This window comes from Diadema setosum, chromosome 1 (assembly GCF_964275005.1).
Source record: "Diadema setosum chromosome 1, eeDiaSeto1, whole genome shotgun sequence".
Taxonomy (NCBI): Eukaryota; Metazoa; Echinodermata; class Echinoidea; order Diadematoida; family Diadematidae; genus Diadema; species Diadema setosum.
Window position 1 is genome coordinate 18,643,214 of NC_092685.1, and position 144,179 is coordinate 18,787,392.

The 144,179-nt window shown below is 38.2% G+C and overlaps 2 protein-coding genes across 2 annotated transcripts; one reads left to right on the forward strand and one right to left on the reverse strand.

The window, feature by feature from the left end:
• The first annotated feature begins 19,000 nt into the window (after positions 1-19,000).
• LOC140227863 (pleckstrin homology domain-containing family D member 1-like) lies at positions 19,001-95,947 on the forward strand. Its single transcript, XM_072308255.1, has 12 exons — positions 19,001-19,412; positions 25,327-25,420; positions 42,465-42,554; positions 49,213-49,289; positions 52,760-52,904; positions 56,027-56,121; positions 66,255-66,348; positions 76,925-77,106; positions 80,449-80,539; positions 82,346-82,562; positions 85,512-85,661; positions 93,089-95,947. The coding sequence occupies exons 1-12, from the start codon at positions 19,294-19,296 to the stop codon at positions 93,481-93,483; spliced, it is 1,749 nt and encodes a 582-aa protein (XP_072164356.1). The 5' UTR covers positions 19,001-19,293; the 3' UTR covers positions 93,484-95,947.
• Positions 95,948-99,398: 3,451 nt separating this feature from the next.
• On the reverse strand, positions 99,399-112,280 carry LOC140227874 (protein ARV1-like). The gene is made up of 6 exons (XM_072308263.1): positions 111,961-112,280; positions 106,341-106,460; positions 105,032-105,185; positions 103,435-103,516; positions 102,017-102,165; positions 99,399-101,202 (listed from the first exon to the last, which is right to left on the reverse strand). The coding sequence occupies exons 1-6, from the start codon at positions 112,138-112,140 to the stop codon at positions 101,087-101,089; spliced, it is 801 nt and encodes a 266-aa protein (XP_072164364.1). The 5' UTR covers positions 112,141-112,280; the 3' UTR covers positions 99,399-101,086.
• Between the last annotated feature and the right edge of the window lie 31,899 nt (positions 112,281-144,179).

A 144,179-nucleotide genomic window follows, 5' to 3' on the forward strand; every position in this document is an offset into this window, starting at 1 on the left:
GAACATAAAGTCGCACACACTGATTTTGCGTGAGGACTGAAAATAAGTGAAATGGGTCAACCTAGCCGAACTTGACTTTTCCATATTTTCTGAAAGAGCCGGTCTTCTTTTACATTATGCTAAAATTTGGTATCATAAAACGGGCAGGAAAGTGTGTTTTTTAGCAGTTTATCTCGAACATTTTTGGTAGAATACTGTGATTAGGTGTGTCTTTAGAATCCCTTTTTCATTTCTGAAAAACCTTGTCAACACTCTTCACTTTCAACTCTAATAACTTTTGAAAGGATAGTGCTACTGCTTTGAAAGTTGGCATTAAGTATGGACAGATTGTGTTAATGAGGCATGCTTAATTTCAGTTTAAGCTGATAATCCCTTCATTGTTGTTACTCTGGTGGTTTACTTCCTGTTTTTTGTCCCATTCATCGCACAGCCAGCACGGTTCGACCGTTCATACACAGGGAAAAATCGCACTTCGCAGCAAGGAAAGAACGATCAGTGGCCAAACTGCGCATGCGCGAATCTTGCATGACCGAAGACTGACCCCGCCGCAGTCCCAATAGAGTTTCGCACGCGCTACGAACGATGGGATTAAAAATACCGATTTCCGAATCTCGATCGCGCTCACACACACGACGCTTGGCAAAATAATCGCGATTATTCTGAAAAATCGCACTAATAGTGCGAGTTGGATCGCGATAGGGATCGCGGTAATTAGTGAAATTTTTCTGTCCACACTGGAAAAAATTTCGAAATTTTGATCGCGATAAGAAAATCGATTTTTAAATCGCACTTTTTCCCTTGTGTGTGAACGGGCCTATAGTCTTAACTAAAAATTAATGTCTAGCGACTTTTTGTTTGTTTTGAGGTGCAGGGTCACATATGTGAATATATTATTATATATGATTATATAAATGTGATCAGGCATTCTGTTACGGTGTCAGATCTGCAGTCATTCATATATAGCTAATTTTATGCATGTATAAATGGCATACATTCATGTGTACAGTATGCTACACTACCGCTATGAAGTAACTTAATGCTCTACCGGGAAAACCGTTCCTTACTGGTAAAATATTGTCTTACCGATCTGCTTTCATTCAAGCATTACCGTTTGAAAACCGTTGCAAAGCTGACATGACTACCGGGAAAATACTCATGTACAGAGAGGGCTTACCGTTGGCACAACTTTTACCGTACCGTACCGTTGTTACCGTACCTTTACCGATAGCGTGCGAGTACTGCAGAGCGCACGCGCCCGCAAATCTGTACTTCTACCAAAGATAGTAGATAACAAGATACGAAGGCGTGCGATAAAAATGGACACATTATGGCTACCCTACATGACGATACAAAAGAGAGCTAAGTACAAACTCAGTACACCTAGGAACATCATTCATTTCCAAAGGTAGTGGTATCTTTATTATCTTAAAAAGATTTAAACATTATAGTCGTAGCTTTTTTTCGATTAAGGGGATTATTTTGAAGAACGAGATTTTAGAGTAATAAGGATTATTTCATGGAGGTAAAAATTTGGCAACAACATGATCTCACAATCAAAACGCTTGATAAACAACAACAACATCTTCAAAGACAGCGCGTCTCAGGCAAAAGACACACATCACCTGAGACGCGCTGTCCCTGAAGCCACTGCTTCTGTTTATCAAGCGACAAGGCAATGGGTTTGTAGCACTCCAGCTGGTGTTCCTTCTGAAAAGGCACTTTGAATGCATACTTTTATCTAAGCATGAAAAGACAAGAGTAGGTTTCTGCACACAGCACTGCAGTTTTGCAACTTAGCATGAAAAAAAAAAATTTTTTTTAATACCTCTACCCTCATGGTATAACAATTAATCAAATGTAAATCATTAAAAGGTAGACATGCAGGCCTAAAACTAAATGTAATGTCTTGCTTTAACATAGACTGCTGTGATAATAAAAGAAATTTCAGAAGTTTATTCTGATGCATAAAGTGCCAGTTTTGTTCAAGGAGATGGGTATTGAGTGTGCCGACATATAATTGGTGTGGAACCACGCATTCTAGGTTAGCATCTCAGCTCCTTCATCTTTAATTACGGGTATGATTAATTACACTCAACAAATAATTGGATTATTTGGCGTAACTCTCGTCAGGATTCTCACTCAGTAGAAGTTGCACTTTTATGAAATTAGCCCTGGTTCAGCAGAGCTAGGACACAGGCAAGACAAATTTATGTGTGCCCTTTCACATCACAGCTGAAGATTCATCTATCTTGGTATCAGAGTGGCGCTGTGCTTCTAGCACAAATCTTGCGAGTCGGCAGACGTTCAGATCAAAGGCTACTTATTTATGTCGCTCCATGCCCATAAACCTCACTCAATTTTCAGAGGCGCACAGTGGTGGCGCAATATATCCAAATATCACAATTTTGCAGCAAGTATGCCTCCTAACAGTATTCAGCAAATAGAATATCTATAATATTTTACCACGAAGGCAAAACTACATCTATCATGTCAACTATGTGGTGTCATCGGACAAACACTCATGCTTTAATAGGAAGTAGAGTGACATAACAAATGTTGAGAGAGAATTACAGAGATACTATGAGATTTTACAGACACTCCCTTATACTTTGGTTAGACTATTATGTTATCTATGTCTGATTTAAAGAAAGGCATGTTAAAAAGAGACACATTCCTTCACTTTCCAATTAACCTACTTTGTTCCTTACTTGTGTAATCTTATAGACAATATCAAAAACTCAATGAAAAACTTATCCTCTATCATTTTTTGTTTGCAAAGCCACATAGAATTGATGGTATTATGAGCCATTGTAACCAAACTTCAAAAAAAGGTAAAAAAAAAACAAAAAACTATTATGATTAAGCTTTCGACTGCATGACAAATATATCTTTTACATCCTTTAAAGGACAAGTTCACCTTCATTAGCATGAGGATTGAGAGAATATAGCAATATTAGTAGAACACATCATTGAAAGCTTGAGGAAAATCAGACAATCCGTTCAAAAGTTATGAATTTTTGAAGTTTTTGTGCCATTTCATTGTGATTCTACATGCTGATTTTGTGTTTTTATCACTGGATAAAAAGGCCCTGAACTTTTTGAAGGTTTGAAAATTCACCTTAAACTTCTGTCAAAGATAACACAAGTGAATGAACTCGTTAAAGACTATTTTTGGTAGAGGCTATCAAGGCTGTGCTGTTTGTATTGTTGCAAATTGTTTTGGCAGGCAGTCCGCATGGCTTCACTGATATGAAATTCACACCCTTCTGATTCTTCTGAAAGACAAATTTTGCCTGTTTTCCAGGAGAATTCCTGGTGACGCTGGCTGCTAGATGCTGAATTCATTGGCAGCATTGTTATGAATAGCCATCGATAGTCTGTGAAGAGAACTCATGAAATTTTTGAGCATGATGAAATCTGCGTAGTATGATTTATATCTTGCTATAGTTTGTTTTTGTTTTTTTTTGCAATCTCTTTTAAATGCTCCTACGCACATAAGTATTTATGTATGTATGTATGTATGTATGGATCTGTATATTTCATATTCATTTATTGTGTGCATAAATAGAGCAAAATCAATTTGTCAAACTAATCTCCATTGACTTTAAAATGTGTGTACAAAATATTGCAACATTATCATTAAAATGTTAGCAAATGTATTCACAGAAGTATATGCTGAACGTTTAGATAGATGGCAGACTTTCCAAAGGTTTCCTCTCCATTGATATCTGTTCACATCGCACACTGAACAGGAGAGCAGTTTGACAATTATGCAGGAAATGTTTCAGTTACTTAGTTGACTAAGTTGGATCCAAGAATTGATCAAAGGTCTTCAAAGAATGGTCAAATGCAAGAATCCTCTAATAAAGACAGGAATACATAGTGTATGAGAAATCAGGTCATCTCAGGAAGTGATCAATTATGTACCATAAACCATCTTAGTAGAATATACATTGTATCTTAACCTTTTCTCCACCATGAGCTTTGGACAGTGTGTATAATGCTAAGCAGTTTTCAGTGCAAATCCGTACGCAAAGCACAAACAGGGTTAAAGCACTAACCAGACCCAGGTTGTTCCAACTTAGTAAACCACACTCATCCCAATGTCAAACAGCAGTGATATTCTTGACAGGTATTATCTTATCAAACGACCCGTCAACAAGATTCTTGGGTCAACGCGGCGAGAAAAGTACTGGACTTTGTTACCATGTCCTGATAAAGGTGGGTGCAATCAGTGAACAATGACTAAGTTTTATAATAGAAGTATTGTCCCACGTACGTCATCCTGCTTTGGGTTGTGTGTTGTTGTTTTTAACACTACAACACAAAGATTTAAAAGCTTTATGATTCCCAGGTTGGTTTGAAGAAATTCAGCATGGTGAGAATATCACTCACATTCTGCGATCTGGGAGAGCTGGTATAAATTAGAAAACTAGTTAGCAGTGTTTTAAAGCCATGATAAAAGTGACTACGTGGGTAATAAGCACCCTTCAACTAATGGTTATTTTGTGATAACAACTGCATTGTAGAGCACATGGATTCATTAGGCTTCATTAGGCTTCATTCATAAGGCAGCATTGCCACGAACATACCTCTGCAATTTTTTGTGTACAGTTATCTGCAAGTGGCCAAGAAATGAAAGAAAAAAAAAAGACATTCAGGAGTCATGTTACTCCTGAAAAAAGAATGTCATTAATAATCAGAGAAGCATACTTTAATTTACGATAAAATTTTAACATTTAGAGTGTTCATGCTCTTAACCTTCAATACCAGAACCATTATGTTCTATGTGTAAGGTTTCAAATTATCTTTAACTTTCTGTAATTTATCTTCCTTGTTTGGCACTACTAGGATTTCATTGCACTGTGTTTCTTATGCAACAGGCACAAGAATAAAATGCCATGCCCTCATCTCTTCCATGTGGAAAAAAAAATGCAGTGCTCAGTAATACATGCACATAAACTTTATCTACATATCCATTTATCTCATAACTAAAACAACAAATCTCTTTTTTTTATGACAGAATCATATAAACTAAGGCATGATACACAAAATCATTCTAGATTTCAATGATTAAACATCAAGGAAACCCAAAATCTTCTTAATTTGTGGGGTATCTTTTTTTAATGAAGTGCATTAGATACTTCTCACCTCATGCTAGTCGCCTTGACAATGGATCAAATTTGATGTTGACCAAATGTGTTTAAAAGTCTGATATACCACAAAGACAAGCATCAAACAAGCATTCAAACAAAATAAACAAAGACAAATAGCCTACCATAAAAAGGATCCACTGTGGGTCTACACAGGATGTCACATGTTTTTTGTCTCTGGAAGTCACAAGTTCTGACTAGTCTTACAAGGTTTTGATGATCTTAAAAGAAATATCATTTTATGTGCAAATGATAATGGCATTCTTTTAATAGTTCTTGAGATCAGTTGGAACAAATAAACAACAAACTAAATATGCTGATGAGTTTTTCTGACATCTCGCACCTAGTGCAATCTGCTAAACTTGAGATATTCTCTCCCCAGCCACTTGGAAAAATCATAAGGAAATGGATTCAACATCCTGCTATCTATTTCGCCATGTGCAATATTCTATATCTATGCACAGATTTGAACCTGCTTCATTATGGATTATGCATCCCTGTGCACACCTGTAGCCACCTTCAGCTGAAAATACATGTAGAAGGTCATCACTCTCTTTCAACATTACATGATCTTTTAAAATTCTTTTATATCTTTACTTTTTTTTTCTTTTTTTTTTTCTTTTTTGAAGAGCATCTATAGTGTTAACCCGAGGCGCTGTAAAACCAGTATTGGGGTTGCCCATGCGGTTATCAGTGTTTGATGAGATCATCTGATTGCGTTGCTTCAAAATCAGCAAGATATTACAGGCTGATTGTCACTCTACATTTAATTCATCATTTCACTTTTTTCTCACTCTTTGACTATCTATCATGTTCATCAGTGCAAATTATTAGAAACCACAACACTATCAAGGTTAATGAACATGATGATTTAGGCAAGAATACTGACTAAAAGCATTCTGAGACATGATTATTAACATGGTAAAGCTGGTGGAAAGTATTGTTTTCAAAGGGTTTACTGCTCCATTCATAGAATCTTCTAGATAATAATTTTTATCATTATAAATACAAGTATTTAAATCTACAGTGTGAGGGGGTATTGTAAGGTTTTTGTCACAACAATGTTATGTGAGCAAATGCACAACATGGCCATGAAAGACAGGACATTTCAAAAATTCTAGTATGAAACCATCCGGAAACGGCACCGTTATGCATAATCTTGAAAAACAAAATAGCATGCACCTACCTGTATTCTAATCTGAATCTGCAGATCCGATACAGAACATACCAGTGACTGGCACATTGCATCGGGTGAGCAGGGAAATATCGAGGTGCGGAGATTTGAGCCCCTGAACTCGGGGCCTCAATAACTCTACGGTGATGACAGCAGCGCTGTCGCACGTATAGTCTGCTGCGCATTGATGGTTAGCTACATAATAATTCAATTTTGCTTTTTTACCTTGGAACTTGATTGCCTGACAATCACTCTGTAGCACTCCACGACCTCTTACAGACAAGCTCGTTGTATATACCTGAATTGAGCTGGAAATCGCAGAAGTTTCCTCCTACTTTTTGCCAAATCGCAGACGGTATGCCCATGCAAGCGAGCGTGCGGAGAACGAGAACCAGCGTAGATAATGCAGCGATGATGACTGCGCATGCGCAGCTCAGCTGCTCATGATCAGCTGTGTAGCTGTATGCAAGGTATGTGTACAAGTTCGTTGTGCAAACTTGACGGTGAAAAAACAAAAACAAAAACAAAAACAAAACAAAACGCAACGGTATCAGCAATTCACGTTCTGATAACTGGTTAGGTCCTGTGTATCACACATATTTTGTAAGATAGTCACGATGTAATTTCTCTGTTTCAACTGTACATTCTAGAAACATATCTTTTAATCCTATTCTCTTAAAGGGATGATAGCGTTGGTTGAGGTGAGGATTCAGCCTTTTAACTTTTTGCAAGATACTTTTGCAAGCAAGAAACCACTTTATGAAATGTTACAGTTTATGTGTACGATTCTTAGAGGAATTCGAAGTTCATTTGATGAAAATAGGTTTTGAAATGGCTGAGGTATCAAAAAAAAACAAAGTAAAACAAAGCGATCCTAAAAAAAGGTGGGTCCCACCTTTTATTTGGGTTGCTTTGTTTTGGATATCTCAGCTATTTCAAAATCAATTTTCTTCAAATACATTTTTGAATTCCTTTTAGAATTATATGCTGTTTCATATTTCATTAGAAGTTTTTCACTATCTCAAAAAATCATCATAAAAAAAAAACAAAAAAAAAAACACGTTAGGAGACCTGTAGCCCCATCTCAACCAAAACTGTACCATCCCTTTAATAGGAGAGTCAAGAGATGGAGTTCCAACTGGCTGTGATAATGTTCAAACAACTGTCACTTGAAATGAATGCACAAGAGAATTCCACAAGTGCATTTGTGCCTTTGATGATAGGGCTCGATGCAAGCTAGAGATTCATTTTTAAGGGTAAAAAAAAAAAAAAAGAAATGAAGGGCACATCTTGCTCTTTTATTACTAAATGAAATGAAATTCCACCTAAATATAGTACAGTAAAAAAGTTAACGCAGGCCAGAAATATGTATGTATGTTGGGAAAATATTTTTGAAACTTCACCCTCCTTCATGGAAAATCAATTTTATCATTATTCAGATCAATGCTGACAAATGGAACAGTAAATGATGTAATCTTCAAGTATAGCTTTTTATACATTGATATGTCAGATTAGTGTTCAGACATTGTCCAGCCGAGTAATTTTTATTTTTATTTCTGTAATCTTTGCACCATTTCTTTTCGCGCATCCCTGTGTCTTTATCATTATTCCGCTCATCATTTATCAATACGGACGGCGAAGAGTATGATTAATTTCATTTCATTTCATTTCATTTCATTTCATTTCATTTATTTAATTTTAATAAACAATGTAAATGCACAAAATTACTATCATAAAGACATATTTTCCTGAGCGAGTGGCTGGTATTATGCAGGGAGACAATATGAATCAATATTGTCTTCGGAGAGCAGATCCAGATTGACATGTCTTACACACTTGAAATAGTTTTGAGTGCATGGCGGCATCAAACATGGGATCAAAGGGAATGAGACTGTTATGACTTCGTCTCTTGAACCTCGATCCTCTGCTTTACATAAACAGGTCTTGAAAAATTAACCCGTCCCAACATACAATATTCTGAATATCCGTTTGGAGAGGATTCATGATGCTCCAGTATACAATGGGTGTTTTTTGTTTGTTTGTTTGTTTTTTAACTGAGATTAATATACTTATTTTAACTTCGGAGTAGGTCCTTAGTAGGTGTGTGTCTGTGTGTGTTTGTGTGTTTTAATAAAGATTATTTCTTTTTCATTCGTAATATTGACAATGTGGAATTAATGTAATTGTCATAATGAAATTTGTATTATTTTGCAATTAACTAATTTGTATATCATTGCTTATATTGAAAACAGAAAGAAGAATAAAAGATTTACAAAAACAAAAAAGTGTGTGTTAGGGTGTGTGTTTGTGTGTGTGTGTGTGTGTGTGTGTGTGTGTGTGTGCGTGTGTGTGTGTGTAGTACGGTAATAGTAATAATTGCTGATATTGTGAGTAACCTGCAAGTGAATTAAAATGATATCGAGTGTAGTTCCACAATCTTTTATTGCTCGACACTTAATCTTACCTGAGCAGCAGCTACCTCACCAGGAACAGAATTTGGGGCATTGGGCCACGAAAATTACTGTAGCGCATTTTAAGTTATTGAGTCTAGGTGTATAGGCCCTATACCCTTTAATATGGACTGCCTAAAGAGCTACAATGTAATGATCATGAGAGCATAACACTTAATAACGGCTGCGCATTTTGTCGAAAAAAGTAAAAATAGAAATAAAAACTTATACGAAAAAAATACACTCAGCCATTTGAGTGAAATCTGTTCAACTGAGGTATTATGCAGAGTCAAATCAAACAAGCGGAATTATCAAAGTTTGATAAAATTCGAAAATGGAACAAGATAGCGAACCGGTCTTTAATTTTATATAGTCACGGAACGATGATACATTTACAAGGTACACAGAAACCGGCTACAGTTTGTTATTCCGAAGGTTCGTTAATCCGAAGATGAAATAGGGCTCGTACAGGTACCTAATTCCGAAAGTTTGTTTGTACGCAATTTCTTCTCATTTTCGGATTAAATAACAAAACAAAACAAAACCTTAATTAAATATCTGATTAACGAACCATATCTAATTTTCCTGCCAAAGAAATTTCTGAATACTAAACCACCAGAAAAACGCCACAAAATTTTCTCGTTAACGAACACTATGGAAGTTGTGTATTTCGGAATAATAACTGATTATAACATTTCATTTTCGGATTGATAAACCTTCGAAATATAACGGGCATAATAATGCCCACAGCAACCACGATATGAGCAAAATGATACAGAAGAAAATAATGATGAGATCATACATGGATTTATCCATTGGTAGACGAATAGTATATCGACAGTAGTTAGCACCGGCACACAAAAATATTTATGTAATCATATCTTTGGTAGATTATAACAGTTACCATTACTTCCTCCCTATATCATCATTGCCAGGTCATAGCAAGAATGTACAGTGAATTTTATTTTCCCCCATCATCTACCCCACCCCAAGGAACTCTATACTGTGTATTGTGAAGAACTGTGTGTGGGTCAGTTTGGAGACTCGTCAGGTGATTACGTCATTCAGCATCCTCATTTTATTTGTATTTTTATGCAATTTTCATGGAAACATGCGAAACGTATTTGCTTATCATATATCATACACACACACACACACACACACACACATATATATATATATATATATATATATATATATATATATATATATATATATATATAATATATATATATTGTGTGTGTGTGTGTTCGTTTTTATGTATTATCTTCTTTTAAATCCGACTTGAACGTGGGATGAAGCTGCATTATTTAAACCACTTAGCTAATTCATTTTTCATGTAAAGATAGTGACGGTTATTGTTATAAGCTGCACCTTGATAAATGCCGTTGATGTTGCGATTGTACCATTCAAGAGTAATGGAAGTGAACGTATCTTCGATATGATTGTTGCAAGTATCATACAAAATTATATACGATTTCGCACCAAATCTACAATATTCTTTCGCATATCATAATAAGATACATAGACACAACCACATGTCAGTCAAGGCATACGAATGCTATTACCACGTGGTGTCACGTCATATACAACTCAAAATGATTTGCCTGTACGCATGGTGTATTGATACCGTTGTGCTCTGTCAATGTTTAATAATTCTTTTGTGATGGAGCGATGTAATCAATTTGCACATTTCGGACATAATCTGGGGTGATGATATCTATAAGTGGCCTTCCCTTAATCAATCCTCTTTTGATGAAACTGGCGGAGGTGGATATATTCTTGTCTCCGATCTTATTAATATGATACATAAAGAGGGGTGGGGGAGAGAGAGTGGTATTGATGCTGGTATGTGTATCGTCAGGCTTTTATCATCTTGGGAGTGTCAGGCCACCGTGATAATGATGACATAAAGGGTGACGCAAGATGCCAGATTTGTAGAAGGTTTTAATATTTTGTCTTCCTCATAGCATAAAATGAATATAGTTGGACGTGATTTCAACATAACGCGATTGTGAAACATGTTTGGCGATTACAAAACAATATAAATATGTATATTATATATTATATGGTTGTCATGTACGAACATAACAAAAGTGGTAGAATACAAATCATAATATGTTTATTATTATGATGTACTATGATAATAGGATGTGAAGGAGACTTAAATGTATTGGCAACATATATGTATATATATATATATATACACTTATTTATATATATATTTATTTATTTATTTGGTTATTTATTTATTTATTTATTTATTTTTATATATGTATATTCATAGCATGAAATGCAAAATACATAAATGTCAGTGTTATTGGAAAACGACGAGTATGCGTTGATCATGATCAGTATTTCAGAGTTTTGAATGAAATATTTCCTGGCCGTGTATAGAGCGCATTTTCATTTGCTGTGGAAGGCAAATGGTTTGTTCCCTATTCCTTGCAGTAACGTATCGAACTTCCGCCCGTCATTATTTTGTCGGTAGTACGTTATAATGACGACTTTCAGAGAAAACTGTTGAAACATTCATTTCCTCTTTCTCTCAGCTCGGGGGCAGAGCAGTTAGTCGCACAAATCACTGCGAGCGCGGTATATATTAGACTTCACCTTGCTGCAACTAATTTACCAGTTTCTTCCAGATCTGGCCACATCATGGAGGCATTGCTTGCATCACAGCTTATCCATTTTCTTTGTCTGACATTTTAAAACACAATTGGTGAAATGCCAGTGCATGCTGTGAATTACAGGGACGTTGCTCCAAACGGCGCCAAAGTGAAGCAAATTGCATCGCCCTTCACAATGATCTCCCTTTTCGCGAATGTTCTTGCATCGTGATGTTGCAATTTACGCCCTCTCTCTTTCTCTTTCTCTTTCTATACCCCTCCCCTCCCTCCCTTTCAAAATTGCAATCGACAATTTCCCTGGCATAATGATCGTGTACATTGAATCTGTTTTCCTCAAATTACGATGCCAAAATTAAATTCGCGTGCGTTTTTTTTTATTGCTCAAAGACTACAAGCGATCATAATTGTTGGCATACTTGTCAATTCCTTCTGTTGGTGCTTTTGCCATGAATAGGGCCTAAAATATATCGCAGCAAATTGAACAACAAGAAGCAAAAAGAACAATTATCCGTCATGCTGTTACTCTGTCACTCTGTATACTGTAAGCCGTCATTATAACGTCATTGCTGGAACGGAAACAAATACATTTCAAAGAAGTTATTGAGTTATGATTACCTATCATATCAATTTCTCCTTTCAATATCGGAGAACTGATTCTATTAATCACATTTCATTTGATGGAGGGCATTGTAGTCTTTGAAGCAGGACAAATCCATGAGGGGTATTTAGGAGGCTGAAAATCCTACCCCCCTGCGGCGATCGTGCAAGGAAAATATGGTTTAGCGAGAATTAAGCGCGCCTGTCAATACAAATTGTCATTTCAATAAACACATTGATAAAGGCAAAATCAGTTCATGACTACGAGCATTGCTACACCTGCAGTGTGTCATCCTCTGAAGTGCAATGTTACACTCGTACACAGTAACTCGTAGACAACGACCCCCCCCCCAAAAAAAAAAACAACAACAACAACAACAACAAACAAACAAACACACACACATACACAAACACCCAGTATTATCAATTTCATTATAGGGATCGCGTTAATGCACGTTCCCTCCCATTTGTAGTCATTTCAAAGCACCACCCCCCCCCCCCCAATCTCAGGACTGCCAGAATTTCTGACCCTCCCCCCCCCCTTACGTGCTTTTCGCAAGCGATACCCTTGGAAGAACATTGATAAATGGAACAGTCTCCCCCCCCCCCCCAAAAAAAAAAAAGAAACCGGGGGGGGGGTGGTATGTGTGTGAGTGTGTGTTCAAAAGTAGATCTTCGAATCCATAATGAATCAAACAAAACTGCAATTCTCATGACATTAATATTTGTGGGTTTTTTTTTCATTTATATGATATTCAAATATTTTGTAACCCCTTTTAAATTATTTTTTGTTTTTTGAGACTCCAAACAGATTGAGAAAAAAAAAACTTTTTGACATATATGAAAAGTAAGATACCGGTATACTTTTTCTTTTCTTTGCTTTTTTTTTTTTTTTTTTCGGCCAGGATTTTGTCACAAGAAAAGTACCCTTTCACTATAGGGAACACGAAGGAGGTCCCCAGACTTGGGAACCGGCATTCAGGGACTCTGCGTGCATAGTTCATCACTGAGAGCGCCGGACACTAAAATTACGCTCACGGTGACAAGTCGAAGTCCGATGAGTGTATTACAAAATGATAGCACGATATGTGTATGGAACTGACAACGACGTTGAAGCCATTTATAATGCTGTATAATCAATTTTATTCATTATGATTATCAGTGCTAATTTGACACATCAAAGAAGCGCTCCAGCGTCATTCCCGTTGTTGTTAGCTGCACATCACGCCAGTTCTGAATGATACTCCGTCCAGAGTTTTTCAGCGTATATCATCCAGATCCAGACTGTATCGGTTTCAGACGAAATATCCTTGGAATAAGATAGAACGCGATGGATGCAACTCAAGGCATGGGGGGTACACACAGTGGACTCCCGTTTAACGAAGTCCTCGGTACCTGCAATTTTCTTCCTTTATATCGACATTACGTTATAAGTGAACAAATAAACAATAAAAAACATAGAGTGGATAATTTTGCGGCCTGAATTCTTACTTTGTTGTAACAGGAATTTCATTATAACCGTGTTCGTTATAACGGGAGAGCACTGTAGTTACGCAGCTCTGTGAAGCACCTTGAGAGAAATGTACAGGACGCCCTCTCACCGAAGATAACTCGGCAGCTTTGTTGTAGATAATCTCATCGTACATGAAGTAATCATGGGTATCACAGAGTCGCTCCGAAAAGAATTCCAAATATTATGAACAAATCTCCTTATGTTGAAAAGTAATTATTACATTGTGAAAAGGTATAATGAAAGCTTTGACATATTTCAAGTCATTATGCAAAAGATGGATAATGTGTTGCCTGTAACATTTTCATAAAAGCTGTATCTTAATATTTTTGTAGCTTTCCTTTTTTGATACATTTCTATTTTCTGTTTTCGTCGTTATCATCATTCTCTGATATCATAATATACATTTGTTGTTTTTAATTTAAAAAGAATCATTTTCAAAGCATTCTAGAGCTTCTTACCATAATTTACTACTGTTGGCGTCATCATGTTTCACTTGTTTTTGTTTTCTTTCATATTTTCAGTTCATTTTTGTTTGTTTGTTTGTTTGTTTGTTTGTTTGTTTTTTTGCAAAGGCAACGGGAGAAGGTTGAAAATGTGTCTCATCTTAATGATATCACGCCTTCTTCTTTTCGTCGTCCGTATTGCTCTTCCCTTAAAAATCAAAAATGAAGATTGTGGCCATCCATCACCGAAGTTGCTATCACCCGACAGAGATAAAATTACAGACATGCCAAACAAGATGAACACAGACACGGACAGTAAACTCGAGTATCCAAGGAGGCACTGGTGTGGTTATTGATACAGTGTATAGCGAAATCCTGTCACAAGGACGAACTTTATAGACGTGACTTCCGTTTAAGATTAATCTCATAATCATAACAGAATTTGCGGGACAACTTACACTGAACAGGTTGAGAATGCTTCATCATCGTGTCCTGGAGGTTTTATTTTCACTTTCCCAGGTTAATTACATACTTTTCATTTATTATACTTTGTTTTGTATTATGCACTTATCTGCTGTAAAAAAAAAAAATCATATTTACATGTTTTGTTGGAGATTGAAAATAAATGAACGAAGGAATGAATGAATGCACGATATGGAACATAATATCACTCTACTTTTGGTTGTTGAGTTTTTCCCCCTATTTTACAAGAGGGGTGCACGTTTGTGGCTACAATACAATAATGTTGTGAGTGAAAAAGGCATATTCCAATAAGATACTGACAGTCTTAAAGAATGTCATTAAAACGATTTTTTTTAAGAAAAAAAAATGATGCCCTGTCACCTTGAATGCTGCATGCAACCTTATGATCTGGAGTTAGGTTCTTTGACGCTATAAGACCACGAATCCTCGTTCATCTCTGTAATTGTTGTTCATTACATTTTATTTTTCAAGCAGGGACATAGAACATCGTGTGCGTTGGACACAAAGTGCAACATGAGGGAGAAGGGGGGGGGGGTGGTGGGAGAGAAAGAAGCTGACTTTCTGAGGACTCTGAGGGCGCTAGTCTAGTTTGTGACTTCTGTGGTTTGTGATCGATGGCTTCTTCGTCACACTCGACCGACATCTCCATTCTCCACTCTCTTTGGACGATGACGATGACCATGATATGCAAAGACCGAACCGACGTCCGTGGAGAGTGGAGTTGAAAAGAGGATGACGGGCAGACTCCGCGAAAGACAGACCATGCGTATTTTCAGCATAACTTCCAACTTTTATCCCCACTCATGTGTATATAAGAAGAGCGCCGTTGCAGAGGAGGGGAGATGGCAAAATTGAGAATGGTGCAGAGAGTAGAGAAAGTATACAGAAGAGAACAGTGGAGGAGAAGAATTGGGTTATAGAATGACGATAATATACCGGTGGAGAGAGAAAAGGAGTGTGAAAAGGACATACTAAATTGAGGAAAGGGTGCAGAATGGAGGAGAGAAAAGAGGAGTGTAAAATAGGAAGGACTTAAAAGTACAGCAATACAAAATACATACACTTGTATACATGGATATATATATGTATATATATATATATATATATATATATATATATATATATATATATATATACACATATATATATATATATATGTATATATATATATATATATATATATATATATATATATATATGTATATATATATATATATATATATATATATATATATATATATATATATATACACACACACACGTTGGCGTTGGCGTTCCATGCCAAAGACCCGGGTTCGAGTCCCGGCGGAGACAAATTTTTCAACTCTTGCGCTTTTCCGAAAAGGAGGAACAGTATATAAGAGGAATAATGATGTCAAAGCTACGCACCGATTTCTCCTTCCTTTCCCATATCTCATATATATATATATATATATATATATATATATATATATATATATGTATATTATATATATATATATATATATATATATATATATATATATATATATATATATATGTATATATGTATATTGAATAAGATGTCCATGAGTTGGTATAATAATATAACATCAAAAAATAAAACTGAAACCGAGTTCATACTGTAATCACCAACTGTTGGTGATTACTGCATGAACTTGGTTTTTATCTTTTTATTTTTGATGTTACATACAAACACACACACACACACAGAAAAGAGAACAGCAATTAAAACAATAAGGAATAATGGTTCTCGCTTCCAATTTCATTTCAAATCAATTTTTATTTCGAATTTCACATTTTTGTTTTTGGTACAATTTCAAGGAAAACAAACGAAAAATGTATTTCAATAAACATACATGTATGAAATTATATATTCAAAATAAATGTATTTTTTCGTAGAGAGAGGCCCGCGCAAAAGACAAGGTTGAAGAGATGTGGGGCACTCAATAAATCTCCATAAGCTCTATAATAATGAATGGAGAAAAGCTGACATGCAGAATAAAAAGACCAGAGAGGGAAGAGGAGAGAGAGAGGGAGAGAGAGAGAGAAGAGGGCCAACTAAACATGAAAGACTTGTAAAGCAGCATTACAGCCTGTGTCAATTTTTCATAATTCATGTACATAAATATGATTAGTGTTTGGTCAAAATCATGTAGTAGCGAGGGGGACGTGACCCCAGGTCTCCCCCTGGAGTTTTTCAGGGAGTGGGGGAATCGTCCCCCACTCCCGATATTCAAAGCTTAAATACACTCAGCAAAAAAAAAAAAAAAGAAGGTAAATACTTTTTCAAGCGCATATTTTTCATAGAAGATTTTTATAAAAATCTTTGTGTCATATACCATATTTAAGGTTATTCAATTGGCTATCGACCCTGGTAGGTTAATACAAAGTGAAATTTTACGCATGAGCGAGCACATTCGTTTTTGTCTTCCATGGCACAAAAGTAAAAATAGCAGAATTTGACATTTTAGTCATTCATTTGCAAATGCCCTTCAAGATAGCAATGATAAGAAAAGACCAATTTGACACAACGAGAGACATGAATGAATAGCAAAAATGTGTTTTGTTTCCTTGTAATGCCTTTAAATCCCCAGACAAGAACAAAGTGGGAAACTAATAGGGGGAAAATAAGAATGTTCTGTCCACTCAGATTCAAATGACGTATAGGGAGTAAGCTGCAAAGGTGGTAAAATGGACAGATTTTTTTTTATTCTTTTATTCTAATTTAGGAATTTAAGAATTCATGAGACAAATTCAAGAACCAGTTATCATTTTCAATGTGATTGATTCGAAATAACATTTCAAATTTCTACCATTATAGTCTTCTATAATGTTATTTGAATTTGGATTTGACAGAAGATTCTTCATTTTCTCCAATATTTTTTTTTTTTTTTTGGTGTCCTTCTATAATCTTTGGGGGCTACACAGACATTATAGAGACCAATGGGTAATTTTTCCAAATCAATTTTTGTTTCTTATTGTGTTGGATTTGTTTTTTGTTCTCATTGTTATATATGGAAGAGCACAATATACGCATGTATGAGAACTTGTCCATTTTTGCAATTTTTATTTATGTGCCTTGGAAGAGAAGAACGAATATGTTCACTCATGCGTAACATTTCTCTTTTTATTGGCCTACCAGGGTGATAGCCAATTAAATTGCCTTTAATATGGTACATAAACCACCAATATTATCCTAATATTCAATGAGAAATAAGAACTTGAAAAAGTTTTTACTTTCTTTTTTTGCTGAGTGTATTCATTGGCATTTTTCCTAGAATTTGTACCTGCGAAACTATTCAAAAGAATTAGTAATTTTATAGCAAATTTTCTGCTAAATATTCCACCCAAAGTGTGCAGCAAATCGTTGAATTTCAGTCCTAAAAAAATTTAGATGCAAAAGCTCCCTCATGATAGAGGGGGACACCCCATCCCATATGAGCACCCTCCCTGTATAGTACACAATGAAGACACTTGTGGATAGAGAGAGGATGACAGATATTACAATAATTTAGCCATTCAAAATATTTTCAGTTCTTTTTCAATGAAAGATTTGCAAATGCTAAAAAAAAAAAAAAACCAACAAAACTATGCCCCAGATTTTTAACATCAGTTCTAGAAATGCAAACGCTCCCGCCCCTTATTGGTCCACCTCGATAAACTAAGTTGTGACGTACACGCGGATAAAGAGCAGATAGATGCCACGATTTAGCTATACACCTTGCTTTGTCCCTGAATATTCCTTTTTTTTCTTGCATTTTGGACCTCTTGCAAATCAGTCCACCAAAAGTGTGCACCAGATCAATGAATGAAAATACATTGTGTTCTAAAAAGTTCAAAAAACGTAAAGCTCACTCTTGCGCGTGAACGGGAATTTTGACTGAAACCAGTGATAGAGGTAGAAGAGATTACGGTATACCGGTAGAGGCCGTCCAGTTTATCAATAGGAGGGGTATGGCTTTAATAACGCCATCTACAGTTTTCTAACAGTCCAAATGCGTCGTCGCGTAATCGGGATGGTGGATCGCAAACCGCAGTTGCGTTTACACTGGAACACTGATCAAATTCAGGAAGTAGCGGTGGTGCTAACATTTCGACGGTAGATCTACATACGAGTACCATCTCGCAGAGTCCTTGAGAAAGCATACAGACCGCTCAGCAGGCTTGTGGTATCTCGTTGGTCGGTGTTTACCCTTTGCAGCCATTTCCGCGTCTGGGTATACTGCACGCTTGTCGTTCGTTCAGTCGATCACAGTCAGTCGAAGAACACCATACCTAATTTGGTGCACGAGTGGCATTTTCGGAAGAGGTTTCTCTGCTGGTGTGAAAGTGTCACAAGGGGGTAGACTTTCTAAATGGTCAGCCAGCTTTGTTTATACCGGAGAAGTATTTCCAATCTGGTTCATGATGCTACCAACAGGTTGAATAACGACTGAACTTCTCCAGGGCGTTAGCTGGCTATCGACAACAACAGGTCGCATGATATCACTTAGTTAGGGAGGTAGAAGAGAGAATCAGTCTTGGATTTACTTATTTACATGCACTTGATCTTTGTCTGAGTTGGATGCTAGTACTTCTACGGTGAAATTACAACACACAAATTCAGCAAACGGTATAGGTCATCGTCGCGAGGGTGCAGTGCAGTGCGGTACCGTGCCGGGCGATTGCGTGCGTGCCAGTTTGCCGGTTGTTTTGCCGTTGCAGCTGCAGCCAGCAGGGCCGGCTGGCTGGAAAGTGGTTGCCTGCACTTTTGCCCTACCACACAAACAGGATCACGGTGATTATGTGTAATTATACATGACATCCAGCAGGAAAAGCAGTGGACTGACTTTCAAGACTTGAACAACAACATCTTCAAGACAGAAATCATGTCTTCAGAGATCTACGGTGGAGGAGGAGGAGATACACTACCATCAAAAGTGCAAAGATGGGGAGTGCTTTGGAAGAAGCCTTTTAGTCAAAATGGATCCACAAAGTGGGCAAAAAGGTATACACAGCCTGACTGTCATTGCGTGTTCAAAGAGATCTGTTGACAGATCAGCACGAAGTGCTGATGTATGGTTATTGACAATCTGTTAACTAGTTAGATTTAATGTAGGCTTATTGTCTGATCTTTAGTTGAAAGTTATTTATCTACTGCATGCTGGATAACCAATGCCCCCCCCCCCCCCCTGGATATTTTCGCACAAGTACTTTTTGTGCTCAGCTGGGTAAGCAGAGTTTCGCGTGTTTTCAGTTCCGCGGAATCAAGTAGACCTATGTCTAATAGGTCTATAAGAATGCGCGTGCTTTTATTTTTGCGCTAGTTTCTGGTTGCGCGAAATGTGCGAAAATTTCAACTTTTACAGTATGACGTTAACTAACTAGATTCATACGTTACACAGCCCTGTCACTGTGCACAAGTGTCTCCATGCTGGTGCGCGAGGACGCCGTGCTTTGCACGGTGTCTGGTTGAGCTAGACATTAACTAGACCCTATCACTAGTAATCTGAATATGCAGCAAGTCGCACGGTATTTGGTTGGGATATGAGGGTAGTAGGACCTATGTGAATGATATGACCTACATTGTACATTGTAGTGTAGGATTTGTTAGTCGGTACTAGTATCTAGGTACAGACAGTCGAGTAAATCTTGTCACAAATTTAATACAGATGTCGTTCTGTACATTGTATTTACTTCAATGTTGCAGTGAAAACATCTCAAAGTTGGGCTGGTAACGCTAACAGTCTTGGGGTAGACCTCAGCATTAGAATTCACCTACTAATTATAAGCTGAGGACATTTGTAATTGCAGTTCTACACCACATGCGAGTTGATGTTGTTTAAATATAGAGTCACCCTATAGTAAAAACAGAGGGAATGAAATGATAGGCCTATACCATAGAGATTTTTTTTTTTTTTTTTTTTTTTTTTTAGATCAAATGAAAACTGGAAGTTCAGGAATTTCTATTTCTAACTTGGAAAGACTTTCTTATGTCCCCCATCCACTCCTCTTATTTTGCCATACCACTCTATACCACCCTACCCTTGCCAGCTTACACATGGATGCACGGCGTCCCCACCTCTTGCCCAATAAATGCATGCATTCATGCATCTGTGTGTAAGCTAACAAGAGGAAAGTATAATGTAGAGTGGTACGGTATGGCAAAATCAGTGGGGGACATAAAGAATTGTTCCTCACAGTTTAAAGTAAGATGTATTTTTATAAACTTAAATAGCATTCTGTGTAACTATCTGAATTGATTTTTATTGTTTAAAGTCAACCTTTACGTAGTACATTCTGCGGAATTGCACTGTACTTAAATAGCCAAATGCTAACCTAACCACCTAAAATTTAAGAAGATACTTAGAATATAAGAAGATATATGAGTGAGAGAAACAGCTCAGTATTTCACAAAGTGGGTGATTTCAAGTTGGATGTATGTTTTGATTTATATTGTAACTTGTAAGTGCAGGTCTCAACACCAGCACCAACAATAATCCCAAACTTGAAATCAGTAGATGTAAGCAGATTGACGCCAAAACTTTACTTTTTGTTGTAAAATGCAATTCCTGTGAGACTTCGCAGTGGTGTGGAGATAGCATTATAGTGTTCGGCAACAATTGATATTGCTTGCATAGATCTGACCATGGATGTTGGAGCTCGAGTTTGGAGGTTAATACACTCAGCACCAGTGCCAGTGAGTACTAGTACAGCTGTACTACCAGCAGTAGCACAGAACTTGAAGTTACCCAATGTGAAATATTGCAACGGCTTTGATTCTGCTGCCCATGTTTTTCCCAAGGAGAGAGTTACTTACAGCTGTAAATAGAACTGCAGTGACATCAGTACTTGTAGATTTCATCAGTTTATTCCCTCAACTCCATAACCTCGTAAATGGCATAAATTTACATTGCACAGAAATGAGTGCTTTTCATAATGAGAGTTGGAGATTGGTCAAACTGTAAGCTCTGGGAAAAAAAGAAAGAAAATGAGAGTCGCACCCTTTTAAACTCACAAGTACAATGTGTAGCATTATTCATACAGGCAAATAGGAACTCAGCCTTTCACTTTTCGTACTAGTTGGGAGAGTGACCTAGAATCAATTTAAAGTCATTCTCACCACATTCTTTGGTAGCAGGTCTAATGCAGTAAAGGGGAGGGGGGGGGGGGTGGGGTATGTACAGTAGGTCACTGTATATTAAATGTCCAGGCACCTGTCCTCACTGATTACAAGGTCCCTACCTGAATTCTTTGTAGATATGTGGTTTTGTATTCACTTTCAGTTCCAGAATACATCATCCCTAGATGTTTTTTTTTTTTCCTGCTGCGTTAAGGCCGCAGATATGTATGTTTGTAATAAACCCTGTGTAGATATGCAGTGTCTTTTACATTCTCATCTATTCTGTATCATATGTACATACTTGTAGCTTCTCCAAAACATCATCCTGAAAATAAAGAGAATGTGTGTTGTCCTGGAGTATTAGCTTGTAATTTCTTTTCAGTTCAAACAAAACTGTAGAGATGAAGAAAGAACTACAGTATAGTATGTAGTAATACCACTGACAAAGACAGTTATCATAATTTGGACTCTTCCCATCCTGCAGAATTCCTACTGCATCATGACTAATCTGAGATTAAAGGTCAAGTGATACAAACACCGCTGAAGGCTTTGTAATTGCATGAGAAAAATCACCAACTTCAGAAATGCATGGTCTTAACTACAACTGTCTTTGTGTCTGTACTTTTGATGGTCTCTCTGAAAATATGCCCAGTCATGGAATATACTCATTCTCCATGTAGAAGCCACAGTGAGTTGTTGGCTGTTCCCCAAGTTCGTGTGTGCTCTTGTGGAAAGCCAAATGTGGAAGAACATGGACAGTGCCAGATGAATGACTAATACGAGAGTCATCCCATCCCGGATTTGTCTCCCAATTTCTATTTAAATCTTGTCAAAGCCTCACTGGGGTGTAAAATCTGGCAGGAAATGGACCTGCACTTATCTTTGCTAAACTTAAAGATGGGGAGAGGGTAAGAGAATGCGGTGGGTGGTACAATGATATGCGAGGGAACTTTCCCTTAGCCCATCCCCCCACTTTATCTGACCAGAGCACCTGACTTGGGTAGCTTTAATCACTCTAGACGGCCAGGGGGACAGTTATCACTTATTTGTGATTCAGGAAATTTGACATTTCCTCCTGTCTCTGTGACCTAAATTAGAGGTACACATCCCCTGTAAAATTTTCTTCTTCTTCTTAAAGAGTGTGTGAAATTAAATACCGGTACCTGGCTGAAAATAGGGCCTTATCAGTGCAGAGCTAGGAGATATGAGCAAAATGGTTCACAGAGAAAAAGATTAGACCATTACATGATGTTATGTCTCAGTTGTAACCAAATGTAAAATATTCTGAAAGGTGTTCCATTCATTAGTATTGAGGCTAATTTTGAAAGCAAAGTAGGCATTATGTTGAGCTTAATTGAATAAATTTAATAGTGATTTGGAATATTGTGTCTATGATAGTTATACTTACAGACTAAACAGGCAACACTTATTTGTAAAAAGGTCATTTTTGTAATGTCAAAGTTAACATGCTCTTCTGTGTAGTAAACCTTCATCTCTTATGCCCTTTTCGCTGTAGGCCTTGTGATTTTTAGGTGTGTATATAATAGACGACAGAATAGAAGTAACTGCAGAAAACTTTTCTTTGCTTATATATTGAAATACAGCCCTGTGATGTACAGTTCGTGTTATCATAATCATTCAAAAACATGAAAATGAGGAACAACCAGGTTTAAAACTTGTCAATATCATAACAGGGTGTCCCAGTTCCTCAAGGTTTATGTAGCCTGAAGTGTATGCTACATTTGTAGATACTGTGTAAAGGCAATGTCCTGTGTTTAAGGGAGTAGGGTGCATTTATGCTAAAAAACTTTTCGGGGCTGGAATCGGCATTTTGAAATGTGATTAGAGTAAAACAAGGTTGCGTCTGGACTCAGCCCAAAAGTAACAGCATATTTCAAAACACTAATTCTATACACACAAATTTGTGTTTTTATGATTAGCATTTTGCTCTAATCATGTTTACAGGGGAAGCATTAGTGCAAAACACACACATGTATAAAGTTGTTTATAATGGAGTAATCTCAGTGCCGAACTGGATCATTTGAAGTAGCCATGTATCCTGAACAGTTTGCTGCAATAGGGGCTTAAAGTACGTTTTAACAATGCATATTTGCGGTTTTGGTTCTTTATGGAGCTCAAAAAAATTGAGCATAAACAGTGCCCTCAAGAACAGCGTTTTGAATCAGCATTTCAAAATGCTGACTGTGCCTTCACAAAATGAGCATAAATGCACCCTTAGTGGTAGCTTCATTTGTCAGTCAATGTTTCAAACATCTCACAGTCTTCTCCACCACCTGTTCTGTAGAAGAGCTCATTGCTCAGTCTTTTGGGCTGTAATCACTACTCCGCGGCTGACGTACAGTAGATGAATGATTTCTGTCATTGGAGTCACAGAGATCCTCATAAACCTGATGTAATGATGATTAGGTTTGTCTGGATCTACTGGGAATGCCAGGTTACAATTTGCTGAACATTCACAAAGACAAATGCACATTACTGTACATATTATCCATGCGTGTCATTACATTGTAGGGACATTATTATAATCATCTGCAAACAATGGGGCAGCCTTCGGTGCAAATTGCTATTCCATTGTAAAGAGCAAAGACAAATGCCTATGACTAGATACTTTCACTCCCCCCCCTCCCCCCCCCCCCCCAGCTGAGTCATATTACTGGATGCGTTCTCACATGTATTCTCTACTCTACAATGATGTGCGGAGGAGTCCTCTTCAGTGCATGATGTTTGTGAGAGTTTCTTTCCTTCCCCATTAACTCTGTAATGCATCTGGATTGATATGATATCAGCAGTATTTTTTTTTTTTTTTTTTTTTAGCCACTAGGCATGAATAATTCTGTCCAGTTCTGATAAATATGTTGTGCTCCTTGATACAATATGGGTGGATAGCACAAAGACTTGTTGAATTTCATCTCAAGTTTATAGAGAGTTGAACCCATCAAAGCTGATTAATGCAAGCAGTAAAGATAGCATCTAGTTTCATTTTAATACCTGTTCTGTGTAGACGGGAGCAGGGAACTGAAATATTATGGATAACAGAGGAACTGTGCAGTCAACCATTTTTAACGCATATTAGTATGTAGACATCAGAAGGGTTTACTTTCCCAAGGAAATGACCCATTCTCTTGGCAGGTTTCAAGCTGGTGATTACAATGTAGTTGAACCAAGCAGCTCATGATGCATATTGTCACCTAATACAGACAGGAAGAGTTGATGTATCATAAATTGATGTCACATTTCTGTACAAGATACTCTATGCAGGGCTTGACACTAACTTTTTCCTCTGGTGGCCCGTTTGGGCCACTAAAATCTTTAAATCTGAAATTTTGGTGGCCTGAAAAAGAAATGTGTTGGTCCAAAATGAACAGAGACATGATAATCCATTTTGAATCTCAAGTGCCTGATCAGGCCACCAAAACAAAGCCTTTTGGAAATTTGGTGGCCCAACATCAATTTGTAGTGGCCCTGGGCCACTTGGCCTCAAAATCTGCTAATGTCGAGCCCTGATATATGCATTGTACAATCATAAAGTAACCATGCTTAAAAGCATTTCACTGCTTCTTTAGTGGTCAATCACTTGATATTTACATGAACTTTAGACCACTTCAAATAATACCATGACATTCAGGAACAGAAATCTGTGAGCCATTCATGTAGTACACTTGCCACTTTGATTAGGTCTGGCATCCCAATGGATTTGAGGAGCATGCTCACCTCTTTTGTATTTTCTGTTTTGTACTTAATGATCTCTCTGCAATGTATTTTTGTGTCTCATCTCCAGATTTTTCATTGTAAAGGAAGGCTTCCTCTTGTACTACTCCGAGAGTGAAAAGAGAGACTTTGAGAGAAAACGGACGTTCAACATGCATCCGAAGGTAAATGAACTTTTAAATTTCTTGTTGATGACCAGTGGTCAGTACAATTAAAGAGTTTGTTCGCAAAAACCGATAGGTCCATTTTTGAAGATTTTGAAGTACGGTCTCTGTCATAAAGAACAAAATTATGCCTTTTAAATGATATATTGGTCACTACATATAAAGGTACATTTTTGAAGTTATGGTCAAAAGAAGCGAAAATTTTCTTATTATTCTCTTGATTTTTCTTTACCTTTAATCGCAAATATCTCCGTTTGGCAAATATGGACTTATCGGTTTTTGCGAACAAACTCTTCAATTGTTGTCAAAATTGATTGTCATATTCATGAGTAAATTTAAGGTTTTTCATGTTAGCTAGGCAGGTGATGCATGTTCTATTTTATTTTTTCTTAATGGAGGAGCATGCTACAAATGTATATTGTGATAATAGCGAGCTTTATACCGCAACATACACACCAAGACAATGCTAGCCTTTTGTCAAGGCCCTCTCGCTGTATGGTAAAGAGAGCCCAGCTGAGTGGGGTTGCACGAGGGCCTTTTGAGATCTGCTTCACATCCTTTTGTTAGCCCTTTGAATTACCGACTTTTGCTCCCCGATTTCAGGAGCAAAAGTCGACCAATCAGCGTGTCTGTCTGCTTGAACCCAATTTGAATACAGTGAATGCACGTCACAGACCTCCACAGGTGGTCAGTGATGCATGCGAACAGGCATGACAACACCAAGGTGGAGGATGTGGGGAGCGCGCCATTCCATTGGTCGACCGTAACCCGTTAATATGAATATTCAGTAGGGTTCACATGTCATGAATAATAATGTTTAAAGCAGATCTCAAAAGGCCCTCGTGCTGTCACGCTCAGCTGGGCTCGCTTCGCTCGCCCAGCGAGAGGACCTTGACAAAAGGCTAAGACAACGCAGCCTCCTGGGTTGGACAAAGAAAAAGCTTTCTCATGCGTGCGCAGAACACCATTTTTGCCCTTAATTCATGTTGTCTTAATGTTCGCGTTACAGATCTAAAGCTCACTAATTACTCAAAGTTGACATCTTATCTTTGATGTACGCATAGGCCTATGTGGCATTTATACAAATTTATGAGTGATTGATCCTGCAGAGAAAATACTGAATACAAATATGCTATATGACGATGAATTTGAAATTTCATCCTTGATGTATGTGTATATTGTATGGCACATTTCAAATTCAAGTGTTTACTCTAAAAGAGAAGATATTGAATACTATACATACCACAGGCCTCGAAATAGGATTTTGGAGGGGCAAGGCCATTTAAACTAGACTCGGAATTTGTCAAGACTGACAAATTAGGTGATCCGATTTTTTTTTAAATCAATGATTCGAGTTTTCACCTGAGATTAGGGACATTGGTCGTGTGATGTTTGGATTCTCATTTTGAAAAGGGAGTCAGACCTGCCATCTTGGGTACCGAATTCCGTATACACTATCAAAGATGCAGAATGAAGTATATTTGACCTTTGACCCCACTTTGCACCCCCAAGATGGCATTTGAGCAAAAAGTGGTTATTTTGTGAAATGATTCTTGTAACATGGTCTTTGCGTGCGCAAAATATGGGAAAGATAAGACATGTATTCACCAAGATACAGGATGAAACATTTATGACATTTGATCCTAATTTACATACCCAAGATGGTGTCTGATCAAGTAGTTGTTATTTTATGAAATAATGTACGTAACATTAACTAAACATGTGCAAAATATTGGGTTGATAGGGGCTATTTTTCTTGAGTTATTGCAAAGAAAATTGGAAAAAGAAAGAAATATGAAAATACATCGAAGATAACCCTTAATTTCAACCACGTTTTTGGACGTGATCCCGACACCATATAAAAAACAAAGGGAATACGTACGATAGCGCAAAGTCTCAGCTACAACATATTAAAATCTGGGAGAAATTCACCAAAGGGTAAGTGAGCTAGTGCTCGATAAAGACAATCATGTCAATTTTCACATCTAGAAAAATTCCCTCCCATAGAGATAACACGTCATAACGAAGATAAAGAAAGAAGTACATTATGACCTTTGACCCCGATCTGCACAGATAAGATAGCATCTGAGCAAAAAGTGGTTATTTTGTGAAATGATCCTTGTAACACGGTCTTTACGTGTGCAAAATATGGGGAAGATAGAACATGTATTCACCAAGATACAGGATGAAAAATTTATGACCTTTGACCCTAATTTACATACCCAAGATGGCGTCTGATGAAGTAGTTGTTATTTTATGAAATAATGTACGTGACATGAACTAAACTTGTGCAAAATATGGTGGTGATAGAGTATGTTTTTCTTGAGTTATTGCAAAGAAAGTTTGGAAAAGAAAGAAATATGAAAATACATCGAAGATAGGCTTTGATTTCAACCAAGTTTTTGGACGTGATCCCGGGACCGTATGAAAAATTGAAGGACACACTTACGATAGCCCAAAGTCTCAGTTACATCATATTAAAATCTTAGAGAAATTCACCGAAGCATAAGTGAGCTAGTGCTCGATAAAAATAGTCATGTCAATTTTCATTTCCATAAAAATTGCACTCCCATAGAGATTACACGTAAACTGGTAAAATTTGACAATGTTACTTTTAATCCCTTTTTACGAGGTGATGCCGTCATCCAATCAAAATGTTGTTATTATATGACTGAAAGAACATTTAATAAGCTACAACATATTGAAATTTGGACGAAAATCAACAAAAGAATAAGTGTGATACGCTTGAGTGAACTTAAAATTTGATGACGTCATTTTGAAAATTTACTTTTTTTACTTTATTAAGAAATTTGATATCTTTTAATCGTTTTTCCAGGATCGCCAACCCATGAAATGACATGTACAACTCATCAGCTTTCAGAATATGTAAAGAAAATGGGTGGTCACCGTCCATCCTGATGAGTAAAATCGGATTCAAAATTGGCTGTTTTTTGGCATTGTTGGACTGTATATCGCCATTGACGCGCGCGCGGAATTTCAACTTTGACGGGCCCGTGTGACGTCATATTGAGTCGGATTGACTTGAAACTTAGTAGAAATATTCCTTGACATTTCAGGCATCCGATAAGTATGAAAAAACGGGAAATTTCTATTGCGTATGAGCTGTGCGTGCGTATATGCGCGCGCGCGTACGCGTCCGTCCATTTTTTTCAATTTTTCAAAAAATGCTCCAAATGGTCTGAAACGTGTGCAAAAAAAAAATTGAGCTCGATTTGAGCATACAAATATTTCAACGCGCGCGTACGCGCACGTTTTAAAAGAAAATATGAATTTTGAGAATATGAGTAGAATCCGCATAACTTGAAATATATGTGACGTAAATTTCATTGAAAAATTCCATTCCATTAATGAGATATGAATGAGAATGTGTTTTCATATAATGACGTCATAGTGACGTCACGGTCGACTGATCACTATGATTTTATAAAATTTGTCGTCTTTGGGACATGATACATATATGGTATGAGTTTGAAGTTGATACTCTGAGTACTTTCTGAGTACGTAGATACACAACTTTTGTCCAGAAATAAAGAAAGAAGAAGAAGAAGAAGAACAAAGAATCCGTACAGATACAGAAGGTGATCCGAGAGGATACTCGGATCACCTAAAAAGGGCACTTTTTCCAAGAGGCCAGGGCACTTAGGTCAGTCAGAGGGGCACCAAGGCCACGTTAGAAAGGGCATGTTGGGTGTTTATATGTGATGTGAATGCCTCATAGAGCTGTATCCTATCGACCGTGCTGCTACACTCCAGCAGCGCACGCCCGCATAAGATCTCTCCGCAGCAGACGACTTTAGGCAGTAGGCCATACACGATACGATGTAGGTTCTGTAATACAGTACGTTCTCAACGCGTACGCCGCGCTCGCTTTGGAGCACTTCCGGCGCCATTTTGCTTTGAGCATGCGGGCATGAATGCAGAGCGCGCGAGAGAGATGGCAATGCTCGCAGCTAGCCGTCCGACAGGCCTGGCATTTTTTAGCATGGCTTGCGACCACTTGCTCCGGCCCGCCGCTGCCTAGCTAGTAACTCTATGGCCGCTGCGCTGCGGAGGCAGTCGGGACGGTAAAAGCCGGTCGGGCGTACAGTACATGTACATAAACTTCTACACGTCGTCTCGTATCTCGGAAAGATACTGTGGAGTTTGAATCAGATATATTGGGACGCGAGTGAACTGAAGGTATGATATTTGAGATCAGGAAAGTTGTTCAAGCTTATTAAAGTGTAGACTTTGAGAAAGGGCATATTATACGTCATAAATAATAACTTTCATTCTAAAAAAGGGCACCACGGCCACAAGAAAAAGGGCACATTTTTTTTTTGGTCGTAACTTTGATCAAAGAAAAAAAGGCATTGCGGCCAACGAGAGGGGCACCGACGGCAATGGCCGTCGGTGGCCGTCGGTTAATTCGAGGCCTGATACCATGTATGACATGTGTATGCTGTGGGAAAGTAGCATATAAGCATACACACTTACTTTACTTTTCAATTGGATAGAATGTAGTGAGATGTGAAAGTACATTGTACATACCTCACATACACAAGTAAATTTTATTCCCATCCAAAGTTCACGTGACTTGTGTTGGAATAAAAGAAGGAAAAATACCCTCTTTTCATAACGAGGGAGAGGAAGGCAAGGAGGTTAAGAGACTGTGTCATGTGACTTGGCATGGTGGTTTGCCAAAATTTTCATTTTGCTGAGCAAATAGACCCGTGAGGGTTCATTGTTTGAGAACTTTTCAAAGTGGGCGACCTCGACTGCATGAGTGAGTGGTAACGAAATGATAATTCAAAGACTGCGTGATGATGTTATGTATGTATCGTAGCCACTTCAAAGCAAGTGTTTCACTTGTGTTTTTGGTTCACAAATATCTTCTTACAATATCTATAGCAAGTGTACAATACATTTGATACAAAGGGTTTTAAATAGCGAATATGGATTGTCAGAAAATTTTGATTACTTTCTGTTTGTAAAGATTAAATATCTTGTACTCTTGTATCATTTAGGTTTACATGAACAAGCAAAAATGAGAGAAATTGCCCAAATTTGATGGATTAGTATGGAATATATCATATCCAAGTGGTAATATCAAGCCATTCTATCTATGAATAACTGTTAGAATATTGTTTATTTGAAGCCTATGCTGCATGGAATTATTTTATATACCTTATTGGTGTAAAAACAATTTACTTACAGTTTTTCAAATTTACCCTCTTGATATCTAAATTACATTGGACTGACTGAGCAGAGACTGGAAAAAAACTTTCTTGAAATGTTGTTTGCCAGATTACTTTCGTCTCAAGTAAAACTGCTGAGAAAGGATCTTCAGGATTTTTTTTCTTTTTTTTTTTTTTTAGTGAAACTTGGCCTACTTTGCAATGTAAATTATTACGTTTGGCAGGAGATACTTGACCTATTTCAGGAGGAAGATGAACTGGAGTTAAAAAGCCCATTGTGATATCCAATTGTTCAGTTTGGGATCCCAGCTAATCTCAGTTCCTTTGCTATTGGTGTGATGTTATCCCTATGAGGAGTATTTTGTGTTTCAGTCTGATCAGTTAAAAAAAACAAAAAAACAAAAACAAAAACAAAGAGAGGGCTTTGAGTAGCAAGTCCACAACCAGCCTGTGGTCAGTTTTGAATGTTGTTATAAGTTTGGGTGAATGAAAACACACCTGCTGACTTTCAACCGTTCTGTGATACTGCCAAATCTTCAGGTATACATGCTCTTTGGTATATCTTATTTGAGACACCAGTGTCACCAAGCATTTGATTCATACTGATACAAATAATTTGCAGGAAGTGATGAAAATGTAATTAATCTTGGCAGTCATTTGATTTGTAAATAGCGTGTGGATATTGTGTGTGTTGGCCTAATTCTGTAAAAGCAATTACGGGGTATCTGGTTTCATGTTGAGTTAGACCTTTCTTTCTTCTTTGTACTACTGGTACATAGTGGTAGAAGAAACATATCAGAGTACCTGTTGCATCAAACTTTTGTTGAAATCAAACATAGTGACAAAATTAAACATAATTTGAATCAAACTTAACTGAGCATCAAACCTAAGTTTAAAGGTTTGATTTTGTGCTGTGTAAATGAAATAAATATGCATGAATGAACCTATATCTGATATTCACTTCTCCTGGAAAAGAGATTTATCACACTTCGCTATAGGCAGCACGATCGTCTAATACTTTGTAAACCTCTGGTAGGTAGCGAACATGATACAGCAATTGAAAGTTCATGAACTTTAACCTGTATGATCATATACATATCATATAAAATTCTGCTAGACATTTTTCGACCTTGTTGACAAACAAAATATGGCAAGTACATCATATAAGGCAGTCTTATTTCACTTCATTGTACATTCGCTCGCTGAGCACCTGAATTTCAGGCACCTGTAGCTCTGCTGTGTGTACTCTTCCCTGAGAGTTTCCTGTTGCACTTATCCCAATATTTTTGAGGCACTTGTACAAATGTATGTTTGATTTAAAGTGCATGTTTGATGTTGATCCACACATAAACTTATGTGCAGTTCGTGGTACTTATGTTTGATCTTTATGTTTGATTTCAAACATAACTTTCTGTAACACAGGAAAATCAAACATTATGTTTGATCTTTTAACTGATGTTTGATTTTATAGTTTTGTGTGACAAGGCACAGATCACCTTTATTAGTCTGATATGCTATTCATCATATAATACATGCAGACTTAGACACAAACTGCTGCCACTACCCGTATGTGATGTCGCTATCAATCCCTGTGAACTTACTGGGAGTCAATTTGAGATTGACCATTGCGACAGTATTTGAAAGACATTTGCCCATTTCGAGCCAGAAAAACATACCGCACGTGACACAGCTTGCCTTTACTTGGCAAAACAACTCTACATGTATGGTATACCATGCTAGATACTGCAGGGTACTTGCAGGATATTTGATTTGGTTTGCGGCGTGAAGTTATGTTAACTGGAAATATCGCTTGATTTGCCATGCATTTGAGAGTCAAGAGAAATAGGAAGACAAATTAATGCAATTTAAGTGGTTGTAATTGCAATGTAGAGCCACAGTTATAGGCACGAAAGCAATACTTCCATTATCAATTGTTTTTGACCAAGTGGAAATTTGTTGGCAATACATGTATGTCACATTTTATATGTTATGTTAATTGGGGGTTAAGACTTATAGTGTGTGTAGGTATCTCAAGAATGTCAGCCATCTCATGATATTGGTGTAAATGAAATCACAGCCAAGTATGTAAGCCTGTATCGCATGTGTATATTTTCGTATATTTTGTTACATTTTACACCAAACTAATCACTAACTTTACAATGCATTCAAACCCATCTTATTTTCTTCATGTAATTATTTTATTTAATTCTATGTATCATCACTTTGCTTCATTTGCAGCATGTGTGAAATAATCCCCCAACGCATCAGAATATTAAATAAGATGATGTATTGTTTCAGTTCAGTAAATGTTCAGGTGATCTCGAGTAAAGATACTTCTTTTTGCAATAAACATGGAAAATATATGTTTATGGAATGATATTTGTAGTATTATAAAATACAATAGTATCGCTGGAAATGTCAACATCACCACATTGTTTGTGACTAAAAGAAGGGTACAATTTTACCCTGAACGATTGACAAGCAAGTAGCACATGGAGAACCCACCAGCAACTGAAATGCCACATTATGGCTTATCAGTTACTGTTTTGTACAGTCTGTATTGTACATTGTCAATTATAATGAGGTATTTTATGTGATGAAAAAATAAGCCATTTTAACAGACTACATGGAAACAGTGACAGCATTTGATATCGATATGTCTCTCCCCCCCCCCCCCTTTTTGTGACAGGTGCTTTATACTGCATTTGGGCAATTCCACGGTAACTCGCGTTACAAATAATGGATACATTTATGGGATAATGTGCCAATATCTTTGTAATTGGAAGGATCCACAAGTTACTTTTTTCATCATTGGTTAAGTAGACATACACCAACTAAATGAATCCAAAAAGAAAAATAAAGGACAAACATGTTGGGATTCTTGAATCATTTAATTTTGGTAACTCGCGTTACACAAAAAGGACATGGTCAATTCTATAAAGGCCTCTTTTTGGAAAGTCTCCTCATACTAGACAATCCTGATAAAAGTTTTCCTACCTTGAATTGATAGTGGGTTAGGACTCATGAATTAACACTATCAAAGTTGAGTAACAATGACCTGGTAAAATGTAGGGAGCCTTTTTATCGGTAACTCGCGTTACGGTAACTCGCGTTACATTATGTCCACTAACACAGGGTGACACAAATTGATGACATACAACTGTTCTGATGGCACTGAATCTTGTGTTGAATATTTTGAGAGATGCTTAGTACATAGTAAAATGAATAAATGTTAAACAAATATTTTACTAATCAACCCAATTGATAGAGAAGAATGTTTTTAAGACTAAAAAGAGCTTCACTCCTCAAAGAGACCCTGAATATGTTTCAATATATACCCAGATGATTTAGGTGTATACCTGTAAGTACATAATTTTCAGAGTGTAAAAATGAAAGATGTTGAAATTCTTTTAAAAACAAAACATAAAAGTATCAAACCCTATTGACAAGTTTACAAAAAAGCCTACAATCTTTCAAAAATTAAAATCCTGTCTTTTTGAAAACTCTAATTTCTTTGCAACTAACTGACAAATAGACCAGTTCGTAATTCCACTTTGCGCATGAGCAGAAAATGTTCATTTGTCCCAACAGGCATTTTGGTTTGTAAATTCACTGATATAAGCATCTGTGATGTGATGATTATTCATGTGATCCTTATCTAAATGATGCTTGCCAGCACATCCACCTGACAGCAAGAATGGTATTTTGCAATATAAAAGGAATAAGCTGTTACCGCATTCAATACAAAACAATGAAATGGATGCTTGCTAAATTATAAACTGATGGGAGTATTCTGATCCCCTGATCGAAATGAAAGTTCATTCTTTTTTTGAACATGAATTCCATAAATTGTTATGTCAGGCAAGTTTTATGCATTATGCCACTTTGAAAAAGAGTGAAGTGCCGAACCAACTGAGAGAAAAGAAAGGTCATTTGTACCAATGTGTACATGAACTACAGTGTAATTACGAACTGGCTTATTACCCTACATCAACTTAAATAAGCACTCAATTGATCAGTGTTTTTGTAGTAGCCATGATTAAAAAAGTCATGGCGTGCATACTCGAGCAGTATTCGAACTAAGACCTCCTGATCTCCGGACGGGCATCATCTCGCAACTAGACCACCGAACTTCCGCCCAACTAGAAGTGTTGGTTCTAATCCTTATATCATGCAGCGGGTACTGCATAATTATTCAAATTCATGAAATTCTTTCGTTGAGATGTTATTATTGCAACTAATTGACAAATTGCCCTACATCAACATAATAAAAACTGAATTGATCAGTGTTTTATTAGTAGCCATGATAAAAAATCATGGGCACACATGGGTACTTGAGCAGGCCGGATTTGAACCCACAACCTCCTGATCTCCGGACAGGCGTCATTTTCACTAGACCACCGAATAAGTATTAGAACCAACACTTGCTGCTTTATACATGTAGGTCTACTGTAATAAAAATTCTGTAATACTAATGCAGGAATTTCAGAAGATAAATTGTAGGTTAACCTCGTTCACTGCTGGATGTACATGTACAGACTATGTACACATGCAGTAAGCCTGGCTAGACTCCTCAATGTGGCATGTGATCAGTGGCCTTGATGCTAGTATTATACAATCACAGTTTATTAGGCTACTCTCCTTTGTTTCAGTCCAGCATAGTATGTATAACACTAGATTTGATTGTTTTCACCATGATATAGCTCAATTAAGTGTTAAAATTTGCTTACGTTGGTGGAAACTTGTGTTTATAGTCGGTAACTCGCGTTACATACCGGTAACTCGCGTTACATGGTAACTCGCGTTACACTTTTCATTGACATTTTTTAATGTGATGACAGTGTTTATTCAAGTCAACATCCTGTGTACAGTATCAGGGTGTGATGAATTTAGAAAATTATGATTCCCAACAAATTACCTCCACTGCTTCCTTCAGAATGAAAAATATTTTTTGTTTCGGTAACTCGCGTTACATGGCTCAAGGGCTGAACTTTCAGGTGGTGATAAAAATTTTTTGAAGGTGGCATAGAAATTTTCTCATGGGAGACTGAAGTAGAACCAATTTGCTTCTTTAAAATGATTTAACTGAAGTGCTAGCAGGATTTTTCTTTTAAAAAAATGTATATCAAGTTAAGCATGCATTTTAGCAATTTGGATGACTGAAAAATTGTCTTGAACATTTGTAGCTGTTTCTCAGGAAATATTTGACCGATTGATATAATTCTTTGAGTTTCTTCAACTTCAATATATTGGTAATACATAATGAGTAATTCTTTTGCAATATAATAAACTTGAAATTTTAGTGCCATGTCCACATTCCCATGGAATTGCCCATTTACAGAGTTTTACAGTACTTGTAATGTAATGTTTCCACTAGTTTGTTATATATCCTCGACTCTGGCTCAAGGGAATTTTGCATCGTAGTCCCCGCTATTAAATGAGACTGAACATTTTACAACAGCTATCGAAACTGTGCCGAGTGAGGGTATCGTAGAGCTCACTGTTTAATTATATAGATAGCACTGAGGGTGTGAAAACAGCCAAGAGGCTGTGCAGGGAGGTATGAATACCATGCTGCTGAGAAATACAAGGGGCAAATTAACTGGTACTGCAAACTACATAGTGGTGGTACTACTACTGCACCCGTAAAGCATAGTGATCTCTTAGCTGTTTATCCTGTACATTCCACCGCCCAGTTGGCATCACCCTGTGACATCAATGTATTACCTGTGTTGAGAGTTGGCAACCAAATCCCTGGGTGTCTCGAGGAAGTTGTTTACTGGCACATTTACATGGAACTGAAATATACACCGATTCAAAGGCTGGTGCCTAAGATTCATTAATCTGAGTGTTTTGTTAGCTGTAAAGACATTTAATCTGTTTGATCCATACCAAGTGAAACCATGGAGGACATGTACGTATTGAATTGTGACGTAATGTACATATGCAAGTTAATGATGCTTTGATGAAAAAAAAAAAGAAAAAAAAAGGAGAAATTGATAAATGATGAATGCTATATAGGTCTACAATGTGATTGATTCTGAAATAGGAAACCATAGTTCCTCATATATATGCTAATACAAGTATACCTTGTGATTTTCACAAGAATTCTGACAAGAATTCTTTATCAATAAAATTTGCTCATTAAAAAAAAAGAAATGTATATTTCTCTATTTCTGCCAAATATTTATAAACAGAAATATGTCTATCGAAATTTTTAGCACTCCCTCCCTACATACCTTGTAATTACATAAAATTACAATGAACCTGATATGGATTTATGAAATTCAAATGTAATCAGGTTCACTCATTTTCCACTTTTGTTTTTAATATAATAGTACTGTACATTGTAATTTGGATACTTTGTGATTAAACAATAGTATGATCGTTCATTGAATAACACAGATTCAAATTCATAAAAGATATTTTCATTGCAACTGATGGACAAATTACATCGATGTAGGGCAATTTGTCAATCAGTTGCAAAGAATAACACAGAGCTGTTTCAAATATGGCATTTGTTACTTGCTGTCAAGACAGAATGACTTCTGTTCCTAGACCGTGATGTGGGATGTAGGCCCCGATTGTCAGTGCTAATAATGGTAGATGATGCAATGCGCAGGCTAGGCATTGGGCATTGCCCTCCATAATGAGGTGACATTTTGGTCTACATGTACAGCATATCATGTCATTCCCTATCAGGGCCACCGATTACTTTGTATAGGCCTACATACCAATGACAGATCTATGCATGTGTGTGTTTGTATGTGCACATATAAGAGTAATACTTTCCTTGAAATTTAAATAGACAAATATCTTCACGCTTTGAAAATTTCATATTTTTGTTATGGTTGCTTTGGTGGCAGCTGCCATGGTAACAACTACAAATCCTGGGCCTGATTGGCTCTCACTGTGGTAGTTTAAAAAAAGGTGGTATGCATTTTCTTTGAAAATAGTATTGTACATGTAGTTTCATGGGATAGGCTGACAAATATGCAGAGTTCCATTCAGTATGTTTGTGGCATTCCACCGGACTACTCAGATGAATAGGTTTAGGCATCGCGAGATTTGATTTGATTCTGTATTCAAGGTGAGATCTAACTTGTTTTAGTTTAACATGTAGTGATTAACACTAAGATTACTTGTTGCCAAGAGAGACTGCAACTGTAATGTGTCAAAATTAAAGATTCACATCAAACGAGATTAAAATGAAACTTCCAAAGATATGTACTGTGATTGATTAATACCCCTTTCATAAACTCATCCTCCTATTATCCGCATAAGAATAATGCGGACAATTCAATAAAAAATGCGTTCACAAACTCTGAAAATAATCCGCATTATTTTTACGAGCGCCCGTCCTGAAAAAGACGGATAATCGTAATGGTGACTGCACACGTCCCTCCTGCGGGAAAGACAGGTGACGTTTGACCGCACCCCGGCAATTATCCGCATTATTTGGGTTTGCGTTCATAAACTCCAAATCTGGTCCCGATGCTGCTATTATGCGGATAATAGAAGGGTTGAAATAAAGCGCATTATTCTTTCCCCGCTCCGATTTTACGACCAAATGTTGCGGATATTATCCGCATTATTGAGTTTATGAAAGGGGTATGAGTGTGGACTATATGGTTCATACAAAATTGTATCTCACAACCAGCTTGGTGAACTTGCATATTGCTGAAAGATATGTGTGTACAAAGTTTCATTGAACAGGTGGCTTAACGAATATGACAAGTAGATAAGCTGATGTCAAAGTCTCTTTGAAGCTGCGTTTTGTTCAAGTTACAAGTGCTGTACATGTGTTTACACCTTCTGTGTACAGAAGGCGTAGTAATCCGTGAACAAATTTACACTTGGCTAGTGTGGACTAAATGCAAAGATCAAATACTAGCATTTCAGTTTGAGAAAATGTTTATGTGGCTGTTGGTTCATAAGTATTCATTGTAAAGGGATGTGGTAATAATGCAATAGATAGACATAAAAAAAGCATTTTGAACAAACAAACTGCAATTTCGGTAGCTACAAACCTTTTGACATTTGGCTTAATGTAGTAGCCTATGTAATTCATCTATGAAAGTGTGTTAGAAAGTTTCCTAACTGGAATACCTGGAAATGCTTCATTGTGCACACTGTGATAGTACTGGATCTGCTGTCGATTTGCTTAGAACAACCACAAAAAACCCCAAAACAACATCAACAACACAACAGAAAACAAATTAACAAACAAACAACACACACACACACACATAATAAAAAAAAAAATCTAGGTTGAGAGATTGAGGCAGAAGAGATTGAGGCAGATACTTGGCTCAAATTGACTTGTAACCTCCGACCTTTCATATCATATTCCTTGACCTCCAGTCTTCTAGTATTTTCTTTCATTCATTTCATATCCATGAAATCTACCCCCAGTGAAAAGAAAGAGAAATGAGATTATGATGGAATGGCAAGTCATCATTAAAAGAGAAAAGGCGAAGAATTGACAGCTATTTCTAAGTTGGTCCCCCTCTCCCTTGTAACCAATACTCCTATCAATCAGTCAGTAAGTAAACGCAAATGATCATGCCTGCTTTACTTTGCATTATTCTCGCGCAAGTGTAACTTAACTTTTCATGCCATTACCATACTGAGTGCAGAGAGAGGGATACTCAAAATTGTAGTCCAGTGGAAGAAGTCAATGCATCCGTGTTATAGTGCATATAGTGGATTTCAAAAGAGTCCAAGGGGCATGTCATCAAGCATTTTGTCTGATATAAATATAAATATATGTATATATATTTTTTTTGACAAACTGTTGCCAGCTATTGAAATCCTTGTATCTGATTGGCTGAGAGCAAATCTGTCAGAAAAAAAATTATGACCAAATGCTTGATGAAGTGCCCCCCCTACCATTACTAAATCAGTAGATTCACACAAAATATGTCCTTTGCACTTCATGTATCAACAGTGCACCATATTCTCTGAGTGATTGGGTTTGATTCTATTAAGTCAATGGTGCAATTTATTTTGTATTCAAGTGCTAATATTAATAAAGTTGACATCAACTTTGGAAAAGCAAGGTACAACTAAGAAATGAAAGTGAACAGGACACCTTTTTTTACAGGGATGATAGAATTGAATCAATCTTAAGGAAAGATTCAGTGTTAAATGCTGATTGTAAGTTATTACCCATTGTTATTGGCTCCTTAGTATAGTAACTGACAAAAGCAAACATATACAGTATGAATGCTGATACTTGAAGGTGTTTTCAGAATTTCTCAAATTTTTGAGCCAAAGGATAGGTATCGCAAAGTTTAAATTTTTTTCCCACCAAGAATGGGATTGAACAATAAAATCTTGCTGTCTTTTCAGGTGTAGCCAATAGCATTACTTCCATCGAAGGTGACCACGTATTGTACGCAGGCAGTGTTCAAAGGATATGGAAGAGTGCTCTTTCTTGGGCCTATAGTGCAGTTTGGACTTTGCTGTTCCTAGAATCGAAGGGAAATTTTTGCTGAAAGTACCATTGACCCACCCTTTTGTATTGAGAGAGAAGTTTGGGGAAGGAAATGGAAGCTACAAAACACAATACATTTAGATGGGTATTGTTTGCCGCCACTCTCTCGGTGAAGAATGAATGGATTTGAATGGATTTCAGACACCACAAAGTGTTAACGTCACAAAGTACCGACTGCATAGTTGTGACATTAGTGGATTTTGTGCAGTTATATGGGATGGACTTGTCCCAGACTCAGTAGATTGAATGTGTGCATTCGTCTGTATGTGTGCCCGTGATTGTTGTTGTGTTTTGTGTGTGGTTGTCTGTTTGTTTATAAGCCTCCAGTGTTGACTCAACAAGAGTTATTATACACAACATTGTGTTCAATTTATTTATGCATGCCTGTGTGCCCCACACAAAATATGTACTGACTTTTGTATTTTGACCTGACACACCTCTGCAGAGAAATTCTCTGTCAATCTCTTCAGTTGTCAGTTCTGCCATGGAGTGAAGTGAAATCTGTACTGCAGGACTTCAAACTGTGTGTACACATTTAGATCATGCATTTATACTTTGCTGGTACCACTGGTAGATTTGCAGGTCCATTTTCAAAGGATGATAAATCCTTCAGCGTGTTCCCATTTTCCATGTCCAGGGAATTTCTGTGATGAGACAGTTGGATGCAGATATGTTTCCCTGTAGACAATATTCTGTCTCACTAGCAGCTCTGAATATACAAAGTTTAGCTGCTTTATTTATAGATTAAAGAGTTATATATGCTCTTTTTGTCACAGAAAAGGAGTTTAGTCCTATGTGAAGTTACATTCGTAACTACTTCAATTCAAACCAGCTGCCCGTGAAACAGAAGGAATGCTATTTGTACCAAAGGAGAGGATTGAATTTGCAGTGGCAGGGGCATACGTGTACGTGCATGCACATATGTATGTGGTGTCACTGAGAGAAATAGTATCAGCTATGTATGTGTATGACATTTGACTCAAATAACCTACCGTATGTCTGTACCATGTTCTTCTGTGATCTCACAATATATTGCTGCATGTACACTAAAGTATTGCAGCATTTCAGTACGTAATGATGCACAGGACAGAGTGAATTGGTGAGAATTGGATGCGCGAGTTTAACTTTGAAACTGTTTAAACCCACGAATGCAGCAAGTTGGTTTTAGACTGTTTCCAAAGTTAAACGTGCATCATTCGTTTATAAATTCATGAAATTCAACCTTTTTCCACATCCAATGCGTCCGGTGCATCTACACTTGTACAATACTATAATGCAAGGCTTGAGCCATGCATTCGGTCACTTTACTCTTTCAGGACGGAGTCATTATATTTGCATGGTTCATTAGTTAAACCTGTATACTGTCTGCTGCATGGAAACTGATGGGAAGTCATAACCGAACTCCTCCCTACGATCAATGACCTAGCTGACGAGCAGCAGAGTGCTTTAAAGGGGAACATCAACTCGTAGGATTGACTGCGCAGTAAGATGACTCCGCTCTGTTTTGGCATGGTGTTTCAGTCTCGATAGAGTTGGCATGGTTGGGCCTACAATGCAAAAATTGTGGTTCGTGTTGATCACATACTATGTTATGATTAAAATCAGTGTGTTATGTTTGAAATCAGTGTGTATGAGACAACAACATCTGCAATAATTAGTGCAAGGATAATAAATCAGAGTAGCCAAGATCCATTTCACTCTGTTACTACTGACAGAAAAACCCAAGTACTGTATATTTTGATAGCTTATCGAAAATTAAAAATGAATATTAGTGTGTGTTTCACTTATTGCTCAATATATGAAGGACATAATGTTGGAAAAAAGAATTGTTTGTATTGGCCTTGACATAGTTTTCTTATCTTAACTCAAGTGGTGTATTCTAGCTTCAGTGCGATGTTAAAAAAAATGCATATAATTTTCAGTTGCTTTCTTTGTGCATCCCAAAATTAAAGCTCAGGATTGTAGTTCTCATGTGATACTTGTGAGATAAGTATGATACTAGAAGCTGGTAAACATTAACTTTCATTTGCTGATGTTGCAAGTGAGAATTTTGCATGTTGCCATGGCAAACAGGCATCATTAGCTTTTCATATTATGATAATATTGCTTCAATTTTTTTTTCTGGTGGTAAAGATGGTCTAAGACAGAGATTCATTCAGTTCTCCCAAGCAGCTGTGTTTTGCCGATGGCGAAGGAAGAAACAGATTGCGAAGATTAAAAGACGTCCTGCTTCTGCGCCATGTTCTCCCCCTTGACGGTGAGTGATGGAGTGCTCCATGTAGGTCATGGCTTAATCCCATTTTTAATCCCCCATCTGTCTGTGTTTTGCTTCTTAATGCTTCTACAGGGCGTCATACCCCTGGGCGGTGCCGTGATTGAGGCGGTCAACGACCCCACCAGGATGTGTGCCTTTCGAATCGTCCACGAAGACCTCAATGTAAGTAGCACGTGGAGTGGTCTCTCCATTCCTCAAGAATTTCATTCAATTTGCACTTCTATGTGGTTTTTGAAATGTGTAAAGACTGCACATGCATTTTAGAGCTCATAGCCATACATTATTGTCCATAGAGACAGGTTTTCATTTTTTTTTCAGAAAAAGATTTGTAAAATGGTATTGGTAATGTTTTACAAAGACTTAACTAAATCCCAGTGTTCTTGCTTTGCATTCACACTGCTTATATGTTCATGCTATTTGTCTTTTATGGACATTGGTGAAAAGTGAGATATAGTTGCCCCCACAGAAGAAGTTTTTTCAATCATGGCAATGAAACGGAATGAATAGATGAATAACTAAGCACCCTACCCCATATTTTCTACCGTGCAATAGTTATGCCATGCATTTCAGCTGAGAGGCAGTCACAGCTATCATTTATTTTCTTATTTGTTCTGAGATCACCCAACAAAGTCTTGATCTCTTCATGAGGGACAAAAATTTACAAGGAGGCAATACAATTGATAATTCTAAGTACCACTACCCTGAATCACATCACGGAACAGAAACAATGGATCTCTATAACTCCAGTGTAAACAGTCTTCCATGGTATAACAGTACTCTCAGGTGGCTCTCCATTTTGATATGGGTATTAGTCTTTCTGGAGCCTGCTTACACTTACAGTGACAAGTGTCATACATAAAATCCATCACAAACTTTTATGACACTCAGTGACTGAAGACAATGAGAATGTGTTGTGTCTGGTACATGAGTACTGTACGCACTCAGAGGAGGTACAGAGTGCAGGCAGTGATGCAGTGATGCAGTGATGCTGTAGAATAGCTCGTAAAAAAAAAAAAAAAAATAGCTTGGCATGACCGAAAGGTATTGTCACATGACTTTGAGCGTGACAATGGTAGTCATGGTGATGGATGGTTGTCATAGTGGTGATGATGGTGGGGATTGTTTTGATGTGTGTGTGTGTGTGTGTGTGTGTGTGTGTGTGTGTTTATGTGACGTCCCAGAACTCTGAGAGAGATTACAAATTATGTTTACAATTTGTAGATGATGCCTGATGAGGGAGTTTCAGAATGTTTCAAATCTTGTTCATGCACGTCCTAGGAACGGGACATATTCCTGAGCAACCAAAAAGCATCCCCAACAGTATCCACTACCCTTTCAACAACTGATTAATGACAAATAATTTCAAACATGGCTTATCACAAAATGTCACAAAGGCACTACTGAACAGGTAAAATGACAAATGACTCAGAATACCTTGATGGGAACCATCAACTATTAACCTGTTGAGGACGAGCCCCGAGTATACTCGGGCAGGTGTCTATAGGAAATGCGTGTTGTAGCAAAATCAAACAGTCCTCAACGGATTAAATATTCAATGCAACACAAAACCACTCACATATTAACACTGGCGGACAATTCTGCATCTGATGTTAGTGGTATTTCTAGATATTTGGCCATATAAGCTTTGTCTCTTGAAGCCAAGGTAACATTGATTTGGAAATGAACTCTGTAATTGCAAGGTATAGAATTTAAGGGACTGTACAGTACTGGTTGAGGTGAGGATTCAGCTTGTAACGTTTTGCAAGATATATGTATTTAGAAACCACTCCATGAAATGTTAAAGAGCATACAATAATTCTAAGGGGAATCAAAAGTTTATTTGATGAAAATCAGTTTGAAATGACTGAGTTATGTAAAAACAAGGCAAAACAAAGAGATTCTAGTAAAAGTCGTGGCCTGTCAATTATATTAGGATCGCTTTTTAGCTCACCCGAGCCGAAGGCTCAAGTAAGCTATTGCGATCGTTCTTCGTCCATCGTCCGTCGTGCGTAAACTTTTTCCATTTTCATCTTCTTCTTGAGAACCCCATGACAGATTTTCACCAAACTTGGCAGGTAGCATCCCTAGGGGGATAGGATCTCAATTTATTCAAGTGGGCACCATACCCCACCCCCAGAGGGGCCCAAACTCCCAAAAATTAAGGAATCTTAAAAAATCTTCTTCTCTAGAACCAGAAGTGATAGAGCTAAGTTAATACTATGAATTAGTACATTGATGACTGTAGTTTCAAGTTTGTTCATGGCGGAATCAGGGGTGCCCCCCCCCCCCCCTTGGGACACAGGGGAGGGGGGTTTGGAGGGGGTCCTAATGGGGCCCAAATTGTACATTTTCATCTTTTTCTTGAAAATGCCATGATGAATTTTCACCAAACTTGGCAGGTAGCATCCCTCAGGGGAAAGAATGTCATTCCCATCAAATGGGCACCATGCCCCACCTGGGGGGCCCCAGGGGGCCTAAATTGGGACCTAAGTTGTGAATTTTCATCTTTTTCTTGAGAACCCCATGATGAATTTTCATTAAACTTGGCAGGTAGCATCCCTAGGGGGATAGAATCTCAATCTCATCAAATGGGCACCATATCCCACCTGGGGGCCCCCAGTGGTCCCCCCCCCCCCCCCAGTAAGGAATCTTTAAAGATTTTCTCTAGAACCAGAAGTGATTCACCTAGGTTAATACAATGAATCAGTATATTGATGACTGTTGTTTCAAGTTTGTTCATGGCAGAATCAGGGGTGTCCCCCACCCGCTTGGGACCCAAGGAAGTAGGGTGGGATGGGTCTAAATGGTGATGTAAATTGTGCATGTTCATAATCATTGGAAATCCCTTGATGAATATTCACCAAACTTGACAGGTAGCATGCCAGCTCTCAAAGCTACCCTCCACCATAAGTTTCCAATGTTCTCAGGTAAGAGTCTGCAAGAATGCATTGATGGTGAACTTGCGATACTCAGGTGAGTGCGAGATCCCCCGGGTCTCTTGTTTGGATATCTCAGCCATTTCAAGACCAGTTTTCATCAAATAAATGTTGAATCCTCCTTGAAATCACATGCTCTTTCATATTTCATAAGAGGTTTCTCATTATCTCACCAAAAAATGTTATAAACCTGACGTTAGGTCTTGACCAAAACTATACAACCCCTTTGATATCTGTAGATTATGGAGGAAATAGACAAACAATGAGGAACACATTTGTGGTACCCCTTAGGTGCTCTTCCATGTCACAAACTTAATTTGCATCGTATTGTTGTTGTTTTTTTTAAATATAAACACAGTTCAAATTACTTGAATCATTTTATTTATCTGGAGCAAAGTTGAATCACATACTTTCCAAGACACCCTTCTCAAATCACAGTCAGCCAATTGTGGAGGTGTTTGCCGATCACTCATCAGGTTTTGCTTGACTCCAGGCTTTCATCAATGTAATCTGAATGATTCCACCACTACTGTATTTAGGAAATAGCATTTAGCTTGATTGTCATTCACTTCCCATATGAAACTAGGCACTCTGTAGATGCTGAATTATACATGTGAAATGGTGCATGCATAATACAGTACTTACCTGTGTACTCTAGTATGCACGTATGCGGAGAGCTGCTTGTCGGATTTACAGGTCATGGGGAGTTTGATACTTGTATGGAATGTCTTATAGCAGTGTGTGAGTTGGGCATACACATTGTATAAGGGGAAGCATCAGCTCACTCTGCAACTCTAAACTCATTTCGAGTGGTTTCAGAAACTTGATTTGATATATTGAGTGTGCCACCCCCTTTTGTTTCCAAACATATAGGTATCAGGAGTTGAAAAAAAAAGGGCCCCCATCTATTTGCTAGCTAAGAAACTATCTGAGAGGAAATGAGATTTGCATTAGCTACAGACCTTGATATTTATCCCCTACTATTCGCAATTACGTTTCAAAAAGTGACAATGATGAATTTAAATTCAATTTCAATTTCATCATTATTGTCCATTTGAAAATTCCTTTCACTTCAAGTCTTACACATAAACATGTAAAAACATTAAAAGGCAACCATACATCATGCATAATCCAAAATGTTTCCATGTGCATCGTTCAGACCAGTTTCACTATACCAGATGAAGATAATTTGTAATTTTAGTACTGTGTTAATATGTCACATTTGGCAATATTGTGAATGCTCTCATAAAATGTCAACTTTTATCATACACAACTCTTTGCATTTCATTATTTCAGTGAAACTGTACACAGAGTATAGTATCTGACCATTTTGCCTTGTGGTTCATAGAAAGTACACTGTGTGACGTCAACCTTTTAATGTAATTGCAATCTTCAGCTGATGTGATACAGTGGCATCACAAAGTCATAAGCAAGGGCCAGTAGGGAAAATGGGTTAGTGTGCAGCCTTTCACCTTCCAATTTTTGAAAGAGTTCCATGATCATCTACCGTAGTGTTTTCCCTGCGATGGAGCAGAAAATTTGAACGTCCTCTATCATCGTGTGAAAATTTGAATGGGAGTTGCCTGACCTGTCGTGTGGCCTTAGCATTCTACTGACTGACTTTACCAGATGCTGCTGCCAACACCTTGAATCTAGCTCTTCCAACACTGGATATACCGTTGATGTGGAGATACATGTATTATACGAGTGCTGATCTGATGTTGTATGGCTGAGGCAGACCCTATACATTGCAGTCCACTGGCACAGCTCCATTAATAACATCTTTACACAATAGCTCCAGCACCTTCCACATCAATGGAGCACCATTGTATGAGAGAGAGAGGGAGACTTCTAAACAGACATGGATGAAGGAGGAAGGGAGGGATCGGAGAAGGTTGAAAGAACAAATACATTTCAACATCAAGGGAAAAAGAGAGAATTTTGGGAAATAGCAAAACAGAGAGAGATTGACCAAAACAGAAAGAGGAGAAAAAGGAAGGCTAGAAAAATGAAAGCTAGAGTAAGGGAGAGAGAGAGACAGAGACAGGTGACAAAAGACTATTGTTTCTTTAGACACAAGCATGCAGAACTGATGTGACAAAAATATAATAGCTGAGCACAAGTTGTGTACTTTGGACTGTGATCGTATAGCGTCATTGTCATGTGCATAGTTTCAACAGAAAGTGTGCTGATACAATCTCTCCTCACAAATACCGATGTAAGGCGGTGAATGCAGAATTATTTACAAGAATAGCGGAGCTACCATACAGGAGAAATGCAAGTTACATGTATGGTTGACAGTGATATAACAAATGTATTGTAGAATACATTTCCCAGATTTATGAAATCAAGGAAACGACAAGTCTCAAGTGCACCTTGCATGAGAGTGCCTGAAACTTCAGAGTTGGCATGGTGTGGTTTTGCAGCTGCCCCAGACAAGTGTAAAGAGAAATTTGAGGCACCCACTGTAGAAAGACATGCAGAGTAGAGTTTTCCTTGAGAAGAAGGTATAGTCTTGAATGAAGGCTAGCTACCACATGACAGTTGTGGATCAATGAAGACTTGAGAGAAGTTGTATGAATATGCAGGAAAGTCATGGCTCTTTTGAAAGCAGACATTTACTGTCCATTGTGTTTGTCCTGTAGACTTTTCAAAATGGCCGTCAGTTACATGTATTTCAATCATTATCATATGCTTTGTAAACATTATGTATGTATGATCCGCACACAAAGTTATTGACCTTCTCTGTCATGGGGGATAAACAAGAATGTAATGCTTTAGATATATCTTTGTTTTTAAGCAAAATCATGGAAAAATGTCATACTTACTATATGAAGATCAGTATTTACAATATATTGATTTTTTCTTGTAACCCAATTTTGTATGTACAAAATTATTATGATTAGGAGGAAACTTGATGTAAATGTGATGAGATCTAGGAGTTACTCTATGCTGTTGTTTTTTTAACCAGTGTGAGCTGCAGTCTACATTTCTACTTCTTGGAGAAGATAATGAAATGTGAAAACAAAGCTCAGGCCAATGACAAATAAAGCAACTTTGAATTCTTATTGGACACTTTGTCTTTGGGACAGAACAAAATGAAAGCTTCAAGTGCTACTGTTTTGGTTTCAATTTGACAAAGCAATACAGAACGTGTTTAGATGTGTTGCCTGAAGTTGGAACATACACTTGTACAGTTCAATTGTAATGAAGCTTTTGCTTCTGCTTTAAATAGCAACTCGCATGCTTGGCATGAACATTTTGTGAGTCTTGGACTTTAAAGGGATGGTACACTTTTGGTTGAGATGGGGCTTCAGGTTTCCAACGTTTTTTTTGATGATGATTTCTTTTTTTTAGATAATGCAAAACCTCTTATGAAATGTGAAAGAGCATATACATGTAATTCTAAGATGAATTCAAAGTTTATTTGATGAAAATTGTGTTTGAAATTGTTGAGATCCAAATCAAGGTAATCCTAATGAGAGGTGGGACCTACCTTTTATTAATCCTGATCACTTTGTTTTACTTTTTTGTTGTTGATATCTCAGCCATTTCAAACCCAATTTTCATCAAATAAACTTTGAATTCCTCTTAGAATTGTATGCTTTTTTACATTTCATGAAGCAGCTTCTAAATATCTGGCAAAAAATTGAAAGCTGAATTTTCTCCTCAACCAGTAACTATACCATCCCTTTAAGAACACTCTCACTTTTCTTTTTAACTGTTAACAGCATACTCTTCCACATTGATATAGTATCAAGGTTTGTTTTTTGTTTTTTGTTTTTTGTCATGTGCAACTCCAAACAAGTACCTGGACGGAACACAGAAATTGTTCTTTTGTTTACAGGAATTTCTCATTTTGTGACTATTTTTGTTCCATGCAGGGATCTATCTATCTGGCAACGGACACAGAGTACGACCGAGAGAAGTGGGTGGACGTCATGAGGAAGTCTGGCAGAATGTGAGTAAAAACATTCACTTTCAGGCAAAATAAAACTCCTTTAAAAGCAAAAAACAAAACACAAAGTTTGTAGGAAATGGAGCCTTCCTGATGTTGGGTATTTTTGTCTGCCGGAGGTCTGGCATGGGTGCTTGGCTGTCAACGAGGCATGACCAGGATGCGCTCCAGATATCATGATGAGTTAGGTGATAGACAGGGAGAGAAAAAAAAAAAGAGAGAAAGATATGAGTTGGAGGAAGGAAGGAATAGACAGAGCAGGTGTGTAGGGTTAAAAGTCATGAAGTCATAGCAAAACCCCGTCCACACCAGTCCTTACACAGCTAGACTTTGGTCACATTACAGATTACACACTACATTGATTGGCACAATACATAACTTCTCTTCTTCTTGTCATATAATGCTGTAAATTCAGAAATGTTGGCGTACATGAAACTTTCACGACTTTCACAAGGAGCCAAGATTCACGAAAGTAAGATGCACGCACAAGTACACAGCGCATTGAATGCCCGTGGAAATTTGTAAAAGTTTCGTGCTGTGCGAAGGCCATTGGCTCCACTTGCCAAAAGTTTCATGGCACAAATGTTTCTGGTTGTACAGTATGTGACCTCAATGGAAGACTTGCATCTATGTAGAAATGAAGCTCCACCCTCCACGAAGCCACATCACATTGTAACCTTTGGTCTTTTAAAAAAAAAAAAAAAATCATACATCATCCGCACAAACTCAAACTCTTCTATGGAGTCACAAAATTGCCCCATGCTTGTTCATTGAAAGTAAGGATTATTCATGGTAACTAAATTGATAAGCAGATTTGATACTAAAATGAGCCATTAGATGTGATACTAAAGAAAAGACTAAAGTTGTGTTCATATCAACAGATACATGTTGCTGTAGTTGATTAATAGGTAAAATGCAATGCTATCACATAACATCTGAATGAGGAGAAAACCATAGTATAGCATAGTAGGTGGGTATGGAATGTTAGCAGTTGCGATAAATGGCACACTTTTTTGGAGCGAAATGCTTGTTTTCCTCATTATTAGACGTTCATTTTATGCATGAGATCTCGGATAAAACTAGGTAGATTATCTAAATCTAATTTAGTGTACTGCAGTTTGTTTCATAGCCGTGAGTAATTCACATTTCTAAGCATCAGACAATAAGTGAAGTGAAGCAGTGTGACATTTTGCATGCTCAATTCCAATTTTCTGAACAAGCAGTATGGCACTGCGAAACGTCGACACACTACAACTGCTACCCCTGATGACAAAATACTATCTAGAATTGATCTTCTCTTATTCCTTCCTGGCGAACCATGAGATAAATTTGAGGCCGTGTAGCTGCTAGGTATCTGTCCAGGGTATTATGCATCTCTCTGATGTTGTCTAGCCAGGAATGTGGTCATCGGGTTATCAGATTGCTGGGTTTGGCCGCAGCAAATAACTACTGCACTGACGCAGTACATTGCATGGGAGTCAAATGGGCAGGACCGCATTCCTTTAGGACCATTTTAGTGCTGACTTCTTGTCTACTGCCTGGATTCATGATGTTTGCGTAATTTTAAACGTCTCAGTTAGGATATGATTGTTCATATATAATTTCAACTAAGATGATCATTTGTTTGTTTCTGTCAGTCATAGTTAGTTTCTCTATATACAGACTCATGGAAACTTAGAATTGATCATCATTTGTCTCTGCTTGAAAGGTGTTAGAGATATTCTGTGATCATGTTGTCTGTTTGTTTGTCTGGATCATTCTCTGGTACACAAATAAAGAAGAAAAAAAAAGTCAAACATTCTTTCAATGGATGTTCATGTTGTGTACATTGTAGCTTAGATTTGCTGCATGAAGTATAGATGCCATTATTTGGGAAATAGTCATAAGAGCCAAAGGTCATTATAGCTATTCACTTTTTGCTAGGGATAATCCCAGTGGTAATAAAATATGGTTGGTAGGATGAAAATGAACAGGGATGATTTTGGTAAAAGGGCAAGGATCAGATATCAAATGGTCACTAAATATCTAAGAATATCATATTCCAGCTAAGACTTGATGTTAGAAGTACAGAGCACATGTTATTTGGAAATAGGGTTATAAATGCTTGGCAATACATCCCAGAGAGGGTGGAAAGTCAATTATCAAGGTCACAAGTCAAGATCAGTGAACTAGATTTATATGAAGGACTTTAACTGGTGGCTTAATAGTAGTGACTGCATCAGATTTCATAAGATCTTAATTGACAGCACACTGAACTGAAATTGCTCTATTTCCTGTTATTTCATATCACAAGTAGTGACACTGTTATCACTATCAGCATCACTATCTTCATCATCCTTTTTGCAACCATTTTTGGGGGCCTTGCCTATGTTTGGAGTCCCAATTCAAGACTCAACAATAAGTTTGTTTATTCATGCAAAGTTCCTCACATTTTCAAGTGGATATTTAGCAAATCCCAAAGTTGCCATGCAGTGAAAGGAGAGTCATATTACTCCTGAGGGTACTAGAATTTTCAGATAGACATTTAGGTTTCGCAAGAGTCTCCTGTGAGGGCGCAAGTCATTAGTGCTGGAAATGATTAATAATTAGGGCCTTTTTTTTCTCTTCTTTCTTCATGTGTAATTGGTGGAAGAGGATAGAGTTACTAATGTAAGAGGATATTGGGCTCTGTGGTTTCAGACACCTGCAAGGTATTAATTTCACCAGGGAATGAAATAATCTAAAGAGGATATTAACCTTCTGCTAGCCAGCCAAACTAAGTAGAGATCATGTACTAGATGCTTGTCAACTTCAATCTAATTGGAAGCTTCAAGTTTTCCAGTACGATAATTTTGGTTGAGTAGTTGAAAACATGATGTTTGTATGTTGTTCTTCCTGGATAAGAAATGTTAAAGATGCACAAACCTTTTTTTAGAGTTTCTACCTATACTGATTAAAAAAAAGAAAAAAAGAAAAGAAATGGAGGTACGGTATGAATATCCAGTGTGAGAAGAAAATAGGTAATTAACAATCTTGCCTTACTACTATCCCACATAATAGGGATCTAACCTTAATCATGTGATAAGATGGCATGCCTCTTCTCGTCATGTTCAATGCCAGAGTCGTGGCTGGCTTTTCTCTAAATCTAAAAGAAGAATCAGAATTTTATCTAGCAGCTCTGAATAGAATCATGTAGAGGTTGCAAACTAGAATCACTTTTTTTTTTTTAACCCCATGCTGTCTATTCTGACATACTGACTTTACTATGTGATCACCACTGATGACTTTACCGCTGATTATGTTGATGGTATTTTACAGTAGCAGTCCTGAGTGGGTTAATGTAAGAAAGTGCTGTCAAATACAACATTTCTGCAACCTGAAACCTTGACCATATGGTTCCCTGTCTTCACCTGTGTTCCACACGTCGCTCCCGCCGTCACGGCAACCTTCTCTCCTCCTCTATCTCTCTTTCTTGTCTTTCTCATCCCCTGCAGAACGTGGAAGAATGCAGAGCTAGGCGAGTCCATGATACAGACTCTGGAGAAACAGAGCCTGGAGCTGGCCAGAGACAGCCAGAGGTATCGGGAGCAACTCCACCTCGAGGCTGTGGCACTCCGGGATGAGATGGAGAAGAATGAGGTGAGAACACTCCCCCCCCCCCCCCCCCCAAAAAAAAAAAAAAAAAAAAAAAGATAAATAAAGTAATAATAATAATATTAAATAAAGTAAAGAAAAGATATAAAAGATAAATGAATAAATAGAGAAAACCCTCTGTCCAAGAGGTGTGTCTCTTGACTGGTTGGGCAGCGATATTGCAAACTGCATCAACCCCAATCTTGTAACATGGACTCTAATGCTTGTAAAAAGCGGATGTGATAATATAATTCAAATTATTTTTGGGTCTTGAAACCTATACATTCAGCGATGTGGAAACTGTTGTGAAATGTAGACGTGATGACCATCTGGCATTGAATGAATCACTCGTATGAAGTTTACGACACTCCGACACCCTCTATAGAAATAATCTCTATCAAAGCATAACAAAACTCTTGAATCACTGTGGAGTATAGGTTCCTTGATGAGGATATCATATTTACTCAATCAAAGCTCAGGTACCACAGGCACAAACTTCACAGCCAAGCTAATTCCTCATGTATGACTTCATCAAGATTTAATCACCTGCCTCCCTATATCCCAAACAAAACAGTGGAATAAAGTCATTTTTTTTTTTGATTGAGTGAGCTTTGTGCATTGGTTGGCTATCCTGTATAGAAGCATGTTCTCATTGAGGGTTCCATCCCACCATCACCTCAGCATCAGTCAAATACCAGTACTCTTATCTTTTTTTTTTTTTTTTAGTGTCGTACCAGATTGGATTGTGCTAAGTTTCATCCAAAGGGGAATATGTTGTTGGGGTCGTGTTCCCTTAAATTATTTTGAAATCCAGTCTATAAAAGATCAAATGGTAATAAAGTCAGCATCATACTACTCAGAATGATGCATTAGTGCTAATGTTTGTGGGTGTGTGTGTGTGTGATTGAAATTCAATGAAATGTTTGCTGCAGAAAGACTTGTGTTATCTGGATGTATTTACTCTACAGCAATAAAAATACAACAATTAAGTTTGTTAACTGTTGAGACTATTATGAGATGTGTGATGTTTTGCCGTTAAATATACATCAATATATCTCAATATCAACAGATGATTGATAAAGATACATTATTACAAAAGGTAAAGATGCTTAAATGGCAAATTTTTCTCCAAGGGTGCAACTTAACTATTGTCATATTGACTTGAATTCTAGGCATTTTGGAAGTTATTCAAATTGGATCAATTTGTATGATTTAGACCATTTTGGTATAGAAGTGGTTAAGATAATCAGTTAAAATGGATGGCAAGGGCTACAGCAGCTAACCAGCCAGGCGCTTGGCCTTTAAGCACAGTTTTGCATCCATCCCAGTGGAGTTGAGCATCCTGCTGGGGGAAAAAGTTGATTTTCTCTACAAAAGCCATTGATACTCTTTAGCGCTGCTTGTTAGTTCCCTGTGAGGGGTGCGTGTAAAAGTTGTCAAGTGCTCTTAGCCCGGGAGGAGAGAAAGGGAGAGAGAAAACAAAAGACAGAGGTATGGAGAGGGAGAGACTGAGCTAGAGAGACAGAGACGATTCATAAGCAATGAGGAGGAGAAGGAAAATCAAGTTTAATAGCGGTATGTATATCTGTGCCAGTGATCTGCTTGCCCGTTGCCGTGGTGATATGGAACTGGATGTGATAATGGCAGTGAGGAATGCATCATCACATCAAAGCATCCCCTCTGCACAGGGTGGCAGGAAATTGATCAACATTCACTCCTCTGTTATGGAAGTCAGATTGATTGCAGAAGGCAGCTGTGAAAGAAGACCTTTTTATTTTCCTTTTCTTTTCTTTTCTGTTTGCTTTGAGCCCAAACCATCCAAGTCATGCACAACAGAGTTTGTGAGTCTGACTTCCACAGTGAAACAGTTTTGGTTCCCCTATCGTGATGAAAATCGCCATTTGGATAGATCAACTTATTTCTGTTTTTTTAAATTTTTTAATGGCATCCATATTGCTTATTTCGTGGACATTTTAACGTCAGAAATATTGCCATGTGCATTTCAATGTGCCATCTTTAAGTTCTACATTAGCAACCACGTTTCTTCCCATATTATATTCTTGTCATATAATATAATTTTTGGTGAATCAGTGGAAATGATCTGCTTTGCTTCCTTGCTCTACAGCATGATGATGATGATCCACAGCATTTGTATAGTGCCATATATCCGTTGTAGAAACATTCAAAGGTGCAGATTCTTCCAAGAGAGTTAGCAATTGAATGCCTGGTGAAAAAATTTGATCAAAGAGTGTAAAGAAAAAACAAACACCCAATCAAGCATACACAAAGGTGGCCAGCTGTCACATTCTCTTGCCAAAGAAAAGGAAAGATTTCAGAAAGTGTGGATGTAGCTGGTTTTTTTTTTTTTTTTTTTTTTTTTGTGTTGCTTGAGAGGAAACTACATCTCTTGAAAGTCAGGGTTAATTCTTTCCCGGGGATCTACTAATTTTAGGTGATCGGGGAAGGACTGCATTAAGATCTCGCCACCAGATAAAAACAATAACACGGGGGAATCCTACCCAGGGTTCTACTGTGTGTGTAGCATGCCTAGGGAGGAGGCACAGAGTTGGGATCTCCGGGGCCCCTCTTGATGAATAGACGACAGGGAAAGTGAAAAAGGCAGGCTTCTCAGGATTTTTCTGCACACCATAATCTGTCCTTGGGAATACTTTCAGATATTTTTTTTTTTCCTTTTGGTTTGTCTATCATGGCTGGCTTTGATTATGAAAACGTTTAAAGGAAATTATACTGTAAAAGTGGATATTTTCGTGAGAGTAATTTTTCACGCTCGGTCAAGTGACATGAGTTTCGCAGAATTTGAATTCCGCGGAATTAAGACATCAACTATTGAAAAATATGGCATGCAAAAATATTCACACACTTTTATTTTTGCACCAGCTTCTGGTTGCGTGAAATGAGCGAAAAATTTCAACACCGCAAAAATTTCCACTTCTACAATATAAGAGAATGGTGCTTATTTTTCTGTATTTGTGGCCAAATTGGGTACACTACATGTTTACCTTGGAACAAATCATGAGTGTGATACAAAAAAAAAAAATAAATCATCTTTGCCCCAAATGGTGTTCCATTTCTTCCCTATTTGTCATCTGTTTCCATGTTTGATACAGGAGCTGGAGAAGATAGCCATTGAGCTGGAAGAGGAGAAGATGAAGATTGAAAACACAGCCAGGGAATTATTAGAAGAGCACGAGAGAACGAAACAGTGAGTATTGTGTACAAGAATCAACTGTGGTGCAATGTGAATGTGGCAGTGGCATCAATCCTGCTATTCCTACCCACTGTGTGCTGTCCAGCTGTTTGAAGTCGGCATCAGCCTTTTTAACCCTTTATATTCTTGAGCACTTAGCTTTTCAAGGGAACTGACACCCAAGTGTATATGTGGATCAAGTGAACTCAGCAACGTTAATACAACACATCATTGAATTTTGAGGAAAATCAGGTGATTCATCCAAAAGTTGTGACTTTCTATTAAAGTTGTGGTGCCACCATCGCTGGATGAGGAGATTACAACAGTTTGTAATGTTCCTACAGCTAGGTACAGGACACCATAAGAAAATATAGAGAGAATTCAATATATGTTATTGATTTCATATAATGAAGGAGCACTTGACCTAGCGTTTGGTAATCCATCTAAACTTGACCTACTTGTAAAGTTAGCAAGCCCACTCAGGTGAAGCAATGTACCCCAGTCTAAACAGGAAGGCTGTTAATGTCACTTTAGGATTAGGGGGATTACTGTAGGTATCACAGGTAATCTCTATCTATTGATAATTCTCCCTATCGCATATAGCTCTCCGAATCTGAACGCTTGTGATGCTCTAATTTTTTTACCTTTAATTCTTGGGACAGTAACTTCCGGTTTCATGCGTGCGAGCTAGCTCGATGCGCTACCGGTGAACATTTTTTTCTGTACATGGAAACGCTATGGGACATTATTCATCGTGAATCGTGATTGTCGGCCAAGGCAGCCGGCCGGCGCCGCGGCATGGTGAGCATGGTTCGAAGAAAATGCAGTCGACTGTGGAGAGCAGGTACACGCGCAGAGAGTAGGCCCATAGCGTTTCCATGTACGGAAAAGATATTCGCAGCCTGTGCATGTGGTGCACCTCTACTGCTCGGAGCACGAATATTTGTCCAGTTTTTTTCCTTCTAGCATCATCAGAAGTACACTCTGCTGCCTCACAGAAAAACCCCATGGTGTAAAGGATAGTTATATTCGGGAAATAAACAAACTAAAGTCAAAACAAATATATTTCTTTGGATCCAAAACAAAGCTTGTAAGTTTGCCTATAGAAAAGCACACACGCAAATCAATAACCGGAAGTTACTGTCCCAACCTGAGAGGTTCGATATCGGAGGTATCGAACGATATCACTTGATATCGCCTTAATATCGGCTATATGCGATATGGAGAATTACTTCTACTGACATCTGTGCCAATCAATGAAAAAAAATGCTGTAAGTGTTATGGTGCAGCCATGGAGGCGATGCTACACATTGTGGCTGTCAATAAAAGTGATGGCATTATTGTCTCATGCCTCATGTTGACAAAGGTCTCGTGCCAAAGATGAACATATTTTTTTGCACTCACTGAGCCACCTGCACATTTATTCTCCAAAATCAATCAACTTAGAGGAGGAAAGATGAAATCATAAATGATGCGAGAACATGAAAATGAAATAGATATGATGGCTGAAGTGGAATTATTACTACTTCCTCAGCTCTATTAGTTCAGTGGGTATAGTGTTTAAGGATTCATACAAATTAGGGAAAACCCCTCCCGTAGACATCAGTGTGAACTGCACGGCTAGCATCACTGCTGGTGAATCAAAGTCAAACTTTTGTTAGGCCTTCACACTTCTAATGGGATCAATTGATATATACCAGACTGTGCTGTTCATGCCATGGTGCTTGTTCTGTTGTTTTGTTATGTTTTTTTTTTTTTTTAGTCCAAAGTTTAAAGATCTACCATGTTTCATGAAGAGAAGGATTCATATTCTTTTCTGGCCCAGACAATGTTTGATGACATCTTTTCATATTGAAGATTGGTTTTACAAAGGGATATCATGTCTGGATGGAAAAAAAAAGAGAGAGAGAAATCATCCAAAAAGATTATTACACATTTTCTTTTCATTAAGCCTGTCAGCCAGTTATGAGGGAAATAGGGTGATGATCATGTGAAAACCCCTCAGTATCAACATCAGGGCAGATTCTCTCACCCTCTGGCTTGCTACCATAAAAATAGACACAAGAACTGTACAAAGTGAAGTCTTGACAGCAAGATGGCAAACCCCGTGAGTACTGTTAGGACAAATGCTTACATTTCTTTCATAAAGTTAAGGTCAGTGATATATCCCAATATGTGCAGGGTAAAAACATTATTGCATCCGGACTAGTGATGTGACTCCTCTCCTAAAAGCTAAATATATACAATCCCAACGATGATTGGGATTATGGTACTATGAACCATGACACATTTATCATAATTTAGTAAATTTTAAGAGAGGAATTGCCTTATCTATTTTTTTTTTTTCAATTGATATGAAATGTACAACTGGTTGTATAATGATAAGTATATTTTCCATACTTGGCAGAGTGATAGTTTCTGCAGATCATCCCTTTCGAGAGCTTGTCAGATTTTGACAGATTTTGCAAGGATATTACTGTTCCCAAAGATAGATGGTCCATTGAATCACGCATTTGACATTCTAGGAAAACATTTCCGCTGAGGATTGGTTGATGAGATTTGTTGGAGAATCCGCAGCCAGGCTCTGCACCATCTAGTGTGGTTGATCTGTTCACACCTCTGACTGTGAATCTGCCGTGCCGAATGTGAACCCTCCTTGAACTTTCAACGACCTCTTACTTTCAGGAGTTTTTGCACTAGGTACCAGTAATGCACAGCTGCTAATTGTCTGCTGCAGTGATTCATGATGACCTAAAAAAAAAAAAAAGCAGAAGAAAAAGAAGAAAATAGTACGGATGTTTTAAAGCATGTGGTCTTAAATTTAAGCAAATACTGGCCATGTGTGTAGTGTTCAATATACAGTGTAAAATTTTTGTGATATATCTCTTTGTGTTTTTTTTTCTGTTGAAAAATTGAATTTTGAATAAAAAATTGACTATCTTGTATATGATATACATATAGTTATGAATTTATATAGGCATAGATATATATTTTTGCATGAATATACATAATTATATAATTATAATGATGGCAGAGAGAGATAGGTAGGATTGCAGATTCAAATATGATATAGATATCATATGTATGTGAGGCTGAACTCCTTTTTATGTGTCATCCAATTTTTGACAGTCCATTCATGGATGGTATTTCAAATTAGAAGTTCCAAGTGTCACATTTGAGCCAAAACCATAGGCAAACCTGGCAGTGACAATCGATGTCATTTTATGACTTTCTCTTATTTTTCTTCATATTGGCAACCAAGTAAAATAATGATAGAGAATTAGATTAAACTGAAAGAGCAACTACTTTTATTATGGCACTTGTCTTTGCCTATGAATCAAAGATGTGATTTATGATAGGGATTAATTACTCTGCAGTTGTAATTTTGGTTATATAACTTTAAAGGACAAGTTCACCTTCATTAACATTGAAGGATTGAGAGAATGTAGCAATATTAGTAGAACACATCATTGAAAGTTTGAGGAAAATCGGACAATCCGTTCAAAAGTTGTGAATTTTTGAAGTTCTTGTGCAGTCACCGCTGGATGAGAAGACTACTGCAGTGTATGATGTCACATGCGTACAACAATGTAAGGAAAATATAAAGAGAATTTCACAAAATTTCAGCTTTTGAAAAAAGTACATATTCCCTTGACTCGTTACTGACATATGTTATGGGTGATATTATTCCCAATGCCTTTAGAAAGAGGCAAGTCAGGTGCTCTTTTATTATGCAAAAAAAGTGAAAATATGTTGAATTTTCCTTGCATTTTCTTTATACTGTTGTGCTCCTATGACATCACCAGCCTTAGTAGTCTCCTCATCCAACAGTTCCAACACAAAAATGTTAAAAATTCATAACTTTTGCATCGATTGTCCAATTTTCCTCAAACTTTCACTGATGTGTTCGACTAATATTGCTGCATTCTCTCAATCCTTATGTTTATGAGGGTGAACTTTCCTTTAATTATTTTCTTTTGCACATCAAGCTCTCCTCATAATATCTCCAGTGTTGTAATGGGGAATGTAGTATGACACATCCATTCCTGTCAAATCTCTATGTTCAGGTATAATCTGGCTAACATACTGATAATTAGAATACCCAATCAGGTTTCATACCTGTGAAGACATCTGATTTTTTTTCATGTGTCTGTGACATCATGAGTTAAAAGCAGTGTAATAAAAACAGAACAACAGAGTAGCCTCCTTCTCACAATGGATAACCAAAACCCTTCATTCAGAATCTAATACAGAAAGATTGCTGGTGGTTATAGTACACAATACAGACTAGGCCAGCTGTCGGTTGGAAACGACAAAGAGGTTTCATATTATGTTATTCCAGGAAAAAAAAATGTTTTGCTCATGATTAGGAATTGTCGCTGAAGAATATTCCTGTTTGGTTTTTAAATCCCTTGAAACCTTGGCAACATGAATGAGATGAATCATGCAGAATGGTGTAAGACTGTATGGGTAAACCCCTTTCCAAAGTTGAGACACCTGCCAGAGAACTTTACATTCATGAAAGGCAACAAAGAATAGTTCGAGGTTTGTGACATTTGCTTGTTCCCTAAAACATGATTCGTGCTGGGGAAAGTAGTGGGCTGATTTTTTTTTTTCTTTTCTGAAATGAAGAATAAGGGTAGCTGCCACCAGAAGCCCACCAATCAATCAGGGTAGTTGGGTGAGCACACGATGCCAGTTATCTATCACAACTGACCCTTGACCCCGGTAGCTGGGGCGGTGCCGCAAACTGATAACTCTTCCCCATGCAGTCAGGTGAAGGAATCGGGGGAAAAGTTGACAGTTGAGGGAGAAGATTCCAGAGAAGAGGAATCATAATAGAGGTATACAAAACTGAAGAAATATATGTGGCTGTCTTGATCTTCAAAGAAAAATGTTGAGGAATTCTGCGAGTGTCAAAGGTCATGTGTGGAAGACATTTTCAGGAGAAGGAGGAGAAATCTGTTGCAATCGTAGGTTGAAGGGGACTTTTCCCCCGAAAGAGGAAGTGGTAATGAATAAAGATGGTGATTTCAAATCAATATTTATGAATATCTGAGCAAGTTCAGGGAAAATAGAAAACTAGTTGTGACTGTTTTGAATTCAGCATATAACAGTAGTAATGCTGCATTCCTTGGGCAGCTAGAAATGACAATTTTGGTTTCATCACCAATGAATTAATCTATGGTTGGGACTTGGTGGTATAAAAAGACAGATGCAGATTTCATCTACCACATCCTATGTAGGTGTCTCTAGCACTCAAAGCTGCAATGAACAGACTACTGTATACACTATAATTTTCGCGTACATAAATTTTCGCGAATTGCCGCTGTCACACATTTTCGCGAGTGGTTAAATTCGCGATTGGGGGACCAGAGAAAATATGAAGTGGCAAAGAAAGTGTGAATTTTCAACTTACTGGCAAATAAGAATGATACTAGTTATACACTGCATGAAAAAAACTTACCAAACTCTGCGAACTAGTAAGTTAGAATTCAACATTTTTGAAGTGGTTAAGTCCATCGCGCTAGATTTCTGACGAGTGGTACGAGGGGTTGCGATAATGGATTGGCTCTACAGTATTTGTAAGTAGACGTGGACTAGCCCGACCACCCCAGACGCTGTTAATGCGCTGTGCTGTGCGAATGCTACTTACAGCGACTGGGCTGTGTATACTAGTTAGTAGTTAGACGTGGATGTGCTATATGTACATAAACAAGCTTAGCCAGTATGGTCTATTTGGTAAGCCGTGACATGGTATACTAGTACTGAAATGTTCGTATCATCAAGACAAGGGATTCATTTTGGAAGGTAATATTTTCGCGTGTTGTTAATTTCGCTAATAGCTCCCGACTCGCGAAATTTGCGAAAATAAAACCCACGCGAAATATATAGCGTGTACAGTATTGTTGTAAACAGTGATTTTTTTTTTTTTCCCCGCAGGTAATTTTTCGCGCTTGGCTGGGTAAAATGAATTTTGCCTGTTTTTCGTTTCACGGACAGTCATGACAGTTGAGCAAACACTTCAAACAGCTTACCGCTGCCACGGCCGTTAAGGGCTGTGACAGCATATACTACAGTTATGGGTAATTGTTTTGTATTATGACAGAAAATTCAGTCATGCTACAGAACGAGCAAAGATGAAGAAAAATACAAATAACATAACAGTGATATGCCTACTTTGAAATCGAAGATATGGAATGATATTACATATATAACAAGCAAAAAAATTTTCATGCTTGTACTTTCGTGCTAGTTTCGTGTTGCACAAGATTTGCAAAAATTTCCATCCTGTGAAATTTTGGATTTTTGCAGTATTTGAGATTTGTAATAATGTCGTTGACTGTTGATATTCTGATTTGAGCTGACATGGTAGCTAAGTAGTAGTGATCTTTAGAAAGGATGGACCTTATTTTGTTTGTGTGTTTTGTTGTTGTTGTGGATCAGTGAAAATCTGTATACCTTGGTAATTGGCTGTTAGTGGAAGTATATCATAGTGCGTTCATACACTTCATGCGTGCAAGCTAATGCACGCATGCTTACATGCACGGCATACTCAGGCACATAACCATATACAAATACACACACACACGTTAATGTCTGTGTACCTGGTACTTGAAATCATGACATGTGCACTCATCCATTACAGCCATTCTGTGCACTTTGGACCAATCTGTTCCTGTTAGTGCCACAGTTCCATATTTTGCTTTGTGTAGTATTAAGCAATGTTTACCTTTTGGTGATAAATGTACAGTTCTAGTCTGGTGCAGTTGGCCACAATTGTCTGAAAAAGTGGTTAAGTATTGTGTCATTTTATAACTCATTCATTTCTAACCTTGGTAGCAACTGACATCAGGTAGAATGAGATTGTAGGGTTTTAAAAAAAAAGGTGACAGACACATAGGCCCTACAGTCTTGGTAGAAACTGCGTTTGTGTAGTACAGTGTATACTACTGTAAAAGTGGATATTTTCGCGCGACTAATTTTTCATGCTTGGTCGAGTAAGAAGAGTTTCGCGTGTTTTTAATTCTGTGGAATCAATATAGCAAGTACAGGAACATGTGGCAAGCAAAAATATTCGCATGCTTTTTATTTTCGCGCTAGTTTCTGGTTGCGCCAAATGCGTGAAAATTTCCACTTTTACAGTATATTAAAGTCTTCTAGCTATTCACCTCTTATCGACAATTATAGCTTGTTTCAGTATACTGGCTGCTGCAGAAGGGCATAGTTCAATTTGATAGATCTGATCATTGATTGCGTATTGGGTGTATTCCTGTTTTGGACATGATTCAGTGGAACATCATAAATGGGAACTTTGTGTACAGTTGTTGGGACAAAGGGCAGCATTATGTAAGTCATCAGTGGAGAAGCAAAACATTGTTAACTCTGTAGAATGATTATCATCAGTGCCCTTTTGACTCTTACCTGGCAAGTTCAGAATATTTTATAGTGAACATTAAACAATCATTTTAGCATTTTATTCGTAACATATCAGTTGTGTAGAATGCCTCCAGGCACTATGATTTGTTCTTTTGGAGTGTGACCATTCTGAAAGAGATGGGAGGTTTTGAAATATATGGAGGGGGTTTCCCTTGATCATTTACTATGGGCTTTAAAATTGGCTGAGGCCATGTCTTGCTCATGCATTCAACAGGTGTAAGTGCTGCATGCACATGTACTTGTGTATTTGTTTTGAGGGCATGTTGTAAGTTTTAGGGCACAGTTTGTGTGCAACCCACACAAAGGGTGTTTACCATGCCAGAAAACAAATTTACATTTATATGTTTGCGTACCATAAAATTTGATGAGAGACACGCACAGGGCCAAAGTCCTGCCAAACTAATGTTTGGAAATTGTGAAGAATTTAACTCATTCAAAGGTATACAGTACAACAAACCGAATGACGGATCAGCTCAAACTATTATGTACCCATTCGGATGGGATGTATGATACTTTATCTATCTTGCAGGATGTATTTGTATACCCTGGGATCACTAATCATTGTTCTTTTTTGTACTCTGTCCTGGTGCTGTGTTTGTTGTTGTTGTGGTTGTTCCCTCTGATGCATTATGTTCATGATTGCACTTGATTAGCAAATTGCAGGATTGCAGTTTTCAGGTGAAGAGATTAGTAAAACATTTTCATCAAAGTATGCCAAGAATGTTGTAGTATGAGAATTGACTAACAGGCTTAGATTTACAGAAATAGTGTAGTGTATAACACCCCATTTTCATCAAAATATCCATCAGAATGTCCTGTATGCTTTTCTTCTGTTACTGCTTTTCCCTCTTTTTTTGACTTATAAATTTAGCATGGGGTTATGAGATACACAAATTCTGGAAAAGTTGTGATTTAAGTGACTCTGTGCTGTCAGGAATTGCCAGCATCAACTCTGTTCATTCAAGATTTTGACGAGATCCGTGTCGGCTAAAGGCCGATGGGTGTGACCTCTCTATATCATGAAATGCTCTCTGGAAATCTGGACCTATCATCATTCCCTCTATCACCAGAAAGATGTTTGAGGTTTATTAGATGTACACTGATACATATGCTGCAAATGATATGTTCAGTCGGCTCGAGATGCAAACACTCTTGGACATGAATTACCTTATTTTCATAACCCCAACACATGGTGTGGATTACAACAGAGTGGAGTTCACTCATGTAAGGAAAAAAAAAAACTGATCAAGATGAATAAACATAAATGTTTAGGATGAAGACTTTGATAAAAAGAAGCCTGGATATTGCATGATATTTTTTTTTCTTTTTGAGGTTGCGCATTGGAGATTGTTAAAGTAAGCTCTACTTCCTTAAGTATGTGATGTTTTACTTGTAAAGTGATCCTTGTTTATCGCGGAAAAAGAAAAATTTAAAAGAGTTAATTTGATCCCCTTTCAAGACCACCATTGTTACAATAAGGACATTATTTTTTTTCCAGCGCATTTGCTGGTGATGTCTAGTCATTAATATTGTTTCTGAGTCTCTAAAAGCTTTTGCATGGGAGTAGAATAGAGCAGTAACTTACAGCAATTTGTTGTCTGGATGGGATTTCATACACATTATGAAAGCCTTTTAGGTATCCAAAGAAAATGGTCTTAAAGATTGTCATATCTGATAACTTGATAATTAAACTATCCCAAAGGGATAACTATCATCTCAAAAAGTAGTGCAAGCAGATTTTATCCAAAGGTTAAAGTTATCAAAGTAGCTTTCTGGAAAAAAAAAAAGAATCCTTACAAATTAAAGATGCTGAGATATACTGGATATAAGATGTAGTTTATATGACAATTTCATAGCAGGATTTCTACTAATGCCATTAGCCAAATTCTATTTTAAAAAGCAAATGGCAATGCTGTGTTTGAACCTGCCTTAAAAGATATACAAGGTATAGGTGCATTGTATCTTCCTCAAGGATAGGGTGTCAATATCTTCATGGTAATTCAACATTTTTTTTTTTCTTGTCATGTTATTTACAAAGGCTGTCGATCTTGTCATTCATTAAAAAATGAGAAGGAAAGTGGCCCTTTCATGCAAATCATTTCATAAACCTTTGTTGGTGTGATGCAGATTTGCTGCCAGCCAAATTATGTGTGCATTAGTGCCAGAGGTTGGTTTTGTCTGGAAAAAGAGCATAATTCTACTCCCGGGACACAGTTCATTTCCTTCAGTAAATATCTCTGTGTCATGGACCGTGCAACAGGAATGTGAGAAGGCTAGTCTTCATTTCTGCATTTTAAGCCACAGTGATACATGACTTTGCCTGAGAGACCCAGCCAGTGAATGAAAGAGTTCTTTGTTCGTTTTCTGCATGCAACATGGCAATAAAATCCAACACTTTTCACAAAATCAACAATGTAATTAACTGTCATCCCATTATCAATAGCATACACAATTGTGTATTGCCCAGCAAAGAAGCTTATATGATATGTATCGAATGAGATACTTATGAATTACATGCGAAAAATAAATTTTTTTAATTAAAGCTCAGTGATAGTTTCATTCTATTGCACTGTGCAGAGATACAAAGTTGTATTCCATGTGCTCATTGAATGATCTCGGGCTAGCTTAAACACAAACTCTGATCTTGTATCAGTTTGAGTAACATACTGTTTTGTTTTGTTTTGTTTTTGTTTTTTTTTGCTTCACAGTGAGCTAGACGAGACGATGAGAAACATGCAGCAAGTCGCTAGTGAGAAAGAGCAGCTGAGCCGTGCGTCTGAGAGTTACCTAGAAGGTATCAAGGTATGTGAACGGTTTGCTTCATTTTTTCAAATTCTTCTCTTTTTTTGAAGGGTAACTGGCTTGACGTTTGTGAACTGCCTTACGTAATTTCCCTTTCTGAAATAGATATTGGTGATGTCACACACAGTCACCGTTTCTGTTATTCCACGTGTTTGTAAACTAATGTCCCCCCCCCCCCCCAATCGTGAGATGCTATGTGTGGGACTGAACTGATACCTTGTAAAATAAGGTACCGGTCAAAGAGATTTTTCTCCTCACCACCTCTAGAGGGCAAACTATACAATGGTGTCTGAGATTTCATATAGAGGCTGCCATTACCCACTTAGTAATGGCAGACTCTTCGTGCTCAAGTAACATTTTTACAGCGCGTATTTGAACTTTTTAACTTGTATGGGATTACGCACTTCTAGATTTGGCTGCTTCTTGGTTGCTCGTATGCTAGGGTGTTAGCATGAGGGGTGAGCCTACCGCCTAACTTTTCACCGTGCTCCCTGTGCGCTAACAAAACAGTTGTACAGGGCGTATGCATAGTCCGCACTCTAGCACCTACTCATTAATAAGCTCTTTGGTACCGGTACATAAACTCCAGTGTGTCAGGAAATGGTTGTGTGAGGTGATTATTAAACAGGATTTGGACTGCAATAACATGCAGTCACTTGGATGACACTGTAGTAATAATTGGTCATTGAAAGCTTTTTAACAATTGATGTTTGACAGATCTTTGCACATCTTTGCACATATACTACGGTAGTGTGATATAAATGTTTCAGTTTATTGTTTATTGGATTATTAAGAATACCAGACAATGGTTATGTTACCAAGAGGAAAGTAGGGTGCTCATTTCAGTTTTGAAATGTACCAATAACTTTTAGCACACCTCTTACTATTTCTTCATGGACTTACTCACACAAATCCGCAATGCCCACTTTCTTCCGGTATTCAGTCTTGCATACCAGTTTATAAAATGCAAACATACATACATGCATGCCTCCATACATACATACCTACATACATGAATTACATACTTACATACATGTACATACGTGCTTACACACATACATATGATATACATGTGTCAATACATTTTGTACTTGTATTAGTCTGGGTTCCTCTGAAAAGTTCAACTAAAGCATTTTCAGCACCAATACTAGTCAAATCACCAGTCTCATAAAGAACTCAAGAGAGCGAAAATAATACTGGCTTGGTATGCTCTGCAAACTTCCATTGAGTGACGTCCGGGAGAGAAAGGCACATTTCTTTTGAACGCTTTGCAAATCTCAGCGAATACTGAAAGACTTTTTTTTTTTGGGGGGGGGGGGGTTCTTATGACAGTCCTATGATTTCTAAAGTGATATTTTGATGGTGGCACACAGCTGGTTCATATTGCTCAGTCAGCCTGTATTTCTGTGTCATGTCACATGTGTGCAAGTGTCCTTGCATATGTCGTGATGAGTCAAGTCACGCAGAGCACGTCAAACGGATAGCCAAGATTGAGGAGACACCTTGAGATCTAATGGGAAGACACTGCAGGGTTTTAAAATCCCTCTTTGGATGGGAGACATTAGGCTCATTCACACAATTTCTTTTCGCTCTTGTCCACATGCTTTTGTCCCCACACAGTGCATTATTCGTGTACCACCTGTAAGTTAGACCAAATAGAATGGGTGAAGCAGATTTATATTCCAAGGCATTCACGCATATATGAGTACTGTATACGCTGTTATTTTCGCGTACAGATATTTTCGCGAATGACGAGGCCATTGACATTTTCGCGAGGTGTTGTTTTCGCGAATTGACGGCGACGCTTACATTAATGCACTATCAACAGGGCGCATGGAGACATTTTCGCGTGTTGTTAAATTCGCGATCCAACTGTGATTCGCGAAATTCGCGAAAATTAAACCCTCACAAAAATAACAGCTTATACAGTATGTTGTATCATATTTTGATAGTTATGGTTCTATTATATTTGAAAAAAGATTAAATGAAAACTCTATATTTAAATGAGTAATGCTCTTTGTAAAATTACTGCATATGAGTATATCACAATCTCCATGCCTCTCCTATTTGTATTGTCTTATGAAAGACTTAGATGAAACAGAGATGATAACATTCACTATTATTGCTTTGTTATACTTTCTTCAAATCTTCAAATATGACATAGCAGTAGTGCTAACTTTACTTTTGAGGACATTTCTACGGGGGATTTTTTTTTTTCCTTGGTGTGAGTACAACCTGTGGTTATTATGTTTGAAATTCATATCAGATTATTATTCAGTCCTTGGGAGGGTAACACCAGGTAGTGATCGCGGCTTTGGTGATTTGACCTGATATTTCCGATGGTTCACAGTTAATCTGCACATTGGTGATTCTTATCAGTTCTGGTACCCAGTGGACGATCGTTGGTTTCCAATTGTTTCTGATCAAATTCCCATGGTCAGATTTCATCGCTGCATATAATGTATGTCCCTGATGCAGGAAATTGAATTCAAGGCAGACTTGATGTAAGGTTCTTACGTGTCTTATCGTACTGTTTTTGTGGCTCATTCTGTGAGCGAACAGGACACGAATTCTGCCAAAATCCAGGTCCTTGCACGTTCTTGCCATCTCTGTTCCCTGTGATATGCTGTGAATCAGGGAAATTAATTGACAGGGGGGAATGCGAGTGGTTTGGAAGGAGCTATTTAGGGGGTGGGAGAACTCAGGATTTGGTGGTATGGGATAGTATTTGTTGCCATGGTAACACGCAAAGGAGCTACTTTGTGTTGAACTCATTACTCATTCCACTCAGTCAAGGATCAAGGACAACGCACCTTTGGTATGAAGCCTAGGAGTTGAACAAGAGAGAGAAAAGAGAAAAGGTTAAAGGGGGAAGGGGGGGGGGGAGGAAGGAATCTTTCACTGTGTTCCATGGAGGTGTTGACACAGTACATTCCTAAGTTCAGACGACAAAATACCCTAGCTCACGTTACACATCAATTAGTTTGATAATGGTAGCAGAGCTGTTTGCCAGATTTCAGACATTATTTTCATGAGGTGACAAGTTTTGGGTCCATATAAAAAAGATATGTATGACCTTCTTCAATTCCAAGAGGTATGATTCAAGGAATGAGGAAGCAAAGTCATTGAGTGGCATTACTTTCTCCCTAAACATGGTCCTTTGTCTTTTTTTTTTCTGCAACATTAACATATAGATTTTTGTGGACTTCCTTATGGGGGTATTTCTTCTAAGTAGTGATCCCCATAGGATCTGTCTATCCTCCTAAGATGGGATGTCACAATCCCTTGAAAACAGGTGCAGGATGAACTCATTCCGTCATACAGGCATGTGGTACGGAAAGTCACATGACCAAAAACCTGGAATTTTTACTGCGGAGCATATATATCATCAACAGAAATAAGGACGGGGAAAGTCTGATAGAGTTGGAAAGAAATGCACTGTGGAGAGTCATTTTTAGCTTTTTTTTTTAATGTCAAATGTACTTGTAATGTGAGTTGCCTAGCAACTTCTAAACAGAAGCATGGAATGTGGGAAAACCCAGTTTTGTTGCTACCACCATGGAGAGCCCCCTACAGGTAAAGCTTTGAGGCCAAATTTGGTGCAGTAACATGGCTTGAGCACCCTGAACATGTGTGGAAGAGAAAGAAGTAAAGGGGTCATGTCAGAGGTTGTGTGTGTGTGTGTGTGTGTGTGTGTGTGTGTGTGAGTGTGTGTATACGTGCGCTGTTGGTTCAAGGATCAAGCATACGTATTCCAAGGGTGCATAATTGTACCTCTGTGGCGTTCTTGCTGTGATTGTGAATGTAGGTAAAAAGTGTAGAGTTCATGGTTTTTGTCCCTATGACGTTTTAGAAGTGATGAGGAGAAATGCAATGAGATCTTCTGGAGGCAGGAAAAAGCAAAGATATCTGATGTTGACTAAGAAAGTATTCACTAGCAGTGAGTGGTATATAATGAATGAATGAATGATGATGATGATGATGATGATGATGATGATGATGATAATGATAATTGTAGTAGTAGTAGTAGTAGTAGTGATAATAATAATAATAGTAATGATAATTTTTATTATTGTGATCATAATTATAATCATAATTATAACAATAATGCAATGATGATGATAATAGTCAATTTTTGTAGCCCTTTTCTATCACATTGTGTTACAACATAACAGAGAAAGGGGTGTGGGAGAGAATTGATATCAAGTTGCATGTTATACTAGTAACCAGAGTATGTTTTCATACACTTCTGGTGAGCTTTATGATAGTGATCATGTGTGATTTTTGAATAATTGATGAAATGAGCAGAGATGCAGGAAGGTTGTCAGAATTTTATCAAATTCCAGATCGCAGGTCAACCTTGCCTCTGCCATGGAATTTCTCTCACATGCAAACTTTTCTGATGTGCCAGACCAAAGCCGGGATTCTCTGATTCAATCCAAAAGTTGACTTTGGTATGGCCATGCAGGAAGTAGCCGAGCATGCCAACACAAGCCGGGTAGTATGGGATTAAAGCAGTTGCCGTGCATTCTTATCATGCCAGTATTAGGGACTATTTTTGGAAAGAGGGTGACTTTGCCGAACTTTTGGAAACATTCCAATATTTACTGTTGAGATATAATAATGGAATGTTGTTATTCTAGCAAATGAGAAATTCCATGTTAATTTCCTGTGATTTGAAAGGATTTGAAGGAAGTTTGGATCTGATGGTGACATGATACCCTTGAGATTAGCAACTGTTTTAGTAAATGGCAGTGCACTTGTCAATTGAGAAACAATGCATTGCCAATTTGAGGAGGGAGGGAGTCATGTTTTGTTTTAACACTGCCATGATGATTTTGTGAGTCGGCATCAATGAAACGACAGTGAGGCACCATCAGCAGGACTGATATCTGAAGATGTCGTATCAGTGGTACAAAGAAACATATCCTGTCATTGAAAATCATGCTGTCCTTACTCTTTTTTTGTTTGTTAATGAACATAGAACAACAGCCACAGTAACTATCTTGCAGTCACAATATTCAAAGTCAGATAATTTGACACTAATTTGAACCGCGTGCATTAAAAAAATAGTCCAGGATGGACATTTTCCTAGGCAGGTAACTTAAGAATCTCTCTCTGTAATACAGATAGAGTGGACTAACTGAGTAGTAGATATATTACAACAAATTGACGAGATGGCACATTTTTCAGGCTATTTTCTAACTAGGAGCAGCTTCGTGAGAGTGCTATTGCTGAAAGCATGTCGAGATATTAGCTGCTCATCTTGTGTATTTACAGTGGCATTTGTGTGAACCACAGCATGGGGAAGGAAGAGGCGCTTTGTTGTGTATTTATAGATTGGACGAGGGCGGCGACTGAGGGGCCAGATTTGCACGGACGCGATGACCAACGCTGATTCACGCCATGGTTGACCAGGCGCTGGGGCTTCCTGCGTGCCTGCGTCACCCCAGCGGTTGGGCCGGCGTAATCCCCTGCTTATAGTGCAAGACCAAACAGGGTGGAGGGAGGGCAAGGGGCACGGATTGCGAGCCAATAACTGGCAATTAACTCTCTGAAGGCCGTTATCTCAAGCTAACATTGACATTATACACAAACAGGTTGGTCATGGTAATGACTGACTTTACTTGCTAAATCAGACAGCACTGACCAGATTACAGTGGTTTTATGGTGGGTTTTATTTTTCTTTCAAGCTGGAGATCAAGTTTAATCTTGTCACAAAACTTCTCTAGGTTGCATTGGATGGGAACCTGTAGGCCCATTCACACGCGCTTGAAAATCAACGGGTTTTAAAAACATATATTCTGGCAATGTAATTCAAAAACCAGTAATTCTTTCATCTGGACACAAATATTTTTTAACTCACTTAATATGCATCGCAATGTGAAAATCAATTCAATTCAGCTTGACATTTTACTAAGCTCTCGCGATAATTTGCCTGCACACCTGTGAGTTAACGGTGCATGAAGAAACTATGAATTTTGTTTTATCCAATAATGGAACTTGCCACACTAGATACCAACAATTCGATACACATAGTCATGTTCTAGTCATTGTCTAGGCATGCTCAGTCTGGAGATCCAAAGAGCTTCGTTTTGCAACCAAGTGATTTTTGTTTGTTTCTTTTTATATTTTGCCATGATTTACTGTAGCAAAGGAAATTAATTTTTGCATCTTGATGCAAAAACAGATAATTTTCCTGTGATTTTTTTTCTCCCCCACATTGAGCTGGAGATAAAGTCTTATCTTGTCACAAATTTTACCTCACGCTGGATGTGAAGCCATGTAATGGTTTGACATATTATTTTGTGAGCAGGCAACTTGTTTGCTTGTGTGTGTGTGCGGAACACATGAGCCAGTATATTGAAATGATGTCACAAGTATCAGGTCAAGTCATAATGAGGTTATGTTGATGATATGATGGAATTTGAGATTTTAACGTTGAATTCATGTTAAAATCGCTGCAAGCATGTGTAGGACACAATATCGACCCTTGTAGTTTAATTCAACAGGGCAACACAGTAATTCACAAACACTTTGTGTAATCGTGTTATTCAGTCAATTTACTTACTTACTTACACACTGCTTTATATGAATTATACCAATCATATGAACAACAACAAACAAGCATATCGCTGTGATCAGGGATCATCAAATAGACATCTGCAATAAAAACATTTGTACGAAGTATTTGAAAAGTCATCCCCCACCCCCCAAAAAAGTAGGTAAGATCCATCTTACATTGTTTAAAGCAATGTTTGATTGTCGTATATATATATAGAGATGCCTGCCAATAGAAACTTGGTATAAGCTGTATATTTTTTGCATCCCTTTTATGATAGCATGGTAAGCAATCAATAAAGTCCATATTGATCTTGTATGGTTATTTTCTTTCTAATTTGTTCTGTGTTATTTATGGTCCTTTGCTACTTCCACCTCTATGCTGAGTTTGCATCTGAAGGGGCTTTTAGTTGAATTTTCAAGCGTAATTATGACAATCAAGTTTATATAAATTTATCTGACTGGAGGAATGCAAACTCTAAAAATTCATTGCCAAGAATTTGTTTGGTCAGGGTGTGTAATTCAATTATTTATGCTTTTGATAGTTCCTATTCCCAAACATGTAAGATGCCTCCTCCGCTATGTGATGCTGAGCTTTTGTTACACACCTCAGAGTGGTTCTATCTATTCACCTGTGGTTTGACATATTATTTTGTGAGCAGGCAACTTGTTTGCTTGTGTGTGTGTGCGGAACACATGAGCCAGTATATTGAAATGATGTCACAAGTATCAGGTCAAGTCATAATGAGGTCATGTTGATGATATGATGGAATTTGAGATTTTAACGTTGAATTCATGTTAAAATCGCTGCAAGCATGTGTAGGACACAATATCGACCCTTGTAGTTTAATTCAACAGGGCAACACAGTAATTCACAAACACTTTGTGTAATCGTGTTATTCAGTCAATTTACTTACTTACTTACACACTGCTTTATATGAATTATACCAATCATATGAACAACAACAAACAAGCATATCGCTGTGATCAGGGATCATCAAATAGACATCTGCAATAAAAACATTTGTACGAAGTATTTGAAAAGTCATCCCCCACCCCCCAAAAAAGTAGGTAAGATCCATCTTACATTGTTTAAAGCAATGTTTGATTGTCGTATATATATATAGAGATGCCTGCCAATAGAAACTTGGTATAAGCTGTATATTTTTTGCATCCCTTTTATGATAGCATGGTAAGCAATCAATAAAGTCCATATTGATCTTGTATGGTTATTTTCTTTCTAATTTGTTCTGTGTTATTTATGGTCCTTTGCTACTTCCACCTCTATGCTGAGTTTGCATCTGAAGGGGCTTTTAGTTGAATTTTCAAGCGTAATTATGACAATCGAGTTTATATAAATTTATATGACTGGAGGAATGCAAACTCTAAAAATTCATTGCCAAGAATTTGTTTGGTCAGGGTGTGTAATTCAATTATTTATGTTTTTGATAGTTCCTATTCCCAAACTTGTAAGATGCCTCCTCCGCTATGTGATGCTGAGCTTTTGTTACACACCTCAAAGTGGTTCTATCTATTCACCTGTGGGCTTCTGGCACAATGTAGTGATAATATGCTAGTACTGCACACAAAAAGATATGAATTCAAGTCCCCTGTGATAACCTCATCTTGGTAGGAAGGAATAAAACCTTCATATTTTATATCAATCTCCACAACTTTTCTTGGTCAAGATATGTACTGGTATAGATACTAGATTAATGAGGTATATATCAGACTCATTTGGCAGTGTGAAGTGAAACGGCTGAAGGAAAAGTCATTTTAAAGGAGAAATCTTTGGTCGAAAGAAAAACATTAAGTGTGCACAAAATTCAGTCCAAATAGAATTTTGGTCACTGCTGTATATGAATTATTTCCACAATTATTTGCCTGTACACCCCTCCCCCCCCCCCCCAACTCATTGTATGACTCACATCTTGTTTGTACACTGCCAAATGGAAGTGAAATTCTCGAAGCTGTGTAATTGATAATAACCTGTTTGTCCTGTTTGTGTGAAGAATGCATACTTTTTTTGGCAGCGCGCTGAAATAGGTTTCGATATCAAATTTCCCTCTGGAATCAAAATGTGCTACACAGATGTTGAGCAAGATTAATGGCTGATGTCAAAGAAAGAAAAGAAACAAAAAATGGAAGTGAATAGTTAATCCTGTTATTGCAGAATCAAAAGAGGTTTGATGACTGGATTTCCAAAAAAAAAAAAATATATATATATATATTTGCTTGAAAGGAAGTTGTGTGGTTGCTTGGTGACAGCAAACTACCATTTACAAGTTGTAAGTTGATCAAATGAAAAAATTGTCATAAGAAATCCAATATTCAAGAAAATTGGGCTTAAGAGAGAGATCCTTGCACTCAGTAGGACTTACGAGATAGTCATCTGTTAATAGGTGTGCCCATAGGTAAAAAAAAAAAAAATGGTTAAAGCTCATAATTATAACTAAACATTGCAGTCACTTTTAATAAAAAATATTATTCCTGTCAATTTTATTATATTGAATAGTAATACTGTAAAACGAGGAATGTTTGTGTGCATTTTGATTTCGCAAATTTTGCGAGAGCCAAGATTCGCGAAATTAAAATACACGCTATATGCATTGAATGTTTGAGGCAACTCGCGAAAATTTCATGCCAAGAAAAAGGCAGTCAGCTCCAATTCGCAAAAATTTTATGCCTCAAAAATGTTGCGTTCTACAGTAGTCCATTTTTTAATATATTTGGGATTGTTTAGTTACTATCAATCCATTCTGTACTTGACTATGCCAACACAAAGTTACTTTAAGATTATTTAGTTTTTGATACAAACTCTGAATTTACAGCAAAGAGGCACTTGTGTGTTAGTGAGAGCCATCGTGAAAACAACAAATCAGTGAAAATCTGAGCAACATTTTCATTGACAATGACAAAAAATATATTTTCCTTCCCATAGTAAACGTGTAATACATGTACCATCTCTTACTGCACTAAATATGTTTACAGAAATACACATGAAGATAATGATGATTCTGGCCACATTGACCCCATGGCCTATCATTTGATCACTTCTTTTTAAAACTATCAGAAGGGCGTGAAATGCTAATCACTTGAAATCATTCAAAAACAACAGCATTGACCTCAGGAAAATGCAGTGTGTGTTATCTCCAAACAGCATATCCTCTCCTGAAGGACAATAATTTAGGCCAGACATGCCCAGTGCTGCAACAGATTTTGAGGCCCCGTTTCTGAACATTTCATACATTTGAAACGATATATCTGTTTATGTTCGTGTCTATTTGATGCTTGAATATATTTCACAAAGACAACCCAAAGATAACCTCTATAGGTTACTTTTCAGTAGGTAATAATTTCTTTTTTTGAGAGTCAGTGTTCTTTGACTTGCTAAGTATAATAAGTCTTGTGTAGTTAGTGGAAGATGTGTCGCACAGTGGAAGTTGTTTTGACTGGGAGCAGTGGAAAGACTTGGACAAACCAATAAGAATTCTTTTCAACCATAGGTGCATTGACATTTACAGTGAAATACTGCAGTAGTATTTTGTGTGGTATTTCAAAATGATGTAAATGCAAATATATCAGTAAGTTTATTTTGAAATACATTGCTAAATATTGTGGTATATATATAGGGTGATGATTCAAACTTCGCAGTTAATGCACATGCGAGATTTGAATGAATCGTGTCATGAAACACCACCGATCATACCACAATGTATTTCCCGTGTGATCTGACACAGTGCCAGTGCCTGAGGAATATGTGCATGAGCAGTGCTTACCTGGGAGAGGTGTACATTTGGGCCAGAAATCGCCTGGTATCTTGTAAATGTGATAACGTGATCAGTACCAAGGAAAATACTGCAGGTATCTTATTACCTTGGTATTTCGCCAATTAGAATGATGCCAACAAATTACCATGATACCATGGCATTTTAATGCATCTCATAAGTCTACCGTATTTCTCATGATATCACCATCATCATCCTCTTTTTGTCTCCATACCTGACACCTTCAGGCGCTGGCTCTGGAAAGGGAGAAGAAGGAGCTGGAACTCCAGAAGCGGGAGACCGAGATGCAGCAGCTGAGTAGCGTCAACAAGACCCTGGTCTCCGAGACTAATGCCCTCAAGGACAACCTGAAGGACATAGAGAACAAGACCAACCTTCTCGAGAACGAGCTCTGCGTCATCGAGGATAGGTCGGCACCTCTTCGTTTTCTCACCTCGCACCTCTTGTCCATTCTGACTGTATGCTCGAACCATGAAGTACATGAGTTGATTTGACAAAGAAGAGTTTGGTTATGGTTATACATATAATCATATGCTTGGCCTGTTAGAGCTATGCTTGCCGATGTTATCACTGTTAAGTTTTCATCGCATCGGTACACAGCAAATATGTGACTTAAGCCTCTGCGTACCACTTTTATTTCTTGTCCATAGCTATGTGTGCAAAATTTGTGCACATTTGATTCATTGGTACAGATAGGGGGTCCAAGGGGTGCTGTCACAGTCTTGGAGTTTGCTTGTAGGAAACTCTTAAATCTTTGGCTGCGTTTATCTTACTCGAGAGAGTGAATCATGTTTCAAAACGCGTTTGGAATGGTGTTTGCAAATGTGGTTTGAAACGTGATTCTCGGGGTGCCGCGTTTATCTAACCGGTCATGCGATCACGATTCGAGTGTTGTCACTGTGCAGCTGCTTTATGTCATTCGACCTGGGAAGTAAAGGTCAACTGCGTACCACCAAACATGCCTCATCATCCACACGCAAATAATGGGCAGAGAACATAGGTGGAAACAGCTGAAACATGTTTCAAAACGGCATTGCATTTATCCACTCCCAGAAAGGCGATTGTGGTCTCAAATGCATTTCAAAACATCCTTTGAATGGAGTTTCTAAACGCGTTTGAAAACACGGTTGCATTTATCTAATCCCGAAAATGTTTCAAATGCGATTAGGATTGTGATTCTGCCTCGGAAAATTTTTACATAAATGTCCTCTTTCTCTGTCAGGGACATTAGACAGTTTGTACAAGGCTGTAGGGTTTTCTGTGGCAATCAGCACTCACAGCTCGTAAAGGGTTATAATGAACATTAACCATTGCTCACTGATTTGTAGTGACACTTCATCAGGGAACCAATCTATCTTGGCAATGTTGAAGTATCCTGCAGTGTCCCAATAGTTTTACCAGCTCCAGAGAAAAGTGACATTTTCCAGCTTTTCTCAGCGTGTCAAGTGAAGAGTTTCTTTAAAGCTTCTCTGTGGGTATTATCAGGATGTAATTTAAAAGGAAATAAAAATGACACAATTGACTCTAGATGGATAATATTAGTGGACATTTGCTGAATGTCAAGAGAGTTTTGGAGACAAAATGATATCGTCAACATCAGTTTCCCAGAAGAGAAAAGGTGCGTGACGTAAGCCAAAAAAAAAAAGGGACAATCTTTCCACCCACGCCTTTTCAAAATGAGATGACAGAGCTGGAGTGGAATTTGTGTATATATTACGTCATTTCTATGCACATAATCTAAGTGTCTGACAATGCTGCAACAATGTATAGCAGATCTGATCGCCAGATATGCAAAGTTGTCTACTCTGGTTACATGAGTCCTGCCAGCATTTCTTGGAGTGAACCCTACAGAAGTGACAAAAATTTAAAGGTGAAATCAAGTTCAATACTATGACACTGATGACAAGATAGTTATTATTCTGCTAGAAATACATTTAGTTTTGTAGCTAGACCATTCATGATTCAGTGGACTAGAGTAATCTTCTACCTGGCTGTTGTTATTGACCCAAAAGTCTGAAGAAAACAGGTCTTTAAAAGAGAAGAAAAAACAACCTGTGGCAAGTTAACAATGAAATTTTAACCTTGGCCCAGACAGAGTAATGATAAGGCCTCTTGGCAATAGTAGTCCTTGATGGGCTGTGTCAACATTTTGGCACAATCCATTTTTTTTTTTTTTTTTTTTGGAAGGAGCTAAAGAGGGAAAGGTGTGAAAAGGTGGCACATTGCATCCTGGCAAAATGCCCAGGTACTTTGCAATGTCACCAACAGCAGCCTTCATGAGATTGATGTGTGTGTGGTGGGGAGGGGGTAACCCCCAGTAGAGTTACATACCCTGCGTTCACATTGGTCCCCGAAAAGTGGGAAAAGTCCCGCGCTGTGGGACTTTCTCCTCGAAAACCATAATGTGAACGCTCGCTGGGACTTGTCCCCTCGTCCCCTTGAAGCAAGTTGGGTGTGGGGACAAGATTTGGAGGGGAGAGTGACCTTGGGGCATAATTGATAGCGTCCAGCTGTAGTCATCAAATGTGCGCATGCGCGATGCCTTGTTTCGAGTGGCAGAGCTCGCCCCAAGCCCCAATTGCCCCCACAGCTCTGGGACAGATGAGATAGCAGTGTGAACGGTTGGTCGGATAAAAGATGAGATCTCTGGTGACTGTCCCTGCAACGCGGGGTCCAATGTGAACGCGGGGACACTGTACCTGCCATATATTCAACAAGTCCAATTTTTCATGAATTGGGACTTCCCATCAATTTTGCGAGTGGTCAAATTTGCAGTTTTTGAGCACAGGAATGAATGCAGAAACGGACATAATATGCATGTCATATTCACGTTTGGATCAGAATTAATATTTTTGTGTGTTTTAGAATTGATGAATAGCACCTGGAATCGTGAAATTAGTGAAAATAAAACCCCCACAGAATATATGATTTTCACAGTATATTGAGATTGTCTCAATCTGAATTATCACATAATATTGCTGATATCTCACATTTAATCATCTTGTGTAAAGATGTTCTGTATTTGATGTTCATTTTGCATCGTACTCAACACTTTAATTTGGAAAAAAAAACCCACACTTTTGCTGTGAATATGATCTGATGCCAGTCTCAGAAGGTTACCGTTACTTGAAAATCTTTACCTCTGTTTACTTGTGTTTGCAAATTTGCCATCAGAATAGCAGGAGCACCTGCTATGAATATAATGACATGTGAGAAATATGTCCTGACAGTTCACTTATGTAACTTTTCTTGGCTGTCTGACAAGAAAGATAATGATGCACGAGTAAATTTTGTCCAATTTTTTCTTCTCTCTCCTAGAAACAAAAGGAGTTGAAAAGTTACTTTTGAATCCTGCATTCTCTCTATAAAAGGTGGCAGCAGAAGAATACAAATTTTGATTGCTCTTTTTGTAAACTATAGATGCCTCCTATTGTGGCAATCACAAGATTGCCATTGTTCCATCTCATTTCACGGATAGCTAATAGATGGCTAATACTCGCATACTGAATAAAGTGGTGCTTATTCATGTCAATGAAGGGTAATTTGTCAGTCACTTGCAACAAAATATTTGTCTTATTCGATATCTAACTGACAGTAAAACCATAATATATCTTGAACTTCTGGCCAATCCTTGCTTGCACATAAAAAGAATGCTGCAGAGTTTGAGTCATCCATGAACTATCTGCATACTCCTATGATTTTCACTGATGAGCTGTTTCCATGACGACAAGATTCTCTTCCTTCACTGCAGGCTGAAGGAGAAAGAGATGCAAGCCGACATTCTGGAGGATGAGAAGAGATCGTTCAGTCTTCAAGCCAAAGAGTTAGAGTCATCATTACACGTAAGAATCAATGATAGGCAGAGAGGAGTCATCTAAAAAGGGAAAGTTATTCATACAAACCCCATCATAATGAACAACCAAACAACGAGATTTCATATTTGTCTTTGTTATTGTCTTCAAGCCAAAGAGTTCAAACAGTCATCATGACCTGTAAGAAGCAACGGCAGGCTGTGGCCGCGTTTGAGCGCTCTAAGGCAAAGTGAACCGAAAGGAACCGTATCGTACCTTACTGTACCATATCTCGCCAGATTTGGAGCGTTTGAGTGCTCTGTGGAGATAGCATACCTCATCAGCTATTTTTTGGACTCCAGTCAGAGGGGTCACATGTTTTGTAGCTACTAACACATTCACCTCATGCTCCTACACTACATACAGGTATCCCGAACAAAGAGAATCAACTCTTTATATTATGGCATGTATGTTACGCATATTCTTCTTATGCAAACTTCTGGTACAATACGCTTGTGGACTGCTTTGTGTTTGAGTACTCTCCGACATGGTACGGTATAGTACGGTACGCTTTTGGAGCACAGCGGGAAGTGTGGTATGGTACATTTTGGTATACTTTCGGAGCATTTAAGCACTCCACTAGCATGGGTACATTAGGATGCAGTTTGCTTTGGGAGAGGGCTCAAACGCACCCAGAGAGGAGTCAACTAGAAAGGGAAAGTAATTCATACAGACCCCATTTCAGTGAACAACGATACAACCCAGTTTTGTTGTTTGGAGAAGATTTTCCTGATAATTACTTCAAACAGGCATGTCTACGGAACAACTCGCTCGATATAGCAAGATACTTTCGGAAACGTGTGGTGAAATGAAGTATGAAGGATTTTTCTGGTAAAACTCTCATATTTTCCCTATTTTGCCTTCTCCGTTACAACAAGGCTGAAAATATCACATGCACACTAGCACCATTTTGCCGAATATATCAAAACTTAGCTATTTTATTTCCTCTGTAAAATATATAATTGATTTTGATCAAATTTTTCATTGTTGTCCTGGTAAACCTTTACTATTTATTTCAGACTAACTTTTATCTGATCTGGAATTCCCCTTTGAAATAGAGGATGTGTTTGAGTGATTAATTTGCAGAGTCACAATGGTTTCAATTTCTGTCTGTTGCCCAAGATCACTTCCACATTGCTATTCACCGTCCGACTTCTAACTTGCGCTTTCAAACCTGATTCATGCTTCCCTCATTGTTGTTTGGATGGCGAAAAAAGGAAATCAACAGCATAATGGTGTCAAAATGTTATCTATATAGGGAAGATGAGATTTTGAAATCAGAATCATGCATTTGATTCGTGCCATGATATCTTGGATGCAATGAGTTGTTTACAGGTCATGTGAGTTTTCGAGTGGGATCATGTTGTCTAACCTTAAAACTATGCCTGGTTCTCGACCATTTCGCAGGTGACACAAAAGTAACTTGTTGAGCAAAGCTGTGCAACTTTCTCTGAAGGGCTTTTGCGTCGTCTTTTGTAGGAAAATAGTAGAAGAATATTGATAACAAACTTTGCATGTTGTGTTGTACAAAAAGGAATGAGATATGACCCAAGCCATGTCCCTCAGCAATGTTTGATGACACAGCATCACGTGGTTGAAATCTAACACCACAAGGTGATCCTAAATTTTTTTAATACATGCTTGTACTGTAAATATACACAGCTCCATCTAAAGCTGAAATGAACGTGTTCTCAAAGAGGTCTTACAGTGTACTTTAGCTTGTATGCAGTAATTATGTGTGTATTGACCAGTGGTCAGTTAATATGAGATGGCTCTGATCGACCCCCATCATCCCAGGACTTGACCGTCCAGAAGGAGCTGACCGATGCCGAGCTGAAGGAAGAGATCATCGCAAGGCGGGACGCGGAGCGGAGACTGAAGAAGGCAGAGGACTCCCTCTCTCGGCTGGAGACGGCGCTGAAGGAGGAGAAGGAGATCGAGAGTCCGGTCCCCAAGACGGAGAGACAGAGCCAGCTGGACGTCGAGATATTCACCAATGTCGCCCATCTCAAACGTAGGCCTATGAATAATGCTTATGATATGCCACTCCTGACATGTTGTTATGCCAGATATCAGTGTATGTAGAATTTTTGTTTTATAGGTACTGTGCACCTTTGGGAGCAGTGATTTTAAAAATGTTTGAGTGATCACTTTTGATGCATATGTGTAGGTCAGTTGTATCACAAAACACCCTACCATATAACAATTTTGAAATGAAGCCTAAAATATAAGGAGATATTACTATTTTTGTCAATAAACCATAACTGTAGACGGTTTAGTCTCGAAACAATTATATTATAACTATTGTTCACAATTTGTATATTTTACAATACTTAACATTGATTATACTGAGTAACTTTTTTACACTGGTTGTTTTTTATCCCTAAGTCACATTTCAGAACTATTTTGAAGCACTAAAGCTGGGTTTTTGTTTTATCTGCAAATGGTAAACAGTGCCTTTAAATTATCAAAAGAATGTGAGAGTGTGATTCAATTTGTACTTCCCTAAATGTTAACTTCTGGACAATTCATCAGGGCAATGATTATCTTGCAAATGAAGAGTATGGACTTCCTTTCAGATATGTGTTCATTACCAAGTTTTCTTGTACATAGCACATAGAGTACTGATCTTTGAAGTGAGCATGAAGAAGATGACTTAATATCATAAATGGAAGTGCACGTTTGAATCACCGAGTATTCTCACATTGTGTCATGAATTAACATGGCACTACTGACCAGACAAGCAAATAGCATGTTCAGTTCTGTGCTGCAGATTATTTTATGCCCAGCTGAATCTTTTAACCTATTGAAGACTAGTTTTGAGTATACACAGGTTGTAGCTGTCTATGGGAAATGTGTGTTATAGCAAAATGAGCTCATCCTTGAGGGGTTAAGCATGTTTAATCTTTAGGAGTGTCTGATGGCTTCATGCAGGCAAAATTTTCTGTCTCACACACACACACACATACATACATATGCTTGTAAGATGCTTCAGATGGGGATATGATAGTTTGCTCAAGGTCCCAAATAATTATGCAGAATGGGCAGGTACATTATGTATCTCTAAGGTACCCGTAGGGCCTTTTGAGGGCGCTTTTTCATTTGTTTTAGATACTTTGAACAAACGGGCATATGCCCAGTGTGAAATGTATCCTCGGTTGCCTGGAGTAAAGCACTACAATATCCACGATTTAAGCCGTTTATGAGAACATACGCACACACACACACACACACACACACTTATTCAATCTCTTGAATAGGTGTGGAAACATTATGACAGCTGGTTTAGTTAGTTTAAAGGTCCCTTGAGAGTCAAAAATAGTCCACAGGAAAACCACAGAATGTCCTCAGTGCAGTCTGATGACTGCAACCAATTTTTGATGTAACTCTTACCTATCCAGAAATGAGTCACATGTTCACAACAGAAAGGAAAGCAAAAAACAAAACAAAACAAAGTACTTCGACCCGAACTCTTCCCAGTTTCATGAATTCATGATACTGTTTGTTGTTTGACGTTGGAATCCTCTTCTTCATACCTTGCAAATTTCAGCAAACCTGCCGAACAGATGGAGATGGCCTTTGGTGTCACGAAAGCATGCAGCAAAAGTTTAAATGCATCTGAATTTTTAAAAATAATCTTTATAGGAACAATTGAAAGTTTCCATTCATTTGAAATGTGCATGCATCAGGCATGTTTTGGTTTGTGTGAAATAAAGGAGTATAGTCTGCCTCACAAAATTTAGATATCCTATAGGAGATTTCCTCATCGTTACCATGGATAACCGCTTAACTACCATTGTGGCTGACTACAATGGCAATATTATTACTCTCTGTAAATTCATTTTACATGTGAGCAATCAAGATAGTTAGGAAAGTGGGTCTACTACCAGGAAGAATTCTGCAACTTCCCGCATCACATCAAAAAAAACCCCCAAAGAATGGCATCTTCTAAAACAATATGATTAGCACGTAGGACTGCTATTTCACTCATCCTTTGCAATAGATTTCCTTCGTGTGAGTCATGCAATGGAGTGAAACTGCTATTCCACACTTGTCTAACATGACTGTGATGAATAGAGTACAATGGAGATAGAGTGGGTGGAGGCTTTATTGTACTCAGACATATATTTGAATGTAATGGAATTTCAGTGTTTCACATGCCTTCACTACAGAGTGATATTGGTTGCGACCATGTGTTACATAGCTGAGGGTATTAAAGCTGTTATCCATGAATCAAGAATATCACTGAAATTAAAACATGTTTTGGTCAAAAGAGTAGCAACTGCAGCTATTTCCCCACCACCATTGCATTGTTACGGCAGTGCTGCAACAGTCTCATGCAAAGGATGAACATTTTGTGTGTTTTTCTGGCGTGATTTATACCTCAAAGGGATATTTAGTGACTGTTTGCGTGTAGACCAGTGGGGGCCAGGCCGTGATGTAATCCCCTCATCTAATTCAATTTGTGGTTGCTTATATCACAGTTTCTTGAAGCATATCAGGGCAATTACCCCCCCACCAGCTAAATACTGGTTAGTGATAAGGTTAGAGTAAAGATAAGGTTTAGGGTATGGTTTATTGTTAGAGTTTGGTTTAGGGTTAGGTTTAGGTTCAGGATTTGGGATTAGGGTTAGGGTCAGTTAAAGGGTCTGGAGTAATTGCCCAGGGGGTAATTGCCCTAGACCCTCTTGAAGACATATGAAATGTCAAAGTATCATTAATGTCTTGTGTCTGATCTTGATGTAACCACTACCGTTCTGTAACTCTGATTAAACTTTTGTCTTTTAAAACCAACTTGAACATGGGGTGGAATCACATGTGAAAGATTAAGCCTTTCGGGGTCACCGTGAAAATTCCATTGCTCTTATATACACAAGAAAAATTTGCCTCCGACTATCACAGGGTTTACTGGTGACTGCAAATTTCCATTGTCCTATTTGTTTGCCCACGTCCTTTCATGCAGGCTTCTTTGAGGACATCGCCGCAGAGGCCCAGATCGACGCCAACAAGCCGATCATCATGAAGAACGCCATCCACGCCCGCAAGTCGCTGATCCGCAAGACCAAGAGCTTCAAATTCCGGAAGGAGCGGGACAGGAACCATGCCAGGCACAGTGAGTGTAGGGCCAGAACCCCCACCCGTCACACCCAGTCCTAGACCTGTACCCTGTATTCTAAAGTTGTTTTGATTTAGTCTATACCAGCATTATTGCAGTTATAGTGATTGCAATTGTCGAAACGTGATGATTTTTATTATCAAACACTGGAGCCGTAATATAATTCATATCTGTTTCATTATTTTTTTTCCAGTTCTTTTGAATTCTTTTTTCTTCCTGTCCTGCTTTTCTTATAGTCAAGTTTCACTTAGAAGAAATTTAGGATATTGATTAATCACTGTGCAGTCAAACTAAGGAAGATTTATAATGCAATTAAGTATCATTTGAATTATATTTAAATCTTTTATATCCCTTTTGGGGTGTTTTGTTTTGTTTTTTATATATCTTTTATTAGGGCAAATATGTATGCAAATATTGAGCAGGACAGGAAACACAAGAAGGATGTTATGATATTTGTTGTGAACTATCATTAGCACAAATAGAAAATGAAAATGTGTCCAAGGACTGCTGGGAATCACATGCACATAGCTCATGGCAATGCACTTGTAGAAAATGATATCATGCCATATTTTTTTCATATTTTTTATTTTGGTTCACTGCAAACACTAATAACTCTTGCTTCCAACTCTTTTGATCTAACAAGTTCCCATGTCTTGGTCTCCTAAATTTCTGTGGGATGGAAATGTGCTACCACATAATTGCAGAATCATCGCTACAATTCGTTTTAAGGGTCACTCAATAACCTCATTCCAAGAGCATGGCTGTTGACAATAGGAAATTTGATTTTTATGGAAACTATATTTTTCAAGATGATGCAGAAAAATAGCTAGCTAGAGTCCCAGATGTCAAAGTTTGAAGAAATTGAATGCACAGTTGGGTTTGTATATCAGTGATATGAATGTAACTGTGTGTTTTTGTGTGTTTTTTTTTTTTTGTTTTGTTTCTTTAAGTATAATTATGTGATGACAATGAGATATACTTTTTGAAATTTTGTTTCCCCCCTTCCAATCCCTTGAGTGAAAATGTAATGTCATGAAGTGATGTATATTTTCTTTTGGTAAAATATGAATCCCTTGTAGACCCATATGCTTACATGTATTCATATCATAATCTGTTGTCTCATGCTCTTGTGTCCTGGTTCGAACATATTGATGATAAAGCCATTTTGCTTAATTTTTTTTCTGAATTAGCCACCCAGTCAGCCTTATGGATTGTTTTGGATGAGTTGAACATTTGAGCTTTTCATAGCTTTCATCTGCAATGGGTATTTCTTTCTGTCACTGTTTTTGTTTTGCATTTCCTTTTGTTTTTCTATTTTTTCCCTTTTGACCTATGCCTTCCCTACTTTCAATCCAAACCCCTTCTTCCATTCATACTGTGGTCTTCCACCTCCCTTTGATGGCTCTCCCATGAATTTATGCCTCCAAAAATGGTTCGAAAAATCGGCAGGGCGCCAGTCCAGCAATCCCGATATTCCGTCCCAAGTGGACAGGCAGATTATGCGGGCAGACGCGTCGCGCAAGCGCGAGATACGGCGCGAGGCCGTCGCCATGATACGCGCGCATTCTGCGAGCGACCGCTGCCTGACCGCCGATGCTGCCTGTGAGCCGTTGGGTGGTGGCGGCGGTGGCGGCAGCTCTGCGGCGAGGGAGAAAGGGAGAGTGGCGGTGCCACACTCGGTCAGCTCGAGCTGCTTGACCATTTCCACCCAAACCATGCTGCCAGATTCCAATTCAAACGAATATTTGGCGGTAGACGGAGCCGCATGGTCCCCCAACGGCACTCTGGATATGACCCTGCTTGGGACAAGTGTGTAGCAAGATCAGGTATACCAAAAAAAAAACATAGAAAAGACAAACGCAACCTCACATCAAAAGTAGCTTTGTGTCACTGTTAGCTTCAAGTCTGTGGTACCACTCCCAAGCCGCTTCACTGCCCGTTTTGTGTTGTCCGCATGTCAAGTGTTTTACATGTTGGTGTGAAGCCGCTGCCATTGCCTCATAGCATCATTCCCGAATTAATAAAAGAGCTCCAAATGTCACTAGCCTGTCCAGATACCCACTACAATAGTTTCCTCCAATATCTACTCCATTGCTGGCCTTTAGTCCCACCTATTCCCACTCACCTTGACCTTTGACCCCCCCCCCCCCCCCATTCCCATCTCATTCATTCAGTTCTCTAGCCTCCAACAACTTGGAAATGTTGAAATGTAATCTTTCTTTTCATTACGCTGCAAATGGAACCGCATATATCTTGTCTTGTCATCTAATCCACGACTTGGCTAGTCCTTCTTCAAGAAAACAGACCTTGTTTTATCACACAAAGGGACTTCCTCGTAGAACTTTGGGTTCAATTTAGATCATGTTTCCTCTCACTGCTAACTAGTTTCTTCCTTTGTGGTTCTTTTGCTTTGATAGTTTTCTTTAAAGGTGCCTTCCATGTCATCAGTGTTTGTGCAGCTTTAAAATCGTGATCAAGTCTGCAAATTTGTGCTTGTATCTCACTAACACTGACAGTTAGTGAATTATGTATCAGTAGTTTACCTTGTTCTATATGTGTCTTCCTTTTTTCCTTTTTTTTTTTTTTTTTTTAAAGTGTAAGTGCCTTTTGGAAAGAACGGGGGATAGTAGGTTTCCATGCCTTGAGGTGTCAGAGTGTGTTTATGTGTGGGTGTTTGTGTATTTGTTGGTTTTTATTTGGGGATGGGGGTGGGCTGTGGAGAGGAACAGATATTTTGAAACAAGTAGGAGTCAAAGTGGTGCAATGTTTAAGATGCATTTAATAGTGTGATGGAATGCATCTAGTTTAGATACAGCTTTTTCTCAGGCACTGTATGCTGCTGAAGTATTCTGTAGCTTAACGAAATTTGATCGAAGTGATCTGTAAATTGCATGAAGTAAAACAGGCACAAGGACTTGTTCACATACAAATACTCTATACACTGACTACAGTCTGGAAAAAAAGACTTTTAATAGGAGAAAGAAACACGGTAACCTATCTATTATGCATTATATAACTTATTCTTTTATTTATTGTTATTATTATTATTATTATTATTATTATTATTGTTGTTGTTGTTATTATTGTTATTATTATTATTATCTCATCATGCACTGTGTGTAGCAATATGTACAGACAAATCAATGATTGCTGGTGAACTGGCAAGGACTTAATTTATTCACTCTTATCCTTTTTTTTTTACTTAAATTTTTATAATCATGTAGATGATTATTGATGTGTACCATCGATGTTTAAAAACAGCATGTGTTGCTCGGTAATTTTTAATCTGATCTCCAGAAGTTTTTCTATTCGTGGTTGTTTTTCTTGTATTGGCTGTCACCAATAAAGCTTTTAAACAGGAGAAAGAGGTGCAGATAAATCCAGAAGGTATATTCTGACATTTCACTCATTTTTTTACCGGTGTTTGTGGGATAACTCTGTTCACCAATCATTGGAATCCATTGAGTGACAACCATCCATTTCCATCTGGTTATAGTTCAGTAATGTCAATCTCTTAAATGTTGAGCATTTTGAACGATATAAAACTGATTTGTATGAGAGGGATTTATAGGGATACTCTTAGAGAGAAATGAATTTGGACAATATATTTGTTATTGATGTGAATTAATGAATAACCATTAATGGAGACATATTCTTTCTGATTTTCCCTGTTAAAAATTAATAGGTAGTGAACAGATGAATGGCTTCAGATATTTTGATACAATTTCACATGACCACTGTTCTTGAATCTAAAGACCAGAGATTCTATCAAAGATTTGTGCGAATTGAGGGACCTGGGAAAGATATTTGATTCTTAATCTTGTGTTGAACAGGTGTTACTTTACTCATTCTTTTCTTTCCATTGATCCATTTGTGCTAGGCATTGCCTTCTATAGGGCTTTGAGGCATATCGAAGATTGGTGTACTTTATTTTACCAGCTCTTTTATCAAGAGATATTTTGGTTTCAGGATGTAGTTCTGTCCTGATTTTATTTTATTCTTTTTTAGCTTAGAAACGTTGATATTGATTTGGTACACATGTCATTGTCAGCTAATAGGAATGGGTGATGGCATCATGAGTAGATTGACTCAATTTCATTTTATTTGACATCTGATTAAACTTCACATGGGATGAAAGACATAATCAAGTCAAATTTAGTTGATGAAAATGCTGGGAATACTAGGAAAATATTGAAGGAGATCAAGAGAAGCAACCCTCAAGTGGTTTGGATTTTATTTCACGGTGTGAAAATGACAGATATTCAACATAAAGGGTTCTCTCATATGAATGCCGCAGTTTCTGTGCAGTGTCTGGCATTTTTTGCTTCATATTAATAATTATATGTGACCCGCTACAACAAAAGGATCCGAAAGTGGGGGGAGGTCGACTTTCTAAAAATGACATGACATTGTTCCCTTACTCTTCTGCTTTAATTGCATACATAACACGACTCATAAAAGTATTTGGTTGCGGAGATATTGATGATTTTAAGAGAGTACGTGTGGAGTGGTCTACGAAATCGGCATTTCGAGAAAACCGCCTCCAAATTTGTCCTTCCGATGCAATCGTGATCAAGGGGAGGTAAGACAGTTTCACCTGTTGACAATAGAAGGTATGCCCGTAGCAACCTTCGCGATGCTCATTCAAGCTTAGCTGCAGTGGTCTACGCACGACCAATCAGTAACCAGGATGCCGCGCACTCACCAATAAGATCACTCCCTTGTTGCTAGGGGCGTAGTTTATCAGAGGCCGTAAATCCAATTCTTCGGACATGTTTCTTCTCCGTTTAAACTCGGAAAATCATGGCCCAGAAAAATGCCAATTTCTTCCCTTTCCTTTGATCATTTACCTTCTACATTTCTGCAGATGATAGATGAAACATTAGACTGCAAAATTATGTAAAAAACAAAAAGTTGATGGTTTTGACTGATTTTGATGATCTGACATCAAACTCATTTTTTTTTTTTTTTTTTTTTTTTTTTTTGCTCAGCCGTCAGTGACTTTAGGATCCTTTTGATATGGCGGGTCACATATTGTGGATTACACTCATAGCAGATTTTTATAGCACGATAGATGACAGCCATATCATGTTAACAGCAATTAGATTCGTACATCTAATATCATGTTCAGAGCTATTGGATTCGTACACCTAATAAAGAGTTATTCAGTATGAAGTTGAGAGTTTTGATTGAAACTTACACTGCCTCGAAGGAATGCAATAGCAAGTAACCACTGAACTGATGATTTGAAGTCCCCTTCAGAGGTAAAGAAAGTGAGAATAAAGTTCACCTAATTCGTCTGCAGTATGGAGGAACATAAATTGAGAAGACACTTAAAGAATGAAAGTCTATGGCCACATATCAGGCCGCAGTCATTCTAGTCTCTAAGCACTGAAATTTCCGTGTGTGCAAAATACTTTTCCTTTTCACGAAACGTGAGCCTTTTCCTTGATATTGAAAGTGACTTCAGTTGTTGATTGCAGAGTTACTGTACATACAATATAGTAGGAAGCACCATAATTCTTTCAGTGAAGGACCACTTTGTTGTTAGATGACATTTAAACGAAACTCAGTTGTAAATGCAAGTGGTCTAAAGTTGTCACCCAAATTGCTATCATCTCTTATTATCATTTGTTTTCAACCAGAATGAATAAGAACAAAATGATTTCATTTTGTTTACTCCTAGGGGAGAGATAATGTTGAGGTTAACCTCCCCCCCCAAAAAAAAAAAAAAAAAATTCTTCCTGTGTATTCTCAAAATGATGTTCTGCTCTGTCTCAGCAAAAAAAAACAAAAAAAAAAAACCAACAACAACAACAACAAAAAACAGCAACAACTCCCCCCCCCCAAAAAAAAAAATCTTCAGAATCTTTCCTCAGAGGCTTGTTAATTGGAGACCAATGACAAACATGTATATAGCCAAACCCGTTCATTTTATGACTATAGCATACACAGCCTCGAGTAATTTCAGTAGCAGTGTATAAATAATACTGAGGTTTAAGCATATGGTATTCTGTGACCATATACAGCCATTTTTTTTTTCATGTAGTGGCATTTACTTCCATATGGCATTAGTTGTAATATTAGATTGTTGCATTAACTGTCATTGGTAGTAACACTTATGACTTAAAAAAAAAAGAAGAAGAGAAATGTTTGGGTATTGTGTCATTGTGTTGTGGCATTTGAATATCTCTCTGATTTGACGAGAGAAGTCCACTTTTGTTTTGACCAAATTTGCATGATGTCCTGTATTCTTTGCATGCCTTTCCACCCACTCTGCATGATATTGAATTTGTATCCTGTTATACTACAATAACTGTCACTCACATGTTCCACTCTTGATCTGCACACATATATTTGACAGTGTTTCTGAGACTTTAAAAAAAAAAAGAACAAAAATCAGCTCTCAGTGACATGGCAGTCCACTTTCAATGAAAGTATAATTGTCTAGTGTAATCCAATGTCTGTAGCAATTTGCTGGAATTCAATCCATCCTAATTACTATTCCGACAGAGTTGACAATGTAAGGAAAGATATCCAAAGACATCTTTGTAGAAAGGAGGGAAAATAACGGGAATAGGTTTAGTCATTATGTACAACATCAATACTGAGTGATATATTGTCTGTTCAATGTGCACAATTACATAGCTGTTTAAAAAGATAGAATGCTGTATGTCAATGGGACTTTTATGCAATCCTAGAATAGGCGTATTCGAGAACGATGCATGTGATATCAGTTTCATGATAGATATTGCAGCACCTTCTTCCCTTCACAGCTGAGAGTAGAGAGCTTTTAAACTAAGAGCACAGTTATGTTTGAGGTCATCCTCGCCGTGGTCATTGTTTTGGACGGTTTGTTTGCAAGTTTGGTAGAAAAAGCCTGTGACTCATGTATGGACTTAAAACCCCACCACCTCAATTCTTTTGATATTTATAATCAGTCTTTAAAAGACATGCTACATGTAACATATTTGTGGAGTTATGAGGTTTTTCCAGCCTTTGTTCTGAACAAAAGAGTCAGTTATCAAATAAGTATATCACTAGTGGTACTCTGGATACATTTGCCCACATACCCATATCTGTGTCAGTGGCTTTAAAAAACTATGATGCAGATCGCTAATGGGGATGTATACTCTTGTTCGTATTCAACTGGTCCATCAATGAAAGAAACCTTTAGAGAACTAAAAATATACTGCATTAACAACACTATTTTTGAGAGATTTCTCTCTCAACCCTTCCAAAATGTACTTCTAACAACATCACACTCACAAATTACAGTTTTTATTTCATGTTTGTTCCACTGTGGAACCAATCGAAATGTGAAGATTAAAGGCAAAGACCTCACAGTTGCAAGGTGTAATCTCATTTATCAGTCACATAGAATCATTTATTGACACTCTACTTTCTCTGTTTGCCCACTTCAGGTTTTGCCTCGTTCCGCGTGGTGGACTCCCAGAAGCTCCCCTCTGCCTCTACGCTCCGGCACTCGCTGGCCATCGGCAGCCACATCGGCGACCACTTCGTCCTGGATCCCAATGGCTCCGCGGCGGAGGACCCCACACCCGGCCCACACCAGACCAGCCTTGACCTCGACCACCTGCCCCTCCTCCTACCAGCAAACAAAGGGGGGCTGACCAGTCCCGGCCCTGTCAAACCGCGGACGGGCAGCAAGCAGAGCTACGACAGCACCGGAAGCGGGGGCGGAGCTGACGACGAGAGCAGCTCCGTCTCCAGCAGCAACACAGAGGGCGGGGTGCCCGGCTCGCCCCACCACGGCGATATCGACGACCTCCATGTAGCCTTTGAGCAGAAGATATGAGAGTTGTTGATGTGTTGGATGGGACTTGGTTAGACCAAAGGAGGAAATAATGGAATCTTCATTAGGATGCGAACTGGAATGGAAAAAAAATTAACACTGTTAGTTCAGGGAGTCTTTTGCTGATTAATTCTTGTTTGTTTGTTGTTGTATTTTTTAGTCTATTAATTCAGAGGTTTTATTCTTTTATGTCTATGTTATGCTTTGTATTTTTTTCCCTGTTGTGAGGCTTTGTAAAAATTTAAGCTATTCAAGTCAGGATCTGAGATTATGTAAGCGAGGTAACAGCAGTGGTACATGCATGCTACGATCCACAGCACCAGAGTATTAATAAAGTACAATAGTGAAATTCAAAGTCAAATTGACTGTCATTTTGTCTGCAGCACAAGGGGAAGCGCCCTGCTTATTTTTTTTCCTCCCAAAGCCATGAGATGGATATGGTTCATTTGATAACAAAATAACATTTTCAGGGCATCATAATATCATACATTTAGTGTTGATAAAGTCTGGTGCTGTTAATTTTTCAATTTCTCTCCAGCAAGAGAAAACAAAACAAACAAAAGTCCTCAATTCCTCACAAAGTTGCATCACCCAATATTCACAGTATTCATAAGTGTTGGTAACGTTTGCTGGCATCCTTTCCTTTTTTTGTATTTTATAATCATGCAATGACTGTAATCTAAAAGTTTTCTTTCAAAGGGGTCTTGAATATCTGCACAGTGAAGATGACCATTTTCAAAACCTTTGGTATTGCCCTTTTTTATTGCTGTGAAAATTGGTTAGTAAAACATGTGTACACAAATGGTTAGGCAAATCCTCACAAGGACCCAACTCCAAGATGATGGGTCTCTTGAAGCCGCTGTGGTGATAAATCCAAATCATGCATGTTGTTCTTTCTTTGTTTGTTCGTTTTTTTAAATTAAACTCTTTATTGATGGTGGCAGATGGAGTAGAACATTATTCAACAGAAATGAAGAGATTCGTGTCCTATCCTATGAAGGTTCCACAGTGAGGCTCATGTAAGAGCAGTGGATGGATGTTATCAAGTCAGTCGAGTTCAGCCTGCCTTTGGTCTCCAGAAATTTTCATTTGCTGGGGAAAACTACCAATGTTACATGTAAAAAGAAACTGAAACTAGAGTGGGCTCAGTCAGGCTCCTCTTGGGGGCTCGCCCTTTCCTTACACCGAAAGAATTTATTTATGAATTAACAATGTCCAGGAGATTATCCAGTATATTCTTTATCACAGAGGAGAGATGTAGTCGTGGGTCTTCAGCCCAAGCACATGTTACAGATGGTTTTACACTGACTTATTCTGAAATTTCAAGACGTCGGTTTTAACGCTTTAAAGACAGTGATCTAGCATGCAAGCTGTCTGTCTTGATTGCAGCTGTTGACTGCTGCAGTAACAAGTTTTCTGCAGCTGACTTTGGGGTCTGCATGCATCAATGGTCCTAGTGCTGGTGTTGTGCTTGTGATACAGGATTATTTGTTGAGCCGGGTACAGATGTTGGGACCTGACGTATTCCTTGATGGTTTGGACAAGCCTTTCCATTATCCACCATGTTTCGTGTCAGTGTTGCACTTAGTATTAAGACGGCATGCCAAAAGATTTTGGTTCAAAAGCTTTTCCATTTACCACCATATTTCTTGTCAATGTGGCACTTGGTTACATATTAAGACAGCATGCCAAAAGATGTGGGTTCACACTAACAAGGCAATTAACCATGGTGATTGGATGTACAAAGTGTGAAGGTGAATGCGAAAAATGTAAGCAAGGGAACGTATTTGGAAATTGTGTAACTAGCCATGTACACATGAAAGGTAGAGTATAGTAATCAACAGAGTTGTACACTCTTCATTAGGCATGGAGTGAGATAGTGTGTCATGGGGTTGCAAAGTGTTCCCCCCGACCAGGTCAACTTGGGGGAATTTTCAGTCATCTCCCATGAATTCAGATGAAATCTAAGATCATCTCTCAGAGTTTATCCATCAAACTTACAGCAATAAATGGTGAAAATGAAACGTTAGGAAACCAGTGGTGCACCTGATACAGATGTTCATACACTTCCAGGCTCTTTATTAATGGTATTAGGTTACAATTTACAGTGGTTGTCAAGTCTTCTTGTTTATTCATCATACTGCTGGCCTTTGATATTGACTTGAGCTTGTGGAAATATTCTGCTTTCTTTAGCTTGCTATGATCATCATCTATTAGAACTTTTCGAGGCCTCAGGCACATCCTATAGACTGTGGTGTCTGTGTTATTATATTTGCCTTGAATTTCATCCATCCAGAACATCCATGTGATATTATTTATCTTCTGCAACACATGTTATGACTCATATCACTTAACCCATGTTTATTGATGTGATGGTAAACTTTAGCGCTCCATCACTACTTTACCTGACAGTTGTAGTCAGCTGTCAGAGAAAACTGCACAGTTCGATGTGGCTGAAAAAAAAGAAGAGATGAGATACTTGTTCAGAATGAAACAATTTGACGTCTAAACTACCTCCTGTCCAAAAAAAAAAAAAAAAAAAAATCAGTCTAAACAATGTTTTACTATTGGAAACTTCTTTTTCATAAAACATGTTATCATGACGTTTTAAATTGACCTCTTGCAATTAAATGCCTAATCTCCCATATGCATGAATCTGTCTAAAAGTCAAAGCAGATTATGTCAACGCTGTGTGGATGAGGTTGTATAATTTCACATCCTTCTTTTCTAGTGATTTTTTTTGGATATATAGTGGGACCAAGGAAACTAAACCAAATAAACTTAACTGACCAACTAAGCTTCACAATTATATATGATAAAGCTGAAGTTGGGCGGGGAAAACACTGTATTTTAAACAGGAAAAATTACATCTTGAGCAGGAGCCACATAGCCTAGAGTGAGAGAAATTTAAATTGAAAGAGAGCAGGAGATTTTGCAAAAAAAAAAAAAAAATGGTCTCAAAAGTAGGAGAGTTGAAGTCTCTGCCAGTGATAGAGCTGGCTTTACGACGATTAGCGATCTTTACTTCTGGCACTTACGGACTTCTACTTGTGTTAATGTTATTTCTAACACACAGGGAAGATAGTGCCTTTTTGAAGCTATGTATATATTGCTTGGATGTAGAATATTCTGTCTTTCACCCCCCCCCCCCCAAAAAAAAAAAAGCCCAACTCACCAATAATTAATTAGTCTTTTTCTGAAAGAGTGCAGTGCTTTCCTTTGTCTCTTTGTCTATAACCTTACGACATTGCAGTGTGATTCTGGCTACGATGCAGCGATGACTGCCTTCTGTTCAAATGTGTGTACTTGTATCACACCATGGTCGAAAACATATTGGAAGTGCCTGCAAAACCCCTACCAAGAGTTCTTCTGAAGGTAGCTCAGATAGAGAAATGTCGCCCTCGTACGCTCCTGAGATGTGGCCATGAACTCGTGAAATGTACTCATTTACCACTTACACTGGCACAGGAGTATCAGAGAGGACATTCATCAGAGGTGTCTGTGGAAGATTACCCCGGTATCTCAATGTTGGTTATTACACATGTGTGACCTAGGTCTCATTTCATAAAATATGTTAGGATAGCAGTTCTTGCTGAAAAGGCAACTTCCCTTAGGAACACTTAATCAGGAAGCAGGATTCTTGTCATTATCAGGACACTTTTCATTGCAGCAAAAGTTGCTGTCATAGCAACTTTTTTTTTTTTAATGAAATGGGGCCCTGATGTGTTTGTACTATGGGCGTTACGTAGCATCCTTGAATACAAGTTTCTGTCACTATGAGTTTGATCTCGTATTATGTGCTGCTACACAACTGTGGGTCGAAATGAATTATAGTAAAATGAGCAAAGACACATGTTTGTATCAAACTTGGGAATTATTATTTGAAATGTGTAGTGGCTGGACTGGACCATTTCCACTCAAATGGTAAATACAATCAGGGAATAGCAGGCAAGTGTGAAGAAAACTGAAAGCTACCTATAACATTGTGTGTTTTCATCGAGTCAATGCACAAGCCATGCTTACAGACGCAGTGAGAAAAATAGGGGGTTTTCAGGGAATCTTTTTCATGCTATGCACAATCACTTCATTTTTTTAATCATCAGAACACTCTGTTAATTATTATGCACAAGATGTGATGCCTTTGTTCCATTTTTCTATTATTGATTTCAAGGTAACACTCTTTTGTATCTTATTGAGACCTACTGGGATGAGTTTGATCAGTTCTATCGTTCATAAAACACAGATATGCATGATTATTGTAGGATGACTGTGGGCTGTAGGAATGTGCGACAACATCATTTGTAGACATTTCTGTCAAACATGAATGATTTTGAGGAGTTATCGTATCTGGTACTTTCCCCGTTCCAAGACCGAGTGTGAATGAGGTGTCTTTAGGGAGTACATGTAATACGCCGGGCTGTATGGCACAAGTGAGACATCAAACTACAGGTTTGACTTTCAAATCATTATGACATTATGCATTTGGCCACTTCAATGCATACTGTCTCACTCCCTATATACCGCTTGTGGGGTACAACGACAAGACACGGACAAAAACTTGGATTTTTGTTTTTGTGTGGTGTTTAGGATTTGTTGTTTTTTCTTTTTTTAAGGAGGAACTTAACAGTAGCTGCATCAACCACACATCTCAGAATTTTTTTACTGCTGCCTTAATGATCCCAAATGTAAGTTTGTAGATAAATGTGCCTTGTTTTATTGCATATTGAAATATTGTGATCGTACAGGTGCTTGACTTTCCATATTTAATATATGTACCTTTCTTTCTTTTTTTTTCTTATTGTTCATGTTATTTATTTTTCAATTTTGTGTCTTTATATGGTCACCTAAGCCAAACCTTTTTGTTTGTTTGTATATTACATGAGATCATGTACATGCACCCAGTTGGGGACAAAGAATTATAGATGGAAAACTATTTTTGTATAACCAAGGATGCAAGATATGTAAATAGGACATATGTGACTAGTGATTGTATAAAAAAAAGTGGAATAAGATTAGGTTATTTTGCCTTATGATTTGAAATGGACCTCTATTATCAAGTGTCAAATATGTAAATCATGTGATAATTTGTTTTAAAGTGAAGATTGTATATATTCCTTAATTGCATTGCAGACTTTTGCAAAGACCAATCTATTACAAAAAAAAGGAAAGGAACATGATGTTGAAATGAGTTGTGTTTTTCTGTTTGACACATTTTCTCAAAACATGGATGCATACGCTTGGAGGTTACTCATGGTGCTTTGACATGCAGTCCAGTTGGATAAGGTATAAGGTGTGTGTGTGTGTGTGTGTGTGTGTGTGTGTGTTTGTGTTTGTGCAGCACTGTATGGCTGCATAAGTGAGGACATTGTATCAATCATGAGAAACAGAGTATTTAGTCACATACGCCATGACACACACACCTGGCAGTACAGGGAAGTCCTGTAATAACAAGGTCACCTGGAACACCAAATTTACGATACCTCATTATAACCAGTACTTCATTGTAAACATACTAAAAAAAGATCAGATATTTTAAATACGGTAATGGAATATCGGCATCGCTGAATTCACCTCATTATCTAAAGGTGTTGCCTTGTAAGTACGCTCATTACAGCCATGCAAATTGTTTGATTGATTAATATTCCCTATTGTGTGTGTGTTTTTTTTTAATGGAAACTGTAGATTTCATACTACAGGAGTAGTTTGGGCATATATAAGTCTGTACACTGTCTGTATTGCTTATGGAGAAACTTGAGGGTTATAAACGACTATAATCGGAGGATACTGTCCCTAGACGAGCAACCAGCAACATACATCAGTCATTCCCTACCAGCACTACAACATGTGCAAGCAAAGATGACCACTAAGGGGAAATTTAAAAAGCATGAGATCAACATACACTCCTCATATGGTATAGTGATACTGCACATTTATTCCTTTTTCTCAAGAAATTATGAAATAGAATTCCAAGATATAATTGATGTATCTATCAGGGACAACAGAAGAAAAAAAGTGCACCTGACTGTGATGTCCCACTGTCTGACAGACCATAACATTATTTTACAGTTTTAGTTAAGTCCCAACTGGTGTTTACCATCAAGTAAAGAGTAAACAAAATGGTAGTTTTTCAGTGGATAAAGCTACATATTGTGATGCTTTATGATGTTGGGGTGTAGCTATGCAGCTTTGCAAAGTCCTGTAGAGTAATACAACATTTTTCCTTAGGACTCATAAGATTTGGCTAACTAGCATTAGACAAAATCATTGCACAAATGAAGTCAATTGATAAGAGTCTCTTGCTGACGTAGTAGCCCGAAAGATGTCCTTTCAACATCACTGCTCTGGCGATGACACACACGACGTTTTCACACAGAATACCCCAAAAAACTCGCCGATATCACTGAAATTGTTTTATCCCTGCAACACTAATGTCTTGAAAAAATCGGAGCATTGTACATAAGTGAAATTTGTACGTTGTTGTTTTTGTTTTTGCTCCAGCAACAGCAAAGATTGAGCTTCAAGTGCCAATAACAATTCTGAGAGTCATGCTTCAGACTTGATCCCCTCAAGGCCCTTCTTCTCTAAACTTGCCCAAAAGCCAAGAAAGACGTCTGAAGGAATGTCCCACACACCCTGAACAGGAACTCAGAAATTGCTTACAGTAAAACAGTGATTGCATGCACACTCATAACTGTTTGAGTGCACATTGTTAAATTATGGCCTTATTGCTGCACACTTTTTGCACACCTGTGCATGTTCGCGCATGTTGGCAAGAAAATAAGAGTACACACGTGACTCATTTCTGCCCTTATGATTGGCTACATTCTTGAACCCATATTATAAAACACCATGACCATCCTGTCACCGATACAACAACGGTAACATTCCATTGCCTGCCCGGCAGAAGGGCCCTAGCATGAAATTTCAACTCCAAATTAAAGGGATGGTAGAGTATTGGTGGAGATGAGAATTGGGCTTTTAACTTTTTGCAAAATACCAAGAAAACACTTATGAAATAGTACAGAGCATACCATTTTAAGAGGAATTCAAAGTTTAGTTGATGAAAATTGGGTTTGGAATGACTGAAACATCCAAAAATAAAGTAAAACAAAGCGACCGTAATAAAATGTGGGTCCCACACTTTATTAAAATCGCTCTGTTTTGGATATCTCAGCCATTTCAAAACCAATTTTCATGAAATAAACGTTGAATTCCTCATGGAATTACATGATCTTTCATATTTCATAAGAGGTTTCTCATTATCTCACCAAAAAATGTTATAAACCTGAAGTTAGGTCTCAACCAAAACTACACGATCCCTTTAATTTTTGTTCATGATATAATTTGACAAGGGTTTGAAAGCTCTTTCGTTATGATGTGACCATCATTTTAATTTTAGTTTTTGAGCATGCAAGCCTCAGGACCCCTCTAATGGGCAGACGACTGTTCTTTCCTCCACACGCAAGCAGCAATGGATTGTGGGTCTGAAGACAAAAAGTTTCTGCAGTCGAGCCACTGTGGTGAGCGGGAGAATACATTGATCACTTCTCATCTGGATGGTCGACCAGAGGATGGGGGTCACTCGATTCTGACCCCCTGATGGTCATCAACCTGGCAGGAGCATTTTCTCCACGACTGGCGTGACCTGTCCCAGCAGGAGCTCTGTCATGAAGCCGCATACAACGAGCAGGAGACTTGTGGCATGATGACAGTCTAGTATGACTGCACAAATGAGAGAATGAGAGCCAGAATAGAGAAAGAGAGAAATTGTAAAGAGTCAATCCTTGTCTCATAAAGAAAAGAGACGATGTATTTCTACATTTCCAATTGCCGGAGAACAGCCTTTCTCTGATTGTGGAAAAATTGTTATTTCTCTTCTCTCCTCCTCCATCGCCCCCCAGACCCCCATTACACCTCATTCTTCATTTCTCTGCAAATTAAATTGACTAAACATCCTGTCTCAATCAATCAAAAAATTAAAATAAAAATCCTTACAAAAACAACCAGAAAATTATGAGTAAATGGATAACTCTAACACATTACCTCTCAGCAAATCTTTTGTCACTGCAAATGGATCAGTTCAAGAGTAAACATGGTTCTACATTTAAGTTGTGTTAACGAGTCAAGTCTCAAGACACTACATTTCTATGGTTTGGTGCTGCATATATTTCTAATGTTCCCATTCACTTTCAGTGTTTCACTTGGTAGAGTCAAAGATTTTCTTTAATTTGTGCTCTCTGTTGATCACATATAATCACTTCATTTGCAGAATTTTCATTTATGCTCTTCAGTGCTTCATCTATACCTGAATCTAAATTGCCGACACATTTGGAAGACCGAAGTTCCTATTTTTCTATCTCTCAAATGGGCTAATAAATTTTTGTATATTTCTTTTGTGATTTCTTGCAAGATTGTTAAACTTCCGCTGATGAACGCTGTCGCATTGACAGGCGAAAATTTTTGAGGCTTCCCATTGTGATATTCCATATTGATAAAAAAAAAGCTGTGCTCGATTTGCACAGAAAACAGGAAATACCTGCAACAGCTCGTGTGCTGGCGGCTGCCATGAAAAACTTGGTCAGGAGGTAGGTGGTGAAGACGTGATTCTCGCCCCAGATGACCGCTGGGATGACCAGCAGCTTGCCGGCCGAGGACAGGAGGAGGGCTCGCAGAAGGCAGGAGTACCTGGCACGTGAATAGAAAGGGAGAGGTTTAGGTCTCTCTCAGTATTTAACCATCACAGCACAAAGACTCATACACAATGACAATCTGCTCATACTGTTCATGAGAACACGGTAAACCCTTTAAAAATCTCCACCACGGTGGGGGTGATGGGGAAAATACTTGCATTATATAACAACAAAGAGGATTGTAAGATACTATGTATCAATTGGCAAAATGGAGGTATTGGCAGACATGTACAAGTATCTTTTATAATTCTGATCTTTTACTTTTTCAAATTCCATATTTCATTACAAGTTTTATACCAGTGTCAGTTACAACTTCATCGAAATAAACATGTCGATATTCATGTCTTTACTACCACACTGAACATAATTAGTGCATCTGATTTCAGAATACTGTAAAAACAAACATTTTTATGAAAGCTATTTTTCACGCTCAAGAATTTTACGTGCTGTTAATTTCATGGATGGCCACAACAAGTGAGTGAGCACTTCAAACAGCTCAACACTGCCATGGTGGTTAAGGGCTTTAGTAGCAACATACTATGACAAAAGGTAACTAGGCTGCCTTGTGACAGCAAATTCACTCATGCTACAGGACTAGTGAAAGTGGAGAAAACTACACATTAAACATTTAAGTTATGCCCCTACTATAAACCTACCTTGAGATCAAAGTTACACAATTACGTTATAACAGGCAAAAAAAAAAAAATAATAAAATAACAATAACAACCATGTAATATATTACCTTCCTTGATATTGAAAATATGAAATTACATTGCATAATGATTATATAAAAAAAAAAAAAAATCTGTGCACTTTTATTTCTGCACTAGTTTCATGCTGCCCAAAATGCATGAAAATTGTCACTTTTACAGTAATCCAAGTTACACTGTTTATAACCGTAATCTAACATATGGCGAAGCTCTTTATCTTTTCCTGTCATACCATCAGTCCTGAAATCTAATGAAATCTATTAAGTCAAATAGACTGGGCCATGGTAGAATGTAGCCTGTGACAAACGTTTACATTAGAGGTGTATGTGACGAGTAAAGCAGATGACATTTGATCAGTGCACTGACAACACAGACAGGTTTGCCTTCTTTACAAAATCACAAACCAACAAAAATACAGACAATTGCAATGATTTTATATCAAGCGAGCTGTACAGTACTGCTCCTAACGATCTATCAGAATTACGGTGCAATAGTTAAACTGTCAACAAAGAGAGATATGGAGAATGAATGAAAGAAAAGATAGAACCACATACCCTGACGGCCAGAGGTCTTTATGAGTGTACTTTGCATATATCCAGCACATGGCAATCACACCGAGCATAAAGCCAGCCAACTCTGAATGTGAGAAGAAAAAAACGCAGGAATGGGTAATTCATTGACAACATATTTGTAATCATCACATACATATTTGAAAACTGAAGAAACAGAAGACTTTCGCATCATCGTCTCTGTGAAAACACAACAGAAGGACATCTGAAAAGATATAAGGACATCTGTAAGTGCATCACAAAACCAACAAAAAGTCGGACGCACTGATTTTGTGTGAGGAGTCAAAACAGGTGAAATGAGCCAACCTCGTCAATCTTGAGTTTTTCATATTTTCTGAAAGAGCAAGTTCTCTTCTTTCTATGTTTGGGATCATGAAACAAATGGGAAATTGTCTTTTTAGCAGTTTTTCTAGAACGCTTTTTTTTGTGTAGAATAATGGGATTAGGTGTGTCTTACAAAGTCCCCTTTCCATTTCTTAAAGGGGATGGCTAGTAACTGATCAGTGGGAATCAGTGGGAATGCTGGAGGATGATTGTTCCAATCCTTGTGGGATTCATTTAAGAGTACATTATATATCTATTGTTGTGTGAAAATTACTTGCTTCAGAATGGTCTCATATTCAAGTACTGTGCAGTTTAATGTTTCCAGGTTAGCGTGGCTGGTCAGTGACGGGGCATTAATCTGCACATTACTTGAATATGAGACCGTTCTGAAGCAAATAATTTTCACACAACAGTAGATATATAATGTACTCTTAAATGAATCCCACAAGGATTGGAACAATCATCCCTCAGCATTCCCATTGATCGGTTACTAGCCATCCCCTTTAAAAACCCTTTATATCTTCACTTTCAACTCAACTTTTGAAAGGATAATGCTACTGCTTTGAAAGTTGGTATTAGTCATGAACAAATGTGTTAATAGAGCATGCTCAATTTCAGCGTATTCTGATAATCCCTTCATTGTTCTTGCTATGAAGTTTTACATCCTGTTTTTTGTTCCATTCGTGCACGAGTCAGAGCCTCTTTTCATCAGTACACTTTTCTAGAGTGTGTGCTTTCATTCACAGGTTCCAGCTTCCTCCTTCTTCCTACGCACAAGTAGGGAAAGGAATGCACTCAAGAAGGATCCAGATGACTTACCATCACTTGATGCCTTCCAAAAGGCATTACGGGAAGTCAAACTGTAGCAAATATTCCTTCCATTAATTTTTTAACTGTACCTCACTGTAAATATGTGCACTGAGAGCCTACATTGTATCTGTGCTCATGGTTTTATTGATACACGTGAACCACTCTGCAGTGTGATTACTCATCAGACCCTGAAGGATACACTACAAATAGAAGAAGAAGAAGAATCTGCTGACTGATAAGTTCAAATCTAATTCTAAACCTTAGAAATGCAGAGGTTTTACAATATTTTTGCTCTCATTGATACCACCGCTGTCAACAAATAATGATTTCACATTTTTGATGATATTACAAATCAAAAAAAGGGTTTGTCAATACTGTACATCCCCCCCCCCCCCCCCCCTCACGTCCAAATAAGAGGAAAGCCAGTACAAACAAAGAAGACTGTTACCTAGGCCAGCCACAAGGAACATGGCGTAGAAGTCCCACTGGAGGGCGTAGTGGAGGAAGGGACGGCTATCATCCTGGCTGGAGTCACCGGAAGAGTGGGCCCACTTCATATAGGCATCACACAGCAAGCAGACGATGGAGATTCGCCAGTGGAACTGAAAAATAGGAGAGATGCATACACCCAACACATACAATGTAGATACATAACTGACCGGAGCAGGATATTTTCTGTGCTCGGATTGTGACTCTCAACACACACATGGGACCTCCATTTTATGGCCTATCTTTAATTGGGACAGAGTATTTCGCCTCTTACTAGTGGAGACGGCATGACGACAAGTGGCACTGCTCAACAAGATTCACTGGGTCTCAAACCAAAGCCATTTGATTGCAAGGCAGACACGCAACTGACTGAGCCATGTCTTCCTCCATGCTATTCAACTATAACTCACTCAGAGCGCCCCTTGTCTCTCCTCCCACCCCCACCCCTCCCCCCACCCCATTGTCCGTTATGTCCAAAGAGTTAAATCTAGCTTATCAAACCATCTCTCCATAGTCCATCTTCCTTCTGATAGTTTTACTGTATTATAATGTCATGTAATGTCAAATACACAACTTGAAACCTTTCTCCCTCCTTCAGCTGTTGACATCACAGACATCTTTAACCCGTTGAGAATGAGCTGATTTTGCAATAACATACATTCTCCATAGGCACCTGCCAAAGTATACTTGGGACTAGTCTTCAACGGGTTAAAAGAAATAATAAATGTTAGGTCTACTGTACATGCATTTGGTTGTTCCTTGTGCAGGCCTGTCTCCATCCATTATATTTTTACTGTCTTTATATGACGTGCATTACACTCTCAAGCACATCACATTTCCCTGCTGTTTATGAAGGACATGAAATATTTAGAGCATTATGTTTGAAAGAAAGAGAAAATTTGAGATATTTTGTTGATTCAAAAAGGTAAAATGACAGAGGTGGATTTTAACCAAAGTGTTTACTTGGCTGAAATTACACTAACATGAACAGAATTATTTGATAAATCCATGAACTCTTACAGTGGACTCCCATTATAATGAAGTCGTTGGGACTGGCAATTTTCTTTCGTTATAACCAAACAAAGAAACACAAAAAAACACAAAAAAACATAGAAAGGATAAAGTTGCAGCCTGAATTTTTATTTTGTTGTAACCGGAATTTTGTTATAACTGTGTTCCTTATGACGGAAGTGCACTGTATGCAATAAGAAGGAGATGAAGAATGGAGGACCACACAAGAATTCAGTGAAGGACAGCATCAAACGTACCGATATGACATTATTGAATAGAATGTGGCGGTAAGCTTGAGGCTTGAATAGCAGTGCATCCAGTAGAATGATGACTGGGTCAAACTCCACGTACTTGTCAACAACTTGCTTGCAGCTCACCTAAAAATGGCATAAAAGATACACAACATGACAGACCAGATAGATGAAACGGATCACTCTTCAAAAATAACACAAAATTAGCAGGATACTCAGCAATTGTTCAAAAGCAGAAACAACTATTTAAAGAAAGATATGAATAAATATTAAAGTACTGATAAGAAGTACACCTAGTACACTTCTTTTTAAATAAATAACAAAAAGTACTTCCCCCATCAACTTAGCTATGCTGCTGTAACATAAATACAAAAAACTGACAGATATTGAACACAACATCTCAGAACATTATGCAGTGTAGAAGGCCGATGGTCCCAATGTTAGCCATGCTTCATCTCAGACTACTTGGAAACTGATGATGCTCACACCTAGCAGGATTCAGTACTGTCTTTTCCAGCACATGCTGTGTCAACACTCAGACTCCAAGTCGGCCAAAGTCTACCAGAGCCTTCAACACAAATGTGATCTTCTCTCCCTACAGTAGAGATCAATAATGTACCCATTACTTATCAGCAATGGAAAAGGATCGCCACAGCAGCAATTTTGGGTGATAGAGAAGGCAAGTCCATAACTATACACAGCCCAGTCGCCATATAAATTTCCTTCGCACAGTGTCTGGTCGGGCTAGCGAGTCCATAGAAGCCACAGTCACCAAGTCCGCTCTCCATTTCCTCTACTCTACTCCCTGCTCGACTCATCTGACACTCCCTCCACCAGGCAATACCAAAATATAAAACTTGGTGGTGTCTACCCCACAAACACCTGTCTTTAGGGAAGAGAGCAGAACTTATTTCCAATCTCACTCGGAACAGATGACCCAAGCTAACTTGTTAGACATCGACCACACTGCCCTGGAAGAATCAGTGGATCTCCACATGTATCTCAATTCTCTGTTCATTTCCTTGCAGACATGCACATTGTCATGCATTCTTCTCTTGTGATGTAACTCGTTAATTCCTGCATTTAGATAAAGCCTGTCTTCTTTGTTTTTTCTGTTCGTTTGAGTTTTGCCGTTTCTTGTTCTAGACTTCTAAGTTCTACATCAAGACTCCCGACCATCCGACGCTATAGCTCAGTGTGACAGTGTATCTTTTTGGCAAGAGTTCCTTATGTACTAGTAAATTACCCCCACTAATCTTGCTAATGCATGCTTTAATTTCACTCACCACTGTGACTACACTACCTAGACAGAAAAATCTGTCTATCCTCCGGAGGTTTTTTTTTAAATCATTTTTTTTTTTTTTTTTTTTTTGGGGGGGGGACATTTACGGCTGTTAGCTTATGCACGGATGCATGCGTGCACACACACACACACATATATATATATATACATACATACATACATATATATATATACACACACATATATATAATATATGGCAAACAGTCAGGACAGCGTGCATCTGTGCATTAGGAGTTATGGCATACTTGTGAAATAGGCCCCACCACATAGATGACAAGTTCAAAAAATTTTTACGAGCGAGATTTTCATGACTCAGCATCTCGGCGTGCGCGCATGTGCGTGAGCGAGGGAGCGAAACGACTGAGCGAGGGGAGGGTATGGAAGGGGGGTGTCCGCCCTCCCACGATAGGGAGCTTTTTCATTTTTTAGCTCTCGATGGTGCAAGCTGGTACATAATTAAGTGACTATTTTTTACTTATTTTGAAAGACAAAAGGGAAATATGCCTTCAATCGCAACTCTCACTTTAATCCATTAAGCTATGCTCCCAATGCATGAGAAAAATGGATGCCATGTGTGAGATCGTGAGATGGACCTAAATGCTTGAGTCTCACGCAGAATGCATGAGACTTGGTAGCTCTGCCACCACTGCCTGTCCATACTAAATTGGTAATACAAATGTTCTGTGGCAGCTTGCCTATTTATACTCGTGAATTCACCCCCATCGTGTGGCGTTCATCAGTACATTAAGCACGGTGGTGGGGCTTTCTTCCACAGTAAAATACTGGTTAATGCCGCCCCACCCACCAGCAGCATTTACACAAGATTGATACAGCGGCGGGGCCAATTTCCACAGCATAGACCTTGAATCTTGAATCTTGAAATGATAATCCCTGTAGCAGCTCGTCGAAGCTAAACTGGGATGGGCTGTGCGATGACGACGTTGGCCGACGGTGCTTGAAGTGCTATTATACAGAGTAACTATTTACAATAAAATGTCATGTGCGTGCAAATAAAAATCAGGCTGCCAGGCTTACAGCATTTTGGACCCTACGGGAGGCTGCAACCTTCTGATAATTGGTAGGGCAGCCTTCTGGAAGGTGTCAACAGTAGGTGCAGTGACAGCGTTGCTTGGTAGGTGGTTCCAGATCCATACAGTACGTGGATAGAAGGAATATTTGTATGGGTCAATTGAGGCATCTGGTATCATGTATTTGAGCTGGTGGTCATGTCTGCCAATGTAAGGGGCTGGAAAGATGGAGGGCGGAAGTGATATGTTGACAAGGTTGTAGTGGACTTTGTAGAACATGGTGCATTGTGCTGTGAGGCGTCGTGTGTGCAGTGTGTCCCATCCCAGTTTGGATACAAGGGATGTAGAGGAAGTACCCCATCTGTAATCATGGTGAACGAAGCGAGCAGCTGCTTTTTGGACTCCTTCAAGGCCTTGTACTGTATTGGTGTGGTATGGATTCCATGCCTCTGATCCATACTCTAGCTGCGGACGAACAAGCATTTGATATGCCCTGTTTTTGACAGTTTTGGAGCATGGGGAAAATGTACGACGTAGGAGACCGAGAGTTTTGTTTGCTTTTTGGTGAATGGCCTGGCAGTGAGTAGCCCAGCGAAGATCTTTTGAAACCGTGACCCCCAGGTACTTGTATTGTTGGACTCTGGGTATGGTCTCCTGAAGGAGCTTGTATTCACGGAGCGAAGGTTTCCGTTTTCTGGTAATAGTAAGAGTAGCACATTTGGGAATATTGAAATCCATTAGCCACTGTTTGGACCACTCGGCGAGAGCATGGAGGTGGATTTCGCGGCAGATAGTACTATCATCTGCAAACAACCGCATCTTGGACTGGACATGTACATTGATATCATTTACATAGAGCAGGAAGAGAACTGGTCCGATCACCGAGCCCTGGGGCACTCCTGATGACACGGGTCTCCAGGTTGATTGAGATCCTCTTACTGTGACTGCTTGTTGTCTACCAGAAAGGAGGGAGTTGATCCAGTGTAGAGTATTGCCAGTTATGCCGTAGTATTGGGAGTTTCAAGCTTAGCCGTTGGTGAGGAACTCGGTCGAATGCTTTACGAAAATCCAGGAAGATGATATCTGTTTGGCCCCTTGACTGAAGAGTACTGGACCAGTCATGAATGGCTGATATGAGTTGGGTGGTGGTGGAAAGTTTCTGTCTAAACCCATGTTGTATGTCAATGAGGATATTGTGGGAGGAAAGATGTTTGGAGATATGGCTGAGTATGATATGTTCCATAATCTTGGAACAGACACAGGTCAAAGAGATTGGTCGGTAATTTGCAGGATTGCATTTGTCACCAGACTTGTGGATAGGAGTAACTCGGGCATGCTTCCACTGTGTAGGAACAGTCCCTGTGTCGAAACTCTGTTGGAATAAGAAGGCCAAGGGTGGAGCAATCTCGTGGGCTATGAGTTGTAGTAATCGAGGAGGTAGCTCATCTGGGCCGCTTGCTTTTGATGGATTAAGTTCACGGAGCTGTTTCTCAACACCAGGCCGGTGGATGTGGAGATGACCAATGAGATGGTAGGGGGAGGTGCCCTGGTGGGGATCTGGGCAAGTGTCTTCTTTGATGAAGACTGACTGGAAGTAAGCATTCAGGCATTCAGCTTTGTCCTTGTCAGTAGCATAGAGCTTGTCATTCTGGTGTAGAGAAGGGATTCCCAAGTTCTCAGTACGAGAGAGTTTGACATAGGACCAGAAGGTTTTCGGGTTTTCACTGAGGCTTTCGCCAATCACGTTGTTAACATAATTATGGTGTGCTTGGTGTACTAATTTGGAGACTTTGTTCCTATGCTGTCTGTAAGATTGCCAGGCAGCTGTCGTAGGGTTTCTTCGAGCTTTCTTGAACAGTCGATCACGCTTTCGCATGTGCCGTTTAAGCTCAGGTGTAATCCATGGCAAGTGGCGTCTACTTTTACTCATCTTGGATGGGATAAAGTCTTTGATGCATTTGTTGAGAAAATTGAGAATCTTGGTCCAATTTTCATCAACAGAATTGAGTTCCGGTGATGAAGCAAGGAAATCAGTTGAGAAGTTGAAGACGGCTTCTGACAGACCCTCGTGATCAGCTTTGTGAAACTGAAGGATCTTCCTAGCTGGCTTGGGTGCTGTCTTCAGATTGCCAGAGAAGATGAAGGATATAATATCATGATCTGAGATGCCAGGATGTACATTAACGTCTGAAACGAGGGCTGGGTTGGAGGTTACAAGAAGATCTAAGATGTTACAGGATGCAGGGCGAGTGACTTCTCTAATAACTTGTGACAGTGAGTTTTCGAGTAACAAGTCTAATAGCTGTTGATGGTTGCTTGCACGAGAAGGGTTGGTGATGGTACCAGACTCCCAGTTTATGTCAGGGAGGTTGAAGTCCCCTCCTATGACGATGTTTGGGTGGCTTCTGTGATGTTTGGTCATCAGTTTAGATAATGACTGCCATAGCTGATCCAAGTCTGTCTGTCTTGCCTTCTTTTGAACTGACGATACAGTGTAGATGAGGATAGACCTGGAAGCTCGACTGCTGCTACACAGCAATCTTCCAGTATCTTCGGTAAAAAAAAAAAGTCCTGCTTCCGATTACTTGGAGGGCGATAAAAGCTTGCTATGAATAGGGGTTTCGCATTTGTAAACTGCAAGCTACACCAGAGCATCTTTCGTCCTCCCTTTTTCCCGTTTTTTTTTTTTTTTCCTTTGGTCTTCAACCTTTTATTCTCCGAAGGACTCCTCAATGTCCCTTGACTAATTCAACGCCAATTTAACCATAATCTAAATACAACCCTAACATAACACCGGGGTACTCCTTGTACACAGTTTATTATACTGTGGGAGCCCCCGCTACTCATTGTGGGGCTGGTCGCAGTTAACCCAAAAGTACACTAACCTAACCTTGCTTGCTAATGAACGGATGCACGTGCACTGCAGTATCGTAGGGCCGATTTCACGATTTTGCCGGAGTTACAGCTGTACTACTACACACTAGTGTGGAGTGGTATGACACTACAGGTTATCAGCACCGAGACAACGGGGGCAATTTAAATTACAAAAGGATCTCAATAACTCTTCTCACTCCTTTTCTCCAGGACTGGTTAAATTTACTGCACTGGTATATTTACTAGTGGTAGTGGTAGTGGTAGTGGAAGGCGGCAGGCTATTATTGGCAATATTGATTCGATCTAGAACTAGGTCAAGAGACATCCAGCTACAGCTGTACCATTTCCATTGTATAAGTCTAGGGCCAAGGCTCTAATAATAAGTAATATGATCTTCCTTATCATTGCATTGCTAACTTACGCAGTGAGATATTTTGATGATTCCGTTCCCATAATCTCGATGAACCTCCTCTGCGGAACTCCCACATTCGATGCATCGATATTGGGATTTAACGCATTCATCACTTTCAGGCATTACGAATTTACGGTGATACACATGTACACACACTGACTCCTGACTTGTGAATCGCTTGTTTATCATTAATGTGCCAGTAACTGTAGTAAAATGTTTTCATGGCTGGATTTCCCCTCACATCAGCCCACGCACTACAGGAATCCTAATGCGTGGATGGGCACGTGGGTTGTGCTTTCTGTGCGTCGATCGTTCATGATCAGCTGTGCTGGGCTAGCTGTGCATACCACTACATACCACTGAGTAGTAGTGAAGTTTCCTTCAGAGCGTTGAGGGCGTTTGCAACTATAATACAAAAGTACATTTTGTACTAGATGGTGTCTAGTACTAGAAGACTATTCCTATAAAGTTGTACGGTATCGAGAAGGGAAAAAAATTAGAAAAAATAAGACCATCATAAAGTCTCAAGAGACGTCCCCTTTCTTTTTCTTCTTCTTCTTGTTTCTCTTTTGTCATCATCATCATCTTCTTGTTTCTCTTTTGTCATCATCATCATCATCATCATCATCATCATCATCATCATCATAATCTATACTGACGGTTAGACTTCTGTTTCTTCTTCTTCTTCTGCTGATCATTTTGCTTCTCTTTCTTTTTCGTATTTTTCTTCCTCCTTCATTATCCTTCCCTCCCTCCATTTGTCCCTTGGACCCTTTGTATAATCATACAGGGTAATCAATATGAACACTGACTGTATCATTTCTTTTAGATTAGGCCTATAAACATTTTAGGATTTCACTATTCCAACATTTCTCCAGAGTCCAGTTGATATATCTTTTGGGCAGTTTGAATGGATAACGCAAATGCAAGCATCTGCACATTCGAATCATGAACAGTTCGTGATTCGTATATATAAGAATCCTACAATCTAACATGTTTACTTCATGCTATATGAATTTCAGCTTTTATCTCTATCTCTCGAAGCGTGGAATCTATAATTGTAGCTATCCCTGGTATAGGAGATGATAATTGGGGTTTAACATTTTGTTACGCTCTTTTGTTATACGGCGTTTAGATCATAGGGTATTTCTTTGTCACCTGTGTATAGGTCACACGACCAGCGTATTTCATTGTAGGGAGAGAGTGGGGAGAAGTGGGACAAAAAAAAATTGTTATTTGATGAATTTCCTCCTATAACTTTTCTGATGTTTAGAATGGGGCTCTCATATCTCGGACCCAAAGACTACTGATGCTAGGCCACATGATTGGTTGTTACTTCATATTCCTAAAAGTCTCATATTTGTGGTATTATTGATTTTAAAAAGGCTTCTGATCGGCGTGAAGTGGGCCACCCCCTGGGAGAAGTGGGACATAAAATTGGTTGGGGTTGGGGTGAAGTGGGATCATGGCGTAAATCCCGGGGGGGGGGGGGGAGAGGGGGGATGAATCCCCCCTGAAATGGAGGAGGGGGATGGCCTGTACAATCATCCCCCCCCCCCTGAAATTTGAGGGGAAAAAATGGAGGAAGCAGAAATGTGATTGAATCAATTTTGGCATATTGCATGACGTTCGTACGCCCGCCTTCAGACAGGTAACAGAGCTGAACAGTATTCTATCTTGTAGGATAATGTAGTGTATACATAATTTTCTCAAGCGCTCGCTCGCTTCGTTCGCTCGCGAAGAAAGTAAAATCGACATAAGGTATGGTCCAGACGTTCACAACGTCAAATAGTATAGGCCTATACATGTAAACATGCTATGACAAGAGCAACTCGGGACCATCTGCAAATTATGTATACGAAAACAAACAAACAAACAATAAAAAAAAAAAAAAAAACTATACCGCCATAACGGAACCCCCCTCCATTTCCCGAATCATTCCTGAACCGATGATGACTCTGATGACTCAGTCAGGATATACATCTATAAGGGGAAACCCAGGGGCGTCGAATCTATCTGGGGGGGGGGGGGCAAAGGGGCATTTGTCCCGCCCTTACGGAAATGTTGGGGGCAGACAAATCATTTGTCCCCCAAGCAATTCCCGAGATGAGGACAGATCTCGAACTTTCTTTATGGAAAATTGTCCAAATACCGCCAGAACTATGCACCAGATCGTTGAATTGCAATCATAAACATGCAAAAGCTCCGCTACTGGATCCATTTCGATAGACAGTGTACACTTTTGAGATTGACGTATTTCCTAATATTATTATTTTTTTTTATCAAAGAGTGTGCTGCAGATCTTTCACCTACAAAAGCTCCCTCATATGCAGAGGCGTCGATGGGGGGGGGGGGGGGGATGGTTCCCCCATAAAAGTATTGGGGACAAACATATCATTTTGCTCCTCCTCGTAACTCCCGAGATGTGGAAATGTTCTTACTTTTTTTTTTTGATAGAAAACTGTCTAATATTTCACCCAAAGATGAATGAATTTCAATTCTGAAAATACAAAATCTCCCTCCCGTAAGAGGGGGATAGACCTACCCCCTCCCATACCGTCCCCGTTCAGTCCTTTCTACTTAATACACTTTGGTCCCCTCTATAGACTTAGTACACTTTGGGGAATGACAGTTTCCGAATTTTCCACAAAAAAGTGTGCTTCAGATCGCTTTATTTCAATTCTAATAACGCAAGAGCTCCGTCGAGTGGGAGGAGGAATCGACCTCCCACACCCTCCCCCTAACATGCCTAAGCTCTACCTCACTAGACTTTGTACATACACACAGATGATGCACACTCGGAATAAGAGCTAAATTCCATGGTTTTAACACTTCCCTGAAAAAGCCCTATATTTATTTCTTCAATTTTTTTTTTTTTTTTTGGGGGGGGGGGGGGGTATTGCACCAAAAATTGCACCAGATCGCTGAATTTCAGATCTGAAAATGCAAAATCACCTTCTTGTGGGAGGAGAAATGCCCCTTATCTATACCCTTTTGTGCTTGCTTTTTCTGTTTGAATTGCAGACAGCGTTCATGATATTTATTAATCGTAAAGATTGATACAATGAGTTTATTTGAATTATACAATTTTATAGGCAAATTGTTCATTGTAATCTATATCAAAATATTCTGCTCCCTTAAACAAGTGCAGGGACTCTTTCAAGTCGATAAAACACGCAAATATGCATAAAATTGCACCATTTACAATATCCAAATGCAAAAAGTTCTCACGATGGCGGGGGGGGGGGGGGGGGACATCCCCCTCCCACACCCTCCCCCCCCCCCCTCGCTCGTTCCGCTCACTCGAGCTCGTCACGTTCATGACATTCAGTGGAAGAATTAATACAAGAAGTTTATTTAAATGATACCATTTAAGGTAAATTGTTCAATAATAATCTACATCATCTATTCTGCTACCTTAAACAAATGGGACTGTTTCAAGTCTATAAAACACGTAAAAACACGCATCAAATTGCGCCATTTGCAACATCAAAATGCAAAAAGTTCTCACCGTGGGAGGGGTAACATCCCCCTCCCACACCCTCCCTCCCCCCTCCCCCTCTTCCCTCGCTCCCTCCGCTCGCTCGGGTTCGGTCGCGTTCATGATATTCAATGTAATAATTGATACAAGAAGATTTATTTGTATGATACCATTTTATTGTTTAATGATAATCGATATCAAAATATACTGCTACCTTAATCATGTGGGACTGTTTCAAGTCGATAAAACACCCCCCCCCAAAAAAAAAATGCATCAAATTACACCATTTACAACATCAAAATGCAAAAAGTTCTCACCTTCCCCCCTCGCTCGCTTCGCTCCCTCGCATCTAACCGCTCCCCCTAAGATCAAATCTTGGCTACGCCGGTGATAGGCCCCACTATTTATTAGGCCTTCACAGTGTTGTCGCACAGGCGGAGCAAGAGCTGAAATACCACGATTTAGACATTCAATTATCTATGAATATTTCTTTTTCTTACTTGTTTTTTGATAGGAAAAAAATCCAAAATTTCACCAAAAGTGTGCACCAGATCGCTGAATTTCAGGTCTGAAAAAGCAAGATCTTCTTCGTGTGGGAGGGGGGATATCCCCCTCCCACACCCTCCCCCGCTCGGTCGCTCCGCTCCCTCGCACAGATATTTCAAAAACAAAAAAATTCTTCATAATCTTAAGGTCTGATTTTCAGCCGAAAGCCATCTGACAAGCAAAAAACAAACAAACAATAACAAGAACAAAAAAAAAAATCTTCATATTTTTTGCTGCCACTTTCCTCCCACTTTATATTTAATGCAAAAGAGTGGGACATTCGATCCCTGTAAATTGTGTGTGTGTGTGTGTGGGGGGGGGGGCACCAAGCTTCTCCCCCCCCCCCCCAAAAAAAAAAAAAAAAAAAATGGCTGCGCCAGTCCGGTTATGGGCTTGTAATCGTGTGATGGTGACTATCGCCGATCATCCCCCCCCCCCCACTCCTCAGCACGGATTTACGCCGTTGAGTGGGACAAACAGTAACTATATGCAGGGAGGTGAGACCCACCTCCCTGCTATATGCTAGACAATATTACAAGCATATCATAATTATGATTGGGTGTGTGTGTGTGTGTGTGTGTGTGCGTGCGCGCGTAGGCCCTATGTGTGTGTGTATATGTATACATGAAGAGTTTCATCGCAAAACGTGGTATATCCATTGTGGTCCATCAGAGACAATTAAAAACATTAAGAATTCAAAGAAAACAATAAGAAAAATCTTCTATATTTTTATCATAACTTTGAATACAGTGAGAAGTGGAACGGTGATGCTGTTCACCCCAGTACCCCAGAAAATCAAAATGGCGGCTTAACAATTTAGCTAATTTTTGTAAAATCTTTTAATGCAAGTTGCACTCACAAGGCCTATTATAGGACCTAAAATAGCATGCTAAGCGCCTGCTAAAGCCGTACGATTAATTCAGAAAGCACTTCACAATGAATGCAAAAAAGTGTCCGAAAAAATAATTCAAAATTAAACTTTCCCTCAGAGTTGTTGCAGAGCAGTATTATGCTGGTACTCTGATGCCAAATGCCTAACAAGACAAGGTGATCAGACTTGAAAGCCGACTATTATGATAGTTCATTATTACTTTTTGAGATATGAGAGGTGTCCCGCTTCTCCCGCATCCCAGTTCATCCCATGTTATACTCTCCCTTCTTTGTATATCCAGCAAATTAATAGAGAGATAGAGGCCGGGGAGGATAATGGAGAGAGCAAAATGTATGTGACCAAGGGCAGACACATAGAAAAGAAGACAGGAAGAATTAGAATGAAAATAATTAATGAGTGGGAGAACTCCGGATAAGGGAGTATAATAGCGAAGAAAGAAAGAAGAAAACCTTTTGAACCATTTCCCCGTTGATAATGTCTTCTCGTGGACGAATCTAATGCTCTTGATGTAGATTTAGTCATTTCTTCAATATATATATATATATATATATATATATATATATATATATATATATATATATATATATATATGTGTGTGTGTATATATATACAAGAGTGAACACACACACACACTGACATACATAAATCAATTAGGATCTGATTCTTAGCCAATGTGTCCCATTGATTTTGGTGTTTAGAGGTGGTGCAGTTTTTTTTTTAACCACATTACAACAACAACAAAATAATATCATTATAGAACTGTTACTGAATATATGTACTTAACATGCCTCATTACCACAACAATATAAATATTACAATGCATATCGCGCTTGCTCACAGTGTTTCAATTTTCAACTAAATCAAAATAATATTATTTTATTTCCATATATAAAAAGTAATACAATGTATACATAACGCTTACATGAATAAAGAATTTCACATGAATCACACAAATTTCAATAGTTACACAATACAATCATAACAATTTTGTATTTATAAGTATTTCGATAAATGAAAGAAGTAAGCAAATAGAACTATACATTGTTTAAGTGTATAAAATATGGAAACTATTGAAAGGTATTGATGAAAATGATGATAGTATAAAACTATGTAAATATTGTTAAACTTTATAATCAATGTTTCACCTTCAGTTAATTGATGCTGATCATTGATTGCGGCTTACATTATAGGCCTATTTTATATTCTCAGATTCAAAATTTCATAGATTGATCACCGTGTTCTCACTATGTTTGCAATATTCTATTGTGATTCCTAGCTGGATATCATGTATCATTTTATTTTGTTATATATTGATTTCCTTTTCACTGAGAAAATGTTTAAAAACGTGTACAAAATCGTTAAAAACGTGTACAAAAGTAAAAGACCAATGATATCTTATGTATATTTTGTTTCACTATGTTTGGGGGGGGGGGGATGCACCCTACAAACATTGCTTCTTCAGCATTCCTCCCCATCTCCTGCATTTTCTATACTTCAAAATGTTTTGTGTTTTTTTTCCCCACCCTATCATTTTGTTAATCCATGAATATAATTTTTCATATTTTGTAATTATTGACACATATATGTGCTTATGTTTTATGTGAGAAAAAAATGTATTTACAAGTTCTGTTGGAGATGAAAAAAAAATAAATGAATTGATTAATGAATGAAATATGAAAAATAAATTGAATTTGATATTGATAATTAATGTTACCTTTATACGATTTAAAGTCCGATGTACGTCTCCGACAACACATATTCAGGGTTGTCATTGGTAACTAATTGTCTTTAAAGTTTCGTATATATGATAATTCTTCAAAAGCGATGTATTTTGAGGGACATGATGAGACATGAAAGGTGAGTGATTTCTTTTAGCCTTTCATTGACTTGTTCAGAAGAAAGTGACAATTTGCGCATCAGTTGGAAGTCGACGTCTTGACAGTTTCTTTAATAAAATCTGCTCTGATGACGTTTGGTTTTGAAAAACATACACCTTGACACCACACATACTGGATCAGTATCAGATATTTTGCCGGTGCAAAACGTTTTACAGGGAATAGGACCTATTTGCGGAATATACCGTATTATAAGTACGTGACCCTGCATCACAAACCCCCTTACAAAATATAGTCGGACGGGTTGATTTGTATGTATAGTATACAGTGGTATATAGGCAGAAAAATACTGTGCATAATGGGTCAACTCGATCGACCTATCATGGTTTGGGTATTTGTCTTATTTTTCCCCTATTTCTTTTCGAAATTTGAAAGCACAGAATCAAGTTAAAGAAGAGTTATAAAACAGTTTTTTTTCATAATTAGCCTTCTCTTTCCTTCAATGTGGAGTGTGCATGGAAGAGAGCATGAAAACCCTTCAGAATTAACCGTTATAATGATGACGCCGGACTGCATGCCCTGGACATGATGTATAGCGTTACCCTCACCTAAACAGCTCCTTGGAGCACTGAAAAGGGATGAAATCAACAAAAAGTAGGCACAATACACTGTAATTACTTGACATCCTGACATCAATAGCTTCATCTGTTGGCTATCATCCCTACTTGCTACTGCTTTCCAATCGTTGATAGATGTGCCCTCATCATGTAGAAACAATTTTGCGGGTGCAATTGCGGGAAGGCTCCTTGAACTGATGTCCTCTAAACTTTGGATTTTTTTTTATCATTGTACCAATCAATGAACAATCTTTACTAAGTGCTGCATGAAGGAAGTATTTTTTTTTTTTGGTTATTATATAGAAATAAAAGACAGAAAACGACTTTCTTTATACAAGGGAACATCCATATTTCTATTTCAGTGGTTTATCAGTTTTTAATCAAGGCATATATATTCCAAAAGACAAAACGACATTTAATCCCCTGTGATGAAAACTATAACAGAAATAATACTTTCAGTCTGATAGGTGATTTCTATATTCCTGGGATAGTGATCTGCCTACCCTTGTAATATACTCTTCTTGACACGAGTTTGTATGTTGGTAACGTGGGAGCCTTCACCGATACCATACTATCATTGACACTCATTTTTTTGTTCCGCTATGTTCAACGGGTGGTGTACTGTCCTAGTACTGGGTCGGGTACATACACAGTAGTGAACGAGTATTGAATAATGTCGCGACACAGAGCGAGCACACACGAAAGGATCAGGAAAGTACGCTGCACCCATTTTACAGCTGTGTACGGATGTGGGATGTCAACACTGAACTGAACTTGAAGAAGTTTGCTTCGTTCCGTTGCTAGCAGTCTGCAGGTGAGTAGAATTAGGATTTTGGTTTGGAAAAACTGAAGAATTTGAGACGATATATCATATGATTTGGAATGAAAGTGGGGAATTGCCGTTTCCAGGACCCCTCAAGCTCAAGAGGGGCAGCTGCGGTTGAGCTGGTGCTTGTCTTTTATCGGGCAGGTTGACTTGTGCATCGCGATTGAGTAGCTGACCCTGCTACTATCATGTGTAGTAGTAGTACACTAGTATAGTGCTAGGCGTGCATGGGTTGTCACCGTGTTGCGGTTTATGTTCCACGCGCCGGACATGCAATATACAGCTGTAGTATGACTTTACATATGTGTATACTAACTCATTTGTAATGCACGTAATCGAGGATGTGCAGTTTTTTTGCAGTAGACTTCTAACAAGTTACACGATCACCAGTTACTAGAAGTTTGTAGTTGCACAGTGTCAGTAGATTTCTAGTCCTTGTAATTCGTGAAATGGTGTTGATACAACTAGAACCTGCTGGCCAAGTGACAGAATGTTTTCATTCCAGATCTCTTCACTTTACACAACTTCATAACTGGTTAAACAGATAGAGTAGGGTGTAAATTTAGACAAATTTATTGAGTCTGGTATTTGTTTGTTTGTTTTTTTTTTTGTTTGTTTTTTTTTTCCAATTTGCACACTGCTAAAAGTACCAGTGTCAGTGATCAGTGTGTCAGACTCTCAGAGGCATGATTGATATGATTTAATCCATTTTTGGTTTTACCAAACTATTTGTTATTTTTTAGTAGACTTCTATGAGAGCAGCATCAGCTAGTGGTGAAGTCATGTTTGTGATGTGAGAGTATTTCACTGTATCTGTGGTACCGTAGTTAGGGTAAACTCGGCCTAGCAGGTAAACTCGTCCCCCAACGCGCGCATTACATCTACTAGTACTGTAAAAGTGGATATTTTCGCGGGACTAATTTTTCGCGCTAGGCCGGGTCAGAAGAGTTTCGCGTGTTTTTAATTCCGCGGAATCAAGACATCACGCACAGGAACGTATGGCAAGCAAAAATATTCGCGTGTTTTTATTTTCGCGCTAGTTTCTGGTTGCGCGAAATGCGCGAAAATTTCCACACCGCAAAAATTTCCACTTTTACAGTACTTATTATGCACGCGCTGGGGGCCGAGTTTACCCATATTGTCTATGGTAGGTGAAATGTACAAATGCCTCCTCAGGCCGTGTCGTCAAGATGACCGAGTAGGCGGAGTTTGTTTTATTGCAGTTTACAATGATGCAACATCCCTTTTGCTAAACTATTTGATTGTGCACTTCAAAACACATTAAATGTGTCGGTAGCAGAAGCAGCTTATCAACACAAGTGTCACTCATACCAGGTTCACCATCAGCAGTGTCACTGTCTTAGATTGTGTTTCCCCGAATCATCACTTGAAAAATGTTGTTACATTAGTATACATAATTTTGTTGCCAACTCTGCTCAGACACGCTCATGTGGTATCGTTGGATGGGCACGGGGTAGGTGCTAGATTGCACTATACCAACTTATCCTGGGCACTTCCTCTGGAAACTGGAACTTACCGGTAGATCATGGGCACAAGTAGCCCCGGAGACCGCGCCGCCAGGCGTGGTCCTGGCGGCTTCCCCGCAGTTTCGCTTATGTTCGTTCAAGTATTCTGTGCGCTTGTGCAAGTGATTGTGAATTCTGTGAACATCGGTGAGCTGCTTATAAGACATCATTTTGTGCATCACAAGCAATGAAATGCATCAAACAGTCACCGATGATAGTCATTTAGGTTTCATTGACCCATGTAAGTATTCCTAGTAGTTTCTGTTGAAAAATTAAGGAAATATAGCGCCGCAAAGGCACCCGTTTGTTCAACATGAAGATATGAATGGGAGCACGGCGCAGCCGCCACACGCAGTGTGGCGGCTGTCGCAGTTAGGGCACAAGGTACATGTATGTGACAGATCAAGTGCCAACTAAACCTCTGGCGACATCTGTAGCTGGGATACTCTATATGCCAAATATTTCGCGAGGTTTTTATTTTTGTGAATTTCGCGAGTCGGGTGCTTTTGGCGAAATTAAAAACACATTAAAATATTGATTCTAATCCCGATGTGGATGTGACGGACGTGTGTACATTTTTCTGTTCAGTACAGGACTCCATGATCGCGAATTTAACCACTCGCAAAATCGTCGGGAATTCCCGATTCGCAAAAATTTAGACTCGCAAAATATATGGCGTATACAGTAATGGGCACAGGGTATTATGTGAGTCACATTGCCAACTATTTTCACATGCTCAGGCGACGACTGGAACTTATGCCACTACTCAACAGTTTGTAGGTTAACACAGTACACATGAAAAGGCAGTGGAGATGGATGATTACAAACACATACAGTTTACTTTGCAGTCATTTCTGATTACAATACACATCACACATTTACACCTATGCGGACCACTTTCTGATGACAAAGTCGAAACAGCATCAAATTTAATGGCTGCTACCTCCTTGCTGAGAGCAGAGTGAGGGAGCATCCCACACTGACCTCTCAAAAAAAGTTAAACCAGCAGATATAGATCAAATCAACTAGATTCATGGCATGGTTACTAATTTGATGCAACGATGATTGATTTTACTCCGTTGAGGAGTATACATGGGCAGGTGTCTATGGGAAATGGGTGTTGCAGCAAAATCAAACCATCCTCAATGGGTTAAGAATGTTTCTTGTACATGGTTACAAACAAGCAGCATAAGTACATGTATGTGTTCTCAGTGTAAACAGGTGTAGGTACTAAAATGATCCCAACTTGTTCAATTGTTCAACAAGTAGCCACATATTTACATTATATGTTTAAACTCATAATAATGCACTGCCACTGTAAAATGACCATTTAAACTGGTAGGGCACCCCTTTCTCTGCTAAAGGCACAATCGATTCCAACAAATTCTAATCCTTAGCATAAAACCAAATCTGTTCCTCCGAAATTTGTTATATAGTGTTTTATTCTTGCTAATTTGCAAAAACAAACAGCAAAAAGAGGGAGTGAGCAATTAGCAGATAGACAGAGAAAACTTAATTTTGGAGTTTTAGAGCCCGTTTACAGTGCGGGGCTGGGCCGAGCCGCGGATGAGCCGCGGCTCAACCCGGCCTCAATTGCGGGGCCGAGCCCCGCAATTCTGTCCGTTAACAGTGCAAGGCTTGGCCCGGGCTTTTAATTCAAACCTTTCAATACCTGGTATTTTGTCGTAGTGAGGCTCTGCTTGCAATCAAGTACCAAGTATGCAATTTGGTATAGTCTGGTTTTCAGACCCTTTGCCAACACTAGATTCCGTGATGACGAAGTCGCCGGTCGGCAAAGGCCTTTGCCGAAGAAAAAATCCTTTGCAGGACAAAACCACCTTAAACTATACTAGTTTTTGATGTTGAGGGGGTTAATATCCTGAATAGCGAAATAGTACGGGCAGAGGGTCTGGAAGCCAGACTAAATGTGGTACCGCATTTGGTCCAGTTTGCGTTTACAGTGAGAAAAGGCCAGACCACCTCCAGAGCGTGGCCAAATGCGCGGCCAATTTTGGCCCCGCATTTGGCCTTTTGCGCGTTTACACTGAAATGAATTTTCGCTCACTGTAAACGGGGTCCTAGAGATTACTCAATGTTTTCAAAGCTATTTTTTTTCTTCCTATATCCATTCAATATGAAACTTAAGTTCATTTATTGTTTTTGCAATACAGAAATTATTTGCAAGCTGCGATGTTAGTGTGTGCCAGTGTGAAGCAGTACATGTTGCCATTGTGTTGTCATGTGGCTTTTTGGCTGCAGGAATGTGGCAGCTATGCACAGCTATTCATGTAGCATTATGTAATCATTTAGGGGCATTTGGTAGCTGGTGATGTGCTGTGTAGCTATTTTTACAAAGTTCTGATGTCATTTTGTATTTATCAATTAATTCACTTCAACGTGGTGCAGAATTAAGGTTTTTAAAACAGCTTTCAGGGAGATTGGGCAGATGATAAATGTAAAGCTGTTTTGGTTATGGGGTTAGAAACAAACAATTTTCTGAAACGGTGGAAAAAGATGGTGGAATATGACATTGTGATTTCTGCAGGAGCTATCATCCAATTCATACAAAATGTTACCATCACAAATGCTTATGATTTAATTCATTGAGATCATATAGTTGTTATAACTTCTTTTTCATGGACAGTTTATTACAGTATTACTGCTCACACAAAGCAGGGAGGTGGGAAGAGATCCCTGCACAAAACAAAGTGTTCATTCCATATTACGTGTCATGCAGGGTTTGTGTTTAAATTGCTCTATATTCAATATCACAGATTCATTATGCAGCCAAAGTCATCGGTGAGAAAATGACACGCTGTAAGCAAAGTGTTGTCACGTGAGAAGCTGACCTTGATCACACTATGAGAGAGTGATATGCTATACCCAGGCTCAGGGACTAGGTACTCTCATCAGGTCTCTTTCATTCTATCTGGGTCTGCCCAGAGACAACACTTCCTGCATTATGTAAGCCGTGGTTGGATTAATCTCCTCCCCAGCTTTTGACACTAATCCTGTGACAGTTAGCCTGAGATAAAGAGGAGAAGGTAATTGTCTAATTCAATGGGATTAACAGAGAATGAGAGAGGCCTACTTGATAAGAGAAGCTTGGGGGATAGGCAGCAGAGGGCTTCATTCCTAGGTGCAGGGTCAAATTGAGTCATCTGTTGGCAAACTGATCCAGCAGTGTGTTTTCAGTCAATTTTCTAATCAGCAGTCACAGTTTTTCTTATGGTGGTGTTACGCCTGTCGTCATATCATGGATGGCACCTCACGAGGTAGCATGTTTTCGGAGTCGCAGTGATACTGTTATCATAGAGAATCAGCCAATTGTTACATTTGGAATAACTTGGTGATGTGTCAGAGATGGGATTTGTCAACACTCAGTCTATGCCCATGAAGAAATGACAGGTGCATGTCTGTCTGTGTGTATGCTGGAGCCAAGATACTTGTTGACACGTAAAATGCCACTTGTCAAGTGATCAAGAATTTGCCACAGACTAATTATGAAATTAAGTGTTTACATTTGTACATCCCAATGCTGTCTGTGTAATAGGCTGTGTAGAATTATGGAGGTTCAAGAGCCGGATTTCCAACTGACTATACTTATTCAAACAGCTGTCAGTTTTCTAGGGATGCAAACAATAATTCCACAGACCATCGTGTGCATTTTTGCCGTTGATGATCAGGATTTGATAACACTGTATTTCTGAGCAGTATGAATATACAGTTTGAGTTCTATCATAATATTGAGTATCATTTGCATGTTTGTTCACAAAATGAAATAAAATTTCACCTTATGGTAAAACATGAAACAAAAAACGTCAAATCCATTCAGAAATATGTGCAAATATGGAAATCAGAGCTGTATTTTGTGCTTGTAATTGTGCTTGAGTAACTGTTCGTAGTTGAAGAGGAAATGAGTTAGGTACTTGAAGATGATAGCACATGTACAGTTTTTTGTTTTGTTTTGTTTTGTTTTGTTTTGTTTTGTTTTGTTTTGGCTACCATGTCCACATGGTTTAAAGGGGATGTCTAGTAACTGATCAGTGAGAATTAGTGGGAATGCTGGGGGATGATTGTTCCAATCCTTGTCGGATTCATTTAAGAGTAGGTCCTACATTATATATCTATTGTTGTGTGAAAATTATTTGCTTCAGAATGGTCTCATATTCAAGTAATGTGCAGTTTAATGTTTCCAGGTTACCCCATCACTGTACAGGCATGCTAACCCCAGCATTCCCACTGATTCCCATTGATCAGTTACTAGCCATCCCCTGTTAAGGCAAAGTATTTTGCTGCCATGTAGATCACCCTATACAAAGAAACTGTGCAGTATTTTGTCTACTTAGTACTAGACATCGATTGATACTGCAAGAAAATTTAGATATATTGTCTGAGATTCTGCAGAAATGTTAGTTATAAATCATAATTTCTGTTGACTCTGGCCTGATAACAGACTTTAATTGTGCATCAACAATAAAGCTCTGTACACATTTACTTGTGGGTAGAATATGTTAAGGCAATTTCATCATATTGTACTAATCTAAACATTACAGTATTAGGCACTTCATTGAAACTGGATTCATCGCAGCCTTGTATGATACTAGCAGCATGATATTTTGTCTGATATGCCACTGACTAGAAGTTGTGGGCCTTCAGTCATGCAGCCTGCTTGTGCCATTGTACAGGGCTTTAGCAGTGGTTTGGCGAGATAGGTATCAATGTGGTGCAACTGCACATATCATTACCGCCACAGGCCGTGTTCTTGAAAGCTCATTAGAAGAAATACAAGCAGCCTCCAGATCTAGGAGCCCTCCAAGCCCCCGAAGCCGTTGACTTTTGATGAAAACAGTGCCGCATGGACTCCCCAGGCGCGACACCCGTATTCATAAGTAATGCTGGTGATCATGTATCCGTATGTAAGACCTTTTTAGTCCCACAGTGTTAGAGTTATAGGAGCCATTTTGTGCCATCGTGACTACCTTTGGTTGATATTGTCTGGTTTTCAGCCATAAGCATACGTGTGCATTTCTTTCTAACACCAATTATTTTTCAGTTCATTGTCAACATTTTTTTTTTTCATGTGTGTTGTTGGTTTTAATTAATTTGTTTTCTTGATTTTTCGATAACCTGGCATTGATTTGTGATTACCAGTTGAGTCTAATCCAGGCTCTGGAAGTCCAGAGGTCAGAGGTCATAGGCCAAGCTGACACATGTGACATACCATTGTCTGCACCATTGACTCAGTAGGTGTGGGGGGGGGGGGGGGGGCTATTGAATGATGTTCGAGATGGATCTTAAGACAAAAGCTGAAAATATTCCGTTAATGTAAAGACATATAGTCCCAGGCCTGTCTATAGGTATTGCAGTATCAAATGATTGTAGGTTCTATATTTTTTATAACATGTACACGTGTACATTCTGGAAATAAATTTAGAAGAATTCAATAAAAAAAAAAATCATTGTGAAATGAGTGTTAAATATAATTTTTAACTGAAACACATCAGCACAATGTGAATTATGCATTATATGAGGCATCATATGACATCTTATATTTTAAATGTGTGTGTCAATTTCCTCTTCATTGTTTTAAGTACAGCTTGTACAAGGAAAGAAATAATTACCTGGTACTGTATGTTGGTTGTGTAGTTATCCTCAAGTTGGTGCTGTAGATCTTAATATGCACTTGTTATATCAGAATAATGCAAACCAAGAACAGAATTACAAAAAGTGAAATTACAGCAAGAATTTAAAATTTTACAACAATTTTTAATACTTATTCAGTGTAACTCAGTGAAAATTAGCATTGCAGCATTGCATGTATTTGCATTTAAACAAATAACTTAAAATTTCCAGATTTTGTGTACGAGCTAAAATTATGTATACAACAGTGACAAGTTGTGAGGTAATGACTTCACCATCTCACTAATGGCATGTTCATATTGCCTGTTCAAGAATTGTTTTATGAAAATTAGTGAAGCTTCACAATTCTGTAAATAATATATATTTTTTAAAAATCCAAATTGATCAAATTCGTACAAAACTGTTCGTACAAAAAATACTCTTTCTTTTCAGTCTAGCCTTTAATTTGTTGGGAATTCCCCTTTACCATGTTGAGGATGGCCTGATTTTGCTACAAAACACATTTCCCATAGACACTTGTCCCAGTGTACTCAGGACTCATCCTCAAAGGGTTAAGGTCAAACTTAAGTCCACTCAATTGATATTTGCAGTACGAACTGAAACAAATTTAACACTTTACTGGGAGGTTTTGTTTTTGCAACCATTTTGCTAACCATTAGGCATAGATTTCTCAGAAGACAATTTTATATGTGCGCCCACATTTATTGTTCAATTTATTGCAGGCATAGATTAATACATACATACGTATATTTACTCTACTATATGTAAATGATGAAAATTAGATTTGCAATATCTTTTTTTTTTTTTGACTCAGAAAACACAGCTCTGTTTTCTAAATGTTTCTGTGTGTAGGTATGTTGTGCAGTAAGCATGAATTATTGGAACAGAAATTGCACTTATTAAGGTTGATAATTTGTGGCTTAACAAGGCAAACAACATGGATGTGTCACAGAGAATGTATTGAAAACATTGTACACTAATGATATCAGCGCTGCTATCGTGAAAAATATGATTGATAATTTCACATCATTGCTCACTTAAGTGCAGCAAACTTCATTTGGACAATTTTGTGAACTTGTTACAAGGGGGTAATCAAGAATGATGTATCAGGATAATGTTCATGAAAGATGAAAGGTGAGATTTCAAGGTATGGACTACAAGTTACATTGTGTATGAAAACTCCCAACATTTGGGTAAAAGTTGCTAGGTAGCTGTGACAAAATGTCACTTATACAGCAGAAAATTTGCAGACTGCTTGCAGCTTGCTGTGACACTTTAAAAAGAGAATTTTAACTTAAGAAAAAATAGGGATATTTATATTTTGCTTCCACTCCGACACCCCTTGCACACCTGAGGACATGTACAACCACCTGGCCAAGCTATTGTAACGTCATGGGGTGCATTTATCAACTCACTTCTGGTGCAGAATTAAGGTTTCCAAGCAACTTTCAGGGAGTTTTGAGCAGTTGGTAAAATGCAAAGCTGTTTTGATCATGGGGTTCAAAACGTGTTTCTGAAACGCCCTAAAAAGTGATCGCAATTGCGTTTGAGCCGGAATCTGTTTTTGCAGAGTTGATGCACGCGAAGTCGTTTTGAAACACGTTTATAGCTCGGACCTGCCCATGCCAACCACTGCCAACTACAAATTTCTGCTCCTCGGGTCAAACTGCGCAATGGAGCTGCGCAGTGACAAGGCCTCCCAATCGACTCACGACGCAAAATTGATAAATGCAACAACTCAAGGAATGGGATTGAAAAGGTGTTTGCGAACGCATTTTGATAGTGGCTATTGAAACTTGTCAAATATGGGAAAGTTGATCAATGCACCCATAATCATAGCTGCATGCAGTAGACTCTTCAGCCGATTGTGCATATGTATTAAAAAAACTCATGTTATCTCTAACTTTAGCAATTTCCACTTACAGTGTGAATGGAAAGCTCACATTTATTAATGTCCAGATATTTTGTAGTAAGACTGGGCATGAATACATGTAAAAATGTGAAAACATGGAGTACCACTAATCAACTGTAAACCAGCCGTGGCTCCCACATTTCTTGAGGCTATGCATCAGTTACTGCAATGGTTTGATGCATAGCTGGCCATTGTTTGTCAAGGCCAGCATATTTCTTGCCATCCATCAACTATTTTACAGTATAAGGCAACCCCATGTGGAAATCTTGATTATGACAGTTTATGCACCTGACATTATTATTCTTTTTTATGTTCAGGAAAAACATAACTACCATTCTCAGTGCTCTCAAAATGTTGTTGTTGTTTTTTTTTGTGACCCAAATTTCAAAATTTTTACAGTGAGAACAGAAATAATGTGATTTTTTAATGCAGTTTGGGTCGCAATCCAAATCACAAATTAGTGCATTGTTTTGCAAAAAGGTGCAAATTTGTGCAGTTAGAATGGTGACCTCAAAAGTTTTTGAGACTTTATATCTCACAAAAAGATGCGAAGTTGTGCAGTGAGAATGGTGTCTGCAAAAAAAAAAGAAAAAAAAAAGAAGAGATTTTGTATTTCACATTGTACTGCGCGTGTTGCTTCTAGCCATTTTTACTATGTTGTGGCGCACTGCGGTATATTGAATTGACCTTGAGACATAGACTAGTAAGCATACCATTCATAATGTGTGCGGGTCAAATCTTGGCAAATAATTGTGACCCAAAAAGTCTCTTTCTCTTTTTTTCTTTACAGTGATAACACTGAATCGAAAAAAAGTATCACCGATTGCGACCCAAATTTAAAAATTTTTCACAGTGAGAGTGGCGCTAGTGTTAGACAATATTGATAATGATTACATGTCACTTCTCTCCCCTGGGTACAAAAGAAAATCAGATAAGGAATTGAAACTTGTTTACTTGTGAATTGTCAGTTTACAGTTACTTTGTAAAAAAAAACCCAGTTAAATTGTTGATTTCTCTTTCATTCACATACATATTCATTGTGTGAACAAGCAATGACTTGATGAAGATCTTTCATACTGTCATAAGTACTGGTCCTTTTTATGATTGTGCAGAGATCGAGTCTAGATATCTATTTTTTGATTGGATTTGTGCAAAGTGTGTATATCCAACATTTGAATTGAAACATTTGTGGCGTCTAATTGTGTGAATTATTTGCGGGCATAGGTTGTATGACTTTTCCTGTCATGTCATGACAAAAAGTTGTTTTTCCAGTACTTTTTCCTATGAATACCCATAACTTGACTTTCAACACTTTAAGCTTTAATACGCTGTAGCTGTTTGCAAATTACCATGGAGGGTTTCCTTTAGAAATGCCGAATGCCCATCGTACAGTGAAGCTTTCAGACGATGACACTTGTGTCAGCAACAATTTTGTGCATGTTCATGTCAAAATATCTGCATAAGAAATGATGAGCTCTTCTTTAGGGGATCAAAAGAATCCCTGTCGGTCATGAATGAGATTGACAGAAGCTCTGCAATACATTGACTTTCACATCCTGATACAAAACCATGAGGCGGTGTGACATAAATCTCACAGAATTTGTTCTGGAGATGTACATGTACATGTTTGTCATCTAAAAGGTGAAGTACAGAGGAACAGGGAAGGCTTTGTCAAAAGAGATGCCATTTTTTTAAATACCAGGGTGATGACAAGAATATAGCACATTTGATATTTGTCAGAACAAAGCAATCCATTAAAGGACAAGTTCACCTTCATAAACATAAGGATTAAGAGAATGCAGCAATATTAGTAGAACACATCAGTGAAAGTTTGAGGAAAATTGGACAATCGATGCAAAAGTTGTGAATTTTAAAAATTTTTATGTTGGAACCGCTGAATGAGGAGACTACTAAGGCTCGTGATGTCATATGAGTACGACAGTATAAAGAAAATGTAAAGAAAATTCAACATATTTTCACTTTTTTCGCATAATAAAAGAGCACTTGACTTGCCTCTTTCTAAAGGCAATGGGAATAATATTACCCATAACATACATGTATGTCAGTAACGAGTCAAGGGAATGTGTACTTTTTTCAAAAGATGAAATTTTGTGAAATTCTCTTTATATTTTCTTTATATTGTTGTATGCATGTGACATCATACACTGCAGTAGTCTTCTCATCCAGCGGTGACTGCACAAAAACTTCAAAAATTCATAACTTTTGAACGGATTGTCCGATTTTCCTCAAACTTTCACTGATGTGTTCTACTAATATTGCTACATTCTCTCAATCCTTATGTTAATGAAGGTGAACTTGTCCTTTAAAGAAGAAATCCATCCCAACTATAGATAAACTTCAAAAGAAAGAGAAAAATATTCCCTACAGAACGATACAAAAATGGCAAAAATCGGATGAGAAATAAGTAAGATGTGACATTATTATTTCTTATCCGATTTTTGTCATTTTTGCATCATTCTGTAGGGAATATCTTTCTCTTTCTTATGAAGTTTGTTTATTATTTTGGGTGGTCTCTTCGCACTCAAATTTGTTGCTGAACATCAAAATTATTGCACTGTCTTGACATTTTGAAATAGCAACTGAATGCGTCCCAATGCCTCTTTAAAAGTCCATTTATAACGATTGCTCTTTGACCTGACAGCCGTACCTGACTTTGCCCCTCCGTCCTTGGAGTTTTTGTTTTGACGCCGTTCTGATTTGTCTGAATAATTCACAGTCTTCTGCTGCACATCCAGATGCCTTCCATGGAGTGTGGAAGCTGGTGGAAAGAAGGGCTGCAGGCCATTAGCATCAGTATGACCTTTCCCTCTCCCCCACATAACCAGGCTGAATGTGCCTATTATTTTGGGAAATAGGAAGCTGTGTCTGTCTGTCTCTTTGTCTCATAGGTCTCAAATTAGAGTAATATTGTAAATCAAGTCCTGATGATCAACAAGTATCGTATGAGCATATTTGTACTTTTATTGTTATCGATGTAATCAGTTTAAGAAATAGCATTTCTGTGTGTCGTGATAGCACGTACCATGACCAAGGAAATAAAAACAAATTTGATTGCTGGCATATGATTTCACATACAAGAGAAATATTGCAGCAAAAAAAAAAATGTATTTAGCACAGTATGACAGTGAACAAATTGACGAGGCATGGCGCCAATTTCATTAGTGTCACCATAAAAAGATACTGTGTGTATACAATTCGTCTCAGCATAGTGCAGCACGTGTATGAAAACAGACAGTGAGTGGAATATTTGAACAAATGTGTTGTCATGTTGGTAGTACTGGGGAGGAATGTTATACTGTAAAACGAGGAATGTTCGCGTGCATTTTAATTTCGCGAATTTTGCGAGCGCCAAGATTCGCGAAATTAAGATGCATGCAAAATTAAAATGCATGCAAAATTAAAATGCATGCGAAAGTTCTTGTCTACATTATATGCATTGAATGCCAGTGGCAGTTCGTGAAAATTTCATGCAGTAAAAAAGGCCATCGGCTCCAATTCGAGAAAAATTCATGCCGTGAATATATCATGTTTTACAGTACATTGAATGTATAAAAACAGTGATGACATCTTGTGCACCCATTGCTGGTTACTGATATGCTGTCATGAAATAGAATATCTAACTACCATGTACTGTACTAAAACAAATCTTTAGCTTATTATAAACAAGATTTTTCTATGACTTCATTTATTAAAAAAAAATGCACAAAAACACCAGGCATGAAAAAGGGGAATAATCATTCAAAGGACATAAACATACTAGATCACTGGCTCAAAGTGCAAGGTCACTGAACATGGTGTGGCACAAGTCGCCATGGAAATGTCTGTTTAACTCCTTGTAGACAGTGTTTCCGTGTAAACAGAAACTACAGGCCTTACCCCAGTGCTTCTAGAACAACAAAGGGAGGACATTATATGACATGCAATAAATGACCTTCAAGGAACACTTACATGCATGTACAATTGTAGCTGAGATTGAGTTCCAGCTCAGACTGATCAGAAGAAAAACAATTTCAAGTATATATTTTTAAAACAATACAACATGTTGAGTGGCTAGCAGCATTTTTCACAGAGAGAGAGACTACTTACTGTACTCCATGCACAACAGAATGGATGCAAATCACAGGATCTGAGCAGGGAGGTGGTCTTCCACCTCCCTGATCTGAGGCTCAGAGAGAAGGACCGGCCATTCTTGTTTATTTGCACATAAATTGAGGTACAGGGCATAGTTTCAACAGTATCCAAATCAGTCGAATTCCCACTACTGTAAAATGAGGAATGTTCATGTTCATTTTAATTTTGTGATAAATTAAAATGTTTGCGAAAGTTCTTGTCTGCACTATAGGCCCTATGCATTCAGTGTTAGAGACACTAGCAAAAATTTTGTGCCGCGCGGAAACGGCTGTCGGCTCCAATTCACAAAAATTCCATGCCGCGGAAATATCTTGCTTTAAGGTATCCTATGGTGGAACGTGCTCATGATATTATGATTCATATTTAAGCTTTGTTCATCTGAGCCATGAAAATAAGTATGCAAGACAGAAAAGGAGAAGTATCGTTTACTGGAAGTAGTCTCTTCACACCTCAGAGGCACACATACCTACACTCACACTGTACATACAACACACCTATTCATCTATGGAGTCAATCTTAAAATGTGAGCGCCAGATACAAAGAATAACAGTTTCAATATCTACACAATATCATCTCATGCAGTTTCAGTTAGAGAGAGTTTTAAAAAAACATACACTGTACCTAGTAAAAAACAAAAACAAGCAAACTGTAAACCGCAAATTTTGAACTGCTGTGTATTTCAGCTCTTTTACCCTTTTCAACTCATTTTATAAGATTTTGAGCTTGTGAATGTTGTAAGGGCTTCATTCCATCACACTTATTTCTGGATGTGTTGATATCAGATCATTTGAAGTGCCACGAAAGTTCCCATGGTATGACACCAATGATATTTAGGGATGATACACCCAGACAGTAGATGATTATAAAGTCCTGACTGAGTCCTTGCCTGCCACAAGTGATCTTGTGTATGATGGAACAACGCGATTACAGAATGCAGATAGATGGAAATCACCTCATTGCATTCGCTGGCTGTGTAATCACCATTTAATTACCTCGGAGCCAGGCGAAGGGTGAATTCAGCATCTTTATCATGAAATGGTCCAATCCCCGCCTCTTTAATATTAAGCAATTTTAAGTCATCACCCATTCATTGCGAGGCACGCTGGAGATGGTTCAATGGCCTACAGTGATTGACCAAGAAGCAGATGTCCATCTGAAGTGTGGCGCTAGTGGTCACATTAGTTAAGTTTGCCCAACATTTCTAATTTTACAGATTAAGTCAAAATGTTAAACTTTGATGATAAGCTTGTAGTCTATCACCATGTGGATGCACTGGAAGGTTAGCAATCGTAATGATTAGTAAATAATTAGAAGCACGAGATATCTAAGGGTATACTCCGTGTGCCTTTGGAGGTCCCCACTCATAGATTACCATCATGTGGACATGATAATCAACAAACTCAAAAGTTAGCGTTACCTCTGTGTGAACCCTCCCCCCCCCCCCAGCTTCCAGGTCAACCTCCAATACATGTTGTATACTACTGCATCATCACACATCATTGGGTTTATCACTAGTGTTGTGCGTATTTCTTCCGGTTCTATGGTTTAATCATTGAGTAGGACTCTTGCTTGAAAGTTCAATCGTAAAAATCAGTTGTCTTGTTGGTGTTCCTCTTGGTTTAAAATGACAAGCTAATCATCAAAGTTTAGAACTTTGTGTTAATCTTAAAGATAGATATTGTGTGAATCTGACTAATACCCCTTTCATAAACTCATCCTCCTATTATCCGCATAAGAATAATGCGGACAATTCAATAAAAAATGCGTTCACAAACTCTGAAAATAATCCGCATTATTTTTACGAGCGCCCGTCGTGAAAAAGGCGGATAATCGTCATGGTGACTGCACACCCCCCTTCTGCGGGAAAGACAGGTGACGTTTGACCGCACCCCGGCAATTAACCGCATTATTAGGTGATCCGAGTATCCTCTCGGATCACCTTCTGTATCTGTACTGATTCTTTGTTCTTCTTCTTCTTTTTCTTCTTCTTTCTCCGCAAAAGTTGTGTATCGCTAATCTCTTGAAAGTCCTCTTCCTATCAATGTCAAAATTATACCATACATGTATCATGTCCCAAAGACGATCCTCCTAATAAAATCATAGTGATTAGTCGACCGTGACGTCACTATGACGTCATTATATGAAAACACATTCTCAATCATATCTCTTTAATGGAAAGAAAATTTTCAATGAAATTTACGTCACATATATTTCAAGTCAAGCGCATTCTACTCATATAATCAAAATTCATATGTTCTCTTGATACGTGCGCGTACGCGCGCGTTGAAATATTTGTATGCTCAAATCGAGCTCAAATTTTTTTTGCACACGTTTCAGACCAATTGGAGCATTTTTTGAAAAATTGAAAAAATTGGACGGACGCGTACGCGCGCGCACATATACGCACCCACAGCTCATATGCAATAGAAATTTCCCGTTTTTTCACATTTATCGGATGCCTGAAATGTCAAGGAATATTTCTACCAAGTTTCAAGTCAATCCGACTCAATATGACGTCACACGGGCCCGTCAAAGTTGAAATTCCGCGCGCGCGTCAATGGCGATATACAGTGCAACAATGCAAAAAAACTGCCAATTTTGAATCCGAGTTTACTCGTCAAAATGGACTGTGACCCCCCATTTTTTTTACATATTCTGAAAGCTGATGAGTTGTACATGTCATTTCATGGGTTGGCGATGCTGGAAAAATGATGAAAAGATATCAAATTTCTTAATAAAGTAAAAAAAGTAAATTTTCAAAATGACGTCATCGAATTTTAAGTTCACTCAAGCATATCTCACTTATTCTTTTGTTGATTTTTATCCAAATTTCAATATGTTGTAGCTTATTAAATGGTCTTTCATTCATATAATAACAACATTTTGATTGGATGAATTCATCACCTCGTAAAAATGGATCAAAAGTAACATTGTCAAATTTGACCAGTTTACGTGTTATCTCTATGGGAGTGCAGTTTTTCTGGAAATGAAAACTGACATGACTATCTTTATCGAGCAATAGCTCACTTATGCTTCGGTGAATTTCTCCAATATTTTAGTATGTTGTAGCTGAGACTTTGGGCTATCGTAAGTGTGCCCTTCGTTTTCTCATACGCAGTCGGCATCACGTCCGAAAACTTGGTTGAAATTAAAGCTTATCTTCGATGTATTGAAATATGTCTTTGTTTCTGCAACTTTCTTTGCAATAACTCAAGAAAAACATACGCTATAACCACCATATTTTGCACATGTCTAGTTCACGTCACGTACATTATTTCACAAGATAACAACTACTTGATCAGACTCCATCTTGGGTATTTAAATTAGGGTCAAAGGTCATAAATGTTTTATGCGGTATCTTGGTGAATACATGTCCTATCTTTACCATATTTTGCACACGTAAAGACCATGTTACAAGGATCATTTCACAAAATAACCACTTTTTGCTCAGATGCCATCTTGTCTGTGCAAAGTGGGGGTCAAAGGTCATATGTACTTCTTTTTGTATCTTCGTTATGACGTGTTATCTCTATGGGAGGAAATTTTTCTAGATGTGAAAATTGACATGATTGTCTTTATCGAGCACTAGCTCACTTAACCTTCCGTGAATTTCTTCCAGATTTTAATATGTTGTAGCTGAGACTATCGTCAGATGCCTATATTGGGATCAAGACTCAAATCATTGATTAAAAAAAGATCGGATCACCTAATTTGTCAGTCTTGACAAATTCCGAGTCTAGTTTGGGTTTGCGTTCATAAACTCAAAATCTCGTCCCGACGCTGCTATTATGCGGATAATAGAAGGGTCGAAATAATGCGCATTATTCTTTCCCCTCTCCGATTTTACGACCAAATGTTGCGGATATTATCCGCATTATTGAGTTTATGAAAGGGGTATATGATAGCTTTGCAACCCAAATTAGTGATTCAGTTTAAGGGGGGGGGGGGGGGGGAGGAGGAGTGGACAGAGGGAAGGGATGGGAGGGGTAAGGAGGGGCATGTGCCTGTCCTTACCTCTTCTCCTTGTCTGAAGTCATTGGTTCGAGTTTGCACTAAATACAAGGGGTACAATCAGATAAACAGAATGGGAGAAGTTTTTAATAAATATGAAGAAGTTAGGGATTTATTTTAAAGTTTTGTCATAAGCACATCTGCATATTAACAGAGGTGATGATGTGATTTGTAGATGGACAAGTATTAATAGCATGCTTTAAAGGGAACCCAAACCCAAAGAGCAATATGGAGTGAGTGAAAGCAGTAGCATTAGTAGAACCATGGTAGAACACATTAGTGAAAGTTTGAGGAAAATCGGACAATCGATGCAAAAGTTATGAATTTTTAAAGTTTTGGTGTTGCAACCGCTGGATGAGGAGACTACTAGAGGTTATGGCGTATGTGTGGACAACAATATAAAGGAAATATAAAGAAAATTCCATAAAAATTCACTTTCCTAGCATAATGAAAAGGCACTTGACTAACCGCTTTCAAAATGCAGGGGGAATAATTGCTACCCTTAACATATGTCAGTATCCAATTGATGGAATGTGTAATTTTCATGAAAAATAATTTTTTGTGGAATTCCCTTTATATTTTCCCCAAGTCTGTGAATCTAGTCCTATGTTATTCCTAAGCCACGTAATGTGAATGGAGATCCCTTCTTTTAGAATTGACACATAAGGGTACATAAATTGATCCCAAGTGGGATACAGACTCGTTGCAAAATTCGGCAGTGAAATTGTTGAGTTTTCAAGTGGCACGAGGGAAGTAATAATGTTAATGAACTATGTGCATTTTGTTAATGGGATGAGCTGGGGGGGGGGGGGGACTGCTGTGGGTTCCCTTGACCTATTGACACATTACGTGTGTGTTTCCTTGATTCTAGGTTACGTGCAATAAACAGGGATCTTTCCTGCCAAAGCTTGTAAAATCTGCTGGTTTGTGCAAGCGGCATTTCACCCGAAACTTTGCCCACATGTATTCAATCTAACTCTGATGTGATGTGAACTCTCATACTGAAACGGAAATCTTCCATGCACCATCATTTGTGCACAATAAATCATGTAAATTGTGCATTCTGAAGAAAACACACTGCATCCCAAACTTCAAATGTGGCTGTGCTATTTAGGTATTCAAAAAATCAGAGACAGGACTTACTGAGAAATAGGTTACTATAAGGGATATGTAGGAGGATATTTGTGTGCATATTGCATGCTACATTTTTACCTCCGCCAAGGGAGGAGGTTATGTTTTCGGTACCGTTGGTTTGTGTGTTTGTTCGTTAGTTTGTTTGTTTGTTTGTTTGTCTGTGTGCAAAATAACTCAAAAAGTAGTTAATGGATTTGGGTGAAACTTGCAGGAAAGGTTTAGAATGACACAAGTAAGAAACGATTAAAATTTGGTAGTGATCCGAGAATATTTGGGGAATTTATGAAGGTTTTTTGATATTTTGGTAGGTAGGGTCATTGGACTTGGAAGTTCAGGCTGCGCGTATTTGAGGTTTGCATGCGCGCACTAAAGTGCGTGCTCTAGTTTCTGCTAGGGCAAGGCGCGCCTTGCAGCTGAGGGTTTATGACGTAACAAAGGCTTCTATATTGGGAAATCGGGCGACTTGCAGCACACAATGCTATAAGTACGTATGGGTGGAAATCACTGATATCTCTGTCGAAGAACAAGTTCAGTGAAGGAAAATCAGCTGCATGCTTGGCGGAGGACTGCGCTCTCAGAGTGCTTTTCTAGTTTTCTTATATAGTTTTAGGATTTTATTTGATAATCCCAGTGCATTGCAGGAATATTCTTGCAAATCAGTATGCATATGAATATTCTCACTAGAAACTGGTTTGTTAGAACATTCCTACTCTGTTGCAACTTATTTTTTTTTTTTTTTTTTTTGGGGGGATGGTGGTTGAATTATTTTTGGAGAAATATATGAGCTTTTCAGCATATGTCATGCATTTTTCGTGGAAATATTTTATGACCATATTTTAGGCATGTTTTGTCATACTAGTTTATTGATGAGATAGCCTCCATCAGGTCTGGAACCGACTTCAAAAGAAATCTGTGCCAAGACAAGAAGCATGAAGGATGCCTCAGTCTAGCTTGACTTTCCTTAGAGGTAATTTGCTGAAGTGTAGAAAATATATGAAGCTTAGTAATACCCCTGTGAGACTGACAACGTGGAGTGAATTAATCTTTGATGAAGCAGCTTCAGGTCGTTGCCCCTCATGCATATTTGCTTTGCTTTGCTTTGCTTTGCGTTTAGACCAGACATTGATGTTTGCGCTTTGGTCAGAGCAGAAGATGCTATCATTAACTGTGTGTCTTTACAGGGTGGTACTACATTTTTTTTTTTTTTTTTATTTAAAAAAAAAAAAAACATTGCCTGGTTAGGCAAGCAGATTTTCGTATTGTAACAGAACACTTGCCTGAAAATGAATTTTACTTGCCCGAAAAAGAAAGTCCAAAAATATAAGAAAATGATCAAAAAAATCTCTTGTAAGTTAAAGGTAGGGAATCCCATTTGCATGCCTTAAATGAAGAGTTGTATAAATACAGTGGTATGTTGAAGAGAGTATCATTTTAGAAACTCCCATAAAGTATTGAAAGTGGAAGGTAACATTTAATACATTTTTATTGACCGTTAGATTTTGAATTGAATTTTTTTTGGGGCTCACCGTAAATTCCAGTACATTACTAGGCTACCTTTGCAGACCCATGCACTGCATGTGTGTCCATCATGTATATTTTGTGAAGAAAGTTCATCAAAACTTACAAACATTTCTATATACATTCTTGCCACTGACTCTATATGTTATTAGATCAGCTCTTATACTTTTAGATTTGTGTTTATAGATAAAAAAAATACAGAAGACTGCAACAAAAAGGCTTAAGTGTGGCTGACACACAGAACTACTGAGTAGTTGAGTTTTGTGCATTATTCAAATTGTAGATAACTGTTGACTTCCAAATTTCTAAGCAGTGGCCTAGACAAGTCCCCTGAGGTTCATATTTAAAGGCCCAGTTTACCTTTGGGAGCAGTGATTTCAAAAATGTTCAAGATATCACATTTGATGCATATGTGTAGGTCTGTTGTATCACAAAACATCCTACCATATAAAATTTTTGCAATAAAGCCTAAAATACGAGGAGATATCAGCATTTTTATCAATAAACCATAACTGTATACGGTTTAGTCTGGAAGCATTCTTATTATAACTATTGTTCACATTTTGTGTATTTAACAATATTTAACATCGATTATACGGATTCAAATTTTTACAGTGGTTGTTTCTATCCCTAACTCACATTTTAGAACTATTTTAAAGCACTACTGTTGGGTTTTTGTTTCATCTGCAAATAGTAAATTATGCCTTTAATGTTTTGCTGCATTTTGGGAGGTCTGTAAAAGGTATCCCCTACCTTTAAGGTCTTGACAAAACACAATCATTGCAATAAAAAGCACATTTTCTAACAATCTGTGAGACAAAAGGTCATGGGCACTGACCATGTACAACTAATAACAGTCACTTGGTGACTAACCTTGAGACACATTTCTGTTTCTAAGTTGATGCACACCATTCTGGCTGGCAGTGCGATAAGGGACATGACTTCGGATCTTTACTTGTCATTCTACTCTGCCTTTTCGCACCAAAATGTAGTACTGTAAAACATGATATATTCGCGGCATGAATTTTTCGCGAATTGGAGCTGAAGGCCTTTTTTTGCGGCATGAAATTTTCGCGAACTGCCACTGGCATTCAATGCATATAGTGTAGACAAGAACTTCCGCGTGCATTTTAATTTCACGAATCTTGGCGCTCGCGAAATTTGTGAAATTAAAATGCATGCGAACATTCCTCGTTTTACAGTATGCGTGGGATGTTGCACTTTGTGAAGTGGTCACAAAGCTCACGTGCCGTCAGCAGCTTTAATACTCACATTCCATTTTGGGTGTGCGTGGATTGTCATACCAAAGCTAGTCACATTTAGATGGCATATATATGATTCATGCATAAATGGCAGAGTACTTTATTTACAGAGCATAAGTAATCGAAAAACAGCAGCTATCAAGAACCAGTGGCTCAACCCATTTTCTATGTGTAGCTCTCAGTTGATAAGTAGGTCCTTTCAGCGATTGGCTATATCAAGTTACCATATTCATGTGTAGTCATATTCAGAGTTGATATCAGAGTAAACAGTTTGCAGTTCACTGTGGTTCAGAGAAATTGATGCTCTTCATCACTGTACTTTTATTTTTGCCTGTGTTTTTGTAGTTTAATGCTGTACCAGTATATGTTATATATTTATATATATTGCTTGCCTGTGTTTTTGTAGTTTAATGCTGTACCAGTATATATTATATATTTATATATGTTGCTTACACATGTTTCAAATAACAGAGCAAGTGATATCACAACTTTGTATTGCAAAATATTTTAGAGATTGAATAATGCATGACAAAGTCTTACATTAATATTTACTCTATAAGACCTTAGAATAATTTCGAATTGTGATTGGCCAAGAACATGTCACATGACATTCAATAGAAAATATCTATCAAACTCATTGAGAGTGACAGCTGTGCATTAGGCCCCTGGCGTGGGCCAAATGCACGGCTCGCAGGTACTAATGCATGGCTTTGCGGGTGATTACTAATGCACGGCCGCTCGACTTCACTAGCAAAGCGCCAGCAAACTACGTGCTGGCCGGCTGCACTGGTAAGTTCATTCACAGGCCAGGCGCGGCGGAGTGCAACGTTACGTGTACGCACAGCTACTTTATCTAGCCAGTTGCATGTATTGCGGCCTTACGTTAGTACGGCTGTGTTTTTACTTTTGACTCTGATCTGCTATGTGGACCACAGTGATCTCAAAATCAAGACTTCAATTCAAGTTGAGAAACCGTAATTTGATTATTTTTCTGTGTTTCAATACAAAATCATTGTTGGAAATAGCCATAGTCTAGACCTACTAGATCTACCGACATCTCAGATCGGCCTAACAGTTAGGCCTAAAATTAGAACGTTCTCGATCTAACGTTAGTGTAGAATGGGTATAGACCCTGCAGAGTTTGCGATTCCTGTGACTGTATGGTCGAATCATGACGAGTGTGTGGTTTAGAATTCTCGGCTCAATTGTTACATTTATTTCTAGGCTTTCCAGAGTTGCCGGTCACTAATTTAGTACTGTGATTATGGACAAGGTGTTGTATAAAACAAATAATTTATGATTTTGTTTTTTTTCTCCAATCATTATGGATTCAGTGTTTGCAGAAAGCTTAATAGTGAAACTGAACATTTGAGAAAAGTCAGATGATTCATCTAGAAGCCAAAAATATTCAGTTATAGTTAATTCAATGTGCTTTCTCCTCTAGATGGGAACCCTGCAGCAGTTCATGATGTTACAGTAGTGAAATGATATTGAGAAAATATCTGAAGGTATTTTGCAAATCTTCAATTTGTATGAAAGTACATATTTTGATGTGCTGCTGAGATATGTTAAAGGGATGGTACAGTATTGGTGGAGATGAGAATTGAGCTTTTAACTTTTTGCGAGATACCAAGAAAACACATGAAATAATACAGAGCATACCATTTTAAGAGGAATTCAAAATTTATTTGATGAAAATCGGGTTTGGAATGACTGAAACATCCAAAAACAAGGTAAAACACAGCGATCGTAATAAAATGTGGGTCCCACACTTTATTAGAATTGCTCTGTTTTGGATATATATCTAAGCCATTTCAAAACCAATTTTCATCAAATAAACATTGAATTCCTCATGGAATTACATGCTCTTTCATATTTCATAAGAGGTTTCTCATTATCTCACCAAAAAATGATAGAAACCTGAAATTAGGTCTCAACCAAAACTATACGATCCCTTTAAGAGATGATATATTATTGGTTGAGGTGAGAATTCAGCTTTTGATTTTTTTTTTGTGAGATATTTAGAAAACGCCAAATGAAATTTTGAGAAGTCTACAATTCTATGAGGAATTCAAAGTTTATTTAATGAAAATCGGTGTGGAAATGACTGAGATATCCAACAAAAAAAAAAAAAAAGTAAAACAAAGTGATCCTAATCAGTGGGTCCCACCTTTCATTAGGATTGCTTTGTTTTGGATATCTCAGCCATTACAAAACCAATTTTCACCAAATAAACTTTACATTCCTCTTATAACTCTTGTAATTTCATGCTTTTTCATATTTCTAAGAGGTTTCTCATTGTCTCAAAAAATCATCATCAAAAAACACTGGAAACCTCAAACCCCATCTCAACCAAAACTGCATCATCCCTCAAAGGCAAACATATCTCTCCATGTTTAAGTTAGGAGCTAAGTCTAGTGCTTTTTGATGCCTGAGAAGAAATTTAAAAAAAGGAATTCTTAATTCTTTCATACAACTTTTTACATAGACTTTTCCAAAACTGCTGAAACTTTTAGATGGCTTGTCCGATCCTTCCTCATCTTTCTGCATTTACCTGAATCCACATCATGATCAGGAAAACATCCCCTATTAGGTCAAGTGTATTTCCCTTCCTGGAAATAACGAAGTTCATAGATCACACCGAGTGTGCAGGATTATTTTCTGCAATAAAGAGCATAATGCAGAAAGTGTTGGCAGTGTTGTGATGTGAGGTGGTCTGTCTTCCGTGTTTGTCTTTGTGTGAAACCAAGTATTCCAATTGAAACAAGGACACACTAGCGGACATATCAAGTATCGCCTCGGATTCCTCGAAGGTAAATTTCCATCCTCTTTCAGGCCTGCCAAGTTACATCACATGTATTTAAAACTCGGAG

Excerpts from the sequence above, each read along its gene's own strand:
- LOC140227874 (XM_072308263.1), bottom strand. The coding sequence starts at position 112,140 with ATGATAAACAAGCGATTCACAAGTCAGGAGTCAGTGTGTGTACATGTG. Across the intron at positions 103,517-105,031 it reads GTTCCTTGTGGCTGGCCTAG|AGTTGGCTGGCTTTATGCTC; the intron begins GTAACAGTCTTC and ends TCTCACATTCAG. Across the intron at positions 102,166-103,434 it reads AAAGACCTCTGGCCGTCAGG|GTACTCCTGCCTTCTGCGAG; the intron begins GTATGTGGTTCT and ends TTCACGTGCCAG.
- LOC140227863 (XM_072308255.1), top strand. The coding sequence starts at position 19,294 with ATGTCTTCAGAGATCTACGGTGGAGGAGGAGGAGATACACTACCATCA. Across the intron at positions 25,421-42,464 it reads CGTTCAACATGCATCCGAAG|GGCGTCATACCCCTGGGCGG; the intron begins GTAAATGAACTT and ends ATGCTTCTACAG. Across the intron at positions 82,563-85,511 it reads CAATGTCGCCCATCTCAAAC|GCTTCTTTGAGGACATCGCC; the intron begins GTAGGCCTATGA and ends CCTTTCATGCAG.